The following is a 112166-nucleotide window of genomic DNA, read 5'->3' on the forward strand; positions in this document are numbered from 1 at the left end:
GGTTGAGACATTCCTCTTACAAAGCATTCATATTTTATCATCAGCAGCCAAAAGTCCTAAAGCAGGGGTCATAAAATCAAATGCTCACATGGTCTAAACAAGTATGAAAAGTGTGGCAGATGGAAGATAAGATAAAGTTCAGAACACATTAACTCATTTTAAGTGGGTTGTCATTACTCAGCAATAATACTGGCCCTGTAGAAGTTCAGGACCAGCATTTTCAGACCTTCCAAATCGTTCAAAGTAGCTGGAAATTCATCGTTTACCCAAAATCTCCCATTTTTAATAGTGACATGCAAACTGAACATAATAGACTGCAAATCACTTCTGTTTAGACATGCATTTTCTGACATCAGGCATTTTGACTCATTTTTTTAATCCCTTCTACTGAATAGGTAATCACGTCCTCTATGTTAAGTTTATCCTTTTCTTTCCACGTCAGCACCCTGACTGAAGTCCAGGCCCTTGTCATTTCATGCCTACATTACTGCTGTGATCTTCTAATTTGTTTCATTACTTTTTTTTTTGCCAGATTAGTCTTTCTGAAACAGCATTTTAAGCAATTTAATCCCATATTTAATAATCTATAATGACTCCCTATTATCCATCACATTCATTCCACATTCTGACTATGTTGAAGATTCCCTTTAGTTGGATCCCATCTTATCTATCTAATCTCTCTTCCTTTTTTTCTTTAAAGACAAAAATGGCATTTCAGGAGGCTAGTCTCCTCCTGTCCTTGTAACCACCACGTTTGTTTTCCCTATGCCTTTGCTCATGCTAGTCTCCCAACCTGGGCTATGCTCTGATCTCTCCATACCTATCAGACATCTATTCTCTCCAAGAAGGCTCCTTGACACCCTTGCCTACACTAAAGAGACACTACTTTCTCTGAATTTCTCTTACTACATTCAGCAACAGATAGCTTAACAATATCCATTTATCCTCTAATTGTATTATATGTTAGTCTTATATGCCCAATTGGGTTACAATCCTTTAAAGAACAACGGTTATATCTTTTTCTTCTTTAGGTCTTCCATTGCATCTAGGATTGTGCTAAATACCTTAGGAAGTCTTCCAAATGTTAAAAAAAAAAAAGAAGAAGAAGAAGAGTAACATGGTCAAAAGAATAAGGAAGCCTGAATAGGAAAAGTTGAGTCTGGATAGAAGCTTTATTGTTACACAGACCTGGATCCAAGTCCAGGATCTACCATGTAAGTGTTGTAGACCCCTGGCTCTGAGAATCAATCTTCTTATCTAAAATAGTAATAATAGCTAACATTTATTGAACACTTACTATTCCAGGCCCTCTTCTAACTACTTTACATCTGTTACCACTCACTAGTCATCACAACAACCCCCAAGCTGGATAATTTTCTCATCCCCATTTAATGACATGAGAAAAGCTCAGAAAACTGAAGCATAGAAAGTAAGATTAAGTAACTTTCCCAGGATCACAGCTAATATGGTTTAGAGTCAGAATTTGAAACCCAGAGATCTTTGTACCAAGTCTACACTTGCAACTTCGTTGCTATGGGAATAATGTAGTACCTTTCAGAGAGGGCTGGTACCAAGTTGTAGTGGTAGTAGTCAGATAAGCAGTATCTGCTTCACCTTTGGAAAACGACTTCAGATTTCTTGGTGTTCAGTGTTCATTCTACTGTACCCACTTAACTGGAGCTCTTGGAATACACAAATGAGATAATTCATAAAATTTTAAGTGCACCATATAAATCCTTGTTGTTTTATTAACATTATTATACTGTGAAGAACTTTTCAGCCTTTCCATCTCTAATAAATCCTTGAATTTTTTTATTTCTTTAATGAATTGTTGTAATCAATGCCAACAAGAGCCAATCAGGGCTTTCAAACTGCCATAGATAACAGATATCCTAAATAACTCAGCATGCAGACTCCCAGGACAAAACAAAAAGAAACTTAAATTTTTTGTTTTTAACCTATGTGTGCATCATTATGGAAAAACATTTTTTATTAGCAATTTTTAACTAGGTTTTAAAAAATTTATTTGGAGGAAAGTAAGTAATACCCACATTGTTGACGTATGGTCTCATGGGTTGAGGTATTACATGGGTTGGTAGAGAGACTGAGCAGAGACTCCCTTATCTCTCACCTTTCCTCCCCACAGACTCAAAAATGGCCTTCAACTCACCCAGGAAAGGTTTCATTTACTACTTTCTGATTTATTTACAATCAATACTTATATTTGTTTTTTCAATCAGTTCTATGATGACTGTTTTCTCCTCTGACTCAGTAGTTAAAAAATCTTGCTGTGAATCTGTTCTGACTGATGACCCAAGAGAAATGAGTGCTAATTCTTCAAGTGAGAAGTTTGAGGACAGCCGGCACAAATAGTCCAAAGGAGGGTAAATGAGGTAGAGCCTGCTTCCTGAATGAAAATACGCTGACACCACAGAGGGAGTGATTTAGGGGCCACTGGGAGAGATTTGGTTGAGTAAAATTTGAAACAGAGTGCAGAAAACTGTTCAGGAGTTTCTTTGTACAACAGTGAGGACCTATTACCCTGGACACTGTGAGCTCTGGATTCCTGGAGGTATTCTAAAGACTGGCAGCCACCATTTGCTTAGGAAAATATTGGAAATTATATTGATTTTACTGCATTCCCCACCCTTATGAGTTCAGCAGTAACTTCTTGGGTCCAACCTAACTCTGACTGTAAGTATTCTTAAAGATCTTATAATTTTTAAAGTTGAAACAATGTTGAAGTCCCTTCTAGCTAATATAATCCCCTTCTCAACACCACAGCATATTCACAGATGTATTTGGGGAGAGGAGTGAAAGAGCTAAGGCATAATGAAGGAAAACCAGTTATGATAACGTTACCCTTGTCCTAAGAGGCTTAATCTCATCCTTTTGAGTTCAAACTAAACTGTAACCAGAATTCTTGGCAGCTTGTGCTAAATACCAAAAATCCAAAATTCTACATTTTTGTTTCCCAAATTGAAGAAAACAGAGGTCCTTCACCTTTCTACTTCTAATTTTATTTATAGAAGGTTGTGGCTAGGACCAAAGCGCGAAAGCATATTTGCTTAATAGGTGTAATCTAACTTGATTAGTTACGAAGGAGAGGAACAAAGGACAGCCACAGTGTAACAATGTGCCATTTAGTGCTGTTCCTCATAAAGATGAAAATGTTCATTCTCCTCTCAGCTCACTAATAATTCTATCATTAGACTTCAATATGCTTGATTATAATTCAATATTATCCTATTCCAAAATAGTAGTAGCGACTAAAAAAAAAAACCTAGTATGAATATGAAGGCTGATGGCATAAAGAGGGTATTCATTAGGCTTTCATTTAGAAATACTAGTAATGTCAACAGTGGTCTTTTTCTCTTTTTCCCCTGTTTGCTGATCTCTCTCTTCCTCCACAACAATAGTGCAACCAAAAGTGAGTGAGCCCAACAAGGATAAAATAGCTCTTGCAGCAGGATGAACACATACTTGGGAAAGGACTTCACCTTTTCCAGAGATAAGATACATCATTCTTAGAACTTCGGAAAAGAGGAAAACATTTCTGGAAAACCAAATCTTTAATTTTATCCTCTGTTTTCTAAGTGGGGAAAAAAAAAGTGACAAAGGATTTAATTTAATTTTGACAAATGCTAATGGGAAATAACTAAATCAACATAAGGAAAAAGTGAAAAGGAAAAGGAAACCATACCCAAAGTTGGCTCTATTTTTATCTCCTTTCTCTTTGCCCCCCTATAGCAGAGGCCCACAAACCAGTGTTTCATAGCACTCTGCCCTGTTCTGCAGCAGTGCCACCAGTGGACTGACAGTCTGTCCAGATACTCATCCCCACAGGCTTCTTCATGGCCAGACGTGGCCTGGGGAAGCAGAGCTGTTCATCTTTTATACAACTGTACCTGTTAAGTCTCCCCAATGTGCCTACGAATGTTATCATGTTTTACATATGCCATTACAAAATAAAAGTTAAAAAATACTTGCTTACAATAATCCTACATAAGCCTTCTCTGCAGGTCAAACCATACTTACCTAGCCATTTCTTGCTCTGTGTGTGTGTGTGTGTGTGTGTGTGTGTGTGTGAGCTTTCAGAATTAGCCTAAACATTCCTAACATTCTTGTAGGGCAGTGAATCAATAGTATAAAATTTGCAACACCATGCTGCATAATATGTTGCTCTACAGATAGCAAGATCTTGATAATAAAACACTGGTTGATATCATTTTGTGTCAGAATGAATATGGCAGGACACATCACCCACCCACTCAACTGAGGCGGTGCTCAGACAAATCCAGATGATGGAATGACTCTCACTTTCACCATTCGAGCCACGTCTCCTGTGCTGACTGAAGTTCCAGAAAAGACTTTACATTTCAATGTTTCCAATTACATAAATGATGATTGACATAGCAATATTTCATTAGACACATGAACACAAGGGTTAGGTATGTAAGATACAACACAAATTGGTGACCAGACAGCTGGAAGCTGGTTGCTGGTCCTCAAAATTGCTTTGAAAGTTGTTCTATGTATAAATTAAAAAAAAAAATCTATTACTTTAGTTTTAAGTCACACAGTCTGTGGGTTCCCCCTGCTGGCTCTTTTAACTGTTAGAATCAGAAGCTAAAAACACTTACGATACCTATACACTGAAAACCAACACCAGAAAGGCATCTAAAAGGTGCCTGCTACTGGAAGGTTCTAGCTCAGAAGGGCAGCGAGATGTGGAGATAGAAGTGAGTCTATTGAAGTCAAGAACCAGTGACAGTCAGCCCATTCTGTTGGACATGTTCATCCATTTGCTTTTATGAAATGGTGGCCAATATTTAAAATCAAGATATATAGTTTCCCTTGAAAGGCCGCCACCAGTGAGTCAGTTTCCCCCCACAGCTACAGGAGACAGTATTTGACCTTAGCTGGAGCATGCCTGCTGTAGTTTGCCAGGATTCCCTGTGATCTGATCCTCACTGACCTAATGTCAGTTGCTTATTACCATCAGGAATGAGCATTTAGTTTTTGGACAGTTGGCCAGTTTCACTCATTATCACCTTTTTGCTCAAATTCTACCAGGTATTTGAGTGTTCGAATTCTACTTTGACACAATTCAAGAACCACTTTCTCTAAAAGCTACCATTTATTGTTCCACATCCTCACACCTCACCCACTTTCAAGCTAAGTGTTTTTGTTGTTTTGACATAAAAAGAGCTAACAGGCCTGGGGGAAAGTATGCTAGGAAAACTGTAATTCAGGACTTAACTGCTTGTAAGGAGACAGCTCCTATCACTTGGCGTCTCAAACATGAGAACGGCACATAATGAAGAGTTCTCTTGATGAAGAAAAACTATCAAAAGAACACAGTTTAGAGTTACTGCCTCATTTCTGAGTCATTTCTACAGCTGCAGCAGGGGGAAGGGAGAGAACAGTATCCAGAAAACTTTATCAGTCAAACAGCAGAGGGAAAAACATACTGTGCCTGGAAAGGCATAAAAGGAATATTTGAGGTCTTTCAGGAAAAGACCACATAATCTTATCAAGACCTGCCCAAGAAGGCTGGAATTTGGGAAACCCAAGCTTCCTTTAAACTGCATTTGGATGAAAAAAAAAAAAAAAGCAAAAGCAAAGCCTTATTTGGTCTGTTATTATGTGCTCCCAAGAAACCTGAAACTGCTGTCTGGGCTCACAGCTCTTTTACACCAGAGACTTCAGGCGTTGACCAAAGGTTCACCAAAGCGGTTGTTAAGTTTCCTGTAATTATATGTTTGGCATAAAAGGAGCCTTTGGCTTGTTTCTTTTGTTTTTTGGGTTTTTTTTTTTCTAAACACTGGAACCAGTTCACTAACAGTTTTCTGAGAACTATTTGTTATAAGACCTTCCCATTCAAGCTCACTTTCCTTCACGCACCTCTCACTGCACATTGCAATGACTTCATTTCCCATATCACAGTATTCTTTTATTAAGAGATAACAAAATGCAGCAGCATTTTGGGGTCCAAATCACATCTTTGCCATTGAACACTTTTTGGGCTGATTTATTCCATTGGCCAAATACAGAGTTTGAAACACAGGAAAACGCCTTTTTTTTTTTCCCTTTGGTGCCTTCAACATAATTAGACATCTAAGCACATGTGTTTATCTAGTTTAATATTTTCAGTTGAAAACAGAGGTTAGTCAGATGGTCCACAACGGGTGTATGACCCAAACACAAGTAAAGCGCATTTCGAGTCCTTATCACAGTGTATTTTCCTTCTGGCAGGAATCTTTCATAAGGATCTATGTTGTCCGGAGATGAAATGTTAGTAAAATAAAACCTGAATAGTTCAAACTGCATAATGAGTTACTATCAGCATCAAAAAGAATGACTCACTGATTCATGTCAGATAGCCTGATACCCAGGCAGTTAGTCTCACAGAGAAACAGACGGTAAGGTCCCAATGGTGCAAAAGATCATGAGTGGTAATCATGTTTAAAACAAAAATCCTAGAAGTCCCCAGGGTCAAGTGGGCCATATCTCGCTCATAGAGTGAATAGTGGGTGCGTGGTGTTAGGTGACCACTAGGATCTCTTTCCATTCTAATAGTTTCCCTCAAGAGTCCCTTCTTGCTAAAGCAGGATTTTTCAAAATGCATTTCACAGGATTTCAACTGGTCTTCTAAGAAAAACAAAAGTCAGGGGCGTGGTTGGGAAGGTGGGAAGTGGAGGGGGAAAGTGGGGAAGTTCTATATTTATTTCAGATATACTGAATTGAATTAAAATATGTTTAAAAGGAATGCTTCTCAGAGTCTTATATACCAATATGCAGTATGCTCTTGTGAATTTGCATAAGGTGATAGTTACATTTGTTCTCCTGAGATTTGGTACCATCCATCAAGGGTCATTTAGAAAGGTATTAGGGCAATTTTGATTATCATAATGGCTGAGGACCTCCACTTGATTTAAAGGCCAGATAGCATGAATGTTGAATGTCCTGCAACACTTGGGACAATCCCATACAACAAAAGAGTGTCTGGACCTAAATCTTGGTAGCCGCTCATTGGCACTGGCAGAGAATGCACCGTTCTCCAAAGGAACTTAACCACAGAGCCTTTAATTTAGAGAGAAACTTGTGAGACTCATATTCCCTGGGATCCATGTTGGAAAAGTTAACCTAAGGTTTATATTTATAGGCTTAGATTGTAGCGCTAACCGGCACTCCCACCTTACACCCTGGCCCTGACCTATGAATTTCTCACTCCTTTTTTAAATTGAGGTATAACTGACACTTAACATTATACAAGTTTCAGGTGTACAACATAATGATTTGATATTTATATATATTGCAAAATGATCACCACAATGTCTAGTTAACATCCATCACCATATGTAATTACAATTTTTTATCTTGCAATGAGAGCTTTTAAGATTTACTCTCTTACCAACTTTCAAATATGTAATACTGAATTTCCCTTTTTAACTAGGACTTGGTGAAGACAAACATTATTTCAATCCCTTTAATCAAGGTGAAGTAGAGGCAGTGGAAGGGAGATGGGTATTTCTGAGTAGAAATCTCCCTCGAATTCAGACTCAGAAAGCCAACTTTGTCTCTTTAGAACATTTACAACTCACTCCTCTTTCCTCAAGTGTTAGGATGACTTTATAATCAAAGCCCTTCCACACTGTAGGACAAATTGCTGAAGTGGAAGAGAACCGTTGTCTGTTTACTGGGACTGGTATCAGAACATTGACCAAGGACGAGAAGATACAGAATTAGAAATGTAATTAGAAATGTACTGGAAAAAAAAATCTGAGTCTTTTATGTGCCTACACAGTCAGCCATGGCACTTCCCCACCCCTACATCAAGAAGTCTGTTCCTTTCTGCTTTCACAGAAACCTTCTCAAACCGTTACACTTTTTAGGCTTTTTCCCCCTTAAGTGCTGCTTGCATACAGTTCATCTCAGGTTTCATTTCCAAATGAAGTGAAAAAAGGAGACTGGGGCTGGGGGAAAAACTAGGGATATGATGGTCATTTCCTTTATGCTTCCTCCCAAAGGGATAACCGTTAACATCTTTACCTATTATAAAAACACTTATCTGGATCATCTTGGGTAAATCATTAATACTTCTGGAGTCTCGGCTTCCCTGTCTCTAAAATAGAGTGACTAAAAATACCTATTTCACAGGGTTGCTGTACAAATGAAATGAGATCATGTGGCCAAAGTCCTTGGCCCTGGCACATAGTTAAGTGCTGAATACATGGAAAAACTGTTATTTTTATTATTAATAACAGTGAAACACATCTTCTGACTTTTAGTCCACAGGTATTTGGCTACCTGCCATGCTCAAAAGAACCCCCCCCCCCCCCCCCGCTGTAGCTAAGAAGATAGCTCAGACAGTACTGGTGCCAGCAGACGGCAGCTGCAGCCCACCAGCCTGGCTTCTCCTCCACCTTCCCAGGCTTGCTTTTTTCACTCCCTTCTCCATCACTTAAAACTTCGGTCAAGAGGGTGCAGCAGCAGAGGCCACCAAATTAACAACTCCAACGTTCGGTTCTGTGGGATTAAGTACTCCTTTTTCAATCTGAACTGATCCCCAGGGTAACTGCTAAACACCATTATATTTTTTTAGTCTTTATTAGCCGGCCCACAGCTTGTGGGTGATATTTACATAACCGACTCTGTATGGGAGAATAAAGGGATCCACAATCATCAGAGCTGACTGGACCTGTATCCAGCAATCAGGCCACCCTCCACATTTTCACAAAGGGGAAATCTGAGGCCTCGAAGGGGCAGTCACTTGTCTAAGCCTCACAGAACTGGAACTGGAATCAATTCTCTTGGTTCCTTCAGAACATAGAGAATACTATTTCAGTTCAGTGCTTCCTGCAACCAGAAATCAAAAAATACACACACACACACACACAAAAACAGGAAAATGCAACTTAAAAATGTTAACAAACTAGGAATGTATTTAGTTTAAATTCAGCATGTTGATATGCTATGTCAGGAATCCTTAAGAGTACTGGACTAAATAATACTACCTAAACAAAACAAAACATAACATGGACACACCAATATGGGTCATCAGAAGAAACATCCAGAAGAGGGTGTTGCCCAAGAGGTCCTGAGGCTGACCTTCCCCTTGGGGTGAGATGGAACAGCAAGCTCTCTCTCGCGCGCACACTCTCCTTTTTTCTTAATTGGAGTACAGTTGATTTACAATGTTGTGTTAGTTTCTGGTGCACATCATAGCGATTCATATATATACATACATATTCTTTTTCATATAGGTTATTAGAAGATACCGAATGCAGTAGGCCCTTGAGATTGTCTCCTACTCTGATTCTCACAGGCATCCTGTATGACGCTCTGCCTCTTAACATCACCTCCTGCTGAACACTTTGGCCTAAAAATGGCAAAAGCTATCCATTGCTAGACTTGACACAATGGAGACACAGGGATAACTGTTTACAGTCTTTGCCTACTTAGTTAGGAGAAGCAAAAGAACAGTGAATCGCCCCTCCCTACGCCCACCACTCAGCCCTTCTCAGAGCCTTGCAGCCTCTCCAGGGCGCTGCCAGAAGTCAGGGAGTGGAAGCCACAGCCCCGGGACCCACTCACCTGCCTCCCTCTCCCTGAGCCCTGAGCCCAGGGAGGCCTCTCTCCACTTCCCGACACGTCCATCCTCTCAGCCTCTTGTCAGACCCTAGGCTTCCTTTTCATTTTTCTCAATTGACTTTAGTGGCTCATTAAACTCAGATCCTAAATTATTTCCCTTTCTTTGAGAGAAAAGAGGACTTCATCTGCAAATACTCACAGGGTGAGGAGAAACACATTCAATCCTTGCAGGTTAGCAAAGAAAGGCCAGAAAAGCAAACCAATTCAGTTGCTATCTTAACATCATCTGAATAGTTACACTTTATCCCACTGGAAACGTGAGGAAGGTGGAGGGAGGCACAGAACTCTAATCCAAATTCCTCACTATCCTTCCCTCAACTAACGAGCTCTCTGCTCTCAGCTTCTCGTCTCCTCAGGAGGGTTTCTGCCTGCTAGAACCTCTCACCTTGTTTAATCTTAGCCTCTTCCTTCTTAGACTCCTGCTTAGACTTATCAAGTCCAAGTCTTGGGAGCTTACAGTAAAACAATCTGTAAGCATAGCCTAGGACAAGACAATAACCAGAGCATCCGTCCCCGGCAAAGTTCATGAACAATTTCCAGGACATACAACTGGAATCTGAGTAGTAAGAGTCTAACCTTATTTTTCCTTTGGGCTTCCACACTTGCTCACAAGGGTCTGCGTGCAGAGGCCTCATACATGCCCCTTCAGGGCGGAGTTTCTAGTGTGAAATGGCTGCGAGACACCTAAGCTTCGAGAGGGAGGCAGCAGCTCCAGGCACAGCACCGCAATCCAAGGTGGCGGGGGCGGGCTGCGTGCAGAGACGCTGCGTCAGCCCGGTGCCACGCTGCGTGCGACCTGGCAAGAAAGCGGCACGCCTGTCTCGCGAGAGCTCCGCTCCTCCCCTCCCCCACAGACCCCTATAAAGTAGCCTCGCTGGCGGCCTTGAGAGAATGTGGACTCCAAGCAGGAGCTCCCTTCTCTCCGCTCTTTGATCAAAAATAGAGCTTTCCTTTGCTTCTGAACCAAACTCAATTTCTTTCTATTGGCTCAAAGGACACCGAGCAAGAGGACACTTGTTGGGGCCCAATTCAAAAGCGTCAGTAACACAACCTTTTCTGTAAAATGGTGATAATGACAGTGTCTAATGTTTATTGTCATTATGAAGATTAAAAGGTGATGCTTCATATGAAGTGTTTAGCCTGACCGTTGGCACATAAATCTGCCCAATAACTGTTTACTATTATATCTGTGTAAGTTTTCCTCGGAGGGTAGCCACGAGGCTCCTCCCTCCCAGTGAAGACTCTAACCTCCCTGGTACACCCCTCTCCTGGTGACGCTGTGCACTCGGCATCCTTAGAAGGAAAACATACCAGTTACTTCTTCCGCTTTGGTTCTATCAGCTGTGAATTTAAAAAGCAATTTAAAGGAAGAATCTTTTGCATTCACTTAATAGGGGCCTGTTGTTAACCAAGCATTTTCTAGGCCCTGGGGCAGAAGAAAGGAAAAGCTAAGAAAAATTTTTGAGGTCAAAAATTCACAACGTCACTAGAACATTAATATTGCGTAAGTTCTCTTGGGGGTGAACTGAAGTCCACTTTTCCCTCTCCTTACAGGTCATACTTGTATTCAGCAAACCTCTTGCAAAAGTATTCTTTATAAGCCTTGCTTTCCTAGTGCCTCTTGCCAAGAATGTGTAACTTCCTGACCTGTGGCTGATGGACTAAGTAATCACCAAGTACTGATTTACATGCTTCCTGTTTCTTAAGTGATCTGATCCGAATAGAATTACCTTGAACTATGAGGTTCCTGCCCCATCGGACATTTCCAAAGAACACATTTTTACTAAAAACTGGAATCAGACAACTGCCCCCAAAATATATTAGTATACAGAGAAGGCCGTTCAAACAAAACTTCTTGAATTTCATAGAGCTTAACCTTCAGGAAATTTATATGTATAAGTAATATATGAAGTGCCATGCAAAACACGATGTAAAATTTATTTTATAAATGATCGTTGCTGATATAAATAAGAATAGTGATGAACTGTATCTCCAAACACTCAGCTACAGTCACGGTGCCACAGCAGGAAGCTCCAAAAGAAGAAATAAATAAATTTCAAAGGGTCATTTCTAGAAATAAAATCCTTACCATATAATTAAATATGATGAGGAAGAAACAAGGGAGGTGTCCAGAGAACCCAACTGGGGTCTTAACAGAGCATTCAGATGAGTTCTGATGTGGAAAACAAGTACAGACGAGAGAGGTGTTCAAGGGAAATCACAAAGATGATTTTATTCCAGTACCACTACCAGCAACAAAACAGAAGGTGGTTTACCAGGCCCTCATACTTACTTACAGGGATAGACAGTACTTCATATTTCGAAACTACTTTCCTAACTATTCATTCATTTCCTCCTCACAAAAATCCTATAAAGAATCATTATCCCAATTTTATGAAGGAGATCAGTTTACGGTTTTGCTTTGGTGGTTTCTGTAATTACAACTTCAACTCCGTGTCTTTAAGATACATAGTATATATCTGCATTATTAAAAGGCCTTCTGAAGGCACAGCTGTCTGTCAAAGGGAAAATTCAATGCTCAAGTTCCCCTCATGTGAAATTAAGAGGCTGTATGAGAATATAAGATATTTTCCCGTTCTGTAATTCTACATAATGTTTTGTAGAACTACTTTTTGTTGAATTTCATAGTTTTTATTGTAGAAACTGGTTTTTGGGGGTTGTTTTTCTCTTCTCTTTCTACTGTAAAAATGCTTACCAACATTTGTGCACACTTTCCCATACATTCACAAGAAAAATCTCTTTGCATCCCCTAAGCTTACACGCACAAATAACTTCAGAGGCTCAGAAGCAGCCAATCTGAGCTCACCAACCAGCAGTGAATTGGAGAGCTGCCTTTATTGGACTGACTGATTTAAATGTGGCTGATTCAAGAATATTAAAGTGTTCTTTCCCAACCTCAAGTGACATTTCATTCATCTCGCCGAAAATTTATTTTCTAACCAAGGACTCAGACAAAACCACATTTAAGTGGTTATGCTCTCTGAGGCCGTACCTGTACCACATGTACTGTGAACAACTTGGCAACGTTTGCAGACCCTTCTGCACTGAGAAGGCGATTGATGGTGGTGGCATCATAAAACCAGTGTGATTGCTCAGAACCCATACCCTTCCCTTATTTAAATGATGTAGCTACCCACTTCCAAATATAAAAATAACACTTCTACTACACAGCTAAAGGAGCGAGCCAAAAAAGGAGAGAAAAAACTACGACTCAGCTGAATTTGTATCCTGATCAGCATCCTTGTGTGTGAGACCCCGGAACAGAGGAGAACGCCAAGTTTCACTCCCTCCTTCCACAACATGGGGAGAATCACATCTGCTCTCTGGGCCCTCAGTTTTTCATTTGTAAAATGAGGAGGTTGGGTTAGCTCAGTTGTTCCAGAACCCAGTGGGGCACGGGAATGGGGAGGAGGGAGACTGACACCCATACGCACGCCCACGAGTTCCCATAGCTTACCTCAGATCGCTGGACACTGGGCCAGCTGCAGGCCAAGGGGTTAGGCAGAAAGCTGTATTTATAACCAGCTGTGGAAGAAGCACTGATGCTTTACAAAGGCCTCCTCCCTCCTACAGTCCTAAGCCCCGACTCAAGCTGTCCACTGCCCTCCAGCTTCTGCCCAGCTGTCAAGAAACAGCGCTTCCTCAACTTACACTTTACTCACCCTTCTCCTTAAAATTTAGCAGATGGTGTCACCTTTAGGAAAAAGCACAAGAATTATGTATATGTACAGGCACACACACACACAAATGCTTGCTTCACTTGCCACCAAACTTGCCATATATACCAAACTAAGCTAACAGTGCCTCTCCTTGAAGTAGACATGTGCCCCTTTGCCTATCTGAGGGCAGTGCCTCCCTCTATGCTTTGCACCTCATCATCTTCACCCTTCTCTGGGAAATAGCATTATTATCCCCTGATTCCTTTTCTTTCTCATATACTGCAACATCTCTCTGGATTCTTGCACTGGTGTTTAAACATCCTCAAGTCTCTCCCATTTAAAAATAGAACTCTTTGCCTCAGTGCTACATCCTGCACCAGTTAGCAGCCTCTCTCTCTTCTCACCTTTAAGGCCAAACATCTATAAAGATATGTTTCAACTCACCTCCAACTCACTGCTCTAAGTAGTATGGAGTTTTTCCTCTAACATCCTGCTAAAGCAGGTCTCATGATGCACATTCAAGACTTTCTGTTGCTAAATCCAGTGGGCATTTATGGGCCTTATCTTCTTAGCATTTTTGGATTCTGCTGTCTCCTTCTTTCCTCCTGAAATACTTTCTTCCCCAGCAACCCAGGACATAATATTTTCTTGATTTGGTCATAGCTGCTGCTGCTCACGTTAAACTCCTTTGTCTTCTTAACCATATAATGTTGACACTCCTAGAAGCTCTATCAGAGGGCCTAGGAACCATCATTTGTGCTCATGTCTCCATCGCTCCCTAAACACAAATGACTCCCAAATCTTATCTCCAGCTCAGATAGGTTCTTTGTATTTCAAGTATGAATTTCCAATACTCAACTTTAAGACTTGTCTCAAAAGCTCTTCAAACACAACATTCCAAACCATGGTCACAACTCCCCTTCCTCCACCAAAAGTTTTACCCTTGTGGTGGTCCATGTCTCATCCACTCAATTGAATAAGACAGAAATCTAGGGGTTAGATTTGATACCCTCCTTGATACCCTCCTCTCCCATACACCCTATTTCCAATCTATCACCAAGCTGAGCCAATTTTTTGCCTTAAGAATTTATTAAATATGTCGACTTCTTCTATCTCCACAGACACATTCCATCCAGGCCAAGGCACCATAACAACACATTCACCATGCTACAGCCAGAGTGATCTAATGATACTAACTCTGCTTAAAACACTATAGTAGCTTTCTATTTCTCTTAAGAGGTAGGTCAAAATCCTTGAATAGTTTATGAGGCTCTGTTTCTCTGATTCCTACTCGTCTCATTCCTCTCCTGCCCCTCGCTTTCTTTGTTTTAGCCAGGCTGGCCATCTTCAGCTAACTGAAGTGCCACACTCCTTTCCCTGTGTTCTGCATGAAATACTCGTACTTCTTTGCTTTACCCAGATAGCTCCTAACTTACCTTTAGATCCCACTTCACTCATCTCCCCTAGAAAGCCTTCCTGATACTCCTGTCTAGATCAAATCTCCCCTATCGTGTGTTCTCATGGTAACATTTACCTCTCCTTCATTAAATGTATCACCTTGATAATGTTGTTTATGTATGTTATCATTTCATTAATCTTTATCTCTCCTATAGGACTATATGCTTATGAGGAGAGGGAACATATTAATTTATTCTACCCCCAGAACCTACCATAATGTCTAGTTATCATTAAGTATTTGTTAAGTACATAGATAAATGAAAGAAATATGACTAGTTTCTGAAATACAAAATCAATTATGGAGAGCAGATTTTCTTATCTGAGGGTAAGACTTAACCATGTATGGGGAGGAGGCAGTGTGTAAATTTCCCTTTTGTTGCCCTCCTTGGTCAAAATCTGTTCCTCAAGAACTCAGGAAGCCTCAGAGGTGACCCAGAGGTCAACTGAAGGGTAAAGGAGAGGGAAAGTTAAATAGCAGGAAACCAAACACTTCCTAAGCGCCCCGCTCCACTTGAGCCAGATGAGCTTTGCTTTGCCTCGTGTTTTACATTAGATTTCCATGGAATATTCTGTTTGAAAAAGTGCCTGCTCTTCCTCTTCCCCCTCAAAACGTTTTGAAAATTACTGAACTAGGTAAATTTTATGTACAGATAAGAAACCTAAAGCCCACATTAAACAAATAAAAATAACCCAGGGCTGCAGAGGTGGTGAGTGTAAAATCTTCATATTAAATGGAAAAATGAAGAATCCTCAAGAGGAGGAGAATTCCCTAAAAGAATATGGTAGTTCTCTAACATAGAAAGACGCATCGCTCTTTTCCCTCTCCTTCCTTCCCCTTGGCTGTACCGTTTCCCTCCTGCTGCTTTTATTCTCACAATATTTCCTGCATGATCAAGAAGTGGACTTCACAGGCTGAATGTGAGTATTTTGTTTTCTGATTTTCAACCACTCTGGTAACTAAGTTTCCTAGGCAAAATTCCAGATTTTTTAAAATGCTAGACTCTCCCAAAAACTAATTGACTGCCACTCATTTTTATTTCTGAAGTAAATTTGAAAATATTCAAGCATTAGCTCAATCTGTAGTGATACAATTTATTCATGCCAAGGAGTCCCAATAAGCAGAGAACAAATTGGAGGTAAGATATATTGCGGTCCCTTCTTTGCAAACACCAGAGGGCACTAAATACTGAAAAAGAAGTCAGAAATCTTACAAAGTGTACATGAACAGATTTTCTCACTAGAGGGAGCAAGAAAATGTTAAATTAAAACAATATACTATAAACACTCTTGAAAGAGTCTCTCTCTATAGAACACATATACTATTTAAAGATAAGGGGACAAATGTTTATCTTGATCTAGAGAAACATATTACTATCAGAAGAATTATAGTAAAAATCAACCAGGAAAGGTGATTGCTTCCTTAGGAATTTTGAAGTGATGGAAAATATGTATCTATAGATCATGTATTTCATTGCTATCCTCTCTCTGTGTGTCTCTCTCCTTCCCTTCCTTCTTCCCTCCCTCTATACTTATGCCTCTATTTCTGTCTCCATCCTCAGCTATAGGTCTAGCTTTATACCTTCAGATACAGAATATCAATAGCTCTCTATACATAGATGGACAGACAGACAGATATTGTGTAAAGCAAATAATGAAAAACTCTAACATCTCAATAAAAAAGGGAGGAAAGCATAAAAACAGAATTCACAGAAGCAGCATGGCCAAAAATTATAAAGAAAAAGAGTTTATCTATAATAGTAAAAAAGCAATTTAATATAAAACGAAAACAAAATTAAAATGTTAAATGCTAGTAAGTGTATAGCAAAACAGACACTCTCATTCACCATTGGCAGAAGTATTAGATTGGTAAAACAAACAAACAAAAAACAAAAACAAACTCCAATGTGAAGATGCATGTGTTCAGATAGATAAATAGATTTTTTTTAACCTGAAAATTCACTTCTTTAAATCTACCTTAAGGAAATGAGATATAGGTAAAGCATGAATATACAGACATTTTCCAGAGCAATATAATAGTAACAAAGTAGAAATAAACTTGATACCCTACAGTAAAGAAAATGGTATAATAAATTGCTATTATAGCCATAGACAGAATATTATACTTCCTTTAAAATTGAGGTATTCAAAACTATTGAATATTTGATAACATTATGGTATAATGTTAAATTTTAAAAAATGATAAATAAATTTATAAACACACTACATTCCCAATATATTTTTAAATGTTCTTTTATTAATGGTGGTTAGATTTATGTGTAGGGTTACAGATACCTTTTACTTTCTTTTAAAATTTTTCATACTTTCTAAATTTTCTGTAATGGGCCACATACCAATCTTACAATTGGAGAAAATAAATATTTGTAAGTTGTATTTTGAAAAAAAAGTCTCCCCAAAATTGCAAGAATAGTAAAAACAGCTCTTATTAGGATATGTTTAAAGAATTGAAAATAATTCAGGTTGAAAGATAAACTGCTATCTATTTACCTACCTATGTATCCATTCCTCCATCTATCCAACCATCCAGCAAGACACACACTTGTGAGTGATATATCGGAGTACCTGTTTTGCTATGTACTTACCAGCATTAAATAATATAATTTGTTTTCGTTTTATAGGCATTGCTTAGTTGCTATTGAAGCTGAATATATATCGTCTTATGTTTTTTTGGCCACTAGCAATTCTACTGCTGCATTGAATTTTCTGCTATTATATAATATACAGTTTATATTCCAACTTCACCTATACATCAGAAATTTCCATTTTAGAATTCTTTTCTTCAAACAAGAAACTAATCAGGGTTACATAGTACATTTAGTTGCAATATTTCCTTGGTCTCCTTCAATCTGGATCAGTTCTTTAGGATTTCTTTGTTTCTGGCAACACTGATCTTTTTGAAGACTACAAGCCAGTTATTAAATATAGTGGTTTGCAACAATTTGTGTTTTTTTCCACTTTTAATTCAATTCAGGGGTTTGGGTTTTTTTGTTTTTTTTTTTTTTTTTTTTTTTTTTTTGGTCTGAGATGCTAGTGAAGTAAGTAAGCATTTTCTCCTCAGTGAATCACATCAGCTGTCCCATTTTTGGTGATTAGTAAGTCATTTATGGGAAAGTACTTTGCAATAATGTACGTATCCTATTTCTCAAAATTTCCATTATACTTTTCTCATCCTTTGATGATTCATGACTGAATCAATCATTGCTATGATAATCACAAGACAGCCACTTTCCATCATTCCCTCTACTTTCAGTAGCTGGCATTCTTCTATCGTAAAAAGCTTTCCATTCTCCCCCATTTACTTACTAGCAGGATAGGCACATGGCTTCTTCCTTTAATCAATGGTTTATAATCCATTACTACAATTTTTTATTTTGGTACACTAATTGTGCCAGATTTAGCTACTGGAAGCCTATTCAGGCTAGCACTTTGTCCTTCACATGCCCCCTCTTTTTTTTTTTTTTTTTTTTTTTTGCCTTGAGTACTTCTTTACTTTCTGGCACCACAAAATGTTCCAAGTTCATGTAGTACTTTTCCTGTTTCAACCATGGAAAACTCTCATCTAACATTATGGAGTTCTTTATAGCCTTTCTCTATTCCGTATTTGTATCTCTCTTTTCTAAGAGTGACAGCCCTGGCTCTAAGCATCATCAATGTCTTTACTCATTAGCTCAGTCCTGTAATACACAGAAAGTGGTTTCCAAATTGCTGAACTAATACTACTGTAAAATATAAACCTATCAAGTAGAGTTCAAGATTAGTTTATAATTCTTTTTGTCTTCAGAATAATGGTGTAGCTCAAAAGTTATCTGGTTCATGCAAATCAAAACTACAATGAGATATCATCTTACACCAGCTGGAATAGCTATCATTCAATAGCCCTCAAATGATAAATGCTGGAAAGGATGTGGAGAAACGGGGACCCTCCTACACTGTTGATGGGAATGTCATTTGGTGCAGCCATTATGGAAAACAGTATGGAGATTCCTTAAAAAAATTGAAAATAGACTTACCCTATGATCCAGCAATCCCACTCCTGGGCATATAGCTGGAGGAAACTCTAATTCAAAAAGATACAAGTACCCCAACATTCATAGCAGCACTATAGATAATAGCCAAGACATGGAAGCAAACTAAATGTCCATTGACAGAAGACTGGATAAAGAAGATGTGGTATATCTATACAATGGAATACTACTCAGCCATAAAAAAACAATAAAATAATGCCATTTGCAGCGACATGGATGGAACTGGAGATTGTCACACTAAGTGAAGTAAGCCAGAAAGAGAAAGAAAAATATCATATATCACTTACATGTGGAATCTTAAAAAAAAAGGACACAAGTTAACGTATATAAAACAGAGACAGACTTACACACATAGAAAACAAACTTATGGTTATCAGGAAGAAAAGAGGGTAGGGAGAGATAAATTGGGAATTGGGGATTTGTAGATATTAACTTCTATATATAAAATAGATAAACAACAAAGTCCTACTGTATAGCACAAGGAGCTATATTCAATACCTTGTAATGACCTATAAAAAAAGAATATGAAAAGGAATATATATATACATATGTATAAATGAGTCACTATGCTGTACACCAGAAATTAATACTACATTGTAAATAGACTATACTTCAATTAAAAAAAAAAACCTCAGAAGTTATTTGGTCTTAAAATATTTTAAAAAGTTATTTGGTTAATAATTTTATCTGCTTTAGTTATGTTATTTGAAAGAATTATTTTTTACAAAACTAATTATATTTGGTTAAGTTGAGTGTATGTAAAAAGTCAATATGAAGGTTCTTCTGGACTTATTAATACATTTAAATTTGATGTCAAATTGGAAATACTTTTATTTACTTTGTTTTTTACAATATTATACAGTGTAAAATAATTATCAATGAGTTCATACTCATACAAGTAAATGACTAAGTAAATAAATGGGGGGCAGAGCCAAAGATCCTATGCAGAAGAATTCCAAATAATTTATGCAATTATTTTGTCCTCAAGGAGGTGGAGCATAACTTATTACTCCTTAAGTGTGGGCTGTACATTGTGACTTCCTGCCAAAAAGGACAGTATGAAAATTAGGTAAAAAGAGTAACTTAAAAGTAAAGAAAGCTACCAAACTCTATCTAATCCAGGTAATCAAGGTTAGCATCAACAGTGATAAGTCACTTTGGTAGTACTTATCCTCGATATAATGGGATGAAAACGGCACTTTAACTCTGTGGTCTTCCTCCCATGCTGCTTGATCTGAATCTGGTCATGAGAAAAACATCAGACAAATCCCAACTGAGTGACAGTCTAGAATGCACTTTGATCAGTTCTCCTCAACACTGTCCAGGTCATCAGAAATAAGGAAGGAATGAAAAAATATCTCAGTTAAAAGGATCTTATGGAGACGTGACCTACTAAATGTAATGCAGTATTCTAAGTGGGATCTGGGAACAGAAACAGGACATTAGGTTAAAAAGTAGGGAAATGTGAACACATACAAAATTTACTTCATGATACTATGTCACCTTTGGCTCATTAATGTCACAAATGTACTACACGAATGTGAGACATTGATAATAAGTGAACCTGGTTGTGGGGTATGTAGGAAATCTCCCTACTATCTTTGCAATCTTTCTACAAGTCTGAAGCTATTATAAAATCAAAAATTTATTTCAAAAATTAGTGTAAAATATTTGGAAACTACACAGTGTATGAAGAAGAAAAGTTAAGTCATCTTTCCCACCACTGCTACATAAATACCTTTAATATTTTTGGCATATTTCTCTCTCTGTCCCCTTTCCTCCTTCCCTTCTTTCCTCCCTCCCTATTTATCCTTCTCTCTCTATCTCCATCTCTTTCAATATTTTTCATATTTCATATTTCTCTTTTGCTCTCTCACATTCATTGACTCTCTTTGGGTAAGTATATATACATATGGCCTGACCAGGATCCCAAAATAAAATAAATAAGAAATTTTAACTGACTCTTGAACGCCACAACCAAATCATGAATGTAGAAGGATTGGAGAGTAGACAGAAGAATCAGTGAAAAGATTTCCTTGGAGAAAACTGTTTCTACACTGTGAGTCCTCACTCCACTTCACCTGAGGCCTTGGACAAGGCTTGAAGCTTATCAAGGCAGCAGAGTACTCATAGGACCACTCGTGAGACTTAAAATTTGTTTATGGAATTGAGAAGACTTGACAAACAGTGAGTGATTTGTGTCTGAGAATGCCAACACAGTCGATGGCAGCAGAGTAGAGAGAGTTACAGTGGGATAGGCCTGAACTCTCAGACTTTACTGAAGCAAGGTAAATGAGACAGTTTTCCCATTAACCATGCAAACCATGTGGGAGCAAGAGGCATACTGGGTTATCCTAGGTCCTGACCAACAAAGCTGTCTAGACGGGCAGAGGAGCCCTAGCTGCAAGAAGCTGGATATAGCCAATAGAATCTTGGGGGCTAAGGAAACATGCTATAAGCAAGCATTTGGAATAAGGGAGCCACCACCTAGGACAAGGGAACTGCTGGAGAGAGGTGCTCAGCAATGGTAGTCACTAAGGATCCAGGGACATTTGCCAGCAACCAAGATCATAAAGCCATCCAGCCTACTGAGGAAGGCTTTCTGCCCACTATGGGCTGACTGTGTCCTCCCAGATTCATCTGTTGAAGCCCTAACTCCCAATGTGACTGTACTTTGAGGTAGGGCTTTGGCAAGGTACTTAGATTAAGATTTGGTCATGAGGGTGGAACCCTCATGGTGGGATTAGTGCCCTTATAAGAAGAGGAGGAGCGATCTCTCTTCCTCTCTCCACCCATATACATTGAGGAAAGGCCATGCTAGGACAGTGAGATGGTGGCTGCCTACAAGCCAGGAAGAAACCCCTCATGAGGAAGTGAACTGGCCAGCAGCTTAATTCCGGACTCCCCAGTCTCCAGAACTATCAGAAATAGACGTCTGTGATTTAAGACACCCAGTCTGGTATTTGCCACAGCAGCCCAAGCTAACTAAGGCAGCGCCTTTCCTCGTTCCTCCTTCCTTTCTACTCAGCTTTACCTCTAGAAACCAGAAACATCAGCTAACAGGTGGTTCAGGAGGAGGGCAGCAAGATGAAGGGGCCAACCACACAACCTCTTACCTGAAGGCAGGCAGTTGGCATCGACAGACTTTAGCATAGAGGGAGGTAGGAAGGCTTATCTCTCAATAAAGAGTCAATCTCTCAACTAATACCTGAAAATGCAGACATCCTAATTACTGAAGTGAAATAATATTTTGTAAATGTAAGTGATATTTTAACACTTTGAAAGCTGAAAAGTACAGATCTCTTTCCAAAAATTATCCAGAGTCAGGAAACATTTACCTCCCCATCAAACAAATATTTAAGGGACAGTAGAAGACTAACATGAATTAATGTTTCAATCATGGAAAAAATCATGTTTGTTCATTACCATGAATATATATGGTTATGGGCAACAATATATATTGTTCAGTTATGAACTGAAACTGCTAACACCTTGATCTTAGGTTTCTAGCCTCCAGAACTGTAAGAAAATAAGTTTCTGTTAAGCCACCTAGTCAGTGGCAGCCCTAGCAAACTAATACAACATCACTGTGCATATATGACGTATCACATTTATGTCCCTGACACTGCCAGTTTTCTGTTTCTAACCCTGAACTCATCCGTCAAACTAATTCACTCTTCCTTCCCTCTGTTATTGTCCTTGGCTTCCATCCTAAGCTGCAATTAGAATCCCTTCTCTTGCATTAGGTCTTCTTTTAGCCCCAGCGGGTACAAAACGAACAGATCTAAATGGATGCTGGCTCTCTTCCTGAGGCCTCTCTTACAGGGTTAATGCAACCACCAGATGCTATTCTTTCCATTACCCATCCAAATCCTGTGGCTAAGTTGAGCCAAAGTCTGCCAACTATACCTTATAAACATTTCATCCACTAATATCCCACCAAGACTTGGAGAAGCAAACTTCCCCTAGGCATTGAAAACATGTAGCAAGTCACACAAAAGTTGATGAAATTACAAGTTCAGAACCTTTGATGATTCATCAGCACAAGAGGATCAGCCTCAGGAGAGGAGGTGTGATCTCTGACAGCCCCAGATTTGCTCTATATCAATACTGCTCTTCCTAGCCTTCTTTTCCCTTATGGGATGACCATGTTACCTAGAGCGGAGTTATGTATGGTTAGGTGATAATCCTCTCTCTTGCCAAAAGTTTCCTTTGGCTGGAAGAACAAAGATTTCGTTTTCTTTTCCTTTTTCTTTTTCAAGAAGGAGATGTCATGGCAACGGAAGAGATGGAAAGAGTAGAGGCAATGGGATCATGTTTGCTGCCCATCACACCTTTTGGGTTGTATGAGAGCTCCTGGGCAAGAGAAGAGTTAGGACCAGAGTACAGTGGAGCCTCTGTCTTGGGAGACCTAGTGAGAGCCTAGGAACTGGCACTGCTGCTATGGCCCTCAGTTGCTAGAAGGTTGAACAGAGGATCATTTCCTGCCCTTCCTTAAAATGCTCTGTTTTGACCTCCAGGGATGTCTACAGCTTTAGCTTAACTACATGCATGTATTATCACAGACACACTGGGGATCCCTCAAGCAGCTCTGAAATGCTGGATTTCAACAATGGATTGCTGAGTGAGAAGTAGCAGGTGCTATATGTTGGTTGTGGCTGAACAGGGAGACTGGATTCTGAGACCGTTTGACAAGTGCTCTCTGAGGATCCCTGGCAATGGTAAAGGAAGACACTTTGCTGAGAGAGGAGGGATGGGGTGTATTGGAAGTACTAACTGGGGATAGTATTAACGTGGGAAAACTTTCTTTCTGCTTCATATTTCCATGTAGTGACCTCTAAATCCACGATGATCTCATCCCAAGATACTCAATTTTGTTACATCTACAAAGATTCTATTTCCAAATAAGGTCACATTCACAAGTACCAGGAGTTAGGACTTTCACTGGAGACGCTACGCAACCCACTACATCGCCCTATGGAAGTGTTCCTTCAGTTGAGAATCACTGTATTTTCTCTTCATCTCAACTAAGCAAGACAATTTCTGCAGCTTGTACTATCAAAATTTTAGTTTTTTTATTTTCCAGAAAAATTATATTTACCCTTATTATATTTTTCAATAAAGATTCTGTCTTTACCCACTTTCTATCCCTTTTGGGGTAGGAAACCTTCAATGCCTGCCAGTTACACTGATGCTCCACTGATCTCTACCAAGAAAGGCAGCCTCGGCAGTTCACTACACAGACCATGATTGATTGAACTATTTCCCTTTATTCCTGGGCACCATGCAGACTGCATTCCCCATTCTCCTTTGCAGTTCGGTGTGGCCATATAGTAACAGAATTCTTCCCAAATGGATGTGTGCTGCTCACCCCTTCCTGCTGCTCCATAAATCCTTCCCGTAAGGGCACCCATTATTCACTTCTCTCCCCAATCTCCTTAACCCATCCACAGTCTGCATACCTACACTCAGGGAAAACTTGAAAAACATGGGTTGATGATGGTGAATCTTCCATCAGTCTGAGTCTCTGAAGGATTAAGTAAAATTGAGCTCCTCAACACTGATCAGAAACACTGTTTTTGAATTTTATAGAGTAAGAAACATTCTTCTCTTCCACTCAGTATGAAGTCATTGAGGTTTTGAGGATTATCTGTCAAAGAAGTAAACATTCTCTTAATTAATACAAGCCACTAAGGTGATGAATAACCTAGTGAATTAGATCCTTCCTAGTAGGAAGGTTGCAATACAAAGACACAGAGTGGAAGGGATACTCCATGAAAAATGAACATAAAATTCACATACTTTGAAGTGACCTATCCGAGCTTAATAAAAGAACCCCTATTTTGGCTTCCTACTTCTTCTTCTATCATTCACACTGGTCTCCTTCCTAGACCTGAACGCACCACATGGCCTTTGCATATGCTATGTTCTCTATCTGGTTTACTCTTCCTTCTATTCTATGCAATTAGTTTCTTCTCATCATTCAAGCCTCAGCTTAAACAGCATCTCTCCAAAGAAGCCTTCCTAGATGTCCCTGTATAAACTATATGTAAAGTAACCTCTCTCATGCCTCCAGCACAATAGTTCTCATTACTCTGTTGTTCCTATAACCTTTTGCAAAATGATCATCTTAATTTTTTGCCTCTTTATGTCTCTCTCTCCAGACACAGGAAGTTTCATTGGAATGGGGACCTTATTTGTCTTGGCCACTGTTGCGTCCCAGAGCCTTAGACAGTACCAATCTACACCAGAGGTGCTCAGTGATATCTGTTGAATGAAAGAATGAGAGAAACGGGGAAGAGAAAGAAAGAGAGAAAGAGGGAAATGGTAGAACACCCGAGATCACCTACAATATACTTACAGTAAACTTTCGTTAGTTAAGTCTTGAGTATATCGCTTCCTTGTTCTATGAAAGGACCTAATATGCACTACACTATACTGAACTACACTACACTATACTATACTTTATATACTCAGAGAATAATATTCTTCCAAATTACCTACATTTTTCAATGTACCTCGTATAGTAATTGGCACATCTCACAAAGAAGAGAATTTTTAATTCAGATCAAAGATACAAGAAAATGCTTGAGAGGAAATTTCAGACCCTGAGGATAGAGAAGGGACTATTAGCCCTTTTTAGTTGCAGCAACAGAAGGGGCCTTTAATGAAAGACGATCAGGGTTCAGAGATTCAACATTTCACAGGAGGGCCAGGCTTAGGAAAGAGGCAGGAAGCAAAGCAGTTTCAAAGGGCCCAGGAACAGGAAGGACAGTAACCATCTTACGGCAGGAACAGTCTAGCCAGGACACCTGCTGTCTTAGGTATCGCGGTGGCCATCATGACATACCTGAGCATGGCCTCTCTGTTAGACAACATGTACCATCAGGGTGAAGGGATTCAGATCTTTTTCTGTGTGTATGCCATCTGTTCAGATTTCAAAGAGGTAAATGGGAGTATCTCATCAGCAAAGTCTAGATCATGTGACTAGCCTTTAGCTGCTATTCCGTCAGCTTCTACATTAGGAATTAGGAGGGAGGCAAGTGCACTCACAGGAGGAACGCATTCCAGAAAACTGTACTTACCAAGCCAGGAGCCTGCATGGTGAGTAGATGGATGTTCTCAAATGAGGCCACAGTGAGAAGAAGGCGAGAGCTTTGAGGGCAGTAAGCAAGGCTGTGATCCACTCTGGAAGAGCCTGAGTGCTAGGATCAGGCATTTGGGCTTTATCCAAGACAATCTGTGCATATTACTTCTCCAACCAAATCAAAAGCTCCTTGGTTTAGAGAAGAAAAAAAAATTATCTCTCCACCCACCCCTCGCCCCCACTGTGAACTGCAGACATACATAGCAGCAAACATAGTACCTTGTACAACACAGTCAATCAATAAAGTCCTTTCAAGTAAAGCAGCATATAGGGGATGACAAGTGGACATGAATTCATAACAAAATAATAGAAAATAAAAAGTCAGAGAGCAAGCCAACCTTAGAAAATTAGAAAGAGGTTTATTTTTTCCAAACTCTTCTATTTCCTCTTTCACATCCCTCGATATACCTCTTCCCTTTTTTCTCCTCTTCCTTAGAAGGTAGCCAGGGTAATGGAGGAAGCAGCACTTGAACATAGGGTTAGTTAAACACAATTTCCAATCCATGCTGTGCTGCTTACCAGCTATGTGACCATGATCAAGTCCTTAACCTCTCTGATGTTCAGTCTCCTTGTTCACAAACAGGGACTCATGGTAATGAACTCACTGTGGTGACAACTTAACCCAATAGGGAACTTCCTTTCTGTCCCCTCTGCCTTCCTCTTACTGAGGCCCTGAATCCAGCCCTGACCTTTCAGCAGTTCCCCAGTGCTCCAGGATTCATTTCTTTCCTTCCTTCCCTGTGTCCATACTTTACACATCTTACAGGAGGTAACTTGTGATGCAAATAAATGAAACTTTAATGGTGCAATTGCAGTCAGTTAGAGAGTTACCTTTGTCAGGGCATCCCCACAGTCAACTACATAACATTAATTGGTGATCACGTGTGCTATAACACAAATGCTAGGTAGCATGAGTTTTCAGTTGTAATGTGTAAAATTAATAAACCATTAGAGGCAAAACAGGGCAGTGAGAAAGAGCATTATCTCCTGAGCTTATCTACCTCTGTGGAAATCCTGGCTCCACCACTTACAGGTAGTGTGACCAGGAGCAAGTTACTGAACCCCTTTGCACCTCAGTTTCCTCGTCAGAAAAACAGGGAGGCTAGAACATATTATATGAGGTTGTTGGAAAGATGAAATGAGCTCACATATATACAGGCTTTAGAACAGTGCCAGAGTCGGAATTAAAATAAGTTGAATAAAATGACTGAGAGAAAGATCCCTAAATATAAAGAAAATGATACATAATCCTGTGTACTATTAACCCTCTTTTATTCAAAACAGCTAAACCTATAGTGTGAGCAGACTTCAAACTCTGACTCAGGAAAAAACACCTTACGCTCCTACCAAATGAAGGTTAGGCATGCAACAACTTATGAAGTGTGACACATATTGGTCACTCATTCACGCACTGAGAAGAAAGATGACCTAAGCCAGACACAGGCATCTTTAGTCTCTCTCTCTCTCTCTCTCTCACACACACACACAAACAGACACACAGATACACACACATCCTTTCTTCTATGTCCTACACTAGTTCCCTATCTTGTTGTATGAAGGACTATTATTTTTACATAAGTTGAATTTAAAGCCATTATAAAAGCAAATGAGGAACTATTTTAAACTACAGTGTAGTATAGTAGTTATGAGCATGAACTATGAGTCATATTTAGCTTATGTTTTACAGACAAGCAGATTGAGAAGAGATGTTAAAATACTTGTACAAGATGATTACAGAACAGAGTCACTTCTATTGAGTGTCTGTAGTGAGTTAGAGGTTTAAATTCTCCACTCACCTAATCTCAACAACTCTCCAAAAAAACCCCCAAAAGACATATGCCCATTTCACAACTGAGGAAACTGAGATCCAACAAGAATTGGAAGCTTGTGCAAGATTACAGAACTAGTAAGTAGCAGAGCTGTAATTTAGATTTCAGTTTGCCCACCCAAATGCCATGGTTTTTTCCCTTGGTTTCTCAACCTTTATCACTTTCCAGTAGTTAGATGAAGCCATATGAAATTAACATGGAATTTACAGATCAAAAATGATCAAACTTGGGACTTCCCTATAATTCAGTGTATACTTAGAGATGTGCTGTGCATAAATCATCACAACTCTTTACTACCATTTTTGCTTCCTTACCTATTCCTTTACTTTCTCATATCCACCGCTTAACATGCCATAGGTATCGACACTGATTTGAATGGAACATCGTTGGAAAGGATTTTGGAGGAATAACAGATATGGTCTCTGCTCTCAGATGCCTATAATCTAGTGGGGACGATAAGACAATCACAAAAGGAACTATCAGAGAGCAAAACAGTGACCGAGATACTCAGTTAACTTCTGAAGCAGCCTGTTTTCTTTTCCAGACTCCCATTTCTTTGCCTTTGAAGATGACTTTTCTGGAAATTCTGGGATAGAGCCAGCCCCTTAATGTAAAGCAAGTATGTGATTAAGCAGGGTGGGCTCGTTTTCTATGTGAGTGGCTGCTTGCAGCTACAAATAAGTATCCAGCTTGGGGGAACTAAATAAAGAACATGATCAAAAACTTTCTCCTTAAAACATGAAATTACAAACCACAGCAGGCTCAGTGACAAGTATGCTCGTGACCTGGGGAGAGTTGAGTATATTCTTGAGGTTTCCTGTGCTACTAGTTAAAACCATGTAGCCATTGAGTGGAGTACTAGAAAGAAGATTTAATTAGGTAGATAAAGGGCCAGATGTAACCACTGAGGCAGTGAAACTCTTTAAGTGCATTTTCTTTGTACTTATGGTTGAAATTAAAGTAACCAAATTGGGTACTTTGAAAATAGACTGTTTTCATAAACATTATTTTATAAAAGGCCTGACCCATTTTAGTGTACAAAAGTGGATGCTTTCACTCACTTGAAGCTCCTATATTTCAGTCAAGCTTGGTTTTCTATTTAACCCAAGTTCTAAGGCCATCTTTAAAATTTCAGTAGTGGGTATAATATATTTTAAAGAACATGAATTGGATGACAGCATATTTAAATCCAAGCATTAAATCATCTTTTAATGGGAAACTACAGTTTCTCAGAAGCTTTTATTCCATTGCCGCAGCACTAAGGATCAGCTGAATGCTACATAATGAGGTACTTGAATCAATACGCGAGTCCACTGGGCCTTAAGAGCTCTTTGCACTGCTTCAAACAATATTTGTATTGACATTTTTATGCATTATGTGCTTGATTTCAAAATCCAGAAATCTTTCGTTTGCTTCATAGGCTACAAAATGTATTACAGACTAATAAAAATAAATTCTTTCATAGAAATTAAAGGCATAAATATATATTCAACAATAAAAGGCTCCAGCTTCTTAAAACCTTTATCACTTAAAATCAGCTCAACAGCAATAATAACATGCAATAAAGCGAAAATAGGAGCCCTTGGTTTCATAGTTTAAACAAGTGAAAACATATGACTTATTATATTTATTGCACCAAGCAACCCTGTGAGTTAGGAACTATTTTTTCCGTATTACAAATAAGGAAACTGAGGCTCAGAGAGGTTCAGAGCTTCACCAAATATCACATGGTTAAGAACTGAGAGAGCTAAGGTTTGAGATCAGTTTCATCAAACCCCAAAGGCAACACACTTATCCATAAAGAATGCTGCCCAATGGGAAGGAAGAAAATCAACTCTTAGGCTGTCACAGGAATAAAAGAAGGAGGCTATAAAGTGGCAGCAGTAGGAAGTTACCCATCGTGGCTTCCAGCTGGATGAAAACAACTGAAGAGTCAGACATTTCAAAAGAAGAAATGACAGAAAACTGGTAATTTAAATATACATTGCAAAAATATTGCACAAAATCACAGCTGATTTTAGTTTCCATTTTGATAAGCTACATGGCGATTAAGAACACAAACTATGGAGTCAGGCTATCCTGGGTCCAAGTTCTTGCTCTTTTAATAGGGATGTGATTGTGGGCAGTTAACCTTTTTAAGCCTCAGTTTACTAAATAATTTTTAAAATAGGGATAAAAATAATAATTCTGTCTTAGCCTGGATTTCCCCTAATCGCAGAGCCAGAGGTAAACACCACCCTACAATTAGTATCCCTACCTACTGGTAAATCTATAACTTAACCTCTGCCAGCCAATAAAACTTTCTCATGTTTGTTACATTTTTATTGTTTCCAAAGTCCTTTCATGCATATAATTTGATTGACTTTCAGAACAACTCTTGGAGATGAGTGGAACAGGTTAAGAGCCTTAATATTCACAGAGGAGAGACCTGGGGCTCAAAGGAGCAAAGTCATCTTTGTTCAAGGTCATTGTGCTGTTCAGCATACTAAGGGACAAAGACAAGGATAGAATGCAAGTCTTTTCCCTCCATACTCTAGAACATTCTGTTTTATGAGGATTGTAATGATGTTGAAAATTAATGGAATAAATGAAATTTTTTAGGGGTTAAAAAATTAATGAACACCTAGTAGCCCCAGAGGAGGAAACTTACTGTAGAAGTCAAGGCCTTGACACTTGGAGAAATCGAGAAAGCAGACTGGTCCAGACCACAGACTGGAGGTGTCCTATCCTTGCTTTAACTACCAGCAGGGAGAAGGATTCATTGGATGACTTTGCAACACCTTTCCTGGCCTCCAGAGTATAGCTCTTGAACTTGTCCTCTTCAGAGTTAAATCCATCTATTCAATCAGGCTGCTGGAATAAAAAATATTCATATGCAGGTGTTGCTCAGTTTTACAGATTTAACTTCCACGCAGATCAGGCTTTCATACGTTATATACTGACACCATAAAAGCACCTTTCCAGTAGAGAATTCATACTTCTACTTATCAGTTGGCAAACAAGTATTTCAAGCAATCAGTTGACAGTTTAGTTTCCAAAGTGTCACCATTTATAATAGTTACAGTTGTATCTCTATTGTCATTTAAACGCTTTTGCATATCACCCTTAGTACAGGACACAAAAGGCAAATTAAAAAAAAAAAAAGATACTACCAGATGATGCAGTAACACTGAAACAAAGGCTGAATAATCTGTAAACAAAAGCTGATATTACTTGGAGGGCTGAAAAAGACAACTTGGTCTCAATACAGTATTCAACTGTATGTTCTATTACATTAAAAAAACAGGTATTCATTATTTATAGCATAATTCTGGAAATGTATGGTTGAACACTATGTCCAAAGAAGGTGTAGCAATGGAGGAAATGGACAGATTCAAAAATTATGAATGGATAAGCAAGATAAAATATTTCAGTGATAAGAATACACAGAAAATTTCTCAAGATCTAAAGATAAGATCTATGGATAAGATACATACCTTTATCAAAAGAACACAAGGAGCATCCAACCTTACATTAACAAAACTTAGAGAAGTTGATAAAATGTCAGCAGATTCAGCATCAAAATATTTCATTTAATTTTGCACAAAATCATCATTAAACGTCTTTTCATATATGTCACTTCAAATATGTGCAGAATAAAGTAATATAAAACAGATAATTATATGAAGTTACAGAAAAACACTTTTCTTGTGTTTATTTTTGTTTAATCTACATAAAGCAAAGGTTGTACTCATCAGTTAAATCACGTCCATAGCACCCAGCAGAGTACCTGGTATATATGAATAACATGAAACAAATCACATTATAAACACTTTTTTGGACTTAATGATTAATCAAGAGGTAAAAACCAACACTTGTAACATAACTGGCAATTTATTATAATTACATATAAGTCTATTGCTGGACTTATGTATACTCACATTTCAAACACAATTCCAAAATGCATCAGGTAAGGAATTGCCTATAGTCTCACAGCCCTTGAACAGAAATGATGTATTCCTAGAAGTGTACATAGGAAACAGGTAGCAAGGTATGGGAGGGGGGGTGATTTCCAGTTCCACAGTTAACCATGACCTTCTTGCCAAAACACTTCTCTCAAGGCCTGTTTTCTCATCTGCAAAAGGTAATCCCCTGTGCTAAAATGTCGAAAGAAAGAGAAAAAAAGAAAGGAAGGAAGGAAGGAAGGAAGGAAGGAAGGAAGGAAGGAAGGAAGGAAGGAAGAGAAAGAAAAGAAAGAAAGAAAGAAAGAAAGAAAGAAAGAAAGAAAGAAAGAAAGAAAGAAGAAAGAAGAAAGAAAGAAAGAAAGAAAGAAAGAAAGAAAGAAAGAAAGAAAGAAAGAAAGAAAGAAAGAAAGAAAGAAAGAAAGGAGTAACATGAAAATGAAGAAAGGTCAAGTGTTCTTGATCATCTCCGTATTCTTAAATCATCCCATGCCTGCCCCAAAGTCAGAGTCACGCCCTCCTCAGCACTCTCAAGGCCCTCAGCCCAGACCTTTGTCACTCTTAGTTCATCACTCTATTACTTTCCCCTCTATTAGGCAGTAATTCTTTTCTCCCAATTCCTGGGGAGCTGGTAGTTATGGTCTCAAAAACATACAACCAGTTCAGCCTGTGAAGAGTGGGGCCAATGGAAAATGGGTAAGTCTTGGGAGCAGTCCAATTTTTAACACATAATGCCCGCATTCTACGATGTGCTCCTTATAAGACCCCTAGGTGGGTACTACTAAAGGTTCTCATTTTAAAGAAGAGGAAATTGAAGTTTACAGAAACTCTTCCAATGGCATCCAACATTTAAGGGGCAGAGGCTGAATTTGAATTCAGACCAAACCTGTTTGACTTTCCATCAACTGTTAGACAGGGTTCTGGTTGGCTTCCAGGAAGCAGGCCCCCTCAGCTGCGAAGTGAACACCCATGCGCAGGGTCCGGAGGGCGGGTGGGGCTGCTGGAACCTTGGACACCGAGCCACGCGCCGGCCTTAAGGGTGGGGGTCCCCTTAAGGAAGGGGGCAGATTTTTCTCACCCGACAAAAAATAACTCCCCAATTGGAAGGGGTTTTCTCTGAGGGCCGCCCGTTCTAGGCGGAGGGCTGGGCAGATGCACGAGGACCAGGCCAACTGGCGGAGGGAGAAGCTGGCCCGTCGGCGGGCTTCCGAGGGGGGGTTCAGAGGGGAGGCGGCAGCCCGGGGGAGCCAGGAGCCCTGGACACGGGCCAGCCAGGTGGGCTACAAGCAGCACGGCCTGGTGAGAAGGGAGTTGACCGGGCGCGAGAGCCGGAAGGCGGCAGGCCCCGAGGGGCGCCGGCGGGGGGGGGCGGGGGCGGGGGGCGTGGCCGGGGCGGAGCGAGCCAGACCACCCGAGCGGAGAGGAGCGGGGTGGCCCGGGGGGCGGGGAGATGGCGGCCCATGAGGAGGAGCTCGCGGGGAGGAGAGAGAGGCGGAGAGAGGGCGACGAGCCGGACGCGATAGCAGAACCGCCGGACAGCCAGAGTGGACAGGACGCCGGGAAGCCCGGCACGTTCCGGGAAAGGTACTGGGAGAGGTCCCAGGAGCGCTACCGGGAGAGGTCCGTGAAGCCGAGGGTCGAGGACCAGGTCGGGTGGAAGTACCGGCTGGAGAAGAAGCCCAGCTGGCCCAAGTCCTCGAAGCTGCCGGAACCTGAGCAGAGCGAGGTTTACCAAGAGGATATCTTGATCCCCGCGAAAGTGCGGCGGCCCACGATCAGGTTCAGTTACCAGCCCCCACATCCCCGCCGCCAGTCGCAAAGGTCCGCCAGCAGCCACGCCTCGAGCAGTGTCGTTAACGAGCTGGCGAAGATGGGCGACCCGAACGTCCTGGAGATGGTGCAGGAAGAAGGTAGAGGGCGGCGGAGGGGCGCGGGGAGGAGGGCCGGGCTCCCCGCGTAGACCGCGCCACCCGAGGCGCAGGGTCCCCGGGGGACGTTGGCGGCCCTGCGGCCCGGCTCCCGGGAACGTTCGCGGAATAGTGTGTGCCCCGCGCGAGGCTGGGACTGCCAAGCGAACAGCCCCTGCCCGGGTGGGTGCGTGGGTGTCGGCGCCGGGGCATTTCCTCGGCTTCTGCCGCCAGGCCAGCACCTGTGTGGTGCAACCCTCCCTGCTGCCCTGCACGCCGCCGCGGAGCGGTCTAATAACGCAGGGAGGCGAGGCGAGCACGCTGGGCGAGCGAACTGAGGTGCCCCGGCCCCAGAACCCAGGCAGAGGGAAGCCTACCACGAGAAAGCCTTAGCTTAGGGCGCACGACGGCAGTCCCCTGTGTAGGGAGCTGGCCCTAGAGTCCCGTTGCCTCCTTTTATTTGCCAATTACTGCTCAAGCTTTGAGATCCTTGTTAATTGAGGGAGGAGCAGACCAGACCCTAAGGTCCGTCAGCTTGAGATTCTTATGCACTTGGGAAGGCTGCTGTTTTACAAGCTTTCCTTGAATCTTTAGTTCCGTTGAGAAATGTTTGCTCATTGTTTGCTAAGGCCTTTGCATAGACGTATATTCCCAGGACCTGTTTTAGTACACGTTTTCCTAAAAATGCATATATTTTTCTGGGTCTATCTCCAGGGCTCTCAGTGACACTCTATTTTCATATCTTGTTTAGTGTTAGATGTAAACGTGGAAACTGTTTTTTAAAATGATAAATGATCTAAGAAGTCATACTTTTTTAGTCTTCAAAGGCACCAAGAATTACAATGCATTATTGCACCTCCTCCTCCTCCTCTTTCTTAACAGCTTTATTGAGATATAATTTACCATAACAGTCACCCATTTAAAATATACAGTTCACGTTTTGCAATCATCACCATAATCTAATTTTAGAACATTTTCATCCCCCATTCCTTAGCCCAGCTCTAGGCAGCCACTAATCTATTTATTGTCTCTGTAACTTTACCTATTCTGGGCACTTCATGGAAGCAGACTCATACAGTATTCAGTCTTTTGTAACTGGCTTCTTCCTCTTAGCATAATGTTTTTGAACTTCATCCATGTTGTAGGAGTGCATTATTCATTTTTATTGCCAAATAATATTCTATTGTACAGATATACCACACTTTATTCATCAACTGGTGGATATTTGGGTTTTTTCCACTTTCTTGGCTACTGTGAATAATGCTGCTGTGAACATTTATCGCAAGATTTTATATGAACGTGTTATTTTTCTTGGGTATACACCTAGGAGTGGGATTGCTGGTCATACGGTAACTGTATATTGAGTATTTTGAGAAACTGCCAAATTGTTTTCCAGATGTCTGTACCATTTTTTATATTTTCACCAGTAACATAAGGATTCCAGTTTCTCCACATCATCACTGACATTTGTTGTTGTCTTTTTTTTTTTAATTTATAGCCATCCTAGTTGTTGTGAAGTGGTAACTCAGTGTGATTTTGATTTGCATTTTCCCAGTGACTAACGTGTTAAATATATTTTTTAATGCTTTTCAACCATTAATATATTTTCATTGGAGAAATGTCTATTCAAATCCTTTGCCCATTTAAAAAATTGAGTTATTTGCCTTTTAATTATTGCATTGTAAGAGTCCTTTATATATTTAACATATACGATTTGTAAATATTTTCTCCTATTCAGTGAGTTGTCTTTCCATGTTTTTGATGATGTCACTTATGTTACTTAAAGCAACTCCCTCTTTTTTATAAACAAAAAATAATTTAAAGATAGAAGGAAATACAACTATTGAAAACTTTTAACTTTGACTAATGGCTCTGCTGAATGATGCAATAAATTTGTTAGGGAAAATGATCGATAGTAATACAAAAGTCAAGTATCTTTTAAATGTATAAATTTAGAAGTCCCTTTCTGTACTCAGTGGTTTCCTCCTTTACTGAGAATTACTTTCTATTGTAATTTTACTAATCTGAAGCTCTTAATAGGGTTTTTTTGGTCATTTCCTCTTGTGATAAAAGCTTTGCCTCTTATTTGGGTGGAGATAGGAGAAAAGGATATTGATGTGGACTCCCATATATTTGATGGTTGGGTCTGATGAATGACATTGCAAGGAAGTTCTGATTTGAAATATTCATTCTTGGGCTGATTTATGATACATTCAGCATTGGAAAAGACAGTTTAAAGGTTTATATTGGAAAAGGCAGTTTTAAGAATTGAATGTGAAGTTGCTTGCATCGTTACAACTACGTCAAGCATTGTATTTAACCAAACCACTTATCCTTTAGTAATATTTATATTTGATTGCATGCATATTATTTTATGCTGCTGGAAGGAGTGTAAACTGAGAAGATCGTTTGGTAAATGCAAAGGCTATTTTTGGGTTCTGAGTTTGGTAGAGTGTGTATTCTTAGTAATGTGCTTTCAGTGAAAACTCAAAGCTGTCTTTGGGCTGGCTTAAATTTTAGTACATATTTTGTGATTCTCCATCATGATTGGTATTAAACCATTCATAATTTTGGTTTCTAGCCTACTGGAAGAATACAGTCATTTCCACTGATTTTAGAGGAAGTTGCAGGAATAACAAGAAGCTGATCTAAAGTTGTTGGTTTCAGATCCTGCCTCTTCAGATAGGCCTCTGTTTTGACAGGGGTTTGGAGATTATGCATCATTATACAACTTTATACTCTAAAGAAGTGTGAAAGTGTTTCTGAGTCTATGGCATGTGTAAACATCCAGTTGTGTGTGTGTGTGTGAGAGAGAGAGAGAGTGAGCACCGATGTGTGCGAGGGAGCATGGTGTCTGAGGAAATATATCTATCCTCTTTCATCTTTCAGCTTTTCAGAAATTGATAGAGTTTACTAAGTATGCTCAACGTGGCTCTCAGGGAGCTTGCAGTCTTGTGGAGGGAGGTATAATTGGACCACGTACCCACAAAGGGCTAGTAAATTCAGCATGGTGTGGGAGCAGGTAGGAGGCTAATCCAGGGCGCAGATGGGGAGGTTTCAGGCAAGGCCTGAAAGGAGGACATCAAAACTTGATAGCGAAAAAAAGGAACAGCTGTTAGTTCCAGGGCAAGGAAGCAACAAGTTCAAAGATGGAAGCCTAAGAGAGAATTAGTGTGGAGGAGATAATCTGGAGGAACTGTCGTCCCCTTTCCACATTCTCAAATAAATGCACTGCATCAAGTTCTGATAGCAGTTTGAAAGTATTTTTTAACTAGTTGCTTTATGTTAAATGCAGCAAAAATATTAGAAGATGAGAGGGTTGATACTTCCAGTTTTTCAGAACAGAATTATAAAATACCCTCTAACACTAGCTTAAGGTGTGCATTTGTTCGCTCTGTGCTTGGAACTATATTTAGTTCTTATACATAATAGTGACCGTTTTTGTCCTCAAGAAAATAAAAGCCTCCCTGTATCAGTGCTCAAGTACCATACATTGAGAGACAAAGCATGTATTTCTTAGAATCCTATTCTTTATCTATTTATCTTAAGAGTTTCCTAGATTGGCTTACTTTTCATTGAAAAATCAGTGAGCAATGGTCAAGTCATTGGGGAATTTTTCATAGACAGTATTCATGGGTAAAATCCTTTAATGATAGTACTGTATGATATTTTATATTTTTCCAATAATTTTTACCTACTTTTTTTTAAAAGGCGGAATGTTATTATTCAGAGCCCACTCTGAGATTTTTGATTTGGGGTGGGGGGATTAGGTTTATTTATTTTTAGATGAGGTAATGGGGATTGAACCCAGGACTTCGTGCATGTTAAGCATGTGCTCTACCACTTGAAATTCTTTTACCTTTAATCTGACATTCTAAAACTTACCCAAAAGAACTTAAGACAGCTTTGGAAGTTAATAAAATAGAATATACCCTAATAATAATACCAATAAGAATAACTAATATTCATTGACCTTCTCTGTGCCAGTGAGTGCATGAAGCAATTTACATGCATTATTTCACTTTATGCTTGCCTATATTTTAGGAGGTAGACATTAATGCCCTTTATATGTTATTTGATAGCTTTGAATTTATGTCATATTCTTAAATTGCAAGGAAGGCTAGGAAATGTGTTTTTTTGTTTTTTATTTTTTGTTCTTGTTTTGCTAGAGGTCATTGCTGCACCACATGTTCAGTGTTTTGTTAATAAAGTACAAGGAGAAGAAAGGATATTTGTGGGGATAGCAGCATCTGCTGTATTAATTGCCCACCATTAATAATATTCCCCATTTCATTAAATGAAGTCTCAAATTGCTCAAGCCTAGGAGTCTTCACTCCTCATTGTCACTCAACTTGTATATTTGAAATTTATTTATTTTATGTTTTATTTTAATTAATTAATAGGGTAAACAAAGTTTATTCTAGGAAGAGAAACTCATTGTGAGATAAAACCATATTAAAATTTATATACACATACGGTTCATTTTTTCTAAGAACAGTTTAAAGCTTCAAATTTTTAAGCTTACATAGTTATCAAAGGAATAAAGCCAACTACAAAATAAGAATCAAGAGAATGCAGAAATCCAATCATAAAGGACAGTCAGATGTGCTTATGCATATTCAAGAAATCATCTAATTTATAAATAGTAAGTAGTTCATTTGTGTCCTTTTTTTTAGATTCCACATGTAACTGAAAGCGTATGACATTTTTCTTTCTCTTTCTGGCTTACTTCACTTTGAATAATGATCTCCAAGTCCACCCATGTTGCTGCAAATGGCACTCTTTTATTCTTTTTTATGGCTGAGTAGTATTTCATTGTCTATATACACCACATCTTCTTTATCCAGTCATCTGTTGATGGATATTTGGGTTATTTCCATGTCTTGGCTATTATAAATAGTGTCGCTATGAACATTGGGGTGCATGTGTCTTTTTGAATTATATTTTTTTCTGGGTATGTGCCCAGGAGTGGGATTGCTGGATCATATGATAAGTCTATTTTTAGTTTTTTAAGACATCTCCATACTATCCTTCATAGTGGCTGCACCAATTTACATTTCCACCAACAGTGTAGGAAGTTTCCCTTTTCTCCACACCCTCTCCAGCATTTATCATTGGTAGACTTTTTAATGATGGCCATCTGTCTGTCTTCTTTGGAGAGGAACACTCTTGGACATAAATCATAGCAATATATTTTTTGAACCACCTCCTGGAGTAATGGAAATAAAAGCAAAAATAAACAAATAGGATCTAATTAAACTTAAAAGCTTTTGCACAGCTAAGGATACTATCAACAAAGTGAAAAGATAAACTACAGAATGGGAGAAAATATTTGTAAATGATGTGATGAACAATGGGTTAATTTCCAAAATATACAATCAGCTCATAGACCTTAATAAGAACAAAAGAAAAAGAAAAATACCAGATGATATCACTTATATGTGGAATCTTAAAAAAAAAAAAAAGACAAACTTATTTACAAAATAGAAACAGACTCACAGTCATAGAAAACAAACTTATGGTTACCAGTGGGGTAGAAGGGGTGGGAAGGGATAGATTGGGAATTTGAGATTTGCAGATACTAACTAATACATATAAAATAGATAAACAACAAGTTTATACTGTATAGCATGGGAAGCCATATTCAATATCTTTTAGTAACTTATGATGAAAAAGAATATGAAAACGAATATATGTATGTTCCTTTATGGCTGAAGTATTGTGCTATACACCAGAAATTGACTTAACATTGTAAACTGATTATACTTTGATAAAAAAAATATAAAAATGGATAAAGGACTTGAATAGGCATTTCTGTAAAGAGGATATAAAAATGGCAAGAAGAATATGAAAAGATACTCGACATCATAATCATTAGGGAAATGCAAAACTACAAGAGGTACCACCCCAAACCCATTAGGATGGCTACTATCAAAAAATAAAATAAAATAACAAGAGTTGGCAAGGTTGTGGAGTAATTGGAACCCTTGTGCACCGTTGGTGGAAATGTAAAATGGTTCAGCTACTATGGAAAACAGTTTGGTGGTTTGTCAAAAAATTAAAGAATTACCATATGATCCAGTAATTCCACTTCTGGGTATATACCCGAAAGAACTGAAAGCAGGATCTTGGAGATTTTTATACACCCATGTTGGTAGCAGCATTATTCAAAGCTAAAATGTGGGGGCAACACAAGTGTCCATCTGTGGTTGAATGGATAAGCAAAAGTGGTATACACATACAGTGGAATATTATTCAGCCCTAAAAAGCAGGAAATTCTCACATATGCTTCAACACTGATGAAACTTGAGGACATTATGCTATGTCAAATAAACCACTCACCCAGTGATGATTACTGTATGTTTTCATTTATTTGAGGCACTTAGAGAAGTCAAAATTACAGAAACAAAGTAGAAAGGTGGTTGCCTGGGGCTGGGAAAGGGGAAGAGTTATTAATGGATGTAGTGTTCCAGTTTTACAAGATGAAAAGTGTTCTGGAGATGGATGATGGTAATGATTGCTCAATATTGTGAATGAATTTAATACCATTGAACTGTACACTTTTAATTATGATAAATTTTATGTTACATGTATTTTACCACAATAAGTGAAATTGGGAAAGAAAAAGAAGCTATACAAATGGTAGGTTTCTATTTTTTGTATTTTCAGAATATATATTAACACTTCCTAAAATTACAGTTGCTGTGGATGGCTCTTAAATGGTAGCAATATTCTATTTCATTCCCATTGTGATTTTCTCCCCCATTTTTTTTCTATTTGGAAAGTTTTTAACTTATGAAATATTTCTGTGTTTTTGCAAATTGGAGTCCCTAGAGAATGAGAATCAGAACTCTATATTTAACATTTTTTAGTGTCAGAAACTTATTTGAACATATATTTCAGTCCAAATGACTCATGAAGTAACTATCATGAAGATTATCTGTGAGTTAAGAAGCAGTTTGGCCTATTTGAACTGGTAGTGCTCTGACAGAACTTTACTTGCAACCAGTGCAGTTCAATTCCAGGAAAACATACTGACAGAATAATAAATCTCACACGGTAAGGACTAAGAGATAGTGATGGACATTCCTATTGGATGTTTTCCTCTAAGCAGCTTTGTGGCTGTGGATTGATAACTGCATTTATCAAAGTTAAGTTTATTTCTTAATGGATGAGATTATGTCCCACACATCAGTATTTGATGCTTTTCCTCTAGATTATAGACAATTTCGGTGCTCAATTCTTTTGAGTTTGTTTTGAACAACTTAGCTTCAGGAAGATCTTGGGTGTTTTCTTTTAGTATTATTTTCTTTGAACTTTTTTTTGTTTGAATTTTGAATTCCTATTTCCTCCTAATGCAGACTTTTAACATATTGTGATTAGTTGGCCATTTTTACATGATTGTTTTTTCTTTTTTGTTTAATTTAGAGAGAAGAATCAGTGGAGAAGTAGACTGTATTTATGAAACAAATGAGGTAAGTTATGTATGTATTAGCTTCCTATAAATCAAACAAAAAAATTGAGACAGGGTCAAAAATGTACTTCATATGAATACTTAGGTCTTTGGCCTTCAGTTATTCACTCATACTACTTTCTTTTTATTTTGTCCTCTAAACTATTCATTTTTTAGTAAGGAAAGCAAACTCCATGTTTCATGCAGATTTAATATTGAATCTTTCTGAATGTTATATGAGGGAGCAAACATAAGTTTGGGTTTGTTTTGAGGTTCTCTGTGAAACACACTCAGATATGCTTAGACTTGATATGCAAGATAATAGTATTTGGCTTAACACTTAGCTTGAGTATAATGCCCGTGTAATACTTGACAGCTTTTTTTGTTACACATGTTAGTAGATTAGTGCTTTTTTATTGCAGTTTAATTGACATGATATTATTATTAATTTCAGATGTATGATTCAATATTTGTATACACTGCAAAATGTCACCATAATGTCTAGTTACCATGCATTACCATACAAAATCACATTTTTTTCTTCTTGTGATGAAAGCTTTTAAGGTTTATTCTCTTGATAACTTTCAAATATGCAATCCAATATTATTGATTGTAGTCATGATGCTGTACATACATCCCCATGACTCACTTGTAAGTGAAAGTTTGTACCTCTTAACGCCCTTCACCCATTTTGCCTACCTCCCAACTGCCTCTCCTCTGGCAACCATCAGTCTGTTCTCTGTATCTATGAGCTTTATTTTGTTTTGTTTGTTCATTTGTTTTGTTTTATAGACTCCACATATAAGTGAAATCATGTAGTATTTGTCTTTCTCTGTCTGACTCTTTTCGCTTAGCATAATATCCTCAAGTTCCATTGACGTTGCAATTGGCAAGTTTTTATTTCTTTTTTATGGCTAAGAAGTATTCCATTGTGTATATGTACACACACATTTATTCATCCATCCATGGATACTTTGGTCATTTCCATATTTTGGCTATTGTAAATGATGCTGCAGTGAACATAGGAGTGCATGTATCTTTTCAAATTAGTGTTTTTGTATCTTTTGGATAAATAATCAGAAGTAGAATTTGGATCCTGTGGTACTTCTATTTTTGATTTTTTGAAGAATCTCCATACTGTTTCCCATGGTAACTGGCAAGTAAGTCTTTTTCACATATAGTTTAGGTGCTTTTCAAACTGTTACTTTTGTGCTGGGTCCCAGGGTGACCAAGTCCGCATATGAGCCCTTTTAGGAGTAGACTCTTCATTCCCTATAACCTTTGAGTCTCCTGGAATAAGCCCTGTTGGTTTTCAAACCATTCGTTTTGGGGGCATGTCTTTCCAGGGCAGATCCCAGGGCATGGGGTGCTTGATGTGGGGCACAAACCCCTCACTTGTCAGGGAGAAGCCCCGTACTGGTGAGATGTGGGGAAAAGGGAACCCTGTGCACTGCTGCGGGGAATGTTGATGGGTATAGTTACCGCACCCAAGGGTGGAGCTTTTGGTGGGACTGTATCTCTACTTCTCCTACCCACATCAGTGTGGCCCTTTTATCCTTTGTTATGGAGGTGCTAGTCAGCTGGTTTTCAGCCTTCTCACAGGGAATTGTTCCATTTGTAGCTATAGATGTGGTGTGTCTGTAGGCTCAGGCGAGTTCAGGGTCTCCCTGTACTGCCATCTTGAACCTGACAAGTGCTTATTGATGACTGTGCCAGAGTTTAAGTGACTCAGTCTGAATTAAGTGAATGTATTAAGTAAAATAATAAGTAATAAAATTAAATACAATTTGTAAAAATACAGGGTTCTCTTAAGCAAAGGCCTTAAATTATGTTTTATATAAACTTGCAAATGGATACCAACAACTTAGATTTTTTTTGTATACAAAGTGGAAGCATTCTGAAGATATTTCAGTAAAAATAATCATTCTGATAGACTCTAGTTGACCCAGAGCAGTACTTATGGAGGGGGATGTCCTTGAATTGGTTTAGGGATGTCAGCCAAATAGAAAAAGTCTCTCTAAAAACAGCTTCTTAGGAGCGATTGAAATTCCCACCTTGGGAAACACAATCTATCAGAATAGGTTGACTCTATGCTAATTAGCTGGAAAACTGGCTGAATGAGCTCCTTGACTTAAGATTTCTAGAAGCTCTGGAATTCTTTAGAAGCTCAGTGACCAAACTGCTGAGCGAAATAGAATATGAGAACTGAATAAACTATGAACATTATTTGGTCCAGTAATTTTTACAGTGTAATTTGTACACCACCTGAATAAGGATTATCTAAAGAATTTCTTAAAAATGCAGACTCCTGGGACCATCTCAGACTACTAATAAGTGTCGTCGGGGATGAGGTTAGGTAGTCATGATTTAAAAAGACGCACCACAGGTTACTCATATTGCCGTTAAAGTTTGAAAACCACTGTCCTGAAGCAGAGGCCCCACAACTAAAGTGATGTGCCGTGGCACAAAGAATGTATTTACTGAGTGAGTGAGTGAACCAATTATCTAGAAATTAAACAATTATCTAGAAAATAAAGAACATCAAAAATTAAAGGTTTCATGTCTTTGGAGCAGACTGAGAAAAGATTTATCTTATGAGATTGACTAATGCAATTCAAATGATAATAAGTATACTGTCCTTCTTTTTCTGTTCATATTGACATAACAATAATATATTCCTCACAGATCTTTGTATGTGTTGCTCAAGTTAACTTCAATTACGGTTCATATTCTTTGCTTCTTTGTGTATCTTTCATATTTACTTACATATTCCAGACTTAAACTTCTATAGAATAAAATACTTTCGTCAAATCATATTTATGCTGTTCCTTATCTCTTTGCACATTCAACAGCAATAGATGTTGCGTATTTGACTCAACTGAAACAGTTTTGCTCAGATTTTTAAGACTTTATATTTGCCTTGCAAACTAGGAAATTTATTTTATTAAATTTAAACCATAGTATTTTGGAAATACCATACGTCATAATATTTAGTAATTTTCTAGTAAGTTGGAAACAAAAGTATTAGGGAAAAACATTGAAACAAAAAGCTAGCTCTTTGAAAAGGTAATAAAATTGATAAGCCTCTAGCTAGACTGATACAAAGAAGAGACAGAGAAACGGAGGAAAGGAGGGAGGGAGGGAGAGAGAATAGATGCATATGACCAATATAGGAGTAAAAAAGGTTTATCACTTACAGGCTCTGTGGATAGCAACATGATAATAAAGGAATATTAAAAATAATTCTACACTTATAAATGTGACAACTTAGGTAGAATGAATAAATTTCTCAAAAAGCACAAACTACCTCAACCCACTCCGTATGAAATTAATAATTTGACTAGTCCTATGATTATTAAGGAAATCAAATGGGTAATTAAAACATTTCCCCCAAAGAAATCTCTAGGCCCAAATGGTTTCATTGGAAAATTCTACCAAATATTTAAAGAATAATTAAGACCAATCTTATACAGTCTCTTCCTGAAAATAGAAGGGGAATGAGCACTTCCCAGTTCATTTTAGAGGCTCACATTACCCTGATATTAAACCAAACAAAGACAGTACAGAAAAAAAAAAAAAACTACAGACTAATATCGCTCATGATCATAGACACAAAAATCCTTAGTAAAATATAGCAAATAGAGTATAAGAAGAATTTAATATCATAACCAATGGTATTATTCCAATGATGGAAGGCTGATTCACTTTTCAAAAATCAATTTGCGTACTTCATATTAAAAGACTAAAGAATGAAAATCACATAATTTTATCTATTTTTTTTCAGAAAAAAAATTTACCTACATTCAATGTCTATGTGTACAGATTCTCAGAAAAATAAGAATAGAGTGGAACTTCCTTGCCTGATAAAGAACATCTATAAAACACTTACAGTAACATCACATTTAGTAGTAAAAGAATGAATGCTTTCCTCCTACGGTCAGGAACATGGTAAGGATGTTTTCACTTACCGTTACTATTAAACATAGTACTGAAAGTTCTTGTGATAAGGAAAGAAAACAAAAGGCATATGGATCAGACAGAAATAAATCAAGTTCTCCCTATTTGCAGATGACATGATGGTCTAAAATCCCAAGAAATTTACAAAACAAACAAAAAATCGTAGAAGAAATGAATTTCATATAGGAATCAATTGTATTTCTATACACAATCAGTGAACACATGGAAACCCAAATTGGTATATAAATTAATACAATTGCTATCAAAATCTCAACAAGATTATTTCTAGATATGGACAAGATAGTTCTAAAAAATTCATTTGGAAATGCAAAGGAAGTAGAAGAGATTGAACACTTTGGAAAAAGAAGAACAGGTAGAAGGAATCAGTCTACCCAATTTAAAGACTTCTTTTTTAGCTGAAGTCTAATCAAGACTTTGTGGTATTTGCAGAAAGAGGTTTGTAGATTAATGAAACACAATGGAAACTGTGGAAATAGCCCCACACAAGTACATCCAAATGATTTTGGACAAATGCGCACAAGTAGTTCACTAGAAGAAAGATAATCTTCTCAACAGATGTCCTGGAGCATTTGGATATCCGTAGGTTAAATTATGAGCTTCGACCTAAACCTCACAATGTATATAAATATAATTCAACATTATCATAGATTTAAGTGTAAACCCTAAAACTGTAAAGCTTTTGGAATGAAAAAATGGAGAAAATCTTTGGAAACTAGGTCTTTGTGAAGAGTTCTTAGACAAAAGCATGATCCATAAAAGAAAAAAATTGATAAATTGGACTTTATCAAATTTAGGAACTTTTGTTCTGTGAAAGATCCTGTTAAGAGGAACAGGCAAGCTATAGACTGGGACAGAATATTTGCACATCACATATCTGACCAAGGACTCATGCCTATGATATATAAAGATACAGCAAAGCAAAATGTTAAAAAGCAAACACCCCAAATGGGCAAACACATGATGAGATATTTCCCAAAAAGAGGATATATGGATAGCAGATAAACACATGAAAAGATACTGAATGTCATTAGCCATTAGGGAATTACAAAATAAAACCAAGGTGAGATATCACTGCACTCCTATTAGAACAGCTAAAATGGAAGATAGTGACAATACCAAATACTGGTGAGGCCAAAGAGAAACCGGATCTCATGCACTGCTGGTGGGGATGCAAAATGGTACAGTCAATCTGGAAAACTGTTGGGCAGTTTCATAAAAAAACTAAACATACACTTACCATGTGACTCTAATCACACTCTTGGGCATTTATTCTACAGAAATGAAAACTTAAGATTCACATAGAAACCTTTTAATTAGAAAGTCACAACAATCTCGTTTTTCCTAAAGTGAGGTATTGTGGAGGAAGCATTCTGCTTGTTTTTGAAACATGTAGTATATGGTTTTCTTGTACTCTCCTGTAAGTAAAACAACTGGCTATTCTCTAACATAATTGAAAAAAATTACATTATAAGTTACATATAAAGCAAAGCTATAATAAATTCGTATATTGTTTTAAAGGCAGAGATATAGATGCACAATTTATATCAGAGGCTGCTGTTTCAGAATTGAGTGATCAAGATACTCATTAGCTTTATTTGATATTTGATGTATCTAGATGAGTTAATGGGATTCATTTCAAGGTGCACACACACAATCATGTATCAGTGAAATGGGATTTCGACACTATTTACTCACAGACTCTCAGTCTTCTCGCAAATCTTCCACTGTTTCAGCATAACTTTAACACCATAGATGGCATTCATCTTTCTATGTAGTTTACATTCAATACTGTAGAATGAAAATTGACATGCATTCAAAATTATCTCTTCTTGTCCTCTTTAAGAACACAGATACATTACCGCTTTTTTTGGTGGTACATTCTGCAACTTAACTTTTGTAGCAGTGGTGAATTTTCAAATTGTTCTCTTTTTTTGCTTTTAAGTATGCCCCTAGCACTTTTAATTTTCTATTTTTGAAAACTGATCTGCCCAGTATTACCTAGGTGTAATGAGATGCTGTTTGTGATTTTCGAAGAACCAGGTAAGTGAATTCCCAGTCTGGACATATGTTTCAGGGCATTTCTGCTAGTGACTGCTTCTCCTGGGCACCCTTCTATAACTGTCACTAGACACTGCTGAGAGGTGATCTCAGGAGTGTGTGCTGTTGTGTGCGGTCCATCATGGAGCATGAAGATTTGAAATCCGCGGTACACCAAGGGTGGCATCATTATTGCTTTAACTACAATAGTGTTATTATGTCTATAGTGTATATCTATATCCACGTATGGCTTTTCTCTTGAGTTGTAAGTACAAATCCTTATGTATTCTGGTGGGGCATTTTCCATGGTATTCACTTTAATAATTTCAAACAAATGTTGAAAGGCTTAAAATAGCCAATTAAGTCTGCCCTTCCTTTCAGTCCTGTTCAGAATTCAGCATCATTAAAAGAATGGGGCTCCTTGTTATTTCTCTGCAGTGCAGGACTTAACAGTTTCTTGTGTCTCAGATTTTTTTTTATGATTTGTTAAAACTACCTCCAAAATTCTCATTCTTTTCCAAGCTATCTTTTCCACAGCCCCCCATACACATACTCATACACACACACGTTATACACGCACACATGCATAAGCACACATATACACGCAGTTTTGCATCCAATTTCAGGTGTTTCACAGCTCCCCTGAATTGTAGGATTAGTATTTCTGCATAGAGAACCTAGAGTTTTTGTTGTTGAAAGTCATATGCTCCCCACTTGCACTGTTATTAACAGTGTTGTATCTTCTCCGTGGTTCTATTACCAGGACCAGAGCAGCAGAGAGTCCAGCTATCTCATCAGTGAAGAACCAAGGGTAAGCAGCCGTCACTACTACACTTTCTTGCATGGACACAGCAGGCTGTCCTTCTGCAGCAGCGATGGCAGCACTCTCTCCCTCAGTTCACAGTAATTTTTCAGGTTCTCATACATGACATTTTAGAGTTTATTACTTTGGCCAAAAGGAGTTTCTTATGGGAAAGAAAGTGTCATAAGCCACATGAATGAGAATGACACAAAAAGCCTAGCACTTTGCTTGCATTCTACTTTCTCAGTTTTACAGATGAAAAAATGAAGAATCTGAGAGGCTTAATGGCATGACCAACATTATCCACATGTGTAAAGGGTAGGCCCTGAACTAGAGTAGAACTCAAGTTTTCTGAGGCCTAGTTTAGTATTTTCTCTGCATACATCTTTCTTCTTACCTGTAAGTACATACCTAAGAGTAATCCTGAAGAAGTGCAGTTTATTTGAAAATCAGATTTAAATATCAATTAAGAGGTTAATAAAGGGATTCAAAAATTTCCATTAGTTGCTTATTAAATAAAAGATGCTATTTGGGAAGATGGAGAAACAGAGTGTTATTTTCATCCTGACAATTTTGATACAGATATTTTGCTTTTCACTAGTGTACTGATCGTTATGTTCCAGAGTGAAGGTTGTGGGGTTATCTGAAATTTTATTGGTTTGTTTTCTTTTTAATTTATTTTCATTTTTTGATCATGTAAAACATTTACAAGATTCCAGAGGTGAAAACCACAGGTCAAATAAGGTTCAGTGGAGCCTAAAGCTTATGCTATTTTGGTGTCACTTTTTAAGAATAATGGGACACTAGTTTACTTTAAAAATTTTACCAAAATATCTGACTGTGAGAACACATTGCTAGAGTCCTTCCTAAATCCTTAAAGAAACTGGTGCAAGTAAGAGACACTGAAGCTTAGACTTTATTACCATGAAGGTAAATCTATCACATTTGAAATTATGAAACAAAGCATCTCGGAGAAAACTTTCTTCCTTCTTTTTCTTCTTAATCCTCCTGTAGTAACCATTTTTATTTCTTCTGTCTTTCCAATATGTCCTTTACTTTTCTCTGTGTGTATGTGTGTGTGTGTATGTGTGTACGCACATACTTATGTGTATGTATCTTCCTCCTACTTCTTACACTAAAGGCAGCGTACTCTATATACTGATCTGTTCATTGGTTTTCACTTAAAAACATATCCTAGAGTTCACTTTATATTGTGTATAGATTTCATCCTCTTTCATTTGCATGCTGCATGGTTTTCTGATTGGAAGTTTAGGATGGTGTATTCATCCAGTCCATTTACTGATGGACCTTTGAGTCGTCTTTAATCTTGGGAATCTTCTCTGTTTTTAGTCTTTAACCCTTGAGGATAAGTCTTATATTCTGGCTACATGTATCTTTCTAAAAGCATTTATGTATCAAAGAATAAAGGCATATGTAATCTTCCCATATATTGCTAAAGTTCTCTCCAGTTTGCATTTCTAACAAATATATGAGTGTTCTATTTCTCTACCATCTCATTAACTGTGTTTTCATGAGTTCAGGTTTTTGCCTGTCTGTCACAAAGAGAGTTAGTGGAGCTTCTTCAGTTAGCTCTGTATCCTACAATACCGTAAGTCTGCATTTTTCTTAATATGAATGAGACAATCGTCTTTTTTCTACACTGATGGTCATTTTAATTTTTTTTACTGAATCATTCTGTTTATATATTCTGTCTACTTTATTGTTAAACTGTTCAGTTTTTCTTTTTTTCTTTTGATTTTTTGGGAACTTTTTACATTTTTATTATTATCCCCTTGCCCATGATAGAAGTTGCAATAATTTCCCCAATTATGTCATATACTAATAATAGAAGTTTTAAATTCCAATTGATTTTAAAGTGGTCTATGATATTTCATCCTTTCTTTTGTTAAATAGCAAGTTAAAATGAAACAGTAAGTTTTTTAATCAACTTTTTATTTTAGTATAGTTTTAGGTCTGTAGATTTATTACGAATATAGTACATTAAGTTCCCGATACCTCACATCCATTTTCCCCTGTCATTAGTATCCTATATTGGAATGGCACATTTGTTACAAATTATGAACCAATATTGGTACCTTATTATTAACTAAAGTCCATATTTTATTCACATTTCCTAAGTTTTTCCCTAAAGTTCTTTTTCTGTTCCAGGATCCCATCCAGGACACCACATTGCATTTAATTGCCATATCTCCTCAGGCTACTCTTGACTGTGATGGTTTCTCAGACTTTTCTTGTTTTTGATGACCTTTGCAGTTTTGAGGCAGACTGGTCAAGTACTTTGTAGACTGTCCTTTAGTGATAACTTTCCTGATGATTTCCTCATAATTAGACTGGGGTCACAAATTTTGGGGGAGGAAGACAATAGAAAATGCTATTTTCATTCAACTGTATGAAGGTTGCTTTCTATCAACATGATTTATCATTCTTGATGTTAGTCTCTATTGCCTGACTTGAAGTCCTATTTGTCAGGCTGCTCTACTGTGAAATTTTTCTTTTTAATCTCCCTATTTATACTGCACTAATCTTTGGAAGAAAGTCACTATGTGCAGCCCGTACTTAAGGATTGGGGGTTTATGCTCTACCTCCTTAAGGATAAATGAGTTATTTGGGATTCTGTATGGGAAATTTATCTCTTATTTATTCATAAATTTATTTATGTATTATTTGTGTATTTATTTATTTATATCAGAATGGATGCATGGATATTTATTTTGTATTTTGTGTTATAAACCCAATACTCTTTCATTTACTTTGTTGCTCAAATTGTTCTTGCTTTGATTAAGAGCTTTTTTGATTGACCCCTGTATCTCTTTGATATAAGCCTTTAATTTTGTTTTGTTTTATTTTTAGCATTTTCTTACTTTCTGGCACTACAAGATGCTCTAAGCTCATCTCATCTTGTACTTTTCCTGTGTCAGTCCTAGAATCAACCATTTCTCCAGGGAAGGTTTTTTTTTAATGTCACAGAAGTACCACAAAAGAAAAATCTATATTGATCAGGTTCCTATTAGGCATACTCAAAATAGAATAAATTGAGGAGAGCTTAATTAAAGGAAAAAACTTTTACAAAAATGAGGTTCAGGAGAAGCCTAGTGTGTATCGATCTAGCAGCCATGAATCTATTACCATCCATAGAACTGCAGGGAATAGGGAGGGAACAGTTATCAGAACCTAGAAGGAGAGTCATGTACTTAAACATTCTTTAGAGGGTCCGTGACCTTCAGTGGAGGGATTCAGTCTTCCTGAATCCAGCCTCAGAAAGGAGACATCATTTGTGGGAAGACAGAGATCAAAGGAGCTCTTTGATATCTAACCGGCCTCCCTCCCAGGAGAAGAAGCAGGGTAGAAAGGGGTAGAGAGGGAACCTGCTGAGACAATCCAAAGATACCCAGCAGGATATCATTGGACATATTTTCTTTCTGGATAAAAACTATAATACTACCGTGATTATGATAGAGCTTCACTACATGCCTTTATAAATACAGGAGAATTAACATAATTTAACATTTTATTTTAAGTAAAGTTGTCCATGGTGGATGTGATTCAGTACCTGAAAGGCCAGCTAAATTGTCAGTACAGAAGGGTGCTAAGGTCGTTAAATGAAATACAGAGAAATGGAGAAAATTATACCTAAAAGAACCTGTCTCAGAGTAAGTGCCATTTGTGTTTGGGAGGAATAATTTGGCAAGTACTTAGTGTTTAAAGGAGGAGTGGGAATTGGAAGAGCACACTAGAGGCATGCCTTAATAACAACCAACAGCCTTAACAGGTTTTGAAGGGGTGTCCTCAGGGATGGTACTCCAAATATTTAAGGACATATGTGGCATAGGCACACACCAACCAGAAGGTGCCTTTGAATAAATGGACCAGAAGCAATTAGTATGAATACAGCTTAGGATTTATAATTGATCTATGTATATATTTAGATATGACTGTTCCAGGGCTCAGACATTTAATTCATTCTCCTGGGATCTTGTTCAGTCTCTTGGCTTTAAATAGCATTGATATGTGGTAACACTCAAATTTAAGTTTCTAGAATAGACATCTCTCCTGACCTTCAGACTTAAATATTCAAGTGCTTTCCCCATCATATGCATTTGGATATCTAGTGACATCTCAACATTGACATGTTTAAAATGTAATTTCTTTCTTTCCGACAAAAACTGCTCCACTGAAGGCTTTCGTATCTCAGGTCTGTGTACTCAGTTTATCCCTCTAGTTGTTCAAGCCAAAACCTTCTTAAAAATTATCATCTTATTGTTTATACTTTACATACAATAAAATGCACCCATTTTAAGTGCACAGTTTGACGAATTTTAAAAATCACGGCAGTCAAGTTACAGATTTCCATTACTTCAAAAAGCTTTCTTTTGCTATTTCATCTCTGCCCTAGGCAACTGCTGATTTTTTTTAAAAAGTAGTATGTGAATGGAATCATATTGTGTATACTATTTTGTGTCTGACTTTGGACATTTTTTGTACAGCACAATATTGCTGAAGCATCCAAAACTTCAATTGATACTGGTGAATTGAATCTTGTTGAAAACATCTGTAGTTTTTTGATTTCTTTTGTTTCATTTTGTTGCTAAATAGTAGTCCATCGTATGGATGTACCAAAATTTGTTTATCCATTCACCTGTTGATAGATATTTGAATTGTCTTCAGTTTTAGGACCATTATAAATAAAGCTGTTGGTAGCATGCAGGTAAGAAATGTTTGTGAAGACATAAATGTTTATTTCTTTTCATTACTTTCTCAGGGGTAAAATTTCTGGGTCATATGGAAAGTGTGTAACTTCATATGAAACTGCTGAACTGTATTTAAAAGTGGTCGTACATTTTTTATTTCTGCCAGTAATGTATGTAGAGTTCTAGTTAGTCTATATTCTCACCAGCACGTAGTATCGTCAGCTTCTTAATTTTAGCAACTGGATGATGGTGGTATCTCACGGCTTCAGTTCTCATTTCTCCGACGAATGATGACATTGCACAACTTTTCTTAGGCTTATTAGCCATTTATATGTCTTCTTCTGTTAGCTATATGTTCAAATCTTATGTGTATTTTTAAAAATTGGATTATCCTCTTACTGATTTGTTAAAATTGTTTAGGTATTCTGAATGCAAGACCTTTGTCAGTCGTATTTATTGCAAAGATTTTCTCCCAATCTGTGACTTTCCTTTTCATTTACTGAAGAGTATTTTTTGAAAAACGAATTTTAAAATTTTCAAGGTTCGTTTTCTTATCGTTTTTCTTTTATGATCCATGCTTTCTGTGTTCTGGCTAAGGAATATTAATCTGCACCAAAGTAGAAGAAATTTTCTCAGATTTTCTTTAGCTTTATAGTTTTAAATTTTACTGTTGGTCTACGATTCATTTTGAGTTAACTTTTGTAGATGATTTGTAATAAGGATCAAAGTTTATTTACTTTTTGTTGATACACATATTTAGTACCACCTGTTGAAATAACTATCCTTTCCTCGTAAATTACCTTAGGACCTTTGTGGAAATTGACCATGTATGTGTGAGTTTACTTCTAAACTCTCTATTCTGCCCCATCATGTGTCTGTTCTTATGCCAATATTACACTGTCTTGATTACTTTCACTTTATAGTAAGTATTAAAATCAGGTAGAGTAAGTATTTCTAATTTGTTCTTCTTTATCAATATTGTTTGGTTACCCTGGATCCTTTACATTTCCATCTCCATTTTAGAATCAGCTTGCCAGTTTCTTTAAAAAAATCTTATTGGTATTTTGATTGGTATTGCATAGAATTATAGATCAATTTGAGGAGAATTTACATTGTAACAATATTAATCTTTCAATACGTGAACATAAAATATATCTCTATTTTGATATTTTTAGTCTATCTCAGCAATATTTTCATTTTTCACATACAAGTCTTGCACATGTATGTTAAATCTGTCCATAAATATTTCAATGATACTTTCATAACTGTTTTTTCAAATTCCAATTGGACATTGCCATATATATATAACTTTATATAGATATAATTATTATCTTGGGTTTAAAAGATATATAGACTTAAAACAGATGGCAGAATAATTCAAAATGTAGGACTTAAAGTGTTCAAATTATATATAATGAGAGAAAGTTGCTGTTGACAACTTCTTTGTAGCACCAGTAATACAGGTTTTCAACTCTGTTCCTAGAGAAGGGACTGTAAAGTGTCTTATTACAAACAAATCACGTTAAATTTAATGAATTGAAAATATATAGACAAATTATGTTTATGGCAAGTTTATAGTATATGAAAATTTATTATAATAGTATAGTAATATTGTGAAAAAGGTAAGAAAATGTGTATATTAAATATAATCATTTACTGTATTAAAAAATTCATTGCTTAGACAAACCAGAAATAAATACACCAAAGAGTTACTGATGTAAAAAGGAAATAGGAATGATTTTAAAAATACCTTTTAATTAGTTTTAGTGTTATCCATTTTTGATAAAAAGTGAACTTATTTACTGCATGATAGAAATATAGTTATTAATTCTAAAATTTTAGTCTATAGAATGTTAATTTTATCTTTTTGTAATCAAGTCCTTTAGTGATTTTCATTTGATATATTTAAAATTACATTTAAAAATATTAACTATTGAGTCAGTACTTTTTCAGGACCAACTGCTGATATTGAACCCATTGCTTTTTGAATCATGAGGATGTCATATATTGGAAAAGCTGCATAGTAACTTGACGTTAGGTGTATTTATCACAGAAGGCTTTTTACCACTAGTCTAGGGAACTTTTTATACCCTGCACTGCCATCACTCTTAAAGTGGTGGTACTCAGTTAACCTGTGACCTCAGAGCCAACTCATCCTTTAGGTGTGGTAGGCACAGTGCTTGCCCATGTTACATTTTGGAACCTGTGGAAATGTTTTAATTTCTTTTAAAATAAAAATAATAAACAAAAAAGCAAATATAGTAGCATATGTTAATTTGTTTATTTATCTTCAATTAAGTTTTTTTTTTAATAGAGGAAGGGGCCCACGAAAGTCATATAACGTCCTGTAGTGTATAACTCTTTCATTTCCCTTAACAATTCTGTCATGACCTCAGGTAAAACATTTGAGAAAAATAGTAACTTGTGAATCTCATGAAGGATCCTAAGAAAATCCAAGTGCTGAGGTGGAATATTTCAGCACAACAGAAGAAGATAGTTTAAAATGTTCGTTATTCAGTGACCAACATCCATCTTGTATCCGTTGCTGTAAATAACGGCAGTTCTAACTCATCTGTACATGTTAGGGCTCATCAGTTTACAGGGCGGGTGTTTTCACTGCTTAGTCACCAATTGCTTAAGTCTCTTGAGCCTATTCCAGGAAAGCAACAATTTAAGCCAAATTCTGCATGATGAGAACTGAAACTCTATTGATAATTTTGTTAGATTCTTTATTATTTCATTATACTATAAAATACACACAATACTTGCCTTTTTGTATCATAGGTTGTTTTTCTTTCAAATATTATCCCAGATGTTTTTAGTTAATTGCTTTGGTATTTTAAAAATAATGGTCATGGTCACAAGATGGAAGACAACTCAGCATTTAAATTATCAAATGACCTTGTCTTTTCTTTTTTTTTTTTAGTATTTTGATAATGAAATACTTTAATGGTAATAAAAGATTGTTTATCTTTTTTGGATCTGATTAAAGCTTTGGAAACTCCTCCTAAAAAATGTAATTACACACACACACACACACACACACACATACCTGGTGATGGTAATTTCAGTTTTTTTTTTCAGTAATGAAATATTTTACACTATTGGATGAACTTTCCATACTATACATAGTCCCAGTATACCTGTGGTGATTTTCCTTTTTTCGACTGATGTACACAGACATACTTAACAGAATACCTATCATACATATTTTACTTTACATTTCCATTATTCTCATGTTTCCTTCATTTTTTTTTTTTCTCTCTGCTTGCTTCCTTAATCCAGTCACAAATGTGTATTATTCAAAGTTACTGTAGAAGGATTTAGGGAAATTTACTTTGAAGTCTCCTTTTTTTTTTCTTTCATTTATTCTTTATTGTTTTCTTCCAACGTTAAGTATCACACACATACATACTTTCACATGAGTGATCACACTGAGAGTTTGTTTGTATGCACGTCAGTTTTTTGGAAATCATTTCTTTATTCCTGGGCAGGATTTGCTAACTCTCTCTTGATTGCTTCACAGTCTTTAAAGAGATACAATTTGTTCCTGAAGCGACGTATTTTGGTAACCAGTGCTGGATGCTGCTGCTTACGCTTTGGATGGCTGCCTGCTAGCCTGAGTCGTTTGTCTTGCAGTTAATACTGTTGATTTTGGGGACTTTGTCACTGCTTCCTATTCCCCAGGCAACTGAGATTCTAGAATGGTGATTTTTTGGATCTAATTAAAGCTTTAGAACCTCTACCTAAAAAATATAATTACACACACACACACGCTCACACACACACGTGCAATTTACAATTTACATTCAGTTTCAGAGGTTCATGAACCTCAGAATAACTGCCTCATTCAAAGCCACCCAGATGTTTACCTCATTATAAGTAGGCATTTCCAAGAATAAATCAAACATAAATACAAACACATACTGCAAAAATGATCTTAATGTCATGTCTTGAGCAAAATAAAAGAATGATGTATTTTAATAGTATTCAGTTATGTGTATCAAATTATCAGGTTTTTCTGCCCCAGTTAGCTTCCACTAGTTTTTGTTAACAGTCCTAAGACATGTACCTCATGATGATTTATAAGGCTACTAGTGATTTCTCCAAATTTTAAAAAATTTACAGATTATAGTTAGGATACAACATAATGGTAGAAGTTCGGGTTTTCTTGGGCAGCCTTTTGCTTTCAGGAGAAGGGAGTTATATACAACCATTTAGATTGAACACCTAGGAAATAACTGGATTCACTATTTTAGTTACTTTTTAAATTCCCTAATAGTCAAATACTGTGATTTTGTTGATTTCTATGTGCAAGTTTCTGTCACCAGAACTTCTCTTTGTGGACCTAGATTTAGCTCTTTCAAGCGATAACACTTATAAATATATGTTGTTAAAAAAACTGTACTATGCAAAATAAGACTGTCAGAGATTTAGAGCAAAAGGATTATTAGAGTTTTTTTCCCTCTAATTCTTTGTTTTTATAATATTTAGTCTAATTAATATTTTTTTTCCTCACCTGGTTGGCTCCACAAATTTTGGTGAATTTCATAAGATACGCTAATATTATGATGATTTACAAGAACCCAAATAATTTTTTTGTTTTGTTTACTTTTTTGGTGATTTATAATCAAGGTACAACATGATAACAGTTTGAATTTTCTCAGGTTTTCTTTTACTTTCTTTTAGGAAAAGAAAGATGATTATGTTTACTTTGACTGGAGTGCAGAGAACTCAGACATAATGCTTGAATTACTCTATTTAGATATTTAATTTCTGTATGTTTTCTTGTTTCATTGTTCATTTTTCCACTCATTTGCTCCTGTGTATTGGGAGCTAGTTTTTTTTTTTTTGAGACCCATTGGGTATACGCTCATATAGATAAAATACAGTTATTCTGTTCATAGACCACAGGTCAAACATGAAATTTTTTTCCTATTCTTACTTGAGTGATCCACATTCAATTCTTTTTGTGGGAGGTCTGCCTGGCCTGACTTGGGTGAAAAACAACAGACAGTACTATAAAAGAAAGTCATAAACTAATACAAATTCCAGTTACGAAAATGAAAAACATCCAGTTCCCCATTCACATGTTAGCTAAAGCAGTTGGAAAGTTGTCTACATTATAACTTTGCATCACAGAATTAGAGAGGTCACTGACATCCACTGCATCATCTATGTGCATCATTCTTGGTGTTATATGTGGGCTATTCCAAATATTAACTGTTATATATTACATATAAACTATGTAAAATCAAGTCAGACAAACATGAAATTTCTTCTTTCTGAAACTCTAGTGTTTTTGCAGTTTTGAAAGGGAGAGATTTGGCTCCCTTAGGAAATTGATGTTGAAAGGAGATTTACTTGTAGTGAAGCCAGTTGGCAAGCTGACCTGCTTTCTAATTTTTAACTGCACCTTGATTTTTATTTTAACCTTTCAAAAGTTGAATTCGGAAGTAATTTACAACATAGTATAGGCATTAATATATGTCTGTGTTCTTACAGTAGGACTCATTGATTGGTCTGTAAAAATTTATGCCCAAAGTATTGTGTGACCGTGAATTATTTGTTGGACTAATTGGTATGTTGTTTAATGAAAATAACAAGTCTGCCTCTGAATATGCATTTTGGGATCAAGGAGTATATGTGTATATATGTGTGTGTGTGTTTGTGTATATATATATATATATATATATATATATATATATATGTATATATATATTCATTTTGTATTTTGGTATAATTGCAGTATTTTTGTTGTGTGTGCATGTAGTCAATATACTTAGCTTCATCTTCAGTCATTATTGTTGAAATTAATTCCTTTATGGAATTTCACTTTCTAAAATAAGTATAATCTTCTTAAAATATAACTCCTTTATGGAATTTTCCTTTCTAAAATAAGCATAATCTTCTGTTGATGAAAATTGGTTGTCTTCATTTGTCATTTTAAGAAAGAAAAAAATTAAATGGTGACCAAATTTTAGCTAACCCATTTCATGTTTTTGCCATTTGAAAACAAAACTGTAATTTAAAATTGTGTCATTCATGTCTCCTGCAGTTTAAAAAAGATGAGCAAAGCAAAGATTCTATCTTCTTCCGAGATGGGATTAGGAAGATTGATTTTGTGCTTTCCTATGTTGACGACATGAAGAAAGAAGCAGAACTGAAGGCGGTAAGTACTTACGGGACAGAAATGAGAACAGTGAAAAGAGACACATTCTGTACCTTGACAGGGATATTTCCACTAAATTGTTTTGTAAAAGTTAGAAGCCCCAGAGTGTTACTGAGAGCTGAAACTGTGTGAGACAACTACAAAATATGCAGCCCAAGAATGAATGTGTAACGTCAGTTTTACTTTTTAGACATTTTGTACAGACTTCTTTTTCTTTTCCCAAGTGACTGGTATATTTTTTAATATAGCTCTCCTTAGATATTAAATGTGACCTCCACAATTTGAGGTCTGTGTCTGAATATAATATTTAAGAGTTCTGCTTCTTAAACCCACTCCTATCAGGCCATGACCTCAGCCACTCTTTTCATCTTCATATAAATAAATCCAGTGATCAAGCCGCAGCCCTCTTCTTGCTTGACCTGTTAGCAGCACTTGCCGCCATTTAATCATTCCCTTCTCTGTGGTGTGTGCTCTTCACTGGGCTTCCAGGTCTCACATTCTCTTAGTTGTCCTCTTATTTCACAAGCTTTTCCTGCTCAATCTTTTCTTTTCCCTGACCCCTTGTTATTATAGTGCCTCAGGTCCATTTTTTCACGCTTAAATCATAGTTAAAGCCCAAAGATTTTTTCAACCAATAATCATTGTTTTAAAGGATGTAAATAATGATTTTGCATTTATTTGAATTAAGTTTAATGAAGTGAAGCTGTTCTTCACTATTAAAAAGTCATGATGATGTTTTGGCTTAAAATGAATTAAACATATCATTTATTTAAAAGGTACTGAATCTTTGTAATACTAAGTCTTCTCAGCTAGGAGTATGATATGTCTCTCTGTTTATCGAAGTATTTTTTAATGTTATTTAGTAGAGTGTTCTGTGTTTTTTCCACGTAGAGGTCCTGCACATGCCCTGGAGACCATTCCTAGTAGAGGTGAAAAGCTGTCCGTGGCGCTCAGATGGGGTTAATACTTAGAGTGCTTTTGTGTACAACCAAGGGACCATCTGGAGGCACAGTCATTGTGTAACAAGGCTGTTTACCTGGGCAAATACAAGTGTTGTGCATAATTCTACTCATCTGTTTTTCCATAGGAAAGAAGAAAAGAATTTGAACAAAATCTCAGAAAAACAGGTCTTGAGTTGGAAACTGAAGATAAAAGGGTAAACGTAGTTGTTCATCTATACCAGAGCCTTGGTGTTTTAAATGTTGTTTCCTCCTGCTCTGGCCTTTGACTGGGTAGACTTTGTGTTTGGGAGCAAAACAATAGCTTTTCTGGCTACAGACACGTGCACTGGGGATGGGAGGGCCTGTGATCTTCCAGGTGAGTAAGCAGGTCAGCACTCTGAATTTGAGATGATGAGTGGAAGGCTTTAAAAATGAGCATACATAATTCTGTTCAGGATCCAGAGAAAGTAAAGACATGGTTTTTGTTTCATATATGTCTCATTTTGAAGGCTGCCTGTAATCTGGCACCCTAACTGGTTAACGTGGCTATCTTGCAACATAACCTTCTGTTTAAGCCCAGACACTTTTTCTACTCATGAATATGCCAAGTTCTTTTTTTTTTCCCCCAAGCCTCCTACCATCTACTGGTTTTCTAGAATTTCCTTCAAAATTGCTTTTAAAGACCTATATCAGATCCTACCCTGTCCATGAATTTCTAATACTCTCTAGTTCTAAATTAATACTCTCTACTTCTTATTTTTCCTTGTTTTTTTTGTTACTGAACTAATAAACTTGTATTATACCATATATTCTATCTGTAAATTATTGTTCTGTGTAATGAACACTTACTGCCTAAAGTTTCTCCTCTAAATGTAAGCTATACAAGCAGCTGGGTTAGAGGAAAGAGTACATCTTATACTTTGTGTCTATTTCTCATATACCCTAGGCACAGTTCTGAGCTTAGAGCTAGCAAGTAAAAACTTAAGACATTGTCCAGAACCACATATGTTTCCATAGGTTTCAGACTAGTGTACGTTGACCCTGAAATATATTTTAAAAAATATTTTCTCTGTCTCTGTCTGTCTCTCTCACACACGAATATACACACACATAACATATACATACACGTGTATGTAAGTATAGTATGTATAGCTATTTTGAGCATTTAACGCTTCTAAAAATTTTGCTGAAATTTTTCAATAAATTGAAAATGCTGTGACAGTCTTAAGTTTGAGATTTTATAAAATTTCCTTTCCTTAATAAACTCAGTAAGCTTTGTTATTTTGCCTCCTTTTCATACAGAACTCTGAAGATGGAAAAACTTATTTTGTCAAGATCCATGCCCCTTGGGAGGTATTAACTACTTATGCTGAAGTGCTGGGAATCAAAATGCCTATAAAGGAGAGTGACATTCCTCGAGCTGACAAGATCCCTTTTAGCTATATGCTTGGGCCTCTGAAGCTCCCCAGGAATGTGAAGCATCCTCATCCTGAATATTTCACTGCACAATTCACCAGACATCGGCAGGAGCTCTTCCTCATTGAAGACGAGTCAAGCTTCTTTCCATCCTCAGCAAGAAACAGAATTGTAGGTAGAGAAGACCTTTGGGCGCATCCCTTCAAGTAGGGGATGTGTGCCTGTGTGTGCTTTTGTGCAGGTGCATGTGTGATACTCTGCAAGGTGTCTGTGTAAATTTTGATGTGTTTGGTGGTATTGGGCAGGTTTTAAAGTCTACTTGGACAACTTAAACCTGTTAGCCTCCCTGCTTCTCAAACTGTTGTTTAAAAATGAATGGTTGAGGTGTCGCTTCAGGAGCACATATACTAAAATTGAAATGATCCAGAGAAGACTAGTATGGCCCCTGTACGAGGATGACATGCAAGTGTATGAAGTGTGCCATATTTTGTTTAAATGAATGGTTAACAGCGTGGACACAGCAAAGAAAAGAGGCCGCATGCAATATTGGAGAAAGCACTTAACTGAGAGTCAGGGGACTTCAATTTTATAAGGTCTTTGTAAAATGGTTTTATAATCTTAGAGTTTGGTTTTATAAATTCAGTGCATAGAAGGAGGAATACTGATCATTCCAAATGGAAATGGAATATTTTTATTGCCTTATATATGGTGTCGACTAAAAACCTAAAACTTGAGAATTATGTTTTATTCAAGGAAATTACTGAGGGCTGTAGCCCAGAAACAGCCTCTCAGAAAGCTCTGAGGAACTGTTCTTATGAGGAAAGGGAGGAGCCAGGATATATGGGAGTTTTTACTGGGAAAAACACATGTAGTGGAACACCAAAATATTACTGCTAATCACAAAAACCAGATATCCCAAGATAATGATTTTAGTGCTTGTCTGTGTACGGGAAGATGCAAGAGTCTGGGCTCATTGAAATAATTCCGTTGCTGTGCATCTTAACTGTCTAGGGCCTGTTTTTATCCTGTCCTGTTTTTGTCCATCCTGGATTCCCCATCAGAGGGTGGCTGCAGTGGCTGATGGCTTGGTGGCAGGGAACATTCCTTGTTTATTGAGATGGCAGTAAACTAGGATAGATGGCATTTGAGAAACAGCAGAACTTTTTCCTTTCACTTAAAACCATTTTCAGCCTTTTTAATAATAATATTTCCTCTTCATTTGTAGTTGTAGGGTCTTTAATTTTCCCATTAAAAACACCTCCCCTAATTACAGTTTCTGTGCTATGTTTCTTCCTGTTAAAATAGGAATAATATCCACCTCATAGGTTATGTTGAGAATTAAATGAGTGAAGGTGTAAATGACTGCATAGTTCCTGGAACATACTAAGTTTTCACCAAGTGTTAGATATTGTTATTATTGATTGGACTTCAGAAGAACAAGATTCGGGTTCTTTGCTGCTCTTCCCCTTCCTGCTGGTACCTGTTAGTGCAATCACCAGGTTTCTAACAATCGCAAGGCAACTTCTCCTTGAGATGACTTACTCAGTTTTCCTGAGGAATGAGAGACTTCATTCTCGTTAGGTTCAACACTCTTAAAAGTGTGCAAGAAGGATTTTGAAATAATCTTTTTTCTAGTCTCTGAATCTATTTTTTTAATTCACTGACAGAAATATTAAGTTAAAATGTAATGCCTAGGATTCACATATGAAAACGCAAATCCACGAACTAAAAATTTTCTCCCTTTTCCTGCCTGGTCTAAGAAGCAGCAGCAACAACAGTGTGTGCGATTTTCAGCACATATGTGAATTCTTCCGCAAAGTAGATGCCACATAGAAAATGTCTGCATCTAAGGGCGCGCATGTTTAAAATGTCACTTGTTACACTATCACACGTTACAAAAAGATGTATTAATTTACAGTCCTGTTAAAAACAGTTGAGACTGCTGTTTTTCATACATCTTTCTCAGCACTAAAATTGCCAGTCTTTCTTTTTCTTTCTTTTTAGATTGCAGTGTAACATAAATCAAGGTAGCTCACAAGTCATAAGTGAATATAGCTCCTTGAATTCAGTCACAAAATGAACACAGCCATATGACCACCACCCAGATCAAAAGAGAGCACCTTCCTAGCCCTCCAGAAGCCCTGGTGCCTCCTCCTGATCATTACTGCTGTCTTTCTCAGTGGAGGTCAGCTCTCACTTTTAACAGCAGAGACGAATGTAGCCTGTTTTAAAACTTTGTAAAAAAGGAGTCATAAAGTGTGTATTCTTTTGAGTCTGGATTCTTTGGCTGAACATTAATTTGGTTGATTCAGTTAGCTGTGGTTGATTAATTGTATGAGATTTTGTTTATTCATTTTTATTACTTTCTATGGAAATTTATCTGTGTATGTGTTATTATGGTTTTAATTTGCATTTCTCTGGTAGAGATGAGATTGATCCCCTTGTATGTGTTTGTTGGGCATTTAGATGTGCACTTAGGTGAAGTCCCTGCTAAGGTCTCTTGCTTTTGTTTTTCAGTTAGGCCTTCCCTTGTTGATTTGTAGCAACTGTTTATATATTTTTTATTTGAGCCCTTTAGTCATTATATACTTTACTGATCTTTTCTTACTTTGTGCTTCCTTTTTGTTCCTTTTTATAGTTTTTTTTTTTGATAAACAGATGCTTTTCATTTTAATGTACAGTTTCAAACCAGATTTGAAATGGGAGGGTCCACTTATAAGCAGGTTTTGTTCAATAGTAAACATTACAGTACCACATGGTCCACAGTTGGTTGGATACTTAGATGTGGAATCACAGATGTGGAGGGACTGCATATACAGAGGTTCAACTCTGAATTGTGCTTGGATTTTTGGCTGCCCAGAAGGTCGATGCCCCTACCCCTACGTCATTCGAGGGTCAACTGCAGTCTGCTTCCTTAAGCCTTTACTTTATGAATAAAGCTCTTAATCTTTAACTACTCCAAGATCATGGAGTTAATTTCCTGTATGTCTTCCAGAAGTTTTATTATTTTACTTATCACACTGAGAACTACTCTCCACTTGGAATTAATTTTTGTGCATGATGCAAGATGGAGGCCTTTCTTCCCCCAAATGTATAGTCATTTGACTTACACCAATTATTGAAAATATTCAACTTTTCATATTGTTTTTACAGTTCCACCTTTGTCATAACTCAAGTATCTGGATATTTATAGATCTACTTCTGGGCTTGATTCTGCTGCTTTGATCTGTGTCTAATTTTGCACCAATACTGACACTGTTGAGCTTTGCCTGAGTTATGTAGTCCTGAGAAATGGAGGCAATTTAAAGAAATCTCCCACTCTTCTCGTTCTGTGAAACTGCTTACTTTAAAAAACCACCCTTCCCCATATAACTTAAAGAATATTCACAGATAACCCTCCTGTTCGACTTAACAACACTATTTGCCACGTAGTTTATCCTAAATTCAACTGCTAATTGAAGTGTCTATCTGTATTAATTGTCTTTATCCAAAATAGTAATAGTAAAACTTCTCATAACCCTATGCAGGTGGTTACAACTTGGAGCCAGGTGCTTGGACTGCACTCCCACAGAGATAAGGTGACAGGGATGCAATCTTTCTTGATGTTTACAATGAAAAGAGATGGTTTCTGGAAAACTAAATAACACTCTTAAGTTGTAAAACTGGCAAGAGGTCTTACTTAGCTTTGAAAAAGACTTACATACATCTCAAAGGGATAGAGGAATAATTTATAATTACAAGTTAGCTAAAAGAAATACTCTAAGATTTAATAGATTCTGATATCAGGAAAAGGCCCTGTACAAAACCTCAGAGTAATTAATTGAAAGGTATTCAAGACAGTTTGGCCAAGTATTAATTCTACTCCATATTCCCTTAACTGAACTGTTAGTTGCACAAGACTCCAACTTGAAACCCTGATTATAGCATGGATTCTGGCACAAGGGACTCCCAGAGGAGCTTGGAACAGGAAAAGCACAATAAGTTATGACCCGTTCCCCCGTCCCCAAGGAAATAAGGAATACCCAGAAGCTGAGATACCTGCCACTCCACGCGACCCCACCCTCTACTTCTTCCCCCCAAAACAAGGGGAAGGTTCCTTCTGTAATCAGAGCCTGTATCGTCACTGAGACAAAGTAGACATTGTAAAATGGTGATTGAAAAAAAATATGGATAGCATAAATTTCTGAAATGTGTGTCTCTTTATGCTTACCTTACAGGTTTATTATATTCTCTCACGGTGTCCTTTTGGCATTGAAGATGGAAAGAAAAGGTTTGGAATTGAAAGACTACTAAATTCCAATACCTATTCATCTGCCTTTCCACTCCATGATGTAAGTATATGCTTGGTTTTCAAATACTGAGCCCATTTTCCCTTTCCCATGTTCAGAGGTTGCCTTGTCAGGAGGAGGATCTTCCATTTGCTTCCTCTTTTATGACAGATTGCTTAATCTCACGCATTCTGGGAAAGTCCCCACAGACTCCTTAGGTCCCAGCTGAGAACTATGCTGACACATATAGTTAATACCTCTTCACTTTGGGGTTTAAATGGAAATTCATTTAAAAATTATTACATTTGCACATGAATTTTCTTTAGAACCCATATTGAAAATAGCAGTTATATTAAAAGAACATTTTAGATCATAATATTTGGAAATTTTACCCAAATCCGTCAGATCTTTCTTTATAAACTTCAGAAGTTCCAAAGGACTTAAATTGAATGCATTCATGTGTTTGTTCATTAAATGTATAATTGGTTTTAATTATAGGTAAAGCATTCTGTTAGGCATTATTGGAACACAGCCATGAATCCAAGCTCACAGGCTAGGAATTTCTGGGAAATAAAGCATACATACAGCTGCAGAACAAGCTTTGGACTTTGGTCCAAACAAAAGATTCAGACAGATTCTGGAGAATGTTTCTTTGGGACAAAAATACTGAGTTCAAGAAAGAAGTGGCGTTTTATATGATGCACCCATTAAACCAAACCTGCAAACTTGACATGACAAAAAGACCGCCTAGTTTCTGGAAGTTTCTGAGGGAAACTTTTCCTTTCGGACGTTCAGTGTTTAAATTTCATCTCCTGTTGTCAGTAGGTATTATTTGGCTAAATGCATATAAATTACTCTGAGATCATCTCCTGGAACTTTGGTTTCCTTTGTTCCTGTTTTACTCTTCCATACTTTTATAAAAGACTTTCTGGTGGTGCTCTCTTTTCAAGAAACACATTCCTTTGGAATATAGAAGAACCAAGTATTTCCATTTAAACAAGTGGCATCTAAATCATTGCCCATGTTACTGAAAATGATGTTGCTGTCACAGTTTCCAAAAGCCCAAAGCCAATCTCTCTGTTTTCCAGCTTCCCTCTGTCAGTATTTATTCAACAGTGTGATAATTGACTCTAGGTCAGTTCATCGTTGGTTAGTTATTATCTTTCATATGTTTCCTATAAGGATACAGCAGAATTTTCCAAAATGAGTGGCAGTTTTCAATGGGAGTTCAGGTGAATTTAACTTGTGTTAGAAAAACTTCCCCCACCTCCCCCAACACAGACGCATACATTTTTCCCTGGAGCAAAAGAACTTCCAGGGAATTATAGATTCATGGCTTTTGATCACGTAGAGAGATCTATAGCAAGTTAATAAACACTTTGCAACACATTCTTTACTAATCTTTCTCCACAAAAGGGCACATTCTTTTATTTTTTTGTTGTTGAAGATTTTGAGGATTTTTGGGTTTGTCTGTTGTTGCATTGAGTCTTTTCTTACTATTACCAGGTCATGAAGGCAAACTATCCTCAGTCACCAGCAATTTTAACCCATACATCAAGCTTTTCATTGAAGTCTTTTATGCTCACAGGAAAATCAGTGTTACTTAGCTGTTGCTAGAGAGAGCTATCATTTACTGTTAATTTTACTTTTTTTTTTCTTTCTTCTCTCCTGAATGCAGATTTAGGTAGTGGATTCTCCCTTGTGTGCTTTAAAGAATCTTTTTTTTTTTTTTAATACCCAAATAGGCTGCTTTTTCTTTCTTTCTTTCTCATTTCTTAAAATTCAGTGGGACTAATTACAGAAGACAAAAGCTGGAATCTGGATGATATAAAATCTTATACCTTATAGAGATTTTCATATGTGCTTAATTTTATTTATTTATTCATTTTTATCAAAGTATGGTCTATTTACAATGTTGTATTTATTAATTTCTGGTATACAGTATAGTGATTCATTTATACATATGTATTTTTTTCATATTCTTTTTCATTATAGATCATTACAAAGTATTGAATATAGTTCCCTGTGTTATACAGTAGGACCTTGTTGTTTATCTATTTTATATGTAATAGTATCTACAAATCCCAAACTCCTAATTTATCCCTCCCTACTCTCTTCCTCTTTGGTAACCGTAAGTGTTTTTCTGTGTCTTTGAGTCTGTCTCTGTTTTGTGTCATTTTTTTTTAGATTCCATATATAAGTGATATCATATGATACTTTTCTTTCTCTTTCTGGATTACTTCACTTATTATGCCAATTTCCAGGTCCATCCATGTTGCTGCAAATGGCATTATTTTATTATTTTTTATGGCTGAGTAGTATTCCATTTTAATTTTTTTATATATATATATATATATATACACACATATATATCTCACAACTTCTTTATCCTTCATCTGTCAACAGACATTTAGGTTGCTTCTGTGTCTAGGCTATTTTAAATAGTGCTGCTATGAACATTGGGGTGCATGTATCTTTTCAAATTAGAGTTTCCTCCAGCTATATGCCCAGGAGTGGGATTGCTGTATCATAGGGTAAGTCTATTTTCACTTTTTTAAGGAATCTCTATACTGTTTTCCATAATGGCTGTACCAAACTACATTCCTACCAACAGTATAGGAGGGTTCCCTTTTCTCCACCCCGCCTCCAGAATTTATTGTTAATCGACTTTTTAATGATGGCCATTCTGACTGGTGTGATACCTCATTGTAGTTTTGATTTGCATTTCTCTGATAATTAACAATATTGAGCATTTTTTCATGTGCTGATTGGCCATTTGTATGTCTTCATTGGAGAAATGTTTGTTTGAGTCTCCTACCATTTTTTGATTGTTTTTTTGTTTTTGAGTTATATGAGCTGTTTGTATATTCTGGAAGTTAAGCCCTTGTCAGTCACATTATTTACAAATATTTTCTCCAATTCTGTAGGTGTCTTTTCATTTTATTTATGGTTTCCTTTGCTGTGCAAAAGCTTATACATTTAATTAGGTTCCATTTGTTTAGTTTTTATTTTATTTCTATTGCCTTGGTAGACTGCCCTAGGAGTACATTGCTACAATTTATATCGGAATGTTTTGCTTATGTTCTTGGTGCTTAATTTTAAATTGGATATTTATTTATTGTTGTCTTCAGCAATTTACTTGTCTAAGCCAACAGTTAAAAAGAAAATACTGAGCAGCTATGTGTAGACAGTACTCTGCTAGGCCCCGAAGGGATATTAATAAAGCTATTCAGAACCTAACAATTAGGAAAGAACTTATGTGTGAAACAATCCTGAATCTCTAAAGTGCTAATATTATTGTATGTATTTTAAGTTCTTTGGGAAACTGGTATCAGGGAGGGCCAGTCAGGACAAGACAGGTTCCCTAGAGGAGATTCCAGTCATAGCAGTGTGACTTTGAAGATCATTTACTCAACTTTGCATGGAGTTTAGTTTTTTCCGTCTATAGAATAAAAGCGTCAGCCTATTTCCAATGTCCCAGCCAGTAATGTGGTTGTGTGAATTCCTGAGCTGTGACTTTTGAAATCTGAGTAGACATGAAAGGGGTGAAGTGAGAAAAGCCAAAGTCTCTGGCTTTAACTTGTGTTCTTAGGTAGCTGGATGTGAGGATTTAATAAATAAATCACTGTTATTTGTATTTGTTGTAGAGTGTCGTAGATAATTTACATGAATGAAATACGAAAATCCACATCAAGAAGTGAAAGACAGCCTCTACCTTATTCACTAGCCCTCTTATACAAGCAGCATTCCTTCAGTCACCTTTGTCTTTTGCTTTGCCATTCAGTACTTCTTGCACTTCTTCTGCAGGGTCAATATTGGAAGCCATCAGAACCTTCTAATCCTGCAAATGAAAGGTACATACTTCACCAGAACTGGGCTCGGCTTTCCTATTTTTACAAGGAGCAACCTTTTCATTTGATTAAGTAAGTTTCTTACACAGGATCAAACCAATTAAAACTTGATTATGTGATTTTTATTCACAATGGCATCATATTCTATTCTTTTTACCGTTATTTTCACCCATGATAGTTCCCATCTTTCCAGTTTTGTATCTATGCTATCATTTAGTCATTTGTTTGTGGGCAAATTCTGTTGCTAGAATGCTCTTAACCACTGTGCAGAGATAGCTGAATGGTTTAGAGATTGGGTTCAAATCCAGGTTAGAAGCCTCTAAACATGGTCAAGTTACCTTTATGAAGCTCACCTGTAAAATGAAAATGACAGTAGTACTTTCCTTGTGGGGTTATTTGATAATTAAATGATATATGCATATTTTTATCATGGGGCTAGCACTTAGTGTTTAACACACATTAGTTATTCTATGTTTTTCTTTGAGTCCAGGAATTTAGAAGATAATAGAAAGGTCATGGATGGATGTTTGTGTGTATATGTTGATCTCAGAAAGCTGTGAAGACAATTGTTCTATGATCTCAGTTCTTTAGACAATTTCATTAGCTGTGCAAGAACATTATGGTTTCACATTCTTGCTTTGAACCATGACAATACTACAGGATGTTAGGAGATTCCTGCAATGGTTTCAATAAAGAAACAATCAGATTACAGAGCCGTAGTTGCTATGGGCAGTATTTTCACTCAGTGCTTTATGCTTTTACTACTGTGCTTGCACAGCATCACAGTATCCTTTTTGGAGACTAATTTGGCTGCATACATCCAAATCAACTGAAATGTTATCTCAATAGTTTTCTTTAAGACATCTAAGGGGAAATTTTTGAGAAAAAATAAAAAGCACTTAGCATATAAACCGGTGCTTTTTATAAATCATTATATGAACTCTTCATTGGATAGATGCTTTAATTGTCCTGAATAATGGTCATTTAATTTGTTAAGTTATAAAAGTAGCCTAAAAAAATTCTAAGCAATAAAGAGATGTGCAAAGTTTTAAGTGAAATTCCACCACTATTGAACTCCACAGAGGTAACTATTCTTGATTTGGTAATGGCCATTGAGTCATTTTTATGTGCATGCATAATAAAATACATACACAGCTTTTTTTCTGGAGCAATGGCATTTTTACTTACTTTTTTGCTGAGATTTCCCTTTTTCACTAAATAATGTATTGTTGGTACACTTCCCTGTGAGTACACACAGATCTATCTTGTGCTTTTTAATAGAACACAGAGTGCCATACTGTAAATTTTGCATAATTCACTTGTCCATTTTTCTATTGAAAAAGATTGGGCTGTTCCAAAGTTTTCATTATTGCAGTCAGTGCTGTTAAGAACATTCGCAGATATTGTGCCCTTGGAGAATATTTCACAGTATATTTTCAAAGAAGTAAAGTTGTCAGAATGAAAGTTTACATGTTTTACATTGTTCAAAATATGTTAAGAGTATTTTAACTGTCTACATGTGTTTCTGCTATAAATATTCACAAAAGATGTATATTTGTAATTCTTGATATACATCTTTGGATAGGACCTTCTTAACACTTGCTGATTTTCTTTTATAGCAAAGTGGAAGCTCAGATATTTCATCAGATAACAGTGTCTAGCTTAAATTTAGTAAGTTTTTAAAAATTTGCATCATATAATTATAGCTTTCCATTTATAGCAAATTACACTGCTCTTCCATTTCAGTAGTGAGAGTTTAAAAACTTAAATTTTAACAATTTTTAATGTAAACAATTGATAACTAGGTGTAAAGTTGGGTAACAAAAAAGGCAAATGGAAAATTCTATGTTATCACAGAGGGAGCAATTGCAGAAAACAACTATTATCCCTAAGGTTTCTTTTCAGTGATTATGTTAGGTAATATCCTTATTCTTATATACAGACATTGGAGTATTTAAGAGTAAAGGATCATGGCATACATATTCAACCAACTTCCTTGCAGATGGTTCAGAAAAAGATACCAGTGTGTCTGTGTGTATGTATACATATAAAGAGAAATACAGGTAGAGAGAGAATTGCAAATGGAACAATAATTTTACAATAAAATAAAGTGTATGTGGATATTATTTGAATTATTATTGCAACTTTACTGTATATTTGAAATTACTTTCAAAGAAAAAGATTTAATAAAAGGAGAGTCCAGAAATAGATCCACACATACATGGTCAATTGATTTTCAACAGATGTACCTGGTCATTAATTGGGAAAAGGATGGTCCTTTCAACAAATGGTGCTAGAACAAATGGATATCCACATGAAAAACATGAATCTTGATCCTTTTCTGTTCTAAAATTTAAATTAACTTGAAATGGATGAGAGAACTAATTATAAGGGCTACAGGTACAAAACTTCTAGCAGAGTGTTAGCAGGAGAAAAATGCATGTGATCTGGAATTAGGCATGGACTTTTCAGATGAGATGCAAAAAGCACAATTTAAAAAATGTATAAATTTGACTTCATCAAAATTAAAAATGTATACTTTTTCAAAAGGCACTGTTACAAAAAATAAAAAACAGGTTGGAGAAACTACTTGCAACACACGTATCAGTGAAGGACTCTTACCTAGAAAACTTAAAGAACTCTTACAACTCAATAACAAGACAAAATTAAAAATGGACGTAAGAATATAAAGGATGGGTGGCCAATACTTAATCAAAGATGCCCAACATTTTTATTCCATAGGGTAATAAAAATTAAAAGTTCATTGAAATACCACTACACACCCACTAGAATAGCTACAGTCTAAATAACTGGCAACAATAGATGCTGTCAGGGATGTGGAGCAACTTGAAATCTCAAACATTGCTGGTGGGAATGCAAAATGGTATAGCAACTTTACGAAAAACAGTTTTGACAGTTTCTTATAAAGGTAAATATGCACTTTCTATATGACCCAGCAATTCCACTTCTAAGCCTTTACTTAGGAAAAATGAAGCTTCTGTCCACTGAAATGCCATTATTTGAATGTTCGTAGCAGCTTAACTCGTAATAAAAAGCTGGGAACAATTAAATGTCTATCAACTAGTGAGTGACTTAAACAAATTATTATGCATTCATACAATGGATTTTTTCCTATAAATAAATTACTAATGCATACAACATCAAGGGATGAATCTTAAAAGCATTATGCTAAAGAGAAGAGGCAGGCCACGAAAAGCTATATACTCTTATGTTTCCATTTATAAAACATTATTTTGGAAAAAGCAAAACTTATAAGGACCAAAATCAAAGTAGTGGTTGCCAGATCTGGATGTTGAGGAAGGGGTTAATAACAGAGGGATACAAGGAAATTTTTTGAGATGATGGAAATTCTCAGTCTGTTGATCCTGGAGGTGGTTACGAGTGTGTGTATTTAAATTTATCGAACTGTACACTTAAGTCAGGTGTACTTTATTTGTATGTGAATTATACCCTAGTCAATTTGACTGAAAAAAAAAAATTCCTCTAAGAGAATTTACCTTCTGGGATGCGGGATGGGATGGGGTTCAGTGACTAACGAAACTCAGAGCGGGAAAGGGGAACTCCTCCTCAGAAAGATGAGCATCATTGGCTTGGAAGAGCTGAGATCCTTACGCAGTGGCCTGGAGACAGTGTTAAAGGCTGTGCCCCAAAGATATTCCTAGCATAGACAGACACATCTGAGGACCCTCGAAGGTACCGGAAGGAAATGAAGCAAGAGATGGGGCGAAGGGCTGCAGTATTTGCAGGTAGGACATGGCTGAGTAGTGAAATACTGGATTAACACAGTGTGGTCTCACTTGTACCATGTGCCAGTTACTAAACTATTGTTCCTCAGCGAAAGTCCATGTGCAGATTGTTTGATTTCGATTTGTTAACAGCTAGAAGTTACACTGCAGACTGTTCCACACTTTATTAAAGTCTCCTTAAAATTTAAAAGCTTTTCAAATCACCCTATTTCAAAAATAAAACTTAACTTCCACTCAGTTGGCTTCCTATTTATATTGTTGTCGTTTGTAATCCTGACACCAATTCTGTGGCTGAGCATCATCCTGCATTTTATGATGTGGAAACTAAAGTTTAGAAAGCATAGTAACTTCAGCAAAATTACATGGCTAGAAAGCAGGGGAGCCAAAATTAGACTACAGACTTGTCTGAATGCAAAATCAAGACTCTGGATTATATCATTCTTGAGATTCTGATTCTGTTTTTACTGATTCTGTTTTTACCCTCTTTCACAGGGATTATTATGGAGAAAAAATTGGCATCTATTTTGTCTTTCTTGGATTTTACACAGAAATGCTGTTTTTTGCAGCTGTAGTTGGCTTAGCTTGTTTTATTTATGGCTTATTATCGATGCATGATAGCTCAAGCAGGTAAGTGCAACTGAGTTGCCCAAATAGAGAAATATGGTAACTGAATCTGCTGTTATTATTTTTCTGGAATTTGTGTCAGAATGTTTCCTGTGGCAGCAGACAATTGATATTTCTGAGCAAGACCCAAACATAGCAGCTGCCCCTTACTTGGTGCTTTATGGAAAATCTGTTTTTAAAAATAGGCTTTAAAGATTCTGCTCCTTGAAGCATGACTTGACCTGTAAAAAAGCTGCTTCATTGCCCCTTCTGCCGTGTAAAGTTGTTCTGATAAGAACATCTTTGGATTTTCATCACACACATCACTTTAAAAATAACTTTGTTCTTCCCTCTGCAGCACTGAGATCTGTGACCCTAATATTGGAGGTCAGATTATCATGTGCCCCCTCTGTGATCATGTGTGTGACTTTTGGAGACTAAATTCTACGTGTTTGGCTTCGAAGGTATGTATGTATCATGGTATGTTGAAATGACTTTCAATTTCCCACTATTTGTATTGCACTTGAAACTCAGCACTCTTTGTGATGTTGTTGTTTTACAGGTCTCTCATTTATTTGACAATGAGTCAACGGTGTTCTTTGCAATATTCATGGGAATTTGGGGTGAGTAAATAGTCAGATAAAAACAGCTTTCTCCATGTTATGTGTCATAGGGCCATCTGTATAACACATACAGATGGCATACCTTATACATCAAAGGTCACTTTACATCTTTGTGTTTTTTCTAGCATCAGTATATGGATGGAGTCTACATCAGTGGTCTTTAGTCCTTGGTTCTTGGTCCAGAAAGGTCTCCGTTAATCATCTGCTCATTTCTCTGAAAAACGCTATAATTTTTGAAACTTCATATGTATTCAGCTCACACTGTCTCTTTGCCTTATGGGAAAAACAGGCTCAATAAGTGCTTAATTCAGGAGGAAATAAACAGATATTTGGGGGCTGGAGGTTACTGAGTCATGGATACAAACTGGAACAAGACTCAAAAACTGTTGAGCGCTAATAAATTAATGTTTGAGTTTAAATTCCCTGTGTCAAATTCTAGTTCCAGCTTCCAGTTCAGTTCCATTTGGTAAAAATCTTCCACATAAAGTGGAATTCCCCCTAACTTTGGAAAAGTCCCAGTAATTCGTGTCCTCTGTATCACATGGGAAGTAGAGGTATCATGAAGTTGTTCTTGCCATCAGTGAGGAAAAGATTTTCTGTAAGAGTAACCCAGCAAGAGGAGGCCTGAAGACTTCTAAAGCATGTCTCAAAATTTGAGGGGCTCTGGGAAAAGATAGCCTTTTTTTCATTCCAATTAACAGAAAGTCTTAAACAAACACAAATATGTGACCTTAAAAACTGGGCAAGAGAACAAGAGTCGCTTGACCCAGGCAAAAGGACAGCAGAATTTGTCAGGGTGTGTGCATGAAGCAGAGGGATTTACTGGTCAGAGGAGAATGGCCCCCGATTCAAAGAGAGAGCAGGGGACAACAATTCTCCAGCAACCTCCCCTGGTTAAGTTAGTGTATGGACATCTCCATCATGTGGCTGCCAAATCCTGCCTCTGTCATTTCCTGGAATCAGAAGTGGGTGATAGGTTCACAAATTACAACAAACGTAATAGTTTTCAGTTGTTTCCATTGAGAGATTGTACACCGGCACCATCCTTACGTTGGATAGCGTATAGAGGAGCAGCCACACTGGAACACCCGCAGCACTGCTTCTTGAAGAGGTGCTGCCATCAGTTCTTTTTTTTTTTTTTTCTTTTTCTTCTCTTTTTTTATTGAAGTACAGACAATTACAATGTGTCAGTTTATGGTGTACAACACAATATCCCATTCATGCATATATATACATATATTCGTTTTCGTATTTTTCCATTAAAGTTTATTACAAGATATTGAATGTAGTTCCCTGTGCTATACAAAATAAACTTTTTTAAAAATCTATTGTTATATGTAGTGGCTAACATTTGTAAATCTCAAACTCCTAAATGTATCCCTTCCCACCCCCTTTCCCTGGAAACAGACACACAGACTTAGTAAACAATCTTAGAGTTGGTTCTCATAGAAAAGTTTATTGTAGCAGTGAATTACTGGTTTAGCTTTAGTTTTTGAAGATCTTAGTGAAATTCTATGGAAACAGAACTGCAAAGGTATTTGTTTTAGTACAACTATTAATAAACAAGTAAGCTGAATCAAAGGCAGAGTAGATATGGAGAAAAAATACTGTAGACTAAGGGAATGTCCAAAGGGTTGAGACCTGAACATAATGCATACTTTGGTTTGTACTGAGGATAGGAAATGCTTCTTCTTTTTAACTTTTTGGTTTATTTATAATGAAAATACATACCCATCATAGGAAATTCAAGCAGTGTGTAGAAGTGTGAAGAAGAGTGTTAAAATGACCAAAAATAGAATCATCATTTTGACCATGATTTTTCAGAATCTTTTTTTCTATATATGTAGGCATGTGTGCCCAAATTTTTTTTTACGTAAATGATGTGATACTATATACATAGTTTATCCCAATGAGTGATGGGACTTCTTCCATAGCAATGAATATATGGATGGGTGTATGGGTGTGTATATGCCTATTTATGACTGAATAGGATTGCCTTTTATGAATTTATCACACTTTTATCGAACCAGTTCTCAGTTGTTGGACATTTAGGTCACTTCCAATCCTGCCAGTTTTATTGAGATGTATTTGATATAAAACATTTTATTAGTTTAGGATGTACAACATAATGATTTGATGTATGTATATATTTCAAAACGATTACTATAATAAATTTGGTTAACATCCATTATGTCACATAGTTACAATTTTTTCCTTGTCCTAAGATCACTTAAGAGCCATTGCAATTTTCAGATGTACAACACAGTATTTTTAACAGCATGTAAACCATGCTGTACATTATATCCACCAAATTTATTAATCTTGTAATTAGAAATTTGTACCTTTTTAACCATTTTCACCCATTTCCCCCCCACACACAATCCTGCCTCTGGCAACCACTGATCTATATAGTTTCTACAACTTTGATTTTTTCTTTTTTTTAGATTCCACATATAAATGAGATCATACAATATTTGTCTTACTCTGTATGACTTATCTCATTCTGCACAATACCCTCAAGGTCTATTCTTGCTGTCACAAAAAGCAGGATTTTCATCATTTTTTGGCTGAATAATATTCTGTTGTATACATGTGCCTCATTTTCTTTTTTTGGTGAAATTTTATCATGTAACTATAAATTATAATTAATTTTACCTTCATGTTTTTAATTGCTATAGATTTCCTTTTTTAAAATTGAATTATAGTTGATGTACAATATTATATGTTACAGGTATACAATATAGTGATTCACATTTTTTAAAGGTTATAGACTCCATTTATAGTTATTATAGACTATTGGCTATATTCCCTGTGTTGTACAATATATCCTAGTAGCTTATTCTATACATAGTGGTTTGTGCTTCTTAATCCCCCTACCCTTATACTGCCCCTCCGCCTTCTCTCTCCCCACCGGTAACCACTTGTTTGTTCTCTATATCTGTGAGTCTGTTTCTTTTTGTTACATTCACTAGTATGTTGTGTTTTTTAGAGTCCACATACAAGTAATATAATACTTTGTCTGAGTTATTTCATTTAGCATAATACCCTCCAAGTCCATCTATGTTGCTGCAAATGGTAAAATTTCATTGTTTTTTATGACTGAATAGTATTCTACTGTGTATATACACTACATCTTCTTTACCCATTTATCTGTTGAGGGACACTTAGGGTGCTTCCATATCTTGGCAATTGTAAATAACACTGCTATGAACATTGGGCACATGGATCTTTCTGAGTTAGTATTTTTGGTTTTTTTCAGATATATACTCAGGGTGGAATTGATGGATCATATGGTAGTTCTACTTTTAGTCTTTTGAGAATCCTCCATGCTGTTTTCCATAGTGGCTGCACCAATTTACATCCTCACCAACAGTATATGAGAGTTCCCTTTCCTCCACATCCTCACCAACAGTTGTTATTTGTGGTCCTTTTGATGATAGTCATTCTGACATGTGTGAGATGATACCTCATTGTGGTCTTAATTTCTATTTCTCTGATGAGTAGTGATGTTGAACATCTTTTAATGTGCCTCCTGTATGCCACATTTTCTTTATCCGTACACCCACTGAAGAGCACTTAGGTTGTTTACATGGTTTGGCTATTATAAATAACGCCACAGTGAACATGGGAGTGAAGATACCACTTCAAGATAGTGATTTTGTTTCCTTTGTATGTATACCTAAAAATGGAATTGCTGGGTCATATTGTAGTTCTACTTTTAATTTTTGAAGAGTCTTCATACTGTTCTCCATAGTGGCTATACCAATTTACATTCCCAACAATAGTACACAGCGGTTCCCTTTTTTCAGTTTTGCTCTTTGTAAACCAATATCCAGTTTTCCCAAAACCATCTATAGAAGAAACTATTCTTTCCCCACAGATTATTCTTGAATCCTTTGTCAAATATTAGTTGACTGTAATACGTAGGGTTATTTCTGGGCTTTTGAGTGTGTTCCCTAGGTCTATATGTTTATTTTTATGCCAGTACCATACTATTTTGATTACTATAATTTTGTAGTACAGTTTGAAATCAGGAGTATGATGCTTACTGCTTTGTTCTTTCTCAAGATTGTTTTGGCTATTTGGAGTCTTTCATGGCCCCATACAAATTTTAGGATTGTTTCCTTTATTTCTGTAAAAATTACCATTGGAATTTTGATAGGGATTGCAGTGAATCTGGAGATTGCTGGGGTAGCATGGATGTTTTTATAATATTAATTCCTCCAGTTCATGAGCATGGACCACCTTTCTACTTACTTGTGTCTTCTTCAACTTCTTTCTCAATGTCTTGTAGTATACAGTATATAGTTTACATATCTTTTACCACCTTGATTAAATTTACTTCTAGATATTTTATTCTTTTTGATGCTATTGTAAATGGGATTTTTTATTAATTTCTCTTTTTGATAGTAAGTGGTTAGCATATAGAAACACAACTGATTTTTGTATTTTTTTTATCCTGGAACTTTACTGAATTTGTTTGTTAGTTCTTACAGTTTTTTGGTGGAATCATTAGGATTTTCTTTGTAATTTAAGGATATCTGTAAATAGAGACAGTTGTACTTCTTTTCAATTTATATGTCTTTTATTTCTTTTACTTGACTAATTGCTGTGGCTAGGACTTCCAGTATTCTATTGAACAGAAGTGGCAAGAATGGGCATTCTTGTCTTTTCCCTAATCAAAAAGGAAAAGCTTTCAGCTTTTCACCATTGAGTATGATGGTAACTGTGAGCTTGTCATATATGGCCATTATTATGTTGAGATACATTTCCTCTATACCCATATTGATGAGAGTTTTTATCATGATGGATGCTGAATTCTGTCAAATGCTTTTTCTGCAACTGTTGAGATGATTATATGTTTTAATCATTTATTTTGTTGATGTGATAGGCATTTATCACTATAAACTTCTTCCTAGAACTGCTTCTGCTCCATCTCACAATTTTATATTGTATTTACAGTTTTCATTTGTCTGAAGATATTTTTTGATTTCTCATTTGACTTTTCTTAGACTCATTGTTTGTTCAGTAATATATCCTTTAGTCTCCGCATATTTGCGAATTTTCTGGTTTTCATTTTTCTTATAATTGATTTCTACTTTCATACCATTGTGGTCAGAAAAGATGCCTGATACAATTTCAGACTTTTTAAATTTATTAAGACTTGTTTTGTAGTGTTAATATATGATCTTTTCCTGGAGAACGTTTCATGTGCATTTAAAAGAAAATATGTTCTGCTGCTGTTGGATGAATGTCTCTCTTGCTTCTCCTTCTGGGATCTGTATTATGCAAATGTTTGTCCACTTCATATGATCCCATAACTCCCTTAAGCTAACTTCATTTTTTTTCCTCTCGTTTTTCATTTTCATTTTATTAATTTTGCTGCCTGGATGATTTCTACCTCTCTTACTTGGAATTTGCAGATTCTTTCTTCACTTTATCTGGTATGCTGTCAAACCCTTCTATTGAATTTACAATATAACAATTCTATTCAGCTCTATGATTTCTGTTTACTACTTTCTTATATTATCTGTCTCTTTGTTCAGATTCTCACTTTGTTCATGCATTGTTCTCCTGACCTTGGTAAGCATCTTAGTGACCATTAATTGAACTCTTTCTCAGCTAAATCACTTACCTCCATTTCATTAAGGTCTTTTTCTGAGGTTTATCTTTTATTTGGAACATATTCCTCTGTTTCTTCATTTACCTTGCCTCTCTGTGTTGATTTCAGTGCATTAGATAAAACAGCTACCTCTTCCAGCCTTGAAAGTGTGGCCTTTGATTGTACAAGCTTCCTTCTTTGTTCTTAGTGGCTCCTAGTATTTGGGTTGTGCCAACACCTGTTTGTGTCCCAAAAGGGAAGATCTCAGTCAGCACCTAGATGCAGGCTGTTTGGAAGCTGGACCCTCAGGCATCAGCTTTTAAAGTAAGCAAATAGATTTCTTTCAGGGAGAGATTGGAAGATGGGCATTTGTGTCTGTTGCCTTTACATTTAGTCCTGGGGAGAAAGCCAGTTAGGAACTGTTTGTTTGTTTGCTGCGGTACTCAAAACAGTACAGTACTGGCGTAAAGGTAGGCATACGCACCAATGAAACAGAATGAAGTCCAGAAATAAATCCACACATATATGGTTAACTAATCTGCAACGGAATTTCCAAGAAAACACAATGGGGAGAGAACAGTCTCTTCAACGAAGGGTGCTGGGAAAACTGAATGTTGACTTGCAAAAGAGTGAAATTGGATCCTTACCGTACATCATCACAAAAATAAACTCAAAATGGATTAAAGAGAAATATGAGAACTGAATCTATAAAACTCCTACAAGAAAATAGAAATTCTTTATGACATTGGCCTTGGCAATGATTTCATGCATATGACACCAAAGCTGAGGCAACAACAGCAACAAAGAAGCCAGACTATATCAAACTAAAATGCTTCTTCACAGCAGAGACAACAGTCAGAGTGAAAAGCCAACCCATGGAATGGCAGAAAATATTTGCAAACCATGTATCTCATAAGGGGTTAATCTCCAAAATATATCAGGAACTCCTGTAGCTCTATAGTAAAAGAAAAAACTGATAACCTGATTGAAAACTGGGCACAGGACTTGAATAGACATTCCTCCAAAGAAGTTATGCAAATGGATAACAGGTATATGAAAAAGTGCTTGATGTCATTAGCTATCAGGGAAATGCAAATCAAACCACAATGAGATGTCATCTCACATCTGTCAGGATGGCTATTACTAAAATAACAGAAGACAGGTGTTGATGGGGATGTGGAGAGTTATAATGAACTTTTGCATACTATTGGTGGGATTGCTAAATGGTGCAGCTTGAAAACGGTGTGGAAGTTCCTCAAAAATTAAAATAGAACTGCCATGTGATCCAGCAATCTCACGTCTGGGTGTTTACCCAAAATAATTGAAATCAGGATCTCAAAGTGAAAGTTTTTAAAAAATCGTATATGTTATATTTATACTATATATAATATTATATATTGTACATATATAGAGAGAGAGACAGAGAGGGAGAGAGACAGGAAGAGAAACAGAGAAAGAGACATGCTGTGCTGTGAAATGGCTCTTATGTTTTCCTTTAATTTTTCTAAGCCTGAGAAAGTGGTACATTTGCTTGTATGATTTCAGTAAAAGTCAGGCAGACAAAATCTAGGTATTAGTAAAGGGTCAAGTTTAAATATTTCTTCAGATTATCTGAATGAAGAAAGAGAGCAATGATCCTGAAAAAAAATTATTGCATGGACTGTTGTCTAAGAAACTCATTTGTACTTATATGTATATGTGAGTTATGTCAACACTATTACGTAGTATTTAGCTAAAATTAATAATTTTGTAATTTTATCATCAAACATAATAGTGACAGAAGAACCATTGTGCAGCCAATATGATTTTTTAAAGTAAAGAAAAATCCTGTTATTTTTGTTCTTCATTTGTTTCTCCATCTCTTTATTGTGTTTGTTTTTATACATTTCTTTGCCCGCAGTCACATTGTTTTTGGAGTTTTGGAAACAGCGACAAGCCAGACTGGAATATGAATGGGACCTGGTGGACTTTGAAGAGGAACAGCAGCAGCTTCAGCTGAGACCTGAGTTTGAAGCCATGTGCACGCACAGGAAGATGAACACAGTGACTAAGGTAGATCGGGAAGCTGAAATGGGCAGCAGATGTTCCAGTGAACACACTGCTGCAAGTGGCTTCTCTAATAATGATGTGTATTTTAATTTGCCTTTAAAATGTTCTCCAACATATAAATCATAAAAGCTTTTTTTACTTGCTTCTAATATACATTTCAAACACATGCAAAAGTAGGTAGAAATGTCAAATAGGCCCCAGGGTGGAGCCATCACCCAGCTTCAATTAATATTAACTCATGGACAGTGTTTCTTCATTTATACACCTACCGCTCCCTGCCACTATATTATTTTGAAGCAAATTCAAGTCATCGTATCATGAAATACATAGTCTTACTACTAAGTGAAATCAAATGAAGTGAAAAATAGTGTGTGTGCTGTTGGCTTTGCATGTAAATATATATGCATGGAAATACATATACTAAGTTAATACATAAAAGTAGTATTAAGGTAGTGGGCTTATGAGTGGTCACTTTATTAGACAAATGTTTATTCACCTAGTCCATTCTAATTGTTCGTAATGGAAACATCATCACACTGGTGTCTGAGAAGGAAAGTCTAGATTTGGGGATAACTGGCAAACTAGCTGTATATTGTGAGTTATTTGATTTCTTGGCACCTCGTTTTTTGTTTTTTGTTTTTTGTTTTTCATGTGAAAATAGAAGGTACTTTGCAGACTCTTGGCCACATATTCTTGGAGTTTCTACCTTCCTGTTAACTATAATCGCCATGTTACCTGACGCTATTAGACGGAGAATAGAATATGTCTCTAAAAGTCTCTTCAGTAGAATTTCCTACTCTGTTCAGGATACTATTCTTGTCTATAATACTTAGAATTCTTTTCACAGTTTAGACATCCACTAAACATTTATTAAATTGCATTGATACATTCTAAAAAAAATTCAGTAAATGAAATAAAGAGAAAAATCACTTCAGAAAATACATTAACAACTTGGGTGGCAATTTGAAAGTAATTAAAATATATTAAAAGAGATTATCATAATAATGACTTCTATCTATTCATACTTAATGGGATAAAAAAGAAAATAAAAGCAGGCCTATTGGCTTTGCCAAAAATTATTGACCTAAAGACAATCTGTACTGAATGTTTACATTTGTTTATTTTTGTTTTTTTTTGTTTTTTTGTGGGGGGAGGTAATTAGGTTATTTTATTTTATTTATTTACTTTAGAGGAGGTACCAGGGACTGAACCTAGGACTTCATGCTTGCTAAGCATCCGCTCTACCGCTTGAGCTAAACCCTCCCCCCTACCGTTGAACTATACCCTCCCCCCCCTTACATTTGAAACCAGTTGAAGGACAGTATGTATTGATTCACTGTGAATCATCTACTTCACTTAGCTGTAATGGTTTTGAAAATGAGGGTGTTTTTTGTTTGTTGTTTTGTTTTGTTTTTCACTTTGTTGCAGTGTTCCCTCAGTGGTTAAGCACAACCAGAACTTTACATTTGAGTCTACTGGGAACACACACACGCATGCATGGACACACACACATGCACATACAAATATGCTCAGGCACACGAACACACATACACTGGATACACACATGCACACACATGTGCATAATCACATGTATGCACACGTATCTGGGGGCTGTTAGCATTCAGTTCTTTCTGAAAATCTTTAAGATTGTGAAAATATAAAATCTTATGTGTTAGATAGAATTACATGATTTCTGCTGACAGCTTTTTTTACTGTATGGCAGTATTTGCAGAGAGGGATAGCTCTGCCTCTTGAGATAGCTAAAAATATCAGCTGATATGGCTAGTATCTTTCATTAATGATTTAAAAAACATAATGGTGGAAAAGTCTGGGCCCCTGAACTGTGGAAGAAGACAATTAATACTGTAACTGTAAATAAGGCACCCTATTTAATATCACGCAGAGCAATTACAGCAGCCCTCAGGTTGAGTTTGCTTTCCTGTCTACCTCACCCTGAATACCACTCTATTTCAACACTCAGGAAACAGTGTGTATCTTGTCTATCTCATATAATTTGTAAAATGTCTCATCTAAGAGCCCTACAGATTTCTGCTTAGAAGTAAGGAGCCGTTACTTTCCATGAGCAGTAGTGACCCCACTCGGGAGGTTTCTACTGTAACGGGACTTTGTGATTTTGACTATTGCTTGGAGTCCTAACTTTAAGGGTAGACTTTGAATTTTGCTGTGATTTCTTCAAAATTACAGGAGATGGAACCTCACATGCCTCTATGTAATCGTATTCCATGGTACTTTTTATCGGGAGCCACAGTGACGTTATGGGTAAGTGTTCTTTAAAAACTGTTATCATCTATTTGATGTAAGGTTGTATTGGGATTATGTCAGCAGTTTCATCTACAATGGCTCTGGAGTCCCTCTCTTCCATCCCCTTCCACAGTATTTTTTTTTTTTTCAGTAGCACTCTTATATAAGATAAACTGTAATTTACATGGATGTGCCATCACTGAATCTTGGAAAAGGAGTTGGGGGAGAGAGAGGTGCTTCATCTTAACGCCTGGCCTTTCCCCCTTCCAGCTGTTCAATCATTTGGTGATAACTTGAAATCAGAACAGAATAACAATTTGATTGCAGACTATTTGGTTAGTTTTTAAAAAATTATTAATTCATCTTTATCTCCATTTATAATATCTCTACAAAATGAAAAGTAACTTCATACTATTAAGGTTTACTCTCTTGCTGAGACAAATGGAAGAAAATGTTAATTCTACTTGAAAATTTAATCAGTATATCCCATTGTGAGGCAGTCAGGTTTTTCTCCATGCCTTTAACTGATAGATTCCTCCATCATCATCATAATCTGGTTCCTGCCTTCCCCTTTACAGATTTATGTCCTCTTACAGTTGACCTTTAATTTTAGGAAAAGAGGCAATGATACCCTCTGAGAGGTTAGCGTGTTGAAGTATAAATAATTAGTAGTTGTAGACTATAGTTTAATCTCACCAGTCAATACTGTCTCATAATGTTTTATCTTGGACATTTCTTGTTAAAAGATACTCGTTTTTCTATGTTAAATTTGTGTTTTCCTAGATGATGTAACAGTCATTTTAGAAGAGATGATAAAAAAAAAAAGGGGGTAATAATCAGTTTGGGACACTCTTTGAAAAATATTCTGGAGTGTGGTTCTAGAAAATCACTCTGTCTTTTATTTCTGGTACTCATTCAGTTTGATTCAGTTCCTCAACTTTCAGAATAAAATTCTCTAATCATTGATATAAATATTTTTTGTTTTTTGCAATATGGGAAGGTATAAAATTCATACCAGATCTATACAAATATCTAAACTACCAGGCATATCAGATGACTAATGGCAATATTCTGAAGGGAAATGAAATCAAATCTTTAAACATATTTTTCTTGGGAAAATAAGTAATCTGTACACTACGTGTTTAACTACAGCCTAGAGCAGAAGTTGCCAAACATTTGCTGTAAAAGATATATTTTTGGCTTTGTGGACTACAGATTGTCTCTGGTACTTAATTGTCTTTGTTTTTCTTTACAACTTTTAAAAATGAAAAAAAAAAAAAGCCCACATTCTTACCTCAAGGGTTACACAAGAACAAGTAAGACCATAGGCAGACTCTGGCCTGCTGGCTAGTTTTCCAGCTTTTTCCAGGGGATGGACCTAGAGGATGGGCAATGAATATTTTTTTATTTTTGACTTACTGAGCTGCTACTATATGCCTGTCTCTCACCTTTTTACTTTCCTAGTTTTCATTTCCTGCCATCTATGGTGAGAGAGACTGATTTGGTTTGCTTTCCAAAATAGAGTCGCTAAACTTAATGCATGAGGTGAGGAGAAGAGTGTTTCAGATAGGCACGCATGATAGGGTTACAGAGATGAGAGTGAGCAGTTGTTTGCTTCCCTTCCCCAGATGTCTCTGGTCATCGCGTGCATGGTAGCGGTGATTGTGTACCGCCTGTCCGTCTTTGCCACCTTCGCTAGCTTCGTGGAAAGTGAAGCATCCCTGAAGCATGTCAAAAGTTTCCTCACTCCGCAGATAACCACCTCACTCACTGGGTCCTGCCTGAACTTCATTGTCATCTTGATCTTGAATTTCTTTTATGAAAAGATATCTGCCTGGATTACAAAAATGGGTAAGCTGGCCAGATGGTTAGTATTACTCTGAAAAAGGATTCCTGCCAATGCTGTACGTCCATTTTGGATCACCCCCAGCAAGTGCATTATTTTAAGGTACTTTTGCTCTGCAAGTTGACCCGCAGCCCGGTGCTTCAGAATCCCTGAGCAGCTACCTTCAGGTGTGTTATAATGGAAGCAAGAAGAAGAACTAAAAAAATAAATAAATAAAAACAAAACAAAACAAGAAAAACATTCTTGCCTTAATTCTCCCTTCATGGGGCTGGTTGAAGCCTAAGTAAAAATCTTCACTTTTCTCAAGACGCAGATAATTTTTATTTCATGTATATGGTTTTTAGATTTTGAAAACCATTGTGAGAAAAAAATGACATTCAGGTCCTCCTGAATGTCTTAGAACCTGGATTATTTTCTTTCAAAAATTTAAAAATTTCTCCTAAAGTGAAGAGGGAAGTTGCAGGAGTGCTGGGTGGAGTGGGAGATTGAGTCAGGGCGAGCGGCTTGGCACAGTTACTCCTGGTCTGGCCCCCTGCAGGTTGGACATACTATCAGAGACGACTCCAGCCTCAGCTTCTCTGGCAGCACTCTCTGCAGAGGCTCTCGCCTCTCTAAATCTATACACTGACGTGCCAACGGGAACCAAAAAGGTAGCACTGTACACTCAGCACCAGAGCAAGCACTGGGAGGCAACTGTAATTAGATGCCATTTTCAAATCTGAAGATCTTCTACCTCAGTTTTACTTCTTTTTTCTGCTAGCAACATCAAAAAAAGAAAGAAAAAATTCATGGCAAATAGAACCCAAAAGCAAAGCACCAAAAAAAAACCTTCCGCTTTCTCCAACGAGGAAAATCACTTGTATTCACATTAGAGATTTTGTAGGAGTGCAACTAAATTTCAGTAAGACTGAGGAGTTATCTGTGTTTTTAGAATATGTGTTACTACTTCGGTATCGCTAAAAATGTCATGGATTTGGCTGGATCAGCTCATGCTTTTGGGAGATCGTCAGCTCAGGAAAACATGCTCCCTTACTCTTCTGTGCCTTATGTTGTTCTACTGTGGTGCCAAGAGAAGCTAACATTTTCTTATCTGTGGAATTCATTAAATGATAGATCATGAGCATGCATTTTAAATAAAAGAGAGGGGAAAATGTGTACTATTACTGCCATTATTTGCATGACATCATTTTCACAATTGATAAAGCCATTTAATTCATGAGAGGAAAGCACAATTCAGTTTGGAAATCATCCTCTGCCCTTTATATAATTTATTCTGTTTAAACGTGATTGAAAACAGATCAGAGAGAAAGATCTGATATGCTTACAGGATACTGGAGAGTGTATGGGGATGAGCATAAGGCTCTTCAGCCCGATAAGGCTGTGAATTCCGTATTCTGACTGTGTGACCCTAGGCATGTATTTCATCCCTCTAAATGTAATAAGGACAGCTTCGTAGGCTTCTCCAGTGATTAGATTAATGCAAAATCTCTAACAGAAAGCCTAGAACATATCCATAGTTACTTACTATTGATCAATTATGACCAGAGTGGGGAGCACTTCAGTAGACTCCCAGAATAACATGACTAGATGTCCACTTGTCCTGGGGAGTACAAAATTTAAGGAAGGAGCATTATTAAACCTTGGTGTTTTTTATTTACCAGAACTTCCTCGAACTTACCAGGAGTATGAGAGCAGTCTTACCTTGAAAATGTTCCTGTTTCAGTTTGTGAATTATTATTCATCCTGCTTCTACGTAGCTTTCTTTAAAGGGAAGATCGTGGGCTATCCCGGAAGATACACATATTTGTTTCACGTGTGGAGAAGTGAAGAGGTAAAAATTCTCTTGAGAAGTGAGGTTTGTAGCTTCAGTAACTCAGTGTTAACTAAATACCTTCCGGTGTGCCCAGTGCTAACTCAGGTGTTACCAAGTTGCAGAAGTCTAGGACCCTGACTCTGTCTACAGAGGGTATTGGTCTTGGAATCCTGGTATCTGACAGACTTTCCAGTTACTTTTGGGCAAGAAGTTATATTTTACCTATTATTAGGTATAAAATTTGAGCTATGAACTGGAATAAGTAAGTTCCTGAAGGCTTCTGGCAAAGGACGGATGATAACTTTCTGGAGGTACAGCAAAAAGGGCTCTACCATGTGTACAGAGTTAGACCAGTTCAGTGGCTTCCAAACCTGGCTGTGCATCCAGATCATGTGGAGAAAATAACAACTTCCAGCGCTAACCCAGATATAAAGTTTCAGAATCTTCTAAGGATGAGAACCAGAAATCTGTTTTTAACATATTTCACAGTTGAGTCTAATGCAGCTAGACTGGTACTGCGCTGTGATCATGCTTGGAACTATTGAGCTAAATATCCCTTTAATATCCATTCCAACCCAAATCTTCAGATTCTAACTGTCTGGCTTGGGATTTCTTTTGTTGCAGAAGTCCATCTTTCATCATTCACTTTATTTTTCTCTTTTTCCTTTTTACTAGTGTGATCCTGGAGGCTGTCTAATAGAATTGACAACCCAGTTGACCATCATAATGACTGGGAAACAGGTCTTTGGAAACGTTAAAGAAGCTATATATCCGTATGTATGACTTAGAGTTTTTGCTTGATTTAAGTAACCATGAGAGATTTCCTCTGGAAGATTTGATTATCATGGTACCTTTGATTAGCAAAGGTTTACGTCAACAACAACAAAAAAAAGACTTCACTTTTAATCAACAATCAAGACCATATTAAGGGAATACAGACTTTTTAAAATATGCATCTCTATTGCTTGAGTAAAGTTGAGGGAAAGGTAATTATCTCTCTCTCCTGTGCAGATTCCACTGGGAAATCTAAGTGTTACATGCTCTGTAGATTTTTCTACATGCTTTATATTATTCTTCAAAACTACTCAAAGTTGAACCCTTTAAAAATGTCTGTGTTCATGGACACCTCTGTTACCAAACCAAACTCAGATCTGCTTGCCTGCGTGCAGTAAATCCAATCTGCTGACACCAGGTTGTGGTGAAGGGAAGTGTGGCGTTTACTATAAGGCACCAAGCAAGGAGTCCTGGACACCTAGTGCTGTAAAAGCCGGAACTCTCTAATACGTTTCAGGAAAACGTTTTTAAAGACTAGGTGAGGGAGGGGGTCTCAGGGCATGTGATCACCTCGTGCACTGTCCTCTGATTGGTTGGTGGTGAGATAAAAGGCTCATGTCACAGGGGTCCCATTATCAGTCCTTAGGTTCCAGTCCATATGCTCATGGTCCTCAAGTAGTCAACATCTTCTGTTCTGTGGAGGTTTTCACATCTGTAGAACAACTCAGGACACGTGCATCAGATACTGGTATCTGGGTTACTTCAGAGAGGAGCTAACGCAGAGGACATGGCCGGGAAGGCCCCACGGGGTCCTGCTTGGTTGTACATCTAGGCACAAAAACTGGTCATGAATGAAATGCTAACACATGAAAGAATCACTCTCTGTCCCAAAAGCATAGCAATAATGAGTACCTTATAAAAAAAGAAAATCAAAGTGACAGCTAATCTCAAATACAAGGTGAAAATTTCCATGGGAAAAAGATTAAGAATTATAAACCTGTTATCTTGTACGGCTCCAGCTTTGGAAATGATAGTGTCAGAGTTTAGCACCTGCAGCGTGAATTGGACCAAATGTGCACCATTTAAGACAGGGGACTAGCCGGTTTCACTGTACTGAAATCAGGAGCTAGGTTTATTCCTATTTACTCATGAAAGACGGTAGAAAGCACCCTCCCCGCTCTGCTCTCGCCCACCCCACTGTCTCCTCGTGCTCCTGGGGTGCTACTTCGTGTGCTGACAAAGGCAGGCTTACCCTTTCAAACAGTATTTGATACACCACATCCCTAGTATTGCCACATGTTTTTTAAACCCTAGGTCTAGATTGAGAAGCTGGAGAGCAGAATGGAGGTAACTCCTAACCCAAACACAAGAGGGAGAATAAAATATGCACAGAGAGGAAAAGAGACAGTCAGGGGAGTCAAGGAAAAAAGAAACAAGTACATTTAAGCCTACAAACCAACATTCAAAAACTTGCAAAGCCCGCCTTCCCCACTCTCCACTATCTGCAGTACCATGCATGTCGCACAGCAAGAGCGAGCCTCGTGCTAGGTCTTCATGCTGTTCCAGGATTCGTCTGTTCCTGCGCCAGTAGTCCCCTCCCCTAGTTAACTCTTCAGTGCTGGTGGGACAGGTTTTACCAACTTACTCTTCATCTATAGAAATGTCTTGGCTCTCCCTGTTCTTTCATGTTTCCGTGTGAATTTTAGAATCATCTTGTCAGATTTCACATGGGAAAGTATTTTGGGTTTTTGACTGAAATTACATTTTGATGGTTTCAATAAAAACAACTGACATTTTATTATGCTGGGTCTTTTTATTCATGAACATTTATTTTGAACTCTAATGACTTCAAATAAATATTTAAACTTTGGCATATAGGTCATATGTCTTTTGTCAAACCCATTTCTAGATACTTCTGATTTTAATTGCTATTGTAAATGATATCTTTTTAAAAATTATGTTTTCTACCAGTGTTTTCTGAGTATATGGGAATGAAATATATTGATAAACTCTATTATTATTCTTAATAATTTTTGTCTAATTTCATTTGGGTTTTCTATACAGACAGCCCATTAACATGACTGTTAATAATCATAGATTTCTCCTCTATTTCTGATTCTTCTGCCTTTTTCTTTTTTCATCTTATTGTTCTGGGTAAGAGCTCCAATAAAGTCTTGACTGTGATCACACACTCTTATTTTGTTCTTGATTCCAAAAAGAATGCTTCTGACTTTTCCCCAGTAAGATTGATGTTCACCCCAGGATTTTGGTAGGTGCTTTTGATCAGTTTGAGGTAATTACCTTCTTATCCTACTTTGGAGTAATAAATAGTTTTTAATAGGTGATTGAAATACATCAGATGTATTTTTCTTTTTAAAATTTTTTTTCTGGGGGAGGGAGGCAATTAGTTTTATTTTTGTTTATTTATTTATTTAACGAAAGTACTGGGGATCGAACCCAGGACCTCGTGCATGTTAAGCACGCGCTCTACAACTGCACTATACCCTCCCCCTATCAGATGCATTTTTCTGCATCAATCAACATGGTTTCATATTTGCCTCCTTAAATCTATTAAAATGGTCTCTTACATTGATTGAGTTTCTAATAAAAACCCTTTTAGTTCCTTTAAGTAATCTAACATCATGATATATTATTTTTATGTAGTGTAGAAGTTAATTAGGTAATACTCTGATTAGGATTTTTACATTTATTTTCATGTGTTAGATAAGCCTCTACATTCCCTTGTCATGCATTTTCTATTGTAACCGATTTCTCATTTCCCCAAGTGGCCATCTGAGTATCATAACATAAAGGTTAGTAAATTAAATAGAAAAAACAGTGCTGTGGTGACCCTTTCCTCCACGCGCTCTTTCACAGAACTGTCTGAGTACATACATTTCCATGCAGAGAGTCAGGGCTGTATTACTTTCTTAATCACCCTCATAGAGACCTTTTGCCCTCAGCAGTTACTGTGAACAGAACACTAGATTTGAACTTGGACCTGAGCTGTAGTGCTGCCTCTACTTGTTCTGTGATCTTAGGTTACTTCACCTCTCTTACTGCCCATTTCAAGATCTGATTCTCTGACCCCTTTCTTTTAAACCCTATTCATGCATTTACTTTAATCACTTCCAACAGCTTGGTTCTGAATTGGTGGAGACGCCGAAAGGCTCGAACCAACTCTGAAAAGCTATACAGTCGATGGGAGCAGGACCATGACCTTGAAACTTTTGGTTCCCTTGGGCTATTCTATGAGTACTTGGAAACAGGTAATTTTCAACCACTGTCTTGAAACATGGAATAGGCTGAGTAAAATGTGTTTTTCAGCTCTTAATATTTCTTCCTGCCTTGCACGTAGTAGGTGTTCAATAAATCATTGGATGGTGGGATTGAAAAAAAAGATGGATGGATATGACAAGATTGGTTCAGTTTTTCTATTTCCCACCAAACAGAATGCAGAATGGAATTTAGTTTCAAAACACAAGTCTCAGAGATATTTTTTCCCTGTCAATGGAATGTAAATATTGTTGAGCCAAATAAAGTAAGGATCTCAAATTAAATTTAAATAGCTTTCTCCTTTTGTTTGTCTCAGTGACCGCTCATAGAGAGAACACATTGAAAAGCATTTCCAGAGTCTGACATACATTTAGTGTATGTCCTTCATTTCAGGCTGCAAAGAAGAAGGCTAAAAGCAGTTATGCAAGGAAATCCCAAATTTGACACAAGAAATGCATAAAATATTCTAAGGATTGAACAGAGAAGAGATCTTGTGGTGAAATTTTAGGAGAGACAATGATGGGGACTGCTTGTGGAGTTTACTCAGAGTGTTTCCTCTCAAGGGACTGTCTCTGCTTCTTTGGAATTAAGAGGGACAGTTTTCCCAACTTATTCTCAAGGCCCATAAAAGTCATGGTAGAATAAATGAGATGACCTGAATTTGTTACTGATTCTCCAGTATAATACATACATATAATACCTGGATTAAAATAGGTAAATTTAGGACAAATAGGAAGAAGTCTCCAGTTATAAAATTAGGTAGTCCTTGTTTTATGGAGTGATAAGACTGATTTTTAGTTAATCGTGTATGTTTCAAGTGGATTTGTGCATAAATGCATCAGAAATTATGACTGAAGTTAAAAGATGAAGTCAAGGGTTCATAACAAGATTAACTACCATTGACTGAGACGCAGCTAAGAGTTAACTAATTCTGATGTTTTACATACATCATCTGTAATCTAGAAACATGCTACAAAATAGTCATTGTCCACTGCATTTTATTTTAGAGGATACTGAAACTTGGATAGTTTAAAGTAATTTGCCACAGGCCACAAAGATTATAAGTATAGATCTAGATTTGAACCTAGAAATTCAAGCTGTTCCTGAATAATACTTCATCTTAATTTTCTATCGCTTGGTTCAATAGAGAAGATGGGAAGGAAGCAGTTTCTCTACTTGGTTTAATAGATGACAAGACTGATTCTAATGAAGAAGTCTTATGAGAAAAGCTGAAATCTAGAAGCATTCGAGATCTGTCTAAAAATAGAGGGCTAGTGGAAGATCCTTTCTTCCTTCAATAGAAAGACATTTTAGTATCTCTGATTCCTTTTTTCTTCACTTACATGGGAAGCCCCGGTCTGCCAACTGCATGGATTCTTTTATCCCGAGCATTGATGGAACCAAAGGAGAAAAATGGGCAGAGAAGCCAGCATACACAGGTGTCAAGTCTTAGTGAGGAAAGAGAGTAAAACTTATTTTAAAAATGTCAAGATAGTACAGAGGATCAGGACCTTAACAAGTACCTCAATTCCAGAATATGTATATTTCCTTTGCTACATAAAATTTATATATGTTTCCAATGCTTTATATGATTCATTTTCTGATTTATTCTCAAATACTTTGTTTGTACTACCTTTCCCTCTGTTAGCCTCTTCAAATCTTAAATAATACATTCATTTATAAGGCTTGTAGTTGAATACTTTTGTATACCCAGAGCATACAAATGAGTTGGTCGTTGTCTCTGACTTTAAAAAGTACATAGATTAGCAAGGTAGAAATTTGATTACCCCATAGACCAGCATGGAACTAACCATAGACCATAATAAAAGACTATGTTTTAAGAAGAATAAGAATATCTTATCTAACAAGAATAGATACTGTTTTCAACAAGCAGATCCCTAAAGAAACAGCAGGGAGAGAACTGAGCTGTGCATGCCCGTTTTCTCCTTCCTGTTGTAGCGAGCAAATAAGTCACTATGTTTCCTACCAGGAGGAGGAAGTGGGCAGCTGGAAAGAGGCCTGGCATGTTTTGCCGGTGTAGATCCCTCCAAAATGAAGGAAAGAGGCAGGAGTTGGGCGGAGTGTTCCCCCATTTTCCCTCCACAATAATGAGTTTGTGAATTTTTATTTCTTTAATAAAAATTTTTTTTATTAAAGTGTAGTTGATTTACAATGTTGAGTTAATTTCTGTGTACAGCATAGTGATTCAGTTATACACATGTGTATATATATATATATTTTTTTCATATTCTTTTTTACTATAGGTTAAAATGTTTTTCTTTTTTCGCTGCAGTTATCCAGTTTGGATTTGTTACATTATTTGTGGCGTCTTTTCCTTTGGCTCCTCTTCTTGCTCTCTTGAATAATATTATAGAGATTCGAGTGGATGCCTGGAAGCTTACTACTCAGTACAGGAGACCTGTAGCTGCTAAGGCTCATAGCATAGGTGTTTGGCAAGACATTCTCTATGGAATGGCTGTCCTTTCTGTTGCAACTAATGTAAGTAGACCTATTTCAGTAAGATAATTCTGTACTTTATTTTGTTTTCTGGGGGATGAGGGGAGGTGAGTGATATTTAACTAAGCATTTATTCACATTAATTTCATCATGGTGACAGTTTAGAAAGATAAAACATCCCTAAACTTTTATACACTAAACAGCACAGACAAATCTGTGACATGCAAACTCTTAGAAATACAAGGAAAACTATAAAACACATGCTCATTAGAATACCATGATACAGTTTTACAGCATATGGCAGAGTAAGACAGAAAATAAGTAATGGTATAAAGGATTTAAGTAATACAATTAAAGCTTGATTATACATAAAGTTGTATACTGCAAATAAGACATAAGATTTACCTTTTATATTTATGGATCACTTATTAAAAATGATAATAAAACTAAATTCCCCAAAGTAGAAATTATACACCACATATTCTCCAACAATAATGGTATAAAAATTGAAATTAATAATAAGACAGCCAAAAAAGAAAATTTAACCACTTAACACTCATGCTTATAAGGAAGCTTTATTATACAATGAAGAAATAATACTGAAATTGTAAGGGTAGCCTAATTAAAATGAAAACCTAAATGTAACCTACAGTTAAAATGTATAGCAACACATGCTTATATTATTAAAAAGAAGACAGAAAAGCATGAGTTGAGCATGTAACTTAAGAAACTTAAGGAAAAATGTAAAGCGAATCATTAGAAAGTAGTAAGAAAGAATTAATAAATATATAATCAAAAATAACCAAATTAGAAAACAAACAAAAAGCAATGTAATTGCTAAGTCAATCAAGAGTTGGTTCACTGAAAAGACAAAATAAACAAAACTCTGAAAATCTCAAGAAAAAAAGAGTTACGAGGTACAAGTGAGAAAATTATGAGAGACGGCTATGTATGCGTTTATTCTAATACTTTATAAAATCTATTTGAAATTATCACATTTTCTAGAAAATAAAACTGCCAAAATGCATTCAGTAAGTGACAGAAACCCTGAAATGGACCAGTAGCTTTAGAAGCAATATTAAATACTTTTTAAAAATCTACCACTAAAGATGTAGATGGCAGAGCCCGATGGTTTTAAATTGATTTGTCTTACCTGAAGGAAATGTGCTGTGCACACTACTCCAGCGCTTAGGAAAGGATGGGAAGATGCCATTCCTGTGGAATCAAATACTGAAATTAATTGCACTGAACTGTGGGAAATGTCTCAGGTCCTCTCTCTCTTCTCCATTCCCTACACACACACATATGCATGCAGACGTACACACACTCACAGTCTGTCCCAGTTTATGGAGTTGGTCTAGGCAAGTAAATTTGGTTAAGGACAGTAGAACCGTGTTAAGAAACAAAAAGAAATGTAAGAAATAGCAAGGCATGATGGAAAGAGACAGATACAGGCATGGTGTTTTTGGAGACAGATACATTTCGGTTAAATTTTCAACGTAGCCACTTTTTAGCTATGAAATCTTGGAATATTAATCATATACTATAAATGAACTACTTCATGTTCTAGACTCATAGCTCACGTTTCAAAGACTCATATTAGCGTGATTGGTAATAGCATTCTAAACATTTTGCATCTATATGTCACATGGAACTGAAAGACAAAACTAGATTGTTAGCTCATAATCTCTCTCTTGCTTTGTCCTTTAGGCTTTTATTGTTGCATTTACATCAGACATGATTCCTCGTTTAGTTTACTACTATGCCTACTCAACAAATAGCATTGAGCCTTTAAAAGGGTATGTCAACGACAGCCTGTCAACATTCCTGATAGCGGATTTTCCAAACAACACTGTGCCTTCGGAAAAACGGGACTTCACCACTTGCAGGTTTTCTCTTAATTTCTTAGGTTTTAATTTTGCTTTTTAAATGTATTTCTTAAGTTCTCCATTTCCTTCATGTCTTAAAAAATGTTTTACTTGGGGCAGTAAAAATTTCTGATGAATAAAGTACATGCACATTTCTAGAATGCATACATTGTATGGTTCTGGTTTAGGAAAGTAGAATGTCCAGAAGTAAGAGATATTATGGAGAAAGATAATGACAATTTTGAAATATTTCTTATTTTCAAATTTATTGGAAAATTTTTCTCCAACAAATGCCCCCTTGATCCCAAGTTATAGTATCTTTAGATCCTACAGCATGGTCATAATATATGTGTGTTTAAGCTACTTGAATTTAACTATATGTCCTCAAAACAAGATAGAGTGAGGTAGATGTGATTAGTTCACTGGCCATCCCATTTAAAAGGTTTCTTCCATGTAGGAAGGAGTGTGAAATTGAATTTGTGAACCTGCTGTTTTCACCCTCAGTGTCTCATTTACTGTGGGGATCTTTTTACTCTAGGATTAATGATTATATATATAAAAATTAGTTGTGTAGTGTGTTTATGTGTGTGTGTGTGTTACATCAAGGCTTTTAAACTTAAACCTTAAACCAACTGCTTTATCTGGGATTCTGACAAAAACCCAGCAAAATGGTGCAACACATGTAGACAAAACATTGTTATGGTCCATATTTTTATATAGAGGAATCATGACATGGACAAGTGTCAGATTTCTTGATGCCATCAATTCCTAGCTGAACTAAATTTTTGAAGAACATCAAGATCTAGAAACTTTGTAGAAAAAAAAAATGAACTTAGAAATTGATCACCAAGAAAACTCCAGAAGGATAATAAGGAAAACAAAAACGATGAAGTGCCAGATAAGCCGAGAGAAAATAGAGCTTTAAGAAAATGGAACCGGTTGACAATGTCAAGTCCTGTCCTTCACAGGTCAAATACGACAGGGATTAAAATATTCCTTCAGCTTAATGACAGGAGACCGTTGGTTTCAGTGCAGCGATGATGGAAGTAGGCGTGTCAAGGAGTAGGAAGAGAGGGAATGGAAAGAGCAAATGTTGCTAACTCTTTGGAGAAATTTGTCTTTGAAGGCAAGGAGAAGTTTCACTTGTGTCTTCTGCTATATCTTTATTATGCATGAGTAGCATAGGGCCGTGACTTTTATCTCTGTAAGAAAGAAATGTTTCATAATAGCAGTATTTTCCTTTGACTTGACTTCTGTGGTCACCTAAAAAGTCTCTTAAAAGGAATAATGTGGATTTATGCTAGGTCTCTTGTTTGAAGCTACAGCTAATTTTTGGCATACACTTCCATTTTTTTTCAGGTACAGAGATTACAGAAATCCTCCTGATCACGATGAGAAATATTTTCATAATATGAAGTACTGGCACGTCCTTGCTGCCAAGATGACCTTCATCATAGTTATGGAGGTAAACCTTTCTCAGCCTTCATTCCAGTTCGTCTCTTTTTTCCCTTTAGGCATATGTTTCTAAAGGTATCTGCTCCACAGAAAATTAGCATTATCTCAATAGATTGTTTTGAAGGAAGTATTGGTTGTCACAAAAAGTAACTTAGGAATATTTTCAGTACAATGGATTGCCTGTTATTCAGTTGCTATTGAAGATAACATACTGACAGAAAAGGTCCCTTGAGGCCAGTGTGAGGGCAGAGGATCTGCTGATTTTGCTGAATACCCACTCTACACTGGTTCCAGAGGCTATAATAATAACTGTGTAAATTTGACTTCATTATTCACCCTTGACAAACGAGTCCAAGAGTCAGCAAAATTAGGTAGTTGGTTTAAAGATAATCAGCTAATATTAGAGCTGGGTTTCAGTGCCAGATGTCTCACTGCCAAGCCTCTGCTCTGCCCACTGTCTTACGTTTCCTCCCTGGTGGAATATCTAGTGTAATTATGGATACAAGTCCTGCAGTAAAAGAGAACGAATATGGAGGGGTATTAGATAGACTAAGTTAACAAACTGAGTGCTGCAAATTATAAGACATGAAGACCAATAAGAGAGAGATAAATGTAAGGCACTTCTTCACTTGCCAGTAAAGGCCAATAATAGACTAGGCAAGTCTAATGCAAGCACCACAGATTCCAATCAGTTTTTGTGTAATTTATTTTATTTTTATCAAGGTTATACATGTAAGTAATTTAAAGCCCCACCCCTCTCAGTTCTTTATGAATTTATCACTTTCACTCCCACATTTTCCATCAGAGGTTTAGATCACCTTGCAGTCTGGTAAATTACAATAGGAATTCTTTTGAATTTTTGTTTTTGTTTGTTTATTATTTTCATTAACTTTTCAATCATCCCAGGCTCCGACTCAGCATTATTCTGGGACTTCTGTTCAACTTCTCTTGTATTGAATACTATATTCTCTCCCATTCTTGGATTACTAGCTTATTTTGATAAAGCACATCTTTCTTTAATTTTCTGAGGAAAATAATGGGCTGTCAATTTTCGAGAACTTGAATATTAAAATTTTTTCTTTTTCTTGTAAGTGATTAATTGGTATAGAATTCAAGACTAAAAGTCATCTCCCTTGAAAATTTTTCAACCAACTTTATTTGGGTATTCCTGAAATTTTCAAAGACATTGCTCTATTTTCTGTCAGCTTCTACTGTTGTTATAAAATACAATACTGTTTTAATTCCCCAGTCTTTGTTTATGATCTCTTTTATATCGATAAGCTTTGAGGAGTCTCTCACTAGTCCTTCTTTTATGAAACTTCACAAGACAGTCAGTTGATACTGAACAATATTCATTGTTCTGCACACTCACTGAAGCCCCTTGAATCTGAAAATGTAATTACCCTTCAGGTGCATTGTATTATTTCTTTGATGATTTCCTTATCTTCTCTGTTCTGTCTTTCTGGAACTTCTGTTGTTCAGGTGTTATAACTCCCCGTTTTGAAGTTCTAACTAATTTTCTCTCCTATAAATAGGCAGATTCATATCTTTGTCTTTTTATTGTATTTTGCTTCCATCATTATTTCTGTTTCCTCTTCATTCTGTTTATTTGTTTTAGTCTTATCCTCTCAGGTTAGAGACTGTCTTACATATTTGGTTGTTACTGGCAGTCTCCTTGTATTTAAGCGCAAAGCAGTGGAAGCTGATGATAAGCCCTGTGTGCATACAGGAGGAATGCCACTTGCGTGGGTTTCACTGCAGCGTGATAAGCTAGTGAGGAAGCCTTTTCATTTGAGGTCAACAGAATTTTGATATCTGTAATTCTGATTTCACAGATTAGCTATTTTTCAATGTGCTAAATTCCATTTAGTTGCCCTGTTTTCAGTATGGTGCCACACCTCCAACTTCTGCTCTCTCCACTGCCCCTGAGTTCACAGCTTTCTGTCTTAATTTCTGCAGAGAATATGGTGCTCCGTTGCTGTTAGGGTGGGGCTGGAAAGGAGAACCTGGATATGGATGAAAGAGAGGTTCTGAAAATTCATCTGCTCCTTACACAAATTTTTAACTAATCCTCTTATTTTCCACTCCACCTGCACATGCCTTCAAAATCTTTAGGCCCTTCATTCATGAACTTTCCTGACGATTTAAAACAAAATTGGCTTTTATCTTGGTCCCTATCATCACCATATCACTAACTGCAAATTTCAGTGCCAGCTTTCTTCATTCTTTTGAGTCCGTAATCACTGTTTCCTCCCTTTTCTTTTTGTCTTTGTTAATGAGACCATATTTTAAAAATTTCTTTACAAATATTTTGTTAGGATTTCAGGAGGGAGCATGGATTAAGTATATATTTAATAACTTTTCAACTAGAATCTTTGTAATTATGTGCTTTAGTATATATTTATTTGTTTAATGTCAGTCTTTGTAGGAAAGCTCCAGAACAGGGACCATATCTTCTCGCCTTCCTTTCTACCTACAGTGTTGAGCATAGATTGAATGAATGAAATGATTTGCAAGAATTTCCTGCTGAACATCTGATAATTCTAACAGTGTCTCTGATTTTCTTTTATGCTTCCTGTAGCACATTGTGTTTTTAATCAAGTTTTTGTTGGCCTGGATGATCCCTGATGTTCCAAAAGATGTTGTGGAAAGAATCAAGAGAGAAAAGTTAATGACTGTCAAGATTCTCCACGACTTTGAGCTTAACAAACTAAAAGAGAACTTGAAAATGACTTCTGATGATTTTGCCAAGCATGTTCTTATTCAGGAAAACAAAGCCCAGCTGGCTCAGTCCACAGTCTGAGCGGCACAGCCGGCCAGCGGCCAGCGGCCTGTCTGACTTCACAGTCATATTCCCTGGGTTTGGGGCCAGAAGGCAGAAGCCATGTGTTGATTTTAACCCCCTCTTTCTTTTCTTCAACTCAAAGTTTTTTGTACCCTTTTATAGAGGCCAGTTTGGTAGAGGTTGGAAGGAGCTTTTCTGCTTCATTGGCTGGGCCCGCCCCAGACACCATTCTCGGGGGTTCTGTAGATGATTGTTTAAAATGTGTATGAAATCAGAATATATTAAAATCGTGGGATGTTGCAGTTTAGAACTAAACACTGGTTGTGCGCTATCCCATCACCTTCCAGTGCAGCTGCTCATTTTCATGGTCTTCTTTCTGTTGGGTTATTTTATATCTCCTTCCCATCAAGAGAAATCCTGGGGGGAAAAGAAGAGAAGTGAAGAGGCCTACTGAGCCATATGTGTGTGTGTGTGTGTGTGTGTGTGTGTGTGTGTGTGTATACCTTGCCATTTTAGACTATGCAGAAAAACCAAAATCAGATAACATAAGAAAACTCACATACTAAAATTACTGGGTAAATATCATGGCAGGAGTTTGTTCCCGAAATCCTCCTGAATAAGGTAAACTTCCATCAGAATTCCAGATAGCCCTTCCAGGTAAATACAGAATTGATTTTTCAAGAGACGGAACAGAATTGATTTTTCAAGAGACGGAATGTTTGAGTCTCAGCAAAGGACTAACAACTCAGTTCTTTAAAGATAACGTTTTGGTAACAGTAGTTTTAAGACTGGATTGTCTTATCTGGAAAGTAGCATAAAGAAAAGTATTAGATTGTTTCAGGTCTTCAAGTAAATGAAAAATATATAGAGAAGTAAGTGTGTCTTCCTAGTAGTTAATGAATGCAAGACAATGTGTGTTGATTAATTTATTGATCTCAACCTAAAAAAGCATTGAATTATTTTTAAAAATCATTTTTCTTCTACAAAGCCTTTTTTTGCGTTATGAAGCTTGTTTGAGCATTAGCTATTTGTGTAAGTTAGGTACAAGTTGTTTGTGAAATGTTATCTCGTTGTTTAAAGCAATCTCAAATCTTTTCATGAGTTTACAATTTTTTCTGTTGATGCATCACTGTACAACACCCAGTGCCTTGTTCTTACGCCTTTGACCCACAAGATGTGGTTGTGTTATTGATCTGATGTGATGTAACATCTCAAATGTGAACCTGTTTTAGAGAAATTGCCAGTTTAAGATCAATCACAGAGTTTAACACCAAATGTGGATCAACCAAGTAAGAATAAAGTGATGGATTTGATAGCTAAGTAAAAAAAAAAAAATTGTTGAATTATTTCTCTCATACTTATGCCTGTGGCACATGTATCCCACTTCTTGTTCTTCTTTCCCTTAAAAAAATACTTAATAAATGTTTTTAACACTATAGAGACATACAGTTTAGTTATATAATATTTGAATCTCTAGTTTCAAATTGCAGTTCAGTTTCAAAAAATTGTGTTTTTTAATTGCACACAAAAGAAGAAACTTTATTATAAGATTTTTTAAAAAGGTGGTATTTCATTATGTGATCCTAAAACATTTTCATAGAATGTCCAGTATTGAGTATATGGCATATAGTAGTAACTAATGATTAGTATTAAGCATTTAGAACTGAGGGTTGTGCATTTTATAAAGCCACGAGACAGTTACTCCAATATTGGTAGTGATGATTTGTCATTCACTAGGTAGATCTTATGAACATTTTTGCATAATTTAAAATGATCTTGTTATTGAAGAATGATTTCACAAGTGAAGGAGAGATATTTTCTTGCTTGAGAGAACCAGTCAGTGTTACTGTGAAACTAGTCTCAACCGCAGTATCTGTGGCTTGTCAAATCAGCCCCTGAGTTACAGTGATGTGGGGTGTGTTGCCCAGCTCATGTTGCTTCCTTCCTGGGTGCCGATAACAATAAGGAAGAGCATGGAAGTTGATTTCTCGGATATAGCTTTCTTTTTTTATGGCTTAACAGTGTTCATGGAGCTAGATTGTAAGATAAATAAAGCTAGATTTCATTCACAAGGTTATCAGTACACTGCAGTCTTAAACCAACTCAAGTGTTGGGTTTCTAGGATGTATGGAGAAGCTAGCAAGGGAGGAAATTGTTTTTAAGATAAGTAAATAGTTCCTATGATTGGTAGATATTTTCCTTTTAAAATGTCATTGACAAATACTTTGTATTCACATTTCAGTTTTCCACCAAGAAGTTTTGAGACAGGAGGGAAGAGGGCAGAGTACAACCACTGAAGGAATGACACAGCCATTGAGGCCAGGGCAAACTGGGTACAACCAAGATGGCAGAAGACTTCCGGTAGACCTTGAGCCTCGAGGCACACCCACAGGCGACAGTTCCTAGGCTGACCATGAAAGGTCCAAAAGTGGACGGGGCCCAATTCGTGGAAATCCCTGCCCCTTAACCAAAATAGTTGGAAGGATCCTCCTACTAACTAGTATATGAAATTACCAAGCCCATAAAAACTAACAACCCTGCACCTGGTCGTCCCTTTCTCTGTTGCCTTCTAAGACAGCCTGCACTCTGTCTATGGCGTATGTATCTCTCTAAATAAGCTTGCTTCCACTTTACTGTGCCTCACTCTTGAATTCTTTCCTACGTGAGGCAAGAACCTATTCTCTGGCAACAGAGTCTCCTTTTTCACAGATTTTTAAATGAAACACAAGTACCCCTCACTTTCCTTAAAGCTTGAAAAACAAAATCCGAAGCCAAGTCGATTCAGATTTGTCTTATGTAATTAAACGTATTAGATATGGTGGGAAGGTTGAATTGAGCACCTGACTCCCAAATGTAAGTTGATATTTATCAGTATGGCAGATGTTTTTTTATCATTCAATCAAACCCATATTTATTTTTGTCAGAAATCTTTCAAGAATCATTTCAGATTTTATTTGAAATAAGAAGAAGTGCAAAAGCCAAAAAAAAAAAACCTCTCCAAATATCACCTCAAATCCTTCATCAGCTTTTCTTTGGATAAAAGAAGCAGAATCCACTTCAAAACATTTCTTTTAGAGGAACCCATCAGGAGAGGGGAGTGTCTTTAATTAAATGAAAAGCTATCTTATTTTTGCTGTGTCTCATGACTCCTCTTGACTTTAACATTCTTCTTTTAACTAAACTAAGCAAGTTCTCAAGGAAAATAAAAAGGAAAGAAAAAGATAATAAAGAAAAGGAGGGACAGGATAAGGAGATAAGAGTGTTCTGGTGTGCTTTTGTAGGGAGAGAGGTGTCAGGAGGTGCATAGTGCAGCTGTGGGTGGTAGAGGAATGTCTCTTTCCTAAGCCATTTATGGAGGGTGTCGACTGAAATAAATGCACAGCCTAAAAGTTGAGAGTTATGTTTTATTTGGAGGACATTTCTGAGGACTCTAACCCCTTCGATCCCGGGATGACAGCCTCTCAGATGGCTCTGAGGGACTGCTCCGAAGAGGTAGGGGAGGAGCTAGGATATGTAGGAGCTTTACAACAAAGACCAGATGGTTGGAATAATAAAAGATTACTTGTTACCTAAGGAAAACCAGGCATCTCAAGTTAAAGAATTTAGTGCTTTTCTATGTACTGAGGGGAACAAATATTTGGGCTCGCTGAATTCACTCCTTTGACAAGCACCTACCTATCTAGGGCCAGCATCCTGTCCTTTCTTATTCTGAGTCCCCTCAGGGTGCACCATTGTGAGTGGCTACAGAGGCCGGGCTGCAGGCTTGTCTTCACAGGGGGGTGGCGGCAGCCGCTGATGACTTTGACGGTTTCAGCATTCTTTGTTTATTGATACGGTTTGCAGTATTTTTCGTTAACAAGGGTGAGAGAAAAGCCAAGGAAATTTAATTGAAAACTATTATGTGTCAAATGTAAAATTTTGATTCCAAAGTGACGTGTAATGTCGGGTGCTGTATGTTGATTTACTTAGTTGAGGGTGAGGAAATTGTACTACTGATTCAAAAGGTGACTACTGTTTTGAAAGAACCTCTCTAATAGTTGTTTTTAATCAGTAATAGTTATGTCATCAAAGGATGTTATTAAGGAAAATAACATCGCAGTTGCACTCTAGAAATCGATGTCACAGAGATCCTCACAAATTTGTGAACTGCAGACAGAAAAATGTGTGTAGAAAGTCAATAGCTCAGTTATATTCTATTCATTGCAGCATCGTCTATATTGGCCAGATACTGGAAATAACCAAAGACTAATTCGTAGTAAAATGATCAAATAAGTTAACATTATTGGATATAATGCAATGCATTCACTAAAATTAATATGGAGATTTTACAAAATAGCGATCTCACTTATGTACAGTTAGTTCACAATTTAACTTAACAGTAAAAACTGGGATAAGCAACAACAAAAAAATTTTTTCTGTTATTACTCTTATCTTGATCGCCACCTGCTGGTAGACAGGGAGAAATATGTAAGTTTTAACTGTTAACCAGATTTCCAACTTCGTTGGATGTAAAGACATAAACAGTACTTGTAGGTGGATCTCAGTAATTCCTGGATAAAAATGCTCCGTCTCTCAGAGAGCCTGTCTTCTGTCTTGCTTCTACTGCAAAGATGCTGCTCCAGTTTATTCGTGGCAAGAAATGTGGTGTGGGGGAAGAAGGGTCTCTGGCCTCATGCTGATTTTGGTGTGTGCACTGCTCCCTGCTGTTCTTGGCAAAAGAACCCTTGTAGGGCTAGTCACCGGGGGCCCTGCTGGCATCCTAAGGCAGGTGAACCTGCAGTGGCTTCTGGTGACATACCATGGCAGGGAAATGCATACTGGCTCGGATAATAATACTCCTTGAGAGGGGCAGCTGTCTTCCACTTGCCAGCTCTGCTCTCCCTCAGGGTTTGCCAGCTAAAAGCCCTTAGGTTTATGGCACACCCCCAATAGACCCCCGCCCGGTGGCATGCTGCTTTCAGCCTCTGCTGGACAGCCCCTCAGTCTTCCAAGTCCACTAACTGGCAATTTCACGGTTCTCAGCTTAGGATCCACCATACACAAAAACTGAGGAAGACAACTAGATGTCCTGTCTGATCACACCCAACTACTCCTTGTTATTGTGCTTGGCTGATCCAGATTAACGTGAAGTCCTCCGTGTAACTTCCTGCTTCCCTCCTGGAGACCCCAACTGGAAGGGGGCAATTACCCTGCGGTCAGTGCCCACCCGCCCTGTTTATTGCAGGGACTGCAAGAAGGATTTAGGTGAAGTTCTGTATTTAGGACATGATCCCAAGGGGTGAGAAAGTGAGACAGGAAATAAAGCATGTGATTTTCAGTGGGTTATCATTACGGGAAAGCTAGAGTTCAGTCTCATTGAGAGTCCTCAGAGATTGTAAAACAAAGCTCAGAGTGTCAACACTGAGGGAGGAAAAGGTGGGGCTTTGTCCACCAATTCCCATCACACATTGATGGAGGGTTGCTTCAAGGAAGAACTCACTCAGTCCTCCCTGCCCCACTAGGTCAAGCACATTCCTGCAGCCAGAAAAAAAAATCATTCAGGTGAAGAGACATGGGTTAGAATACCGATAGTCTTTATGGAAGTTGTCCAGCTGCAGCTTCACTAGCGAAGGCAATGGTGCGGTGTCGGTGGCATCTGCTTACGTCCCCTCACCTTCGCAGAGCATGCATTCCTCTCGACTGACACCCAGGAAAATGAAATTGAGACCCCATCTAATTAATATGCTTTCCCCTTTCTGACTTCATCTTTCTCATCACCACCCTCCAAACCCTCAAGCAGTGGGATTTGCCACTTGTCATATCTTGCTTCTTCCCAGTTCTAAATCCAGACTTGCTGAAGTGTGAAGGGGCAGTGGCCATCAGTTTGCCCCTGGTGCCTTTCTGTTTTGTCAGGAAATGGATTACATTTCTCAGCCCTCATTGGCCAAAACAGGGTCACGGGGCCAACTATAGCTGCAGGGGAGACCGGCCCTCCACTAGAAGATCACAACAGAGAAATGAGTTGGAAACAGCACGGGAGGAGTCAACCAGCCCCATCCTTGTGGTCAAGGATACAGGTGAACATGGATCCCTTTTTCTGTGTCAACACCGGGTGTTGTCTGAAGCAGTCATTTTCTTGCTGCTGTTTGTTTGTTTTTTCTTCAAGATCTGGTCTGCAGATCAGCAGGATCAGAATTGCCTCCGATTTTTAAAAAAATCTGGTATTTTAAAGTTAGAATCCTGGACCCACCCTGGATGCACTAAGTCACAGTTCCTGGGAGCTGAGGCCTGAGGGAATCTGAGCATTACCAATATGCTGATGCATTTCCTAAAATATAAAGACAAGTTATATCTGGCTGGTAGGACTTTAGAAGAATTTAACATTTTTTTGTTCTTGTTTTACTGGTCGAAATTTTAGAATGAGCAAGAATAATTTTTTAAAGCTATTTTTAAATTTTAAAAGGAAGAATCAAACAAAACCCCTCATAATTGGTTCAAAGTGAAAGAAAGTGAAGTAACGAACAAATACATGAACAAGACACGTGGAAGCAGAATAAGAAGACCCTATAGGAATAAAGCCAGTCTCCATGTACGGGTGACACACAGTGGAGGAGTGCTGGTGTAGACCCAGAAGCAGGCTGAGTGTGAAGGGCTATAACCATGTTGTGTGTACAGACTGTGGGCTTTAAATGGTTTGGCCTGCAGAACAGAAGGTTAAGCAGTAAGGAAACGGTTTGATCACAGCCATTAATGTTAACAAACATGCTACTTTACATTATTATCAGATATTACCTTTTGCATCCCTCACTTCTTGTCCTATTTGGAGCACACAAGCAGGGTCATTATAAGGATGAGAAAGGTATCGTTAACTCCATGACGTATGACGTATATGAAAAAAAAAAAGAGCATATCAGAAATTTCAGCTGTTTTTCACACAATGCATTAGCAACAAAAGTTGCCCTAGAGCGTTGGTGACTGGTTGCCCTCCTCTCTGCTTCTATGACTGTAATCACATGGCTGCCTTGCTCCAGGCAGTGGCACCAAGAGGGGACAGGAAATTCTACACAGTGATGGAAACAGACCAAGTGCCATCTCCTCTTGAAACTTATGTCACCATCTGGATGGAGCAGATCTTTCTCTCCCAGGTCCCGAATGACCTCTTCTGCAGTCTTATAACACATCCCTGCAGGAGTTTGCTTTCATGTCTGTCTCCTCTGCCTTGATGGAAAAGGCAGTTGCAGTCCCTATGTTTCTGGTAGTTAGCATAGTACACTGTGATTGTTTCATAATATTGGTGAATAAAAGGATGCAAAACATAGGTGTGTGTATGTGTACCTTGGTTCAGATGAACCTGAATTTAGATTCTATCTGAAGCACTCAAGAACTGTAGGACCTCGGGTATTTTTGACTTTTCTGTCTGCAGTGTATTGCATTATTATGCTATGAAATATATCACACCATATTACATATGTACTTCATCGGGTTGTAATAAGGTTTAAATGAAATACAATTTATAAAGCATTTCAAACAGTGCCTAGAACTTGATAAATGGTCAGCTATATATAATGCTTCTAGAAAGTGGGATGGCATATTGATGTGTTTTTGTCTTTACAACTAGAATAAAAGCTCCATTTGGATGGAAAATTATTTGTCTTGTTCACTATTTTCAGTGTCTGAAGTAGTCTGGCACATAGCATATTCTTAATAAAAATGTTTTGAGTAGATGAGTGAATTGAATTTATTGGAAATACATTGTAGAATCCCCAAATGCCTAAATTTTGCCCTAAAAATCATGCTTCTTTTCCTCTGTGAGTTCACTAAGGGGATGTTGTATATATAAGGATTCCAAAAGTGAACCAAAGGGCTCCTTTATGATTGGTTCTGTTGCAAGCATTTTATTATAAGTGTTTATAAGTTTTATGATACGCGCACCCCAATACGTACCCTCAAGATGGAACGTGCAGCTGGAGCTTGTGAACTAAGTGAGCAATGATCCCTTCCTCTCTGTCTAGTTAGTGAAATTGTACCAAGTCTTGTACCAACACGTGAAGGGACAAAGTCAAAACAGAGGAGACAAGAGAGTCAAACCCGCTTAACCTCCTCCCCCCGGTGCATTAATGAAAGAGGTACAAAAGGGATGACATAGGGAGGCGTGGAAGCTGTAACCTAGTAACCTGGTTACACGCACCCTAACTGATGTTTTAAATTTCATCTGCGGAATCCAGTCTTTTTTGAGGAAGGAGCAAAAGAAGCCAGCAGCCCTCTTTAAAAATTAAAAATAAATTAAATGTATATATATAATGCATGTTTATGAATAAAACCATTTTTATTTATAGTCACATATCTTTCTCAGTTATTAAGCACAGTTTGTTACTAAGGGAGAGACAGAGTACGATACAAATGGAATCCAAAGTTGCACTCTTACCCATCGGGGATAATAGAACTGGAAACTTGAAACTCAGTAAGCTGATGAAATAAACCTTCAAAGCACTTCTAGTCCAAGAGTTGCATGATGCTGCCTCTTAGCCTTAAGTGGGACAGCTTCCCCTAGTAGGTGAGTCAAGCAGGAGAGGCACAGAAAGGTCTGATATCTGTGGGCTAGATCTAGTTTTGAATTCTGAATTCAGAATGCTAAATTGCAATGTGACCCTAAGGTAAGTTATCTAACCTCTCTGCTCCTCAGTTTTATTGTTTGCAAATTAAGGGATTTAGACTAAATACTCTTTACATTTGGAAATTGTGTCTCAGAAAAAAAAAAGTCATTGTTTCAGCTTCTTCTATTTAAGGAAATATAAATGACTTCAACGATCCAACTGTCAAAGGTAGATTTAAAACCTGTGTGATTCATGACTTACTTTAAAAAGAAAGTGACATTTCCACCAGAGTTTTAAACCAGGTCAGTCTGATGGCAAAGCTTACCACTTAAGCTGTCTCTACTGCGGAAAAGGCAAAGCAGAAATAAATATTGCTTACTTCTCAATGGGTATGTTTATGCCAGACCAATGTATTCTTAGGATAGTGAATAATTTTACTTTACATATGAAGCTGCTTTTTTTATGCTCATGCAGCATTGATTTTTTTTCCCCTAGACTATAGAGAAGCACATTGAAAGCTGTAAAGTCCAAATGACTTTCTATTCCTCCTCACACTAAAACAGTGCTGCTTCCAGACACACTTCACCTGTTAGGGACCCAGACTTGCCTTAGCTGATCTTTTTCGCTGCCCTCCCAGAAGTCTTTCTCCATCACCCTGGGGCTAGAAACAAATTGGATTCTATAAACCTTTTTTTTTTTTTAATTCTGGTTTTAAATGGGATTGTAAAGGTTATAAAGGAGGAAATTATTTGGGCAGTGGTGTTGAGAATCTTTTCCCTTGAGCTTTCTAGAGTCTTCGGTTATAGAAAATCTCTAATGAGGACAAGGTCACTGGAACCTATTAAATTGCCACACTCTTCTGTGGCACAGATTGTATTCCTAGATTTGGACAATAACCTGGCTCATTCATTCAGCATTACTTCATTCATTTAATTGACTGCGTGCCAGAACCTGAAGAAAAAAAAAAAAGAATACTAAGTAGCAATTTTTAAGCACTTGGATGTGCCAAACACTATGAGCTATGTGTTTTACATAAAAGATCTCATTTGATCCGCACAACAATCGCTTTAGGTAAGTAAAGTTATCACAACCATTTCATATGAGAAAACTGGGACTTGAGCAGATTAAAGAACTCACCCAAGAAGGAAGGGTGAAGGAGCAGCCAGGGTTCTATCCCAGGCAACCTCAGTCCGTATCAAACTAAAGAGACGTCTTGTTCCCAAGGAGCATTTTCATCCACGGGGAGCCAGATCCTAAAGGTTAATTACCTAATGTGTGTTCAACTATTATTTGAGCATAATAATTAATCAGCTGTTATTCAATTGTGATAAGGAATGAGAAAAGGGATTGAGAACTACTAGATTCTGTTGAGATGTCAGAGAATGCCTCCCTGAGAAAGTGACACTTAAAATGTAGACACCAATGTTTAGGAGTTAGTGATGGAAGCAGTGGGAGAGGCAGTGGGCTTTCCTGGTGGAGGGACCTGGCTATAAAAACAAACAAACAAACAAACAAACAAATAAGTAAAAGAAGCAGCCAACATTTATTGACTGATTAATAACAACCAGAGTATATGAAGCCCTTTATAAGGCTTATCTCTTTTAATCCACACAGAAACTCTTCAAAGTGGATATTCTTATTTATCATCTCACTCATGCAGAAACTGAAATGGGGTATAGTTAAGTAATGGAATCAAAGCCACGATGCATTAAGGGCGGGACAGAGCCTGGGCTTGTGCCGGCTGGATAGAACTCATATTCTTAGTTACAATTTGTTATAAGTTGGAAGGAGCTTGTACATAACAGTCATGGTTTGAATAGTGTTTCCACAAAATTCTACCCAAACTTCGGAATGTGACCATGTTTGGTTCTTGAGTTGAAATCAAAACCCAGAGAAGAAAGCAGTGTGAAGACAGAGGCAGAGACTTGAGGGGCACATCTACAGCCTAACACACTGTAAAAGTTACCACCAAACACTAGAAGGTAGGAGAGAGCTAGGTGACAATGCCCCCTGCCACAGGAGGAGCCAGCCCTGCTGACACCTTGCGTTTGGACGACGAGCCTCCTGCACTGCAAGAGAATGAGATTCTGTTATGTTATTTTAAGCCACCTGTCTGTGGTGATCTGCTATGGCAGCCCTGGGGAAATAATATGTACCCTTTGCCGCAGGGGAGTCTAGGAATAAAGTTTAGGAGAATTTATTTATTTATTCAACCTAAATTCACTGTTTATACTGTTGGTCAGATATTTTGGTAAGAGTTATGAAAAATACACATGATGTTAATATGGGATCCACTTTCAAAGACTGCAAGGTAGAAAGTGACAAGCGTCATATAAAAGTGTAGGCTAATAATAATAAGAACCAGTCTCATGTATTCAGTGCTTGCATGGCAGGCACTGTGAGAGATAGCTTAGCTGCATTATTTGATTTAACATGGAAAAGGTAGATATCACTCATTACATTTAACAGATATAGAAACTGAAGCACGATGAAGTCTAATTACCTTCTTCATGGTTGTACTTTTCTACCAATGACAAGGCTAGATCTCAGTTTCCAGTGAGAGGATTAAGGAAAGATCTTCGCTGAAGAAAGGCATTTGATCTGGGTCTGGTGAGGCTGCTATTGGACACGATCTGCACGTTCTGACCCATTTTGACCCTGAAGACCTTCCCTAGAAGAAATGCTACAAATAGCCAAAGAATGGGGGTTCATTTGCTTCCATGTCATCTCAGCCTAGAAGGAATCAGTCACATCAGGTCCATTGTTAGCTGCATCTGTCCTGGCGGGGTGTTTTTAGATGGTGAACATCTTCCACCTTCCCAAGGGTAGGAAGAGTAAGGGTTGTTGACTGATGCCATTTGCTATTGTTTTCTGCTTGTCTAGTCACTAAATAAATGTGCTTTTTTTTTCTTTTAATATCTGGGGTCATGCCAGTGATGAAACAAGAGAGTGGGTGAGGGCTAAATAAACAGTGCTTATTAGAAATTAAGTTATCCCACAGAAGCAATCTCCCAGTGTCATTTGAGTCAATAATTTTTAAACTGATCTAAGCAGTTGTTCTATTTATGGCTCGTGTGTACCGTCCGTGTGTCTGTGGATACTTTTCCCCCATCCTTGAATGGAT

The 112166-nt window shown here is 37.1% G+C and overlaps 1 protein-coding gene, 1 long non-coding RNA gene and 1 other non-coding gene across 7 annotated transcripts; 2 read left to right on the forward strand and 1 right to left on the reverse strand.

Moving 5' to 3' along the window:
• Nucleotides 1-19657: 19657 nt before the first annotated feature.
• On the reverse strand, nucleotides 19658-32741 carry LOC140698987 (uncharacterized). 5 transcript variants are annotated; one of them, XR_012076998.1, is made up of 7 exons: nucleotides 32642-32741; nucleotides 31735-31813; nucleotides 30465-30667; nucleotides 25924-26114; nucleotides 24301-24488; nucleotides 21955-22046; nucleotides 19658-20155 (listed from the first exon to the last, which is right to left on the reverse strand). It is a non-coding gene; the product is annotated as an uncharacterized lncRNA (long non-coding RNA). The 5 variants fall into 5 exon arrangements; XR_012076999.1 differs by adding an exon at nucleotides 28129-28257 and having other exon boundaries at nucleotides 31735-32741; XR_012076997.1 differs by lacking the exon at nucleotides 31735-31813.
• Nucleotides 32742-33188: 447 nt separating this feature from the next.
• Nucleotides 33189-101905, forward strand: ANO5 (anoctamin 5). The gene is made up of 21 exons (XM_031681083.2): nucleotides 33189-33665; nucleotides 41091-41137; nucleotides 47894-47941; nucleotides 58700-58813; nucleotides 59901-59969; nucleotides 61057-61341; nucleotides 65388-65501; nucleotides 69246-69361; nucleotides 73549-73683; nucleotides 74018-74123; nucleotides 74222-74282; nucleotides 81785-81936; nucleotides 84139-84213; nucleotides 85824-86046; nucleotides 87703-87872; nucleotides 88530-88627; nucleotides 91767-91897; nucleotides 94198-94403; nucleotides 96072-96250; nucleotides 97589-97694; nucleotides 100266-101905. The coding sequence occupies exons 1-21, from the start codon at nucleotides 33206-33208 to the stop codon at nucleotides 100485-100487; spliced, it is 3117 nt and encodes a 1038-aa protein (XP_031536943.2). The 5' UTR covers nucleotides 33189-33205; the 3' UTR covers nucleotides 100488-101905.
• On the forward strand, nucleotides 61555-61660 carry LOC116282117 (U6 spliceosomal RNA). The gene has a single exon (XR_004191593.2). It is a non-coding gene; the product is annotated as a U6 spliceosomal RNA (small nuclear RNA).
• Nucleotides 101906-112166: the final 10261 nt, after the last annotated feature.

This window comes from Vicugna pacos, chromosome 10, assembly GCF_048564905.1.
Source record: "Vicugna pacos chromosome 10, VicPac4, whole genome shotgun sequence".
Taxonomy (NCBI): domain Eukaryota; kingdom Metazoa; phylum Chordata; class Mammalia; order Artiodactyla; family Camelidae; genus Vicugna; species Vicugna pacos.

Bases quoted from the DNA above. Each gene is read 5' to 3' on its own strand.
- ANO5 (XM_031681083.2), top strand. From the start codon at position 33,206: ATGGCGGCCCATGAGGAGGAGCTCGCGGGGAGGAGAGAGAGGCGGAGA. The intron at 61,342-65,387 runs GTAGGTAGAGAA...CTTACCTTACAG, and splicing joins CCTCAGCAAGAAACAGAATT to GTTTATTATATTCTCTCACG. The intron at 81,937-84,138 runs GTAGATCGGGAA...TCAAAATTACAG, and splicing joins AGATGAACACAGTGACTAAG to GAGATGGAACCTCACATGCC.